Raw genomic sequence first — 144,179 nt, 5'->3', positions numbered from 1 at the left:
CCCACCCAGGTCATTCAGTGTCTTTTTACCACTCATTTTCAAACTTGAGCAGAAGAAAGATATTCCTTTTTTCTCTAGTCAGAGAGCTGCAAGGATGTGTGCCCAAGGCAGCTATGTCTTCAAAGCTGGTCTGAGAGGATGATGCCAACAGGCAGAAATTCAAAGGCAGGGGATGGTAAGTGAGCCCCAGTGGCCAAGGGCCAGAGGACTTTTTCAAGGCTTAACTGTTCAGCTTCAAATCTGTGAGTGAATCTCGTGTCTTATCATACATAACCTCCCTAAAAAACAAAAACTTAAGTGATTAGGTTGAATCTGAGAATCCCAAGTAATACAAATATGGGTAGGTAGACAGGAGTAGGGATGGGCTTTTGGACAAAAGCACAAAGTTAGATTAAATATGATTTTTAGGAAAGTTCATAATGAAACACTTAAATGATAGATGTTTATGACCTTTGGCCAATGTATATTACTGCTATCTCTAGTATGACCCTCATTTATACAGTTAGCTTTTTCCATTAAAATAGGAAATAGAATGTGATGACATGAGGAAATAGGACATAAAACTAAGTGGAAAAAGATAGATATGAATACAGATACAGCTAGAGTACAACTATATAGAGGACAATGATGCAGTGAAATTGCACAGACAGAGTCATGGATTTTGATTTGAATCCAGTTTCAATTTACTAGGGTGTGAACTTGAGCATATTAATATCTTTGAGCTTTTGTTTTTCTCATCTGTAAATCAGGGATAATATCTTTGAGGGTTTTTGAGAGATAAAATGAAATATAGTATGCAAAATCCCTAGCACAGTGCCTGGCATTTAATAGATGTTAGTGTTCCATCCTGTAAAAAAATAGCAAAACTCGCTGCCTTGAAAACTAGAAGAAAGAAGTCTAAATGTTAACAGTGCTTGTGTTTGGATTCATCCAACAAACATTTATTCAAGGCCAACAATGTACAGGCACTAGGGATAAAACAGTGAACAAAGTGGACAAAGTCCTTGACCTCATGGAGCCTAAATTCTGGGTAGGGATATAGACAATGAACAAAGACATAAATTAAACAGTGATTCACACATCCTGAAGTGCTAAAGACCAGAAGAACCCAGCATTTGTGTATGTGGAGGTGGTAGTGCAACAAGTTTAAACCAGGTGTCCTGAAAAGCCTCACTGAGAAAGTGATATTTAAGCAAAGACTTGAAGGTGAAGGATGGTAGGACTATGGGTACTTTTTCCTTTTTTCTTGTATCTGCTTTTCTGATTTTTAAAATGAGCATTTACATTTTATTATTTTTAATTTTTTATTTCGAAAAATGGTTTAACTTTTTCTAGCCTTATTAAGGTATAATTGAAAAATAAAAATTGTGTATCTCTAAGATGTACAATGTGATGATTTTATCCATATAATAAAGATTTGATTATATATATGTTTTATACGTATACACACACAGTGAAATGATTACCACAATCAAGCTGATTAACATATCCATTACCTCACATTGTCACCTGTGGTGAGAACACTTAAGATCTATGCACACAGCAAATTTCAAGTATACAGTATGTCGGGTGCGGTGGTTCACGCCTGTAATCCCAGCACTTTGGGAGGCCGAGGCAGGAGGATCACTTCAGGTCAGGAGTTTGAGACCAGCCCAGCCAACATGGTGAAACCCCATTCACTAAAAATACAAAAATTAGCTGAGGGTGGTGGAGCATGCCTGTAGTCCCAGGTACTCGAGAGGCTGAGGTGGGAGAATCACTTGAGCCTGGGGGACAGAGGTTGCGATGAGCTGAGTTTGCGCCACTGCACTCCAGCCTGGGTTACAGAGCAAGACTCCGTCTCAAAAAAAAAAAAAAGTATGCAATAGTCACCATGATGTATGTAAATTCCCAGGATTTATTAATCTTAGAACTGAAAGTTTGTACCTTTTGGTTAACATCTCCCTCCACAACCCTTCCCCCTCGCCTCAGCCCCTGGCAACCACCATTCTACTCTCTGCTTCTATGAGTTTGACTTGTATAGATTCCACATATAAGTGAGATAATATAGTATTTGTCTTTCTATATCTGGCTTAATTCACTTAGCATAATCTCCAGGTTCAAGCCTGTTATCACAAATCGTGGGATCTTCCTCTTTTTCATGGCTGAATGATATTCCAATATGCATGTGTGTGTGTGTGTCTGTGTGTGTGTGTGTGCACGTGTGTGTATGTGCGTGTGTATAACATTTTCTTTATCCATTCACCTGGTGACAGACACTTGGATTATTTCCATTATTTCCATATCTTGGCTATTGAGAATACTGCTCAATGAGAATGGGAGTGCAGATACGGGTTGAATATACCTTATCTGAAATGTTTGGGGCTAGAAGTGTTTTGGATTTCAGATTTTGAAATAGTTCCAGATTATGAGATATCTTAGGGATGGAAGCCAAGTCTAAACACAAAGTTCATTTACGTTTCTTATATACCTTATACACATAGCCTGAAGGTAATTTTATACAATATTTTAAATAATTTTGTGCATGAAACAAAATGTGTGTACACTGAACCATCAGAAAGCACCGGATCACTATCTCAGCCACCCATGTGGACAATGTGTGGTTGTTTGGCATCGTCATCATTCCTGACTCTGAATTTATATGCTACCAATAAGCAATCATTTTCTCAGACTTATTTACACATAAGTACATAATAAAAATGTGACATATCATTAATACAGTGAAAAAATAATGTGTTCAGGGTAACTAAGCAGCACAGTGGCATCACCAGAATACCTATATCAGCTGTGAAACAATGGCAATGACAAACAAAGCAAATGTTTTTGCTTCTCTGTCTACATGCTGCGTTTCAAAAGTTACAACTGTACACTGTATTTCTCTTTCTTTTTCTTTCTTTTTTTTTTGACAGAGTTTTGCTCTTGTTGCCCAGGCTGGAGTGCAATGGCGCGATCTCAGCTCACCGCAACCTCTGCCTCCTGGGTTCAAGCAATTCTCCTGCCTCAGCCTTCCAAGTAGCTGGGATTACAGGCGCGTGCCACCACGCCCAGCTAATTTTATATTTGTAGCAGAGATGAGGTTTCTCCATGTTGGTCAGGTCTCAAACTCCAGACCTCAGGTAATCCACCCACCTTGGCCTCCCAAAGTGCTGGGATTACAGGCGTAAGCCACCACGCCCGGCCTGTATTTCTTTTTTTTAGGTGAGAAGAAACATCAAAAGAAGTTGAAGGACCAGAAAGTGGGTCCTCTAGGGATGAGGGGGCATCTGCTGGCTTTTTAAAGTGTTTCCTCCAGATTAATCTGCTTCATTAACCACGGTTTTTGTCTTAGAAGTCTCTGTTGATTTTATAAACAGACATGATTTCTTGTTCTATTATGAATGCACACTGCTGAAATCGTTCAATAAGCTCATCACACATTTTCACCACGTTGTCTGTAGGCACTTTTTCTGCAGTGTTAACAACATCATCTTCATCAACACTATGATCATAATCACCTTGATTCAGAACTATTTTGGCTATTTTACCATAAATCTGTGAATGAACAACTGGAGCCTTGGTACTGATGTTAAAAATGTCTTCAATACTCACTTCTTCCAGCTTACTTAGAGACTCTGAAGGTATATGTTTTGCATATGTAAGGAGCTCAGGCATCATTTTGTTCTCACTTAACATATGGAATCCTTTAGAGTCACCATCTCGTTCATCACCATCACTGAACATAGTTGCAGGACACAGGTTATGCCAGGCCAGTGGCTTTAGTCACCATGTGCCAAGCATTGCAAAAGCATATGTAGCATATATAGCTAAACTCCTTTTGAAAACCTTCCACACCCACACCTCTGTCCACTGCTGTTAGCAAGCTGCTTAAGAAAGTGTTTTTATATTTACTCTTATCTAAGAATTCCCTGGTCATGCGGTTGAAATAATGGAGTCACATTTGGGGAAAGTACATGGCATACACATTATTTTTGATGAGAATTTCAGCTGCAGGATGAGAATGAGCATAATAGTTGTCAAGGAATAACGAAATCTTCCAATTGCCATCCAGTCCAGCTTCCCTGCAGTGAGCACACGCCACTGGTACAAAAAGTTTGTGAAATCAATCAGAAAAGATATCCCTGGTGACCCATGCCTTTTTGTTAATATAATCATAGATAGATATGAGATTCACTTTTTGGAAACAGTGAGGATGCAAGCTTTTCCCTACCACAGCAAGTTTACACTTATGTAGCTTATGTATACCTGCTGCATTGGAACATCCCAGCATAGTTATTCTGTCCTTGGCATCCTTAATTCCTGTAGGAGCTGTCTCATTAGCAGTGGTCAGTGTCTTTCTGGGGCAACAATGCCAAAATAGCGATGTCTCATTTGCATTATTGCTATAGTTTGGATGTTTGTCCCCTCCAAATCTTATGCTGAAGTTTGATTACCAGTGTTGGAGGTGGGAACTAATGGGAGGTGCTTGAGTCGGGCAGTGTGGGTCGGGGGTTTGCAGATCCCTCGTAAATAGATTCATGGCTTCCCTGAGGGTAGGATGCATGAGTGAGTTCTCACTCTATTAGAGAGAGTTGATTGTTAAAAAGAGCCTGGGACCTCCCCTACCCCTTCTTCTTCTCTTGCCATGTGATTTCTGCACAAGCTGGCTATCGCTTCATTTTCCACCATGAGTGGAAGCAATCTGAGGGCCTCACCAGAAGCAGATGCTGGCGCTGTATTTTTTGCACAGCTTGAAGACCCAGAAGCCAAATAAACCTCTTCAGTTTGTAAATTCCCCAGCCCCAGGTATTCCTTTATAGTAACACAAAATGGACTTAGACAATTACAAGCTTGTTCTGGCATCAGATTTTCACCAGTGATGACCTTGAAAAATTCATCAATGAATTTCTCTACTGCTTTGTGATCAGCAGATGCTTTACCACAAAAAACTTCAAAAATTTAATGCCACATCTTTTTAAAAATTTCTGCAACCAGCCTATTGAATATTCACAGCTCCCTCCTATTTTCAGTTCATTGTGATAGATCTTTGCTTGTTTCATGATCAGCATACCATTAAGTGGCATGTGTTCACTGCAATGCTGACAGATCCACTCTTTCAATACATAATCAAGATCTTCATTTTTAGCTTTATGCTTTTCCATTTTTCATAACTTCTATTCATCACTTTAAGCATAGAACTTCAACAGTTTATCCTTCCGTTTCTTCAGGTCATATATGGTGGCCATTCCAACACAATACTCTTCTATAAGACATTTCACACTTACACTGCTGTCCAGTTTCTCCAATAGCTTGACTTTCTTTCTTCTTTTTTGAAACAAAGTCTCTCTCTGTCGCTCAGATTGGAGTGTGCAGTGGCGTGATCTCTGCTCACTGCAACCTTCACCTCCCAGGTTCAAGCAGTCCTCCCTTCTCAGCCTCCTGAGTAGCTAGGATTACAGGTGTGCACCACCATGCCTGGATACTTTTTGGGTTTTTTTTTTGTTTTTTTTTGGATTTTTAGTAGAAACATCATTTCACCATGTTGGCTTGGCTGGTCTTGAACTCTTAACTTCAAGTGATCTGCCCACCTTGGCCTCCCAAAGTGCGAGGATTATAGGTGTGAGCCACTGCCTGGCCTGCAACCTCCTCCTCCCAGGCTCAAGTCATCCTCCCACCTCAGCTTCCCACCACCATGCCTGACTAATTTTTGTAATTTTTTTTTTTTTTGATGGAGTCTTGCTCTGTCACCCAGGCTGGAGTGCAGTGGTGTGATCTTGGCTTGCTGCGACCTCCACCTCCCAGGTTCAAGTGATTCTCCTACCTCAGCCCCCCAAGTAGCTGGGACTACATCACACACAGTTAACTTGAAATGGACTACCTGGTGGAAAAGTTAGTCCCTTTCAAGTTAACTTTGTGTGTGATGTAAAACAATCTCATTATTTTACATGAGAATATTCTGTTTTCCTAATGTCATTTATTGAAGAGATAATCCTTTCCCTATTATGTATTCTTAGTGCCCTTATCAAAGATTAGTTGATTATATATGCATGGAGTTTTTCCTGGGCTCTCTATTGGTCTATGTGTCTGTTTTTATGCCACTGCCATACTGTTTTGATTACTATAGCTTTGTGATATTATTTGAAATCAAGAAATGTGTGCCTCTACCTTTGTTCTTCTTATTCAAAATTGCTTTGGCCATTCAGGGTCTTTCATGGTTCCACATAAATATTCGGATAGTTTTTTTCTATTTCTGTGAAAAATGTCATTGGAATTTTCATTGGGATTGCATTGAATCTGTAGGGCACTTTGGGTAGTATGGCTATCTTAACAATATGAATTCTTCCAGTCCATGAACACAGAATATCTTTCCATTGTATTTGTGTCTTCTTTCATTTCTGTCATCAATGTCATAATTTTCCGTGTACGAATCTTTCACCTCCTTGGTTTAAGTATTTTATTCTTTCTCATGCTATTGTAAATGGGATTGTTCTCTTCTTTTTCAGATAGTTTGTTATTAGTGTATAGAAATGCAACTGATTTTTGTATGATGATTTTGTATCCTGGCACTTTACTGAATTTTAAAATTATTTCTAACAGTTTTTTTGGAGGAGTCTTTAGGGTCTCCCATATATAAGACCATGTCACTGCAAACAGAGACAATTTCACTTCTTCCTTTCCTATTTGGATGGCCGTTACTTCTTTTGCTTGCTTAATTGTTCTGGCTAGGACTTCCAGTACTATGTTAAATAGAAGTAGTGAGAGTGGGCATCCTTGTCTTGTTCTTGATCTTAGAAAGGAAGCTATCAGTTTTCCACCAGTGAATATGATGTTACCTGTGTGTTTGTAATATATGACCTTTATTATGTTGAGGTACATTCCTTCTGTACCTAATTTGTAGAGAATTTTTATCATAAAAGGATGTTAAATGCTTTTTCTGCATCGATTGAGATGATCATATGATTTTTACCTTAATCCTGTTAATGTGATGTATTACATTTATTGATTTGTGTATGTTGAACCATCTGTGCATACCAAGGATAAATTCCACTTGATCATAGTGTATGCTCCTTTTAACGTGCTGTTGAATTCAGCCAGTTAATATATATTTTTTTAATTTAAATTTTTTTTTTTTTGAGACAGAGTCTCACTCTGTCACCCAGGCTGGAGTGCCATTGTGCAATCTCAGCTCACTGCAACCTCTGCCTCCTGGATTTAAGTGATTCTTGTGCCTCAGCCTCCCAAGTAGCTGGGACTTCAGGCATACATCACCACGCCCAGCCAATTTTTGTTTTGTTTTGTTTTGCTTCGCTTTTTGAGACAGAGTCTTGCTCTGCCACCCAGGCTGGAATGTAGTGATGCAATCTCAGCTCACTGCAGTCTCCGCCTCTTGGGCTCAAGCTATTCTCATGCCTCAGCCTCCCAAGTAGCTGGGATTACAGGTGTGCATCACCACACCCAGCTAACTTTTCTATTTTTAGTAGAGACATGGTTTCACCATATTGGCCAGGCTAGTCTCGAACTCCTGACTTCAGGTGATCCGCCCACCTCGGCCTCCCAAAGTGCTGGGATTACAGGTGGGAGTCAGCACACCTGGCCCAATTTTTGTATTTTCAGTAAAGACGGGGTTTCACCATGTTGGCCAGGCTGGTCTAAACTCCTGGCCTCAAGTGATCTGCCCACCTTGGCGTCCCCAAGTGAGCCACTGTGCCTGGCCTCAGCCTGCAAAAATTTTACTGAGAATTTTTCCATCTATGTTCAGTATTAGCCTGTAAGTTTCTTTTCTTTTGGTGTTCTTATCTAACTTTGATGCAAGGGTAATAGTAATACTGGCCTTGTAAAAAGAGTTTGGAAATGTTCCTCCCTCAATTTTTTTTTTTAGGAAAGTTTTAGAAGAATTGGTGTTTATTCTTCTCTGTTTGGTGAATCCACCTAATCTTCTGTATTTTTGTGGTATCAGTTGTAACTATTCCTTTGTCATTTCTGATTGTAATTTTTTGAGTCATCTTTCTTTTTTTCTTGGTTAGTTTACTAAAGGTTTGTCAATTTTGTTTATCTTTGTAAAAAACCAACTCTTAGTTTCTTTGATCTTTTAAATTGTCTTTCTGTTCTCTGCTCTAATTTTTGTAATTTTTCTCCCTTCTGCTAACTTTGGGCTTAGTTTGTCTTTTTTTTTTGAGACAGAGTCTCACTCTGTTGCCTAGGCTAGAGTGAAGTGGCACAATCTCAGCTCACTGCAGCCTCTGCCTCCTGGTTCAAGGAACTCTCCTGCCTCAGCCTTCTGAGGTGCCTGCTACCAGGCCTGGCTAATTTTTGTATTTTTAGTAGGGATGGGGTTTCACCACGTTGGCCAGGCTGGTCTTGAACTCCTGACCTCAAGTGATCTGCCCACCTTGACCTCCCAAACTGCTGGGGTTACAGGCATGAGCCAATGCACCTGGCTGTGAGATCTTTGTTTTTAAAATTTAGGGATTTATCTCTATAAATTCCTCTGTTAGAACTGCTTTTGTTGCATCCCATGTTTGGTATGTTATGTTTCCATTTCTGTTTGTTCAAAGATAGTTTTTTATTTCTTCTTTGACCCATTGGTTGTTCAAGAGCATGTTTAATTTTTATTAATACTATTTGTGAATTTTCCAATTTTCCTTTTGTTATTAATTTATAGTTTTATATTATTGATTTCAGGAAAGATACTTGATATGATTTCAGTCTTCTTTAATTTGTTAAGACTTGTGCTATGGCCTTAATATATGATCTATCCTAGAGAATGTTCCATTGCTCTTGAGAAGAATGTGAATTCTGCTGCTGTTGAGTGGAATGTTCCATATGTGTCTGTTAGGTCCATTTGGTTTATAGTATTATTCAAGTCTACTGTTTCCTTATTGATTTTTGTCTGAATGATCTATCCATTGTTGAAAGTGGCATATGGCCAGGAATGGTGGCTCACACCTGTAATCCAAGCACTTTGGGAGGCCAAGGCAAGCAGATCACCTGAGGTCAGGAATTTGAGACCAGCCTGGCCAACATGGTGAAACCCTGTCTCTACTAAAAATACCAAAATAAGCTGGGCATGGTGGCACAATTCTATAATCCCAGCTACTCAGGAGGCTGAGGCACGAGAATTGCTTGAATTTGGGTGGCCGAGGTTGTAGTGAGCTGAGATCGCACCACTGCACTCCAGCCTGGGTGACAGAGCAAGACTCTGTCTCAAAATAAAAAATTAAAAAAAAAAACAGTGGCATATTGAATTCTCCTATTATTGTATTGCTATCTATTTCTCTCTTTAGTTTTGTTAATATTTCCTTTATATGCTTAGGTTCTCTGATATTGGGGCATATATATTTATAATTTTTATATTCTCTTGATGAATTGACTCCTTTATCATTGTATAACCACCTTCTTGGTTTCTTGTGACAGATTTTGACTGAAAGTCTATTTTGGCTGATATAAGTATAGCTACTTCTGCTCTCTTTTGGTTACTATTTGCAAAGGATGTATTTTCCCATCCATTCACTTTTAGCCTGTGTAGGCTAAAGTGAGTCTATTGTAGTCAGTATATTATTGGATCTTGTTTTATTTTTTAATTTTTAATTTTTTTATTTTTTGAGATGGAGTTTTCTCTTGTTGCCCAGGCTGGAGTACAATGGTGTGATCTTGGCTTACTGCAACTCTACTTCCCGGGTTCAAGCCATTCTCCTGCCTCAGTCTCCTGAGTAGCTGGGATTACAGGCATGAACCACCACATCCAGCTAATTTTGTATTTTTAGTAGAGATGGGGTTTCTCCATGTTGGTCAGGCTGGTCTCGAACTCCTGACTTCAGGTTATCTGCCTGCCTTGGCCTACCAAAGTGCTGGGATTATAGCCATGAGCCATCACACCTTGTCTCGTTTTATTGTTAAAATCTATTCAACCACTCTGTGTCTTTTGATTGGAGAATTTAAACCATTTATATTTAAAGTAATTCTTGATAGGTAAAGACTTACTACTGCCATTTGTTAATTGTTTTCTGACAGCTTTGTAATTCCTTTGTTCCTTTCTTTCTCTCTTATTGTCTTTCTTTGTGATTTAATTTTTTGGTAGTGCTATGCTTTGATTATGTATCCTTTTATCCATTATGTATCTGCTAGATTTTTTTTTCTTTTTGGTTGCCAGGAGGATTACATAAAATATTTTGTAGTCATAATGGTCTATTTTAACCTGATAACAAATTAACTTCAATTACATACAAATACTTTACATTTTTACTTCTCTTCCACCTTGCATTTTATGCTACTGATGTCACACTTAACATCATTTTATTGTGTCTATTAACAAATTATTGTAGCTATAGTTATTTTAAATATGTTTGTCTTTTTTTTTTTTTTTCTGAGTCAGAGTTTCACTCTTGTTGCCCAGGCTGGAGTGCAATCGTGCGATCTTGGTCACTACAACCTCTGCCTCCCGAGTTCAAGTGATTCTCATGCCCCGGCCTCCTGTGTAGCTGGGATTACAGGCGTGTGCTGCCACCCGTGGCTAATTTTTTGTATTTCTAGTAGAGATGAGGTTTCACCATGTTGGCCAGGCTAGTCTTGAACTCCTGACCTCAGGTGATCTGCCTGCCTCAGCCTCCCAAAATGCTGAGATTACAGGCGTGAGCCACCGTACCTGGCCATATTTTTGTCTTTTAACTTTTATACTAGAAGTAAAAATGATTTACCTACTGCTATTATAGTATTAGAATATTCTGAACTTGACTATGTATCTTTACCAGTGACTTTTGTGCTTTCATATATTTTTATGTTGCTACTTAGCATCCTTTTGTTTCAACTTGCAGAACTCTCTTTAGCATTTTTTGTAAGGCAGTTTTAGTGGTGAGCTTTGTTAGCTTTTGTCTGGGAATGTCTTCATCTCTTCTTTATTTCTGAAGGATGGCTTTTCTGGCTTTAGTATTTTGGTTGGCAGGGTTTTTTTTTTAATTTTGTTTTTGTTTTTTAAGCACTTTGAATATATCCGCTGAGAAATCTCTGATAGCCTAATTGATTTCCCTTGTATGTGAATAATTTCTCTTGTTGCTTTCAAAATTTTCTCTGCGTTTGATTTGTGATGATTTGACCATATGTCTTGGAATAGTCTTCTTTGGATTGATCTTGCTTGGGAATTTTGAGCTTTTATAAGTCTTGATGTCCACTTCCCTCCCAAGATTTGGGAACTTTTCAGCCACTATTGTTTTAAATAAGATTTTTACCTCTTTCTCTTTTTCTCTTCTTCTGGGACTTCCATAATGCACACATTTATTCAATGGTGTCCCATGGGTCTTGTATTCTTTTGTCACTTTTTAAATTCTTTTTTCCTTTTCATTCCTCTAATTGGCTCTGGTCCCAAGTGTCTCCTCAAGGGTCTACAGTTGGATCCTCAGATAAAGGGCCTGTTACCAGGTGAATGAATGGGTGTGGCTCCCTCCAGGTCTCTGGTAGGACTCCTAATGGGTCACTGGATGGGTCCCTGGACAGGCGGTAATGACTCCAAATGTTAGCTGAGAGGGGCTGGAACTGAGTCACATGGCTGTTTCAGGATCCACAGCTGTGACAGAGGTCTAACTGGGGACTTGACAAGAGAAAGTCTTTATCTGCTTAAACCAGTGTGTAAAGACTGGCAGAAGTGACTGCACCTTCAAATGCACAGACACGAATGCAAGGCTACATGAATCATGAAGAAACAGGCAAACATGACACCATCAAAGGAAACTAATAAAGATCCAATAACTAACCCCAAAAGCAGGCTGGAGCTGGGTCACAGGGCTGCTTCAGGACCTGCAGTTGGATTGAAGTCAGTGGGGCTGCCTCCGGGGGGACTGCCCTGCCAAAGACAGCTCCTGAACCATGGCTGAGAGGGGCTGAAGCTGGGTCATGGACTGCTTTAGGGTCCATAGCCAGGACCCAGGTCAGCCAGCCTGTTATCCGAAGCGTGGGCAGGGGTGTCTCCTCCTGAGACCCTTGATGGATGGTGCTGGTGGGGAGGACCTAGGCCAAATAGGGCTATATCTCAGTCCATTGGCAGATGGGGCTATTTCTGGGTTTACAGCCAGGATCAAGGTCAGTGAGCCTTCCACCTGGACATGGGCCTGCCTTCTTAAAATGGCTTACCTAGGTCTTGGGTTCCACCTGAGGTTTGCAACCTCCTACGTAGATCCCAAAGCTCTCACAAAGGCACTTTTGTCTGTGGATGGCTGCCAAATTATTGTTGCTATGGGGGGATATGAGCAGGGACCTCTTATTCAAACATTTGCTGGCATCATTCTACAAACTGATTATTTTTTTGAGACCGAGTCTCACACTGTCGCCCAGGCTGGAGTGCAATGGCACGATCTCGGCTCACTGCAACATCTGCCTCCCAGGTTCAAGCGATTCTGCTGCCTCAGCCTTCCGAGTAGCTGGGATTACAGGCATGTACCACCATGCCCGGCTAATTTTCTGTATTTTTAGTAGAGATGAGGTTTCGCTATGTTGGCCAGGCTGGTCTCAAACTCCTGATGTCGTGATCCACCTGCCTTGGCGTCCCAAAGTGCTGGGATTACAGGCGTGAGCCACTTCGCCTGGCCAAACTGATTTTTAGATTTAAAAAGTATAAATGAGGCTGGGCACAGTGACTCATGCTTGTAATCCCAACACTTTGGGAGGCTGGGGTGGGCAGATCACCTGAGGTCAGGAGTTCAAGACCAGCCTGGCCAACATGGTGAAACCCCATCTCTACTAAACATACAAAAATTAGCCAGGCATGGTGGCAAACGCCTGTAATCCCAGCTAGTCGGGAGGCTGAGGCAAGAGAATCGCTTGAACCCAGGAGGCGGAGGTTGCAGTGAGCCGAGATTGTGCCATTGCACTCCAGCCTGGGGGACAAGAGCGAGACTTCATCTCAAAAGAAAAAAAATTATATATATATATCCCAAAACAATTTTACTAAAAGCATTTATTATTATAACTAATTTATTCATGGTTCCTAGCTCTAAAAAATTTTTCTTTATCACTATTCTCAAAACATCATAGCATTCCTAGAAGGCAAGTAATATTTTATGCCTATTTTACAAATTTAAAATGAACTTCCTCAAGGTCATACAATTAGTAAATGTTAGAATGGATTCTAGAGTCCAGACTTTCATTCTGCAGATCCCATGTTCTCGGGTAAATTCATACTTCTTACAGTCCCTATACACAGAATCATCTATCTTCTCTCAAAATTTACCTATTCAGCTATACCTTCAGAGGCACTACTCAATTTTAACAATTTAACATTTATTTATTGCAGCCACTGGAGTGGGAACTACAACAATATAATAGTCCCTACACATATGGGAATAGATGTAAATTTTTTGAGTGGGGTTGTATTATTTAAAAGGCTGTATGGAAATGACCTTTATGTGCTATTTAGTATGATGCTTTTTAAGTGGTACCCTATTCCAAATGTTTACCGCTAAAATGTTTTCTGTAGAATGAAAATTGAAAACAAGAGGGCACTAACATCTATCAGTGTTATGTTCTGGGATGATGTGAAAATAGCCATTGTGCTCATTGACACTTTTTACAAAAGTGAGAGTTAGAAAATGTGCCTTGAGTTTGTTAGATGTGAGGGAGTAAATCAGATATTCCATTTTTCTAAGAGCCTAATCCCCAGTAGGTATTTCTCATTCCGACTTCCTTTGTAATTTTTCTGCTCACTTCTGTGACAGTTTTAGCTCAAACCCAGAATTTATGTTTCAATGCAGAATCAAAACATACAACTAAACTAAATACAACAGTGCACTATAACTAAAATATATAGTTATAAAATATACTCATTAAAATATTGGCTTCGAGTTGGTAGAATTAACTTTGTGGTCTTCAACAAAAACACAATTTTTCTATTTGTTAGGCAAATCCTGAAAGTATCTGAGTCTTTGAAATAGTAGTACTAAAACAAAGTAAGAATGACCTCTTGTTCAGGTTATTCAACACCACCAATGCTACAAGCAAAAAAAAAAAAAAGAAAAGAAAAGAAAAGAAAAGGAAGAGAGACAAGAAGAGAAAAGAAAATTTCTTAGCTGAGAACCAAAATAGTTGCCTCAAGAAGTCTGCAGTATTTTCTAATCTATATAGTTATGGCTGTAAATTAAAGGAAATAAAATGTGTTAAAGCACACAACATGACACAAAGTTAGTTAGTTGAATCTTCATTTGATTCTAAATCTGAGTGGATGGTAGAAAATGTGTGAACTGTAGCACTCATCAATTCTGCCATTTACAAAACCTGTTTTGTGACTATTTCCTCAACTGATACGACTTCATTGACTTAGGTGTTAAACCCAATAGAACTTTTTTTTTTTTTTTTTGTTTGAGACAGAGTCTCGCTGTCTCCCAGGCTGGAGTGCAGTGGCGCGGTCTCGGCTCACCGCAAGCTCCGCCCCCTGGGTTCACGCCATTCTCCTGCCTCAGCCTCCAGAGTAGCTGGGACTACAGGCGCCCGCCACCACGCCCGGCTAATTTTTTTTTGTATTTTTAGTAGAGACAGGTTTCACCGTGTTCGCCAGAATGGTCTCGATCTCCTGACCTCGTGATCCGTCCGCCTCAGCCTCCCAAAGTGCTGGGATTACATTGTTTTTTAATTAAGCACTTAATATATTCCTAGCCTCGTGTATGTTTTAGAAGATTTGTATTAATTAGCTTCCCTTTAAATCTCTCTTTTCCTCTCAAACCTCAGACAAGAGTCAGAGTCAGGGTGGAAGCTTTTTCAGGTCAGGATCTATTTATAAAGGGCATGGTGTGTTTAAACTTGTGTCATTGTCACAACTTGTAGGAAAATGTGCAAATATTTAAAAGCAAACTAGATCATTTGAAGGGCAAAGAGAAATAGGTTTGATCCATAGATTTTACCAAGAACTATTTGCATGTTCTATTTTGCAGAGCCTGCACATTTATCTGCAGATTATGAAATGTTTTGTGAACACTAAAGCAGAAAACTCCCCAGAGTAGACAATCTTCTGTCTTCCCTCGTTACTTCTATCTTGCAGAACTTCTCTAAGCTGTAATTCTTGCTTCTGTGCTCTTTAGATGCCAGCAGTGGTAAGAATAGACTCTTTACATGGAGGGAGGGGGGTCTGACTAAGAACAGGAGAAGCAGCATATGCCATGCTACCCAAAGGGCAGTTTCTCTCCATCCCTCCCTCCCTCCCTTCCTTCCTTTTCTTCCTTCCTTCCTCGCTTCTTTCCTTCCTTCCTTCCTCCCTCCCTTCTCTCTCTTTCTCATTCTCTCTTTTTTTTTCTTCTTTTTTTTTTTTTTTTTTTTTGAGATGGAGTCTCACTCTGTTGCCCAGGCTGGAGTGCAGTGGTACGATCTTGGCTCACTGCAACCTGCGTCTCCTGGGTTCAAGCACTTCTCCCACATCAGCCTCCCAAGTAGCTGGAATTACAGGCTGCACCACCATGCCTGGCTAATTTTTCTATTTTTAGTAGAGATAGGGTTTTGCCATGTTAGCCAGGCTGGTCTTGAACTTCTGACTTTAAGTGATCTGCCACCTTGGCCTCCCAAAGTGCTAGGATTCCTGGGATTACAGGCATGAGCCACTGCACCTGGCTGAGGACTCCACTTTTTAAATCTTTTTAAAAGAAAAAAAAAAATTGAGCTCAACTGCATGAAATCCACTTTTTAAATCTCTGTGGAAGTAAGAGTAAGAGTACGTACCTATGAGGAAAATCATGGCAGGAAAGGTTAAAACCAAAGGGGCTACTTCCCTTCATCTTCCCACCAGAAACTAAAAACTTCAACAACGCTTGAATCAAGGGGCTTTGAAATTGACTGATCCTCCATCAGTTCTTTGGATGAGAAATTGTTCTGGGCCAATTCCTTGGTAGAGTAGATCTACTGAGGTTATTTCAAATACAGCAACAATCCAGGACTAGCCCATGTTAGATAACTGTTGCTTTTATAAACTTATTTTGTGTGTGGTAAAATACACATATCATAACATTTCCTATCTTAATAATTTTTAAGCATACAAGTCAGTGGCATTAATTACATTCATAACAAGTTCATTTATTCATTCATTCAACCTATCTTAGTTGAGTGTATGCTATAGGGCATGCATACTGTCTGATCTTAAAAACAAAGATCCCTGGTTTCATGAAGCTTTCTTCATTCTAGCAGAGAGAGGCAGAAAACCAATAGTAAACATAATAAATAAATAGATTAGGTGGCATGTTAGTAGGTGCCAAAGGCTATAGTTAGGTCCTGGGGCACAGCGTGCCCAGCGTCTGAAGGCTTCTGCATCTTTCAAATAGTCCAGAGATCCTTGCTTATCTCCTACCTCCAAAGTCCCACCTTCAAAGACTATTAGTGAACTTGGAGAGTTCACTGGTGTATTAGTAGTTCGTTTTCACGCTGCTGATAAAGACACACCCAAAAACTGGGAACAAAGAGAGGTTTAATTGGACTTACAGTTCCATATGGCTGGGGAGGCCTCAGAATCACGGCGGGAGGTGAAAGGCACTTCTTCCATCGCGGCAGCAAGAGAGAAATGAGCAAGAAGCAAAAGCAGAAGCCCCTGATAAACCCATCAGATCTCGTGAGACTTATTCACTATCGAGAGAATAGCACGGGAAAGACCAGCCCCCATGATTCAATTACCTCCCCCTGGGTCCCTCCCACAACACGTGGGGATTCTGGGAGATACAATCGAAGTTGAGATTTGAATGGGGACACAGCCGAACCATATCAACTGGTTACCTGACTGAGTAATTAATAAAGAAAATGTGTTCCTTTGAACTGATCTATATGACAACTAAATATACAACAAACGCTGATGGCAGTTGGGGCTGTCAGTTAAAAAGTATAAAGGTTCTTGCTACACATAATGTGTTTTTCCCAGACAATAGTCTTCACTTTGAGAGTAAGTGTTAAGACACATAATTTAAACAGAAAGCCATGCTTTTTTTCACCAATAATGTGATTTTTTAAATAAAAGAAAGAATTGTATAGAAATATATACATTTTTAAAATTCTGTCACCTCAAAACCTAAAGTGGCCAAGGACAGAAGGGGTGAGGAATGTGAGGAATGCAGTGATTTATTATACTCTGCAATGACAATGGAAAAGGGATTTGGAAATGCTTTCTTTTGTCAAGTGTAGGATGCTATCAGATGTTTCCTATTGAAGCTTCCTATTGAGCTTCTACTTAGGCTCTTTCAGGTAGCAAGGAACACTGTTAACAGAAGTTTATTATAAGCATATATGTGGAAGGAAATAATAAGCAAATGATTATGAAACTAGACCACACCTTGATCATGATCAAAATTAACGTTACCAATGCAGGACAGATGGACATCTGTGCCTCCAGCTGCGATACTTCAAAAAGGACACAACATCACTAATGTAGTATTCCAACCAGAAATGCATAACCTGGGAGAATATCAGGTAATATCAAGTTGAGGGATGTTCAATAAAGTATCTGACTTGATTTCTTTAAAAATGGCAATGTTATGAAAGACCTAACAGTGAAAGGCTGAGCAACAGTTCCAGATTAAAGGAGACTGAAGAGTAGCGTGACCAACTCTTCACCCATTCACCTAGGACTGAGTAGTTTCCCAGGATGCAGGACTTTCAGTGCTAAAATGGAGAAGGTCTGGGCAAACAGGGTTATTCTGAATTGATGACTTGATCACCCTGCTGAGGAGACATAATCATTAAATGCAATATGTAAAACATGTGATCCTGGACTGGATCGTGGATTGGAGTGAAAAAAAAAAAAACATGCTACAAGTACATTATTGGGATAATTCACAGAATTAGAACATCAACTTAAAAGAAATACGGTAAAGTATACAAAACATAAAACTTACCATTTTAACTATTTGTAGATGTACAGCTCAGTGGCATTAAGTGCATTCACAATATTGTGCAACCATCATCACTATCCATCTCCAGAATGTTTTTATCTTTCCATACATAAACTCTATACCTGTCAAATAATAACTCCCCATTTCCTCCTCCTCCCAGCTCCTGGTCACCACCATTCTACTTTCTGTCTCTAGGAGTTTGCCTATTCTAGGTATCTCATGTAGGTGAAATCATACAGTATTTGTCCTTTTGTATCCAGTTTATTTCACTTAGCGTATTATTTTCAAGGTCTATTTATGTTATAGCTTGTGCCAGAATTTCATTCCTTTTTAAGGCTGAATCATTTTCCATTGTATGTATGTACCACATTTGTTTTTGTTTTTGTTTTGTTTTGAGACAAAATCTCACTCTGTCGTCCAGGCTGGAGTGCAGTGGCGTGATGATGGCTCACTGCAACCTCCACCTCCCAGGTTCAAGTGATTCTCCTGCCTCAGCCTCCCAATTAGCTAGGATTACAGGTGCTCACCATCAGACCCAGCTAATTTTTGTATTTTTAGTGGAGATGGGGTTTCACCATGTTGGCCAGGCTGGTTTTGAACTCCTGACCTCAGGTGATCTGCCTGCCTCGGCCTCCCAAAGTGCTGGGATTACAGGCGTGAACCACTGCACCCGGCCACATTTTGTTTTTTCAGTCATCTGTTGATGAACATTTGGGTTGTTTCTACCTTTTGGCTGTTGTGAATAATGCTGCTATGAACAATGGTGTAGAAATGTGGGGTTTAACATTGAACTATTATATCAATGTAAAATTTCCTGAATTGGAGCTGTGTACCATGACTGTGTAAGAAAATATCTAAGGAAATACATATTGAAATATTAAGAAAAAAAGTGATATATGCATCCTAGTCTCAAATGCTTCAGACAAAAATGAGAAAAAGAGAGAAAGAAATGTGGTAAAATGTTAAAAATTGGTGAATCTGGGTAAAGGGTATGAGTTCTTTGCAATATTCTTGCAACTTTTCTGTAAGATAATTTTTTTAAGTACAAGAGAAAGGAATCAAGGGAGAAATTTGATTTATGATATACAGGCCTTGTGGAGAAAGAAGAATCTATGAAAAGCTGGTCCTCACAGAGCTTGCAATGTCATCAGGGTAATGGAAGATAACGCAGGATTCATCACAGCTTACTTGGGTATCTTGTCCCTATGAACAGAAGTTGGCAACTATACCTATTTCTAGTGCTCTGCTCTTTCAGTTTCCAAACTACTCTCTGCTTCTGCCGCTACCAAGTAATTTCTCCATCCTGTCCTCTCTTCCGCTTGTCTTCAGCTTGCTCATAGCTTCTATTTTCTTAGGGCTTCTACTTCCTCTTCTCTGTGTGTGTGTTGGCTGCTGCTGCCATCTTCCTCCGGTCCAGGCAGCTGTTGTGGGGTCATGTGTGGTACACAGCGTGACAACCTTTGCACAGAAGGGCTGCAGCCATGTAACATAAGTGTCTTGGTTGGCCAGTCTATTCCAACTAAAAGACTATGGTTGGAGCCCTAGATGTGGTGTAGGGAGTTGGTGGTGAGAAAAAGCAAAATACCAAATCTCCCCTGAGGCATTGTGACCTATGTTTGATTTGCCTTGGAAATGTGAGGAAAAAAATAGAAACTGTGTATATGGAAGTTCAGTAGAATTGGAGGAGACAAGATTTCATTGTAGTTTTGGAGAACATTTTAAGGTTGAGTATTGGAAAAATTCGTCTCTCTCTCCCTCCCTCCCTCACTTCATTCCTTCCTTTTTCCCCTTATTTCCTTCCACAAAAATTCATTATGTGCAAGGCATTATAATAGATGCCATGGGGAATCTAAATTGTGTAAGATGTGGTCCCTGCGACAAGAAGCTTATAATCTAGGGTAGTGCATTTTAAACTACAGGCTGCAACCCATTAGTGATTAGTAGATTGTGAAATCAAATCGGTGCATCTGACTAGCATTTAAAAAAACTGAAATTCAATAGAAAGCTCTTAGAGTCCATCACACTTGGTCATGGTAAATATTGTTGAATGAACATTTTTATAGGTGTGTGTATGTGTACACAGGATTGTGATATAAAATGTATTTCTGCTGTGGGTTATAAAAAAAAATAGTCTGAAAGCCATTGATCTAGTAGAACTTAAGCCTATAGCTTCGGTGATCATCCCAGTGCTGATTTCTATCTCCAGCCTAGAACTTCTTCCTGCTCCACACCCGGCTTTTCAACTCCCAGCTGGACATCTCAAACTAAACATATCCCATATTGCCCATGTCATCTTCCTCCCTAAAATGTTTCCATTCCCTACATTGAATGTTGGTTAACAACATCCACATCCATCTGGTCATTCAGGACAGAAGACTGAGAGGTATCTAAAGTGTCTTCTTCTGTGCCTCCTCCACTCGTTCTTCACATTCAATTGGCCACTCTGCCTCCTCCTTTCCATCCTGATTGGCACTCTTTAGTGTAGGACCTGTATAATTTCCCTCCTAGTTTCTTGCCATACCTTCTTAACTGGTCTCCTTTTCTTCAGTCTTGTTTCCTAACTCCTGCCCAACAAGTCTGTGTCCTACATTTATTCCCAAGCAATCTTTTAAAAATGCTAAAATGCGTCAGGTGCAATGGCTCACACCTATAATCCCAGCACTTTGGAAAGTTGAGGCAGGAGGATCACTTGAGCCCAGGAGTTTGAGGCCAGCCTGGGCAACATAGTGAGACCCTGTCTCTACAAATAATATTTTTTTAAAAAATTACCGAGGCACGGTGGTGGTATGTGCCTGTGGTCCCAGCTATGTGTAAGGCTAAGGCAAAAGGATCACCTAAGCCCAGGAGGACTGTGATTGTGGCACAGCACTCTAGCGTAGGCAACAGAGTAAGACCCTGTCTCAATTAAAAAAAAAAAAAAATGCTAACATGACATTTTTTTCTGGTGAAAAACCTTTGATGGTTCCCCACTGCTCTGAGAAAAAATGTCTAATCATGAGAGCCAACATCTTTCTTGGTCTACTTTTGCTACCTTCATCAGCCTCAGTTCTTCATCCTCTCTTAGGCTTACCCCTGATTCTAGTGGTACCAGCTAGCTCAGGTGCTCTCATATTTCAGTGACTTTGACTCCCACCTTGGATGTGCTTGCTTTGTTTCTTTGCCTGCGTCTAAATCTTACCCCTCTTTCCTAGCACAGCTCTAATGTCACCTGGTCTTGGGACCCTTTCTGACTGCCCAACAAGGTTCTCCTTGCATCCTAGGCACGCTGCTGTCCTAGCTAACGGCGTGGTCATTGTTGTTTGGGTTGTCTTGATTATGACCTAGGTGCTAGCAAGGACTCTGTTTTGTTCATCTTTATAAAACGAGTAACTAGCCCAGCACTTGACATCCTAGGCACTGACCAAACATTTGTTGAAAAAAATGAATGAAGATGAAATCTCTCAACAGCCCACTCCTTGATTATAATGATAGTATCATAATAATGTTAAATAATTCTTGACAATACTGTTGTTTTCAAAAGTCTTTAGAACTAGAGGGTGACTGATTGGCTAGATGTGCTTTGTCTCTTTCTGTTTCTGTCAGTCCTTTTTCCACCATCCCCTTCTCTGTCTGGTTCCTATGAGACTAAGAGAACATTGCCATCTGCTTTTGTAGGAAACATCCAGGAATTCTCCCACCAACAGATTCCTGTTAAAAAAACATACACACAGCCAGAAAAGACAAGAAAGGAAGACAAGAATGCAATGTGTATTGTGTTTATTTTATCTTAAACCCACTTTGTTGCCCTTATTGTCTATCTGTATTGTGTTCTAGGCCTTAGGGAGAGAGGTCAGATCCTTTTGTTGCTTACTTTGGATGTAAACGTGCCCGGAATGACTGGTCCAGAATGACTTTGAAGGAATCTTTCAGTCCAGACCCCATAATGCAGGGTCCCAAAGTCACCATATGAATTCATTTGCCCCCACAGAACTAACTCAATTTCCTCTTTATTCTAGGCACTGTGGATACGGTGACAAAGAAAATGTGGCCCCTGTCCGGAGGAGAAAGGGATCATTTGTTTTTTTCCTCTGTATATTCTTTTGTTGTCCTGGACTTTTGTTTTCTCAGTGTTTTTTTCTTGAAACAAGTGAGAGTTAGCTATTTCTAAGTAATACAGCATTTTTTTTTTTTTTTTTACAAAGGGTTCCACCTCTATGTGACCAGTCAGAGCTATTCTCTCTCTCTCTCTGTGTGTGTGTGTGTGTGTGTGTGTGTGAATGTGAGAGAGAGAGAGAGAGATAGACCCAATCTCACTCTGTCACCCAGGCTGGAGTGCAGTGGCGTGATCTTGGCTCACTGCAACCTCCGTCTCCCGGGCTCAAGCGATTCTTGTGCCTCAGCCTCCCTAGTAGCTGGGACTACAGGTGTGCGCCACCATGCCTGGCTAATTTTTTGAATTTTTAGTAGAGACGGGTTTTCACCATGTTGGTCAGGCTGGTCTCGAACTCCTGACTTCAAGTGATCCACCTGGCTTAGCCTCCCAAAGTGCTGGGATTACAGGCATGAGCCACCCCGCCAACCCGACAGGGCTATTCTTATTGCAAAAGTTTGGAGTTCAGAAATGAGAGCCCCAAGGGTCAATATATTACTTATCTGAAACAAACAGATGGTGGAGGGAAAATGTTCTCTGGAGTTTGCTTTTTTCATATGTAACATGGGTGTGATGTTATCTCCTTCACATGTGAAGACTCACTGAGCACCCAGCAGAGAGGTGAGTACCCAGGGATGTAACACCCGCTAGATATAAGTCTTCTTCCTAGTGCATCAGAAAATAGGAGGGACACGGAGGCCAGCGTGGAGGAAGGTAGCACAGGTTCAGTGTTCCCATCACCCATGGTGATGCTGTGGTGTATGACACAGTAGGAGGCACAATGGAGGCATTTTCTTTTTTCAAATGCAATAAATGGCCTAGTTACAAGCTTGGGAATAAAGTCAATGCCAAAGCACTCTTTAAAGTGTCGCTTTGGTGCTACATAATGAGATGCCTTTCTCTTCTTTGAGAAGAGGTGGAAGCCAGGGAACTATAACAGGTTTAACCATCCAATTAGTCACTTGATCTTAATAGAAAAAAATGAGTGGGTCCTTTGGGTTTTGCTGTGCTTATCTAGGTCATTTCCAGCTTCTAGTCACAGTAAATCAATTCTACACAGCTGGAACATTAGCAACATCTGGATTTCTCAAAAGGTCGTGTGTGCATCATTAGAGCAAGACTACAAAGTATCACTTTGAATCATAATGAATATTCCACTTCCAAAAGCAAGGATTTTTTAAGGCAGCTGCAGCAAAACTAAGGAGATGATTTACTTGAAATTCAATTGTGATCATTTTTTGGTGATTAAAAACCTAACATTTTCCCAACAATATCTCCAATGTGCTTTCAGAAAGCCCCCCAGTGCCATGCCTTCACGCAAGAACCAATACTTACTGGATTCTATGGCAGCAAATAATTATTTCTAACCAGTGAGTATGTGAGGTCCTCCTGGCTGGGCCCATTCTCAGATTCAGCTGTGACTCTAAGCTTCTGAGACATATTCCAAGAGCAAAGGGCTTCTCCCTGGGATTTCTACTTAGGCTGTGGGGAAACCTAATCGTAGCGCCCTTTATCTGTTCCCAAGGTATTTTGCCTGAGTTTTGTGCCGGCAGCAGAATACTCCTTTATTCCCAGCTTCAGTCAAGACATGACACCACACTCATCCTTGACACCTTGACACCCCACTGGAAAATGTCACGTCCCCTTCAAATAACTCCTCTATGTGACACATTCAACATTTGCTCTGATCTGACCCTTTTTAACCTATTCAATCTCAGTTGCTTTTCGCATCTGTCATTTTCTCTCTGTCTCTATTAGATCAGTTTATTTTTATTGCCACACAAATCTTGTGGTTTCCCCACCTAGCTTATGCTAGGCCCTTTCTTCTTTTTTTTCCACCTACTCAAATATTTCCAGCCCTTCCAAAGCCCCAGATAGAATCTTTGTTTTGTTTTTGGTTTTTGTTGTTGTTGTTTTGTTTTGTTTTTAGTGTACTAATACTCATTATTCTTCTGATTCCCCAAACCCCTTTGTTATTAATAGTTGATATCTGTTCTTCATTTGTTCATTCTTGCAACAAATATTTGCTAAGAACCCACTATTGGTGATATAGGTTGGATATTTGTCCCTGCCTCTCATGTTGGATTGTAATCCCCAATGTTGGAGGTGGGACCTCGTGGGAGGTGTCTGGGTCATGTGGGCAGATCCCTTATGGATTGGTGCTGTCTTCATGATAGTGAGTGAGTTCGTATGAGATCTGGTCATTTAAAAGTGTGTGGCAATTGCCCCACTCTCTCTCTTGCACCTGGTCCCACCATGTGAGACACCTGCTCCCTCTTCACCTTCTGCCATGATTGTGAGCTTCCTGAGACCTCCCTGGAAGCCAAGCTGATGCCAGAACCATACTTCCTGTAAAGGCTGCAGAACCATGAGCGAATTAAACCTCTTTTCTTCTAAATTACCTAGTCTCAAATATTTCTTTATAGCAACACAAAAACAGCCTAATACAGTTAGTGACCATTCTAGAACTCAGGGTGCCATGGTGAGTAAGACAGTCTTTGCCCTCTTGGTGATTTTATTCTAGTATGGCAGACAGATAATCAGGCAGTAAATAAATAAGTAGTATAACAGACTGAGACAAATGTTGTGAGAAAAAATTAAAAGGCAGGGTAAGGGCTAGTGTGTGACCATAGGAATAAGATCTTTTTCCATGTGGTGATAGGGAAAGGCCTCTTTGAGGAGGAGACACTTGTGTTTGAGGAGAGACTTAAATTATGAGAAGAAATCAACCATAAGCTGGTCGAGCGTGGCGGCTCACGCCTGTAATCCCTGCACTTTGGGAGGCCAAGGCGAGCGGATAACCTGAAGTCACGAGTTCGAGACCAGCCTGGCCGACATGGTGAAACCCCATCTCTCCTAAAAATACAAAAATTAACTGGGCGTGGTGGTGAGCGCCTGTAATCCCAGCTACTCGGGAGTCTGAGGCAGGAGAATGGCTTGAACCTGGGAGGCGGAGGTTACAGTGAGCTGAGATCGTGCCCTTGCACTCCAGCCTGGGTGGTAGAGCAAGACTCTGTCTCAAAAAAAAAAAAGAAAGAAAAGAAAAGAAAGGAAAGGAAAAGAAAGAAAGAAAGAAAGAAAGAAAGAAAGAAAGAAAGAAAGAAAGAAGAAAGAAAGAAAGGAAAGAAAAGAAGAAAAGAAAAGAAAAGAAAAAAAGAAAAGAAAAGAAATCAACCATAAGCTAACCCAAGAGAAGGAAGGGAAAGGGAACAGGAAGTGAAGTCCCTGAGGCAGGAATGTTCTAGAAAGATGAAGGGTGTTCTAGAAGAACAACAAGAAGGCTAGCATGGGCAGAGTGTAGTAGGAGATGAAGATGGATGGGAGGCAGAGGTGAGAACCTGCAGGGCTTTGAGGGAGAGAAGAATCAAGTGCAACTCCTTAGGCTGGGTGCAGTGGCTTATGCCTGTAATCCCAGAAATTTGGGAGGCCAAGGCAGGTGGATCACTTGAGGCCAGGAGTTTGAGACCAGCCTGGCCATCATGGCAAAACCCCTCTCTACTAAAAATACAAAAATTAGCCGGGCAAGGTGGCACATGCCTGTAATCCAGCTACTTGGGAGGCTGAGGCAGAAGAATTGCTTGAACCCAGGAGGCAGAGATTGCAGTGAGCCGAGATTGTGCCACTACACTCCAGCCTGGGCAACAGAGTGAGACGCTGTCTCAAAAACAAAACAAAGAGCAACTTCTTAATGTTAAGTCTAAGTGCCTGGATAGATGATGTTACCACGTCCTGGTAGGGAAAGCTTGGGGAAGGAAGTGAATGCAGATTTGTACGGGGTTATTGAATCTGGAAATAAGAATTCCTCTTTGGACATGTAAAGTTTGAGAGCCCTTGAGATATCCAAGTGTAGCTGTTGAGTAGACAGTGGGATATGTAAGAGTTTGAAGCCCAAGGAGCCATCAGGCTAGAGATACAAGCTGGGAATTCACTTAAGCTTAGGGATGAGAATGTAAATTGAGAAGAGGCCAGAACCTCGGAGCCCACTAGCATTTAGAGGTTAGGAAGGACGAGGTAGAAGGAAACTCCAGACATGTGGCCCTTGAGGTATCCCACATATTTGGACACATCCATGGTGTTGTGTGGCATGCTAATAGTTTCACGTGCACCGGACTTACCATGAAAACCAAGGCTGCAGACTTCCTGAGACCACTCATATTTCTCCATGAGAGCAGGCCTAAAGGCCCAGAGTGTTCTATTGGTGTGGAGTCTTGGCACAGTCCCTGTTTACCATGTATTTCTTAGAGCAAGGAGCGTACACTGCCAGGCTATTGAGGGAAGTGTAGCTTCTTCCTTTCTCAAGGACTATATCTTTGAGTTAGTTAAGAATTCTCAGACTTACTTTACCGGCAGTGAACCGATGCACAGAGAGATCAACTGATTTATGCCCGGCCCAAACTGAGTCAACAGGCAGCCCGAGGCCACACTGCAGTGTTTATTAAATTATGGACTGAGGATTGCCAGCATCTCAGCCACCTGGAGTGTTGCTTAAAAAAAAAAAAAAAAAAAAAAAAAGGCCGGGCGCAGTGGCTCATGCCTATAATCCCAGCACTTTGGGAGGCTGAGGCCGGCGGAGCACGAGATCAGGAGATTGAGACCATCTTGGCTAACATGGTGAAACCCCGTCTCTACTAAAAATACAAAAAAATTAGCCAGGCGTGGTGGTGGACGCCTGTAGTTCCAGCTACTTGGGAGGCTGAGGCAGGAGAATGGCGTGAACCCAGGAGGCAGAGGTTGCAGTGAGCTGAGATCGTGCCATTGCACTCCAGGCTGGGCAACAGAGCAAGACTCCATCTCAAAAAAAAAAAAAAAAATGCTAACATATGTGGGTTATCTATTAAGTGCTTTACAAACGGCAACTCTTAATCCTCAGAACAACTCCATGCACGAGGCTTATTATCACCAATTTACAGAGGAGGAAACAGACATGAGAGAGTTCCATAGGTAGTAAAGGGGCAGATTAGTCTAGTTCCATGCTCCCAACCACAACGCCATACAGCTTGCTGAAACAGAATCTCTGGAAATGGGACACAGGAGTAGTCCGTGTTTAGAAAAATTTCTGAGGGCATTTTTGTGTACCGTATATGAAATCTTGAGAATTGAAGTTTCACTGGATCTCAAGTTTGTTCTTTGAAACTCAGGAAAATCTTAATTGCTCTACTATTTTTTTTAACATCTCTAAGTATCCATGTTTAAGTAAATGTATCAGTTTCAGATTATTCTTGGTAGTATTTTGTTAAACATAGGTAACAACTTACTGCACAGTTTGTCATTTCAAGAGGTAAAGCATATGACTGCACATTAAACCAGCTGGCATTGTCTAATATGTTGACAATAATTACCTAACAATTATTGACATTGTTGCATCCTACTGTCAACAGGAATAATGTGTCTTTTTTTCCGTGTGTTTATGATTGGACACATTTGCCTACTGAGATCCATAAACAATAATGAAATAAATCAATCCTATGGCCAGTGCAGTAGCATGCATGACTCCATGGTGGCAGTTTGCCTTGCTGGCTGAGAGGAGGTGGTACTCTGACACGTCTCAGCTCTGCACTCCTTAGCCTAGTAATTGATGTATGGGATGTCCCAGAGAGCTGAGACATTATTCTCTGCTGACGATTGTGGATGGTCTCAAGAGCTTATGGGGTGAAAGAGAAATGAAGTCACAGGAGTATTTAAAAAAAAGAAAGAAAATAAATCAGTCCAGTTCTCAGTTGAAAAATAGACACATGTTGAATATCCAAGGCCTTTAGATCACGGGAGATAACATTAAGCAAACTCCTTTCTATTAACAAGAAATTGTGTTTTACTGTCACAGATCTCCACCCAGATTGGCCCTTGAATTTGCATTATTTGCACAATGAGACTGGTTTCACCTGTTTGCAATTGTTTAACTATTACTCACCAGTTCAGAGGTTGCTTAAGCTGATTTCGCCAGCAGTTTATCTTATATACATTTTATTTATTTATATATTTTTGAGACAGAGTCTCACTCTGTCGCCCAGGCTGGAGTGCAGTGGCATCATCTCAGGTCACTGTAACCTCCAGCTCCCAGGTTCAAGCAATTCTCCTGCCTCAGCCTCCCAAGTAGCTGGGATTACAGGTGTGTGCCACCATGCCTGGCTAATTTTTTTTTTTTTTTTTTGTACTTCTTTAGTAGAGACGGGGTTTCACCACATTGGCTAGCCTGGTCTTGAGCTCCTGACCTCGGGTGATCCTCCCGCCTTGGCCTCCAAAAGTGCTGGGATAACAGGCATGAGCCACTGCACCCAGCCCTTATACACATTTAAAAATTACACATTAAAAATCAACAAAGGTGACATGGCTGTTATATATTGTCAAAGGAGAAAAAAGATCTAAAAACAATTTGGAAGAGAAGTGAGGCCATTACACCAGGGAGAACTAAAATCTTAGTCTTTTTTATGAAAAGAAAGAAAAATAAATAAATGGGGTGGAGGATGGGTTATCAGGTTTAGAAAAAAGAAAGAAAGAAAAATACAAGATGCCCAATTAAGTTTGAATTTCAGATAAACAATGAATAATTTCTTAGTGTAATATGTCCCTTGCATGTCTGAGATATACTTATGGTGAAAAATTATTTACTATTTGTCTCAAATTCAAATTTAAGTGAGTGTCCTGTATTCTCTCTGGCAACCCTACTTAAGTAGTGCCTTTTTAATCTAAGTTTGAAAAAAATCCTTTTAGAAAATAGATGTCTTCAGGAAACTGGGTCATGGATTCAACAGCATAAATACTTGCTAATTATGTTGCACAGTATCATGGGATTATATATTTATTAAATATAAATAAACTAGCAATAGTAGTGACTGAAACTTACTTTGATTTGAAAACCCATCCATTTTATGTCTTTTTTTTTTTTTTTTTTTGAGACAGAGTTTTGCTCAGTCTCCCAGGCTGGGGTGCAGTGGCATGATCTCAGCTCACTGCAACCTCCACCTCCCAGACTCACGAGATTCTCCTGCCTCAGCCTTCGAGTAGCTAGGATTACAGGCGCCATCACCACACCTGGCTAATTTCTGTATTTTTAGTAGAGACGGGGTTTCACCATGTTGGCCAGGCTGGTCTTGAACTCCTGACCTCAGGTGATCCAACACCTGAGATAAACTGAGTAGGCTTCTGCTCCCTGCAACAAAAGGAGCCTGGTTACTACAGATCTGCATCTTCAGGTAAATAAAATAACTCAGATTCTCAAATTGGAATCTTTACCATCCTGATTTGAGAAGCAATAAAGAATCAAATCACCAGACAATATGTACTCACAGTTATCAAATATTGCCTTTACAGAGCTATTAGTTGTCTTAGGGAAACAAGGCAAAAAATCATTAAGTGGGTGAAATGTTTGCATTTCTGTTCACATCTGCAGCAAAGAGCTGACACTGGTTTAAAACCTATAGACTGTGGAAGCAAACTGCTTTCTGGTCTGAGTATTATGGGTTGCCATTAGCAACATTGTTTTTTCGTTTTTTTTTACTTTACAAGAAATTTAAATAAAACTTTCTTTACCCTGAGTGGATTTCACGTTTTGGTCAACACTGACCTTTTACTACCTACGTAGACCTCAAAGAGGGGCAATTAATTTCAAGTGTCTTAGGAGGAAATAAGTTCTCACAATTATATTTTGAAAGTGTTTTTGAAATTATCCATGGTATATTAAGGGAGATTTATCTGCTGGCTGATGGAAATTTAAACCTAGCATTCAAGAGAGAGGTTAGGACTATAGGTATAGAGAGTTGGAAGTCATTGGCATATAGGTGATAATTAAAGCTCCAGGTAATTAAAACCAGTTGGGAGGGGGATTGTGTACAGTGAAAAGACAAGAAGACAAAGGTTACTATCTAGGGCCTTTTCCCCAAATCCGCCATCGTCAGATTCACTTGTGGAACCTGTTGTTCTCAGGTCCTACCCTGGACCTATTGAACCTAGAAGGTTGAAGCAAGGGAGACTCCCAGGAGCCTGCATTTTGAAAAAGCATCCTAGGTGATCCTTATGCAACCCCACAGAGCCAAGGCTATATTTGCCTCAGTCAAAAAAAGGATACCAAAAAAAAAGAAACATCCTGGATGGTGGCTGCTGTTGGTTAAGGCTACAACTGCACATCTATCAGTGGTTCCTGGCACACAGGACTCAAGAACTGCAACATTCTTGAGGCCAGTGGGACCTCCAAACATCAGAAATTAGTTAAAGATACGATACTTAAATGGGATTGGTCACAGCCTTGGTTCCTTGTCCCTGCACTGAACCCTTCCATCACCCTGCTGTGAACCACCTAGGGTATACAAGGAGCATTTGTGAATTGCCATAGTGGATTCTTCTGGGGATTTCTTGGTAGGGCTTTTTCCTTGACTTAGTCACAGCAATGCGTTGAAGGTAGAGGATCTGAGGCGGTGGCCAACTCAGAGGCTATGTGAAGTAAAAGAACATGACTCAACGATGAGTGATACATTGTCACTAAGTGCCCTGTGCCCAGCTTGGCCTTTGTACCAAGACCTCCTCTGTGCCCTTTGCCAGTAGGTTGAGGAAGCCATAATCATACAGGCCAGAATTCAAGCACTATGAGAGATTTGGGAGCACCAGCAGGCCATAGACCTCTGAACCCAAAGTTACCCTTTTAGAGATTGGTGAAGGGGATTGCACTGGCCATTGGCCGTTACAGCTGCCTGGAAGTTCCAGAGTGTGGCCCCAGAAGCACTCCAGGGGGCTGGGGAGGTATGCCCAGAGGGTTTATTGAAGAGGGCAAGCTGTGTGCCACCAGAAAGAATCACTCTTATGCCTAACAGCTGCAACTGGCCTGGCACAGACCAGGAGGCAATGAGTCAGGTCAAACCAGTTCTAATAGTGCTTACTTCCAGTGGTGCTTGGCAGTCAATCCTATAAGATGCTTTGATGCTCTGATTTTTTTAACTGGTGACTATTTTGTAAAGAACTATTTTTATAATCTATGGTATTTTTGCTTAAGTAATTTCATCTTCAGCTCACGATGAATTTGAAGAAGTGACTTTCAACAGAACTGGATGTTGCTGAGGAGTGACAGGTTGCTAACATGTAGGAGTGGGGTGGAGTTTCTTGGCAGGGTGCATGTTTCTGTAGGGGATTGATTATGGGTAGCTGTGAAGGTCCTAGAATTGCTATAAATGTATATGGGGTTATTTTGAAATAAAAATGCTTATAACTTGTTATCAGCTTTGAACAGTTGGGGCTGCTCAGTGCAAGTTTACATCATTGGGATAAAATGTGTATGTTCTCTCCCTTTACCTTCCCAAGGGAGCAGATGTAAATCTTTCCTGAAGAGTAACTTGCACTTTCCTTCAGGAGGGAGGGGTAAGCAAGCCTTGGGCAGCTTTACTGTGAGCCTCGATAATAGCTATTTCATATATTGTGAGGGTCGGCTGCTTAAAATTGTTTTGCCTTCAGAGAAAAGCACCAAAGAGAGACAATAAAGCACGAAGCGGGTGTGTGTGTACAAGCACGCTTACGAATGTGGCAGGCATAAATGTTTATGCTTATTTCTCCTTGTTATACACACTCATTGTAAATATTTCCAAGATCGTAGAAATATAAACCCATCTTCTACAGACAAGCAGGATTAACAGCTTAAATATTCTTGAAATTTTAGATACACAATCACATGGATGATCAAGAAACTACTTCCCATAAAAGGTTAGGGAACACACAAATCCCTGGAAAACACATTTCCTGTGGGAGGGATGAGATAAATGCTTGTAATAAGATGTATTAACCATCCTCAGAGACAGATCCAAACAGGCAAAAATCAACAGCAAACTGGGACGCGACTGCTGGGGTAGCTAGACGTCACCCTCGTATGCACACCAGAAGCCAAGAGATTTACCAAGCTCCCAGATGCAGGCACATCCTTCCTTTCTTTAAATCCGATTTTCTTGCCATCTGTTCCTTTACTCCAGCCTTGGCTGTAAACAAAGTTTATGCACAGCGATGCGTTGCGTTGCCAGGCAGCTCTCCTCGCTCCTCTGCAGCAAAGTCAGTTCTGGAGTGAAAATCTGTGGGCTTCATTATTATCCATTTTCCCTAATAATATAAATTGTGAGAGAGTAGAAATTGGTCTTATAAATTGGATTTTCAACTTCATTTGGGGAACATGGTATGACACATACTGTCTGGTTTTGAAAATTCTGTAAGGAAACATCTAAATGAGTTGGGAGGATTTAACTCGTAGAAAAGGATTTCCCCGGCCCTCAAGAACAGTAAAGACATTGTGAAGGGGGCAGTCTCAAGGGCCACAGTAAATCGGTCAAGGAGAAACTGACGCAGCAGCTGCCTTGCAAAGGAACTTGCTGCCTCCAAGGTTACAATTTGACATGGGGCTGGGGACGCAGTGGGGTGGAGGCAGGAGGAGTGGAAGATGACTTAGAGATGTGTATCTAGGAAGTGAGCTGGTGGCTCTGAGAATATACTAGAAGAGTCCACCATCTGGCAGCTGTGAGGAGGGATCAGCTGACCTTTGGCCTCAAGCTATATAATATTTATCATGCACTCTTCCTGAGAGAAGCTTGGAGCGGGACACATCTTTGAATGGATTCAGTTAATCCTTTTACTGTCCTATGAGTAATCAGAGAAGTAGAGAGCAAACAGAAAAAAAAAAATCCACATTTAAAGGGGTCACTGCCATGGCAAAGCAGAAAATAACATTCACTCTGCTAAGCAACAACAGGAAAAGTCAACTTTGTGATCATTGTCCACCGATTCTCAGAGTCCAGGCAGTGGCAGAAGTGGGCAGAATTCCCTCAGAGTGTGCATGCTGATCACTGCAGGGCATTGTTCATTTAGTCCCCACCGTGGTGGGGGAAAGGGACTTGCCTGTTTGGGGGAACCCATGTTAACGGGACAAGCTTTTGCCATTGCAGCTGGGACTGATGACACATAGGGATGATTAAGCAAAGAGGTAAATACATTGAGCATGATGACAGTCACATTTCTCGCTGTCAGAAGGGAATTATAAATACTGAAAGGGGAATGGCTAGAATAAGCCCTGTGGTATTAGACTGGAAGAAGAGGAACCAATGTGAACTCATAGCTTGATGTAGACATTGACATAGATGTTGACATAGGTACCAATGTGTGCAGGTGTTTATGTGTGTGTGCATATGCCCTTATCTGTGGTTTTGCTTTCCTCAATTTCAGTTACCTGAGGTCAGCCTTGGTCCAAAAATAATAAATGGACAATTCTGGAAATAAACAATTCATGAGTTTTAAACTGTGCACCATCCTGCTCTGTCCTGCCTAGGATTTGAATCCTCCCTTTGTCCAACATATTCATGCTGTCTACGCTCCTGCCATTAGTCACTTAGTAGCTGCGTTGGTTTTCAGATTGACTGTCGGGTCTCACAGTACTTGTGTTCAAGTAACCCTCATTTACTTACTAATAGCCCCAAACCACAAGAGTAGCAATGCTGGCAGTTCGGATATGCCAAAGAGCTATAAAGTGCTTTCAAGTGAAAAGGTGAAAGTTCTCTTTAATAAGGAAAGAGAAAATTGTATGCTGAGATTGCTAAGATCCACAGTAAGAACGAATCTTCCATCTGTGAAATTGTGAAAAAGGAAAAAGAAACTGCTAGTTTTGCTATCACACCTCAAACTGCAAAAGTTACAGCCACATTGTTTAGTTACGATGGAGAAGGCGTTAAATTTGTGGATGGAGGACACGGACAGAAGTGCGTTCTAACAGCAATTGGGTTGGGTACTATCCATGGTTTCAGGCAACTACTGGGGGTCTTGGAACACATTTCCCACAGATAAGGAGGGACTACTGTATACACACAGAGATATATATACACATATATGTATATACTCATACAAATATGTAAATAGATATATACATATATATTTCCTAGTTCTATGTGCTGTGAGGGCTGGAGGGAAAAATACCTGGTAGCAATGAGCACCCCTAGCTTGCAGGGCGTGGCTTCTAAATATTATTCTCCATTTAAAGGAACAAGCGTTCCCTAGAGAAATGGTTGACTCTAGGGCTGAAGTACATAAAATAAAAGATGAAACAGGGACATCTTGTACTACAAAGTAAGGAAATGTCCAAAGCATGGTAGGGACATATCGAAAGGTCACAAGACCTGCCTTAAAAGAGCTCCCAATGGGCCGGGAATGGTGCCTCACGCCTGTAATCCCAGCACTTTGGGAGGCTGAGGCAGGCGGATCACGAGGTCAGGAGTTTGAGACCAGCCTGGCCAAAATGGTGAAACCCCATCTCTACTAAAAAATACAAAAATTAGCTAGGCATGGTGGCACGCACCTGTAGTCCCAGCTACTTGGGAGGCTGAGGCAGAAGAATTGCTTGAACCTGGGAGGCAGAGGTTGCAGTGAGCTGAGATTGCGCCACTGCACTCCAGCCTGGAGACAGAGTGAGACCGTCTCAAAAAAAAAAAAAAAAAGCCCCCAATGGTCAAGTCTGGGCAATTTGAGTATCTGAATAAGTGACAGTTACTGATTTTTAACCCTTTGAATAAAATAGGAATCTGTGAATCTACATTGCTAAAAAATAAATGCATAAATGGAGACGAAAGGAAAGCTCTATCTATTAATAGAAGTCTTAAGGTATCTCCTCATAAAATACTTAGGGATGACTCAGTGGAGATACCCGTGAGACACCATCTTTACCAAAACCAGTGACAGGACAATTCGGCATCGTGTGCCTCCTGATAGATGCACTGAGAAGAGTAATGCATTGCTTCTGAGGTATTCTTGCTACAAACGCATAAATCACGAGGAAACATCAGACATACCCACATTGCGGGACATTCTACAAAGTACATACTTCAGAAAAATGTCAAGGTCGTGAAAGAGAAAGAAAAACTGAGCAGTTGTTCCAAAATGAAGGAGATTAAAGAGAAATTGTAACTGTAAAAGGCCTGTACCTGTACAAGATATTATTGCAACAATAGGGGAAATTTGAATGAGGTCTCTGAATTATGCGGTAAAGTTGGATCAATGTTAATGTTCTGGTTTGTTCATTGTCAACGTTAATTGATGGTTTGAATGTGTAAGAAAATGTCCTTGTTTACAGGAAATACACACTGAAGGATTAAAGGGTAAGGGGGCATCGTGTCTGTAACTTTAATTCGCAGAGAATCACAGGATTTAGGCATTTCTGAGACTTCTGTCTCTGTTTTCTTCTCCATCAGCATGCAGGCTGCTCTGTTTCTCACCTCCATGCTCTTGCTCCTACTGCTGCTTCTGCCTGGAATGTGGGCAGTTTGTGAGCTTGGAGGATCCATTGCAGCCATTTTTCAAGACTTAGCTCATGTCTTTTGCTCTGGATTTTCTGACTAGCTCACTCCCCTCCAGAAAGAAAAGTCCTTTTCTCCCTTGTACCTCTACTATTCTTAGAGCATGTATCACTCCATACGTGGCTCTTTATGGCACTTGTCAGTTCATCCGTGCATCCCTCCCAGCCTGCAGTCTCCTTCTCGGCTTTGTATGTATCTATCTCCAGTGTCTGGCCATAGTGGAGGCTCAATAATTGTTAAAAATAATCAAATTAACCTAAGACTTCCCCAAACCATATTTCTTCCCTTTCTTTCCGTTTTTACTCCTAGGCTAACTAAAGGTTTCCTTCCTTCCTTCCCTCTTTCTTTCTTTCTCTCCATCTCTCCTTCCTTCCTTCCCTCCCTCCCTCTTCCTTCCTTCCTTCCTTCCTTCCTTCCTTCCTTTCTTTCTTTCTTTCTTTCTTTCTTTCTTTCTCTTCTTTCTTTTTTTTTTCTTTTTTTTTTGAGATGAAGTCTTGCTCTGTTGCCCGGACTGGAGTACAATGGCGCGATCTGGGCTCACTGCAAACTCCACCTCCCAGGTTCAAGCGATTCTCCTGTCTCAGCCTCCCAAGTAGCTGCGACTACAGGTGCCCACCACCATGCCTGGCTAATTTTTGTATTTTTAGTAGAGACTGGGTTTCACCATGTTGGCCAGTATGATCTCGAACTCCTGGCCCCAGATCTGCCAGCCTCAGCCTCCCAAAGTGCTGGGATTACAGGCATAAGCCATGGCGCCCAGCCTCTAAAGGTTTTCTTTATTCAATAAAATTGAATAAAGTACATGGACTTTTAAATTTCCAGTAGTGTGAATCTAAATTTAGGGAAGAATATTTTCTTCTCTACCCTGAGACCGTCAGTGAAGGTAGATGGAGAGATGGACTAGCATGTCCAGCATGTTAGTAATAGCAACAAGATCTGACACATCAGTGTCTTACATTCTTGGTTTATTAATGATCCAGTGACTAACCCACATAGAAATATGCGAGCTACTCTTTGGAGTTACAGTAGGGGAGACACCATAATGACCACAGCTGGGCATAATATTTCCCAAACAAAATTATGTTAACCACTGGTGCTTGGGAGCTTCTTACATCAAAGCAGGATATTTATATAAGGCCAACCAACCTCCTATCCACAATATTATTATTATAGTAATAATTATCAGTTGCCAACATTCCTATAAGCACCCTTCATCCAGGCACTCTAAGCACTCAACAAATGTCACAAACTCTGTGTGCATAGATGCCACCTGACCCGTCTGTGGAATGAGGCAGCATGTGGGGGCAGAAACAGCTGCTACCCCTGAGCCCTGGCCTATTATTGAGGCTCCAGTTACAAAGCCAAATGCCTCCTCCCCTTCCTTCTCCATGGTAATCGCAGTCTGAGGTTTGAAAGAACATCTTTTGTGAGTCAATTTATTTTCCACCTCTTAATATACACCATGTATGAGATTGCTGTCTGCTTAGGAACAGTAAGCCATCAATCTCATGAAGAATGTTGAGGGATTTCTAAGTGGAAAAGTTTCTCCTTGCTGTAGTTAACAAGTAAGTGATAAAGCTTTCCTTTGTCTTCTGTCTACAACAAATTTTAAACATTTGTTCCTGCTGAGTGTTGCTTTACCCTTGAGAGAGCAGCCTCCTCACCCCATAGGCAAGGTGGCAGCTGTTGGAAGAGTTTTCAACACCAGATTATTTTAAGGCATTTGTAAAGAGGGTGAAAACTAACTCTAGTGAAAAAAAGAAAAACCCTTAAAATAAACTTTTAGAAATAAATCAGAATAACATTCAAGCCGTGCAGCATAGCTGGCTCCTCCAAAACCTAAAATTTCACTTGTTATGCAGAAGCATTTGCAAAATTCCATCCTGAAAACCACGTTATGGGCCATTCTTAAAAAGTATAATACCAATCATTTTCACATGCTATTCAGCAGAGTGACATCTGACCAATAGCAGGACAGCAAAAAGACTACTGTAATTACAGTTCCTTGTTTCAGCAACTTCACTCTGAGACGATAAAACAAAAAAGCTCATTGGCATATGTTGCGTAATTTCTAAGTGTGTACGTAGTAGTAAATATCAGCTTGACTCCATAGTTTGTTGACATGGCCTTAAGGCAAATTTAAAAACAAAACAGTTTTCATTTCTACACATAATAGAGTACAGCGTATTTCTCTGTCTTATACTACTATTCACTGGCACTGTGTCATATGATTGAGCAAAAGTAAATGAAGATGCTTACAACTATCACTGCTATATGTGCAGAGTCATTCACCATCAGTCCAGCCTCATGAAGCCCATAAGGAGAGGGTAGTGCTTCTTACCCTCCATTGACAGATGAAGGCCCACAGAAGGTGCGTGGCAGCCAGTCCTGCAGCAGGATTCTCATGGTCCTAAATTTAGCCCATCAAGTCATGACATCTCTCCCGGTTGGGGATTATGGCTTTAAAAATGATTGTTCATGCAGCAAATCGTTATGATAAACAATCTAATAATTCATGATGAAGGAACTAGAAATTCAGGCTAGCAACAAGTGTGTGACAGCTTGAATTTTCACCAGATGTATTCCTTGGCCTCTGGCCAGGATGCCATCTGACCTTTAAGCTAACCAAGCACGTGGGTATTGCTTATCAGCACTCAGAACCAAAAAATTGCTGTGGTATTTTAGAGATACAGAATTTCATTAGAGAGGGAAAAGGATGAAGAAAATAAAGATGCCACATGTTTTGAAATGGACTTATTTCTTCTTAGATATGGCTCTGAGGGTGAAAAGCATCAATACTATTAATTGCGTATTTGTTGAGTACTTAATTATGAGTCTATCCCTGCATATAGATCAAAGGTGTTCTATGTAGTTGTGGAGAATATGAACACAGAAGATGCAGTCTGAACAGCTGGCAAACTTTGGCCTATGGGTCAAATCCAGCTGGCCACCTATTTTTTTGCAGATCCTTGGCTAAGAATAGTTTATTTTTAAATGGTTGGAAAAAATAAAAAGAAGAACACATTTTATGACATGTGAAAATTACATGAAATTCAAATTTCAATGTCCGTAAATAAGATGTTATTGGTGCACAGCCACATTCACTGATTTAGTGATTGTCTATGGCCGCTTTCATGCTACAGTGGGCAGCAGAGTGGAGTAATTGTGACAGAGACCATATGGGCCACAAAACCTAAAATATTTACAGTCTAGTCCTTTACAGCAAGTTTGCTGACCCTTGAGTTAGGTAATACTCTCATGGTGCTAAGGTGTTGATTTCGAGCCAGTTGAAGAACCAGAGGACTACCACAAAGGAAGAAATGACTTTGAGAGAGAATAAAGCTTCAAGGTTGAAGTGCATCCAAATGGAGCTTAAAGGATAAAGACATTGAGCATCATGGTGAGGGGGGAAGGGCAGCCAGTTGTGGCCTGGCAGCTTGACTCCACTGCTGAGTGCAATGTGACCTCAGTAAGTTCTTTGACTTTTCTGTATCTCAGTTTCCTCAGCTGTTGAGTGAAAATAATAATATCTACCTCCCAGGCTGTTGTTGTAAAGCTCAATACCAGATTTCATATGCAAAGCAGTTAGCACATTGCCTGGTATGGAGCTGGTGCGTCATAAATATTAGCTGTCAATAATAGTGACTGCAATTAGTTCTCACACTTGGGTATCTATTAATAAAAACAAGTCTACATTTCACATAAACAGTAAGTCTTTTAGGGGTTATTAGTGAATAAGCTTTTAAAATATTTCTCATAAGATGAATCTGAGCCATTGAATTCTATGAAGTTATTTAAAATGGTGTCATAAAAGAAGAATAGCACAGGAAAATATTCTCAGGGTATTCTGTGAAAAGAAAAACAAAACCATGTTATGAATAATCCCCTCAATTTAAGATATTATAGATAGAGTGAGAACAACAACAACAAAGCATAGCCTTTGCCTGATAGGCATTGTTTTACAGCACGCCACGGTATACTGTCTTATTGTGGTCACTTCAGTTTTATAAGCCCAGAAATACTATTTTGCCAGTGTATCCAGACTTGAAACCCTCTATGAGAATCTGGTGAAAGCTATTGCCCCCTCTCCTTGATAAATGCACACTGCAAGGGCACACACATAATTTTGCACGTAATCTTAGGGCTCAATGGATCCCTTGAAGCCCGCCCCTGGTTTCCAGGTTAAGAACTCCTGCTCCAGTTGCTCAGTCATACTTACAAAACCCACACGATATTGATATATGAACCAGAATGCCAAATAACTAATTTATGAAGAAGAAATAATGTCAAATGGACTAAAATCCTTGCATTGGCTGATCAGCTCATTATCTTGCTATGCAAAAGCTACACAGATCGCCAAAGCACAATTAGAAGTGAGGATGGAATCACAGAGAAGGAAATTCAAGAATGGTCTTAATGGCTTTTGTCGCCAAGCTATGATAGTCTGATGCATCCGTCTCCGCTGTGGAGGTAACGCTTGCCAAGGATGCTGGAACAACCAGTCCAGACTCTTTCCTGTGAACAATTCTTGATGTTTGTGCTCTGTGCTTGCAGATGCAGGGAAGGCTAACTCCTTCTGTTATCACTCTTGCCAAAGATAGTTACAGTGGAAACAGCAGGACCCCGGGTTTAGACATGCTAATTTCCTCATGCTACACCTAGGCTCTTCCATTAGGAAATGTCAGCCATATACACATTCCAGTTTAAGGCGGGTTAGTTGTGTTGATCTTTCATAATTTCTTTCTCAGAAGGGGTCTTTATTTTCAACTTTAGGAGGCACCTTACTGTCCCCCACCTCTTCACTTCCTCTAGTCCATCCTGACTGCTGGTGCTGTGCCTACACCCTATTAACCTCAACAGAAAAGGCATCAGGTTCGAGAGGCCAAAGAGGAGACACAAAGCCAGAAATGAGGTATGTGGAGGTTTTACTAGAGGGTGACATGTAAGGGAGAGAGTCCAGTGGTGGACAAGATAACCCCTGGGCCCAGTAGGGGCAGGCCAGGCAGAAGAACCACAACCGCTTGCAAAAGGCATGCAATTTAGGTAGTGTTTTCCTCAGCAGCCTTTCCCTAACGATCTCCACCTGGCAACCTTCATTCAACCCAAACTTGGAGCCTCCATCTCCTCTACAGGCTGTGTTTCACGGGACAGAATGATGGTTGGGGACAGGGCAGGCAGGGCTCAGATGCTCCTCATAGACAACAAATGAATCCTCGAGTTGGCACCTGTATTCTCTAGCTCAGAACACAAATTGGACGCATCTGCCATACAGGGTCATTCTAAGGGTGTGGTTAAGTTATTGCTGTCAGGTGTCTTTACCCTACATGGACCACAAAAGGAAGAAAAGAATCCCTGGTGTTTCCTCCCTTCTCCCCTTCTTTCTATCCTCCCCTTCCGTCCTTTTATTTTGAGGTATTTCAAATACCTTTTATTTTGAAATAGTGTAAGACATAAGTTTTCGTTTTGTTTTGTTGTTTGTTTGTTTTTTGAGATGGAGTTTCGCTCTTGTTGCCCAGGCTGGAATGCAGTGGCGCAATCTCGGCTCACTGCAACCTCTGCCTCCTGGGGTTCAAGCAATTCTCCTGCCTCAGCATCCTGAATAGCTGCGATTACAGGTGCCTGCCACCATGCCTGGCTAATTTTTCTATTTTTAGTAGAGACAGGGTTTCACCATGTTGTCCAGGCTGGTCTTGAACTCCTGATCTCAGGTGATCCACCCGCCTTGGCATCCCAAAGTACTGGGATTACAGGCATGAGCTACAGCCCCCAACCAAGACATAAATTTTAGCCGGATGCAGTGACTCACACCTGTAATCCCGGTGCTTTGGGAGGCCAAGGTGGGCAGATCACGAGGTCAGGAGATAGAGACCATCCTGGCTAACACAGTGAAACCCCGTCTCTACTAAAAATACAAAAAAATTAGCCGGGCGTGGTGACAGGCGCCTGTAGTCCCAGCTACTTGGGAGGCTGAGGCAGGAGAATGGCGTGAACCCAGGAGGTGGAGCTTGCAGTGAGCTGAGATCGCGCCGCTGCACTCCAGCCTGGGCAACAGAGCAAGACTCTGTCTCAAAAACAAAACAAAAGACATAAATTTCAAACATAGTAGTTTTCTTCCTTTCTCGCTTTCAAATGACTTTTATTTTAAAGAAGTTCAAGATTTACAAGAAGTCTCAAAAATAGTATAGAAGGTTCTCATGTACACTTCACCCAGCTTCCCCCAGTGAAAATAACTCACATAACATAGTGCAGGTTCAAAACCACATTACGATGGTATGATATTCACTCAGGTACAGATGATACAGATTTTACTAGTTTTCACATTCACTGTGTGTGTGGGGGGGGCATTCTATGATTTTTAGCACATGTGTAGAATGAGAAACCAACTCCACAATCAAGACATGAAACTTCCTCATGTTATTCCTGAATAACTAGTGCTTTTCTTTATATACTCTATTCTCAGTGTTATAGTAGAAATCTTAGTTCAGCCAACTTATACAAATAAACTCAGGGACAATAGTTGTGACGTCATCAACCTCCTTCTCTGGTAAACATATTTAATATTACCAAGGCCTCGATGGCAATTTTTAGACTCTAATTATCTTGGGCTTTATTTCTGAATCTCAGTATTTTTTGTCACTTGGCAAAAAATTTTAAATGTATATTCTTGCTATTGTGTAAAAACAGTCTAGAAGGCTTTTCGAAAAGGTTAGGATTTCTGACCACAGTTTCTTTAACTATGGTGGCATAATAAAAAAACATTCTAAGGTAAATTTGTGTGACGTATTGGTGTATACCTTCTTTAACCCCACATTTGTTTTGCTTTTTCCCTAAACTTGTTTCCTCTGGCCTCTGAGGTTTTCTATATACATGTCCTCTGTACTAACTTTTCACCTTAACGAGTTTCATGTGGACACATTTGGGACCAATATACTCTTACGGAAAATGCCACCTGAGGTTGCACTCTTATGAAATCTATTTTTGAGGAGTTCAGTTTCCCAGCAAATCTTCTGAGCTGTATACTGTTGTTTGCCTCAGAGTTTACACAAATACCTTTGCATGACCATTCCCTGAGATAGTTAAAAATCAAATGGTTGTTGGAGTCAACCCGATGAGCTAAGTGTTTTAAATAAATAGATAATGACACATGTGTATATTGAGTGTACACGTCATAAATGACTACTCAAGGTAACTGTAGAGAATAAAAGTGATATTCAACCCAGGAAAACATAGCTGAAACATTCTCAGTGACCTCATTGAATCTTAGAGTAAAAAAACTGGAAGTGGATCAAAGATTAAAGGATACTTGTCTTATGTCTTAGGGAGAAGTAACCCACAATTGCTGGTGGGAATGTAAAATGATAAAGCCACTTTGGAAAGCAGTTTGGCAGTTTACATTTGAAAGTTAAATATGAAATGACCTGGCAATTCCACTCCCAAATTTCCTAAGAGAAATGAAAACGTATGACCACGCAAAGACTAACATGAGAATATTCTTAGCAGTGTTATTCATAATTACCAAAAGCTGGAAACAGCCTAAATGTCCATCAGCAGGCAAATCAGTACATAAAATGTGCTATACTCATACGATGGAATACTACTCAGAGATGGAAAAGGAATAAACTACTGGCACATGCTATGTTATGGATGAACCTCAAAAACATTACGCTCAGTAAAATAAGTTAGACACAAGAGACCACATATTGTATGATTCCATTTGCATGAAATATCTGGAAAAGGCACATTTATAAGACAGTGATAGTGATTTCCTGGGGCTAGGGATGGGAATAGGGATGAGGGCATATGGGATCTTACAGGGAGGATGAAAATGTTCTAAGACTGGTATAAAGAGATGGCAGTGCCATTTGGTAAAGTAAAAATAAGTGAACTGTACAATTGAAATGGAAAATATACTTTGATAATGCTGTTTTAAAAAAGAAAGTGATGCACATCTTTCTGGAATCAGCAAGCTCCCTAAGGGCCTTTAGAAACCCTGCACATGATAAGGAATTTTTCAGATCTCAACCAATCACTCTCTGGGTGTCAGCTATCTTCACAGTCTTTCTCTCTTTAGAAGGTGTTCTTCCCTTCTAGTTTCTGGCTTGGGGCTAGAAAAGGTTTATAGTCTTGGCTGGTACTTGAAAGGACCAGCACTTTTGTTTCCTATTCTACCTTCTGCGTCTTGGAATGGGAAGGGCCAATTATGCAGGCTCCTGATGGAAAATCTTCCTGGTAGCAAGACAAGCTTATTTTTAAGTCCATCGTGGGGTAAACCTGGCCTGAGGAATGGGAAAGGGCTGAGTGGAGGCTTAAGGAGTGAGTGCTCTGGAGACCTAAGGGAAGGAAGGGGCTGGTTTGGGGCCTACAAGATTCCCTTTGGGAGGAGCCGAGAGGGTGCCGTGGGCACCCAGACCTAGGGAGAAATCTCACGCTGTGATGAGAATCTGCCCATCTTACCCAGGGACTTTTGCTACTGTCAATGGTCCTGTCTCATCCAGGACATGCTCAAGACAACAAGGCCAGAGGAAGCCAGGTTGATGAGGAGGGGACAAGCATAGCAGTGTAGACCAGGAGAGGAGCCCAGAAAGCAGAGATCCAGTCACGATGCCCAGCAGTGTCCAGAAGAGGATAGCTGGACTAGGAATGTATATTGGGCGAACACGGGACTGTTTATATATTCATATATATCACTTATAAGCTCTGTGTTCTTGAGCAAATTACTTACCTTCTCTGTATCAGTTATCTATGACTGTGTCTATTTCATAGTATACATATACTACATTATTACTATCTGAAAACTTAGTGACTTACAACAGTAGTTCTATAGTTGCTGACTGTGGTTCTTCTACTGTCCTTTTCTAAGTGGCTGCACACTCAGGAAAAGGGGAGGGGGCTGAGATGTTGAGCCAGCTGGGCTTCTCTCACCATGTGCTTCTTTTTAGTCATCAGTTTGGTCTGGGAATTTTTTTTTTTTTTTTTTTTTTTTTTTTTTTTGCGACAGAGTCTCGCTCTTTTGCCCAGGCTGGAGTGCAGTAGTGAGACCTTGGCTCACTGCAACCTCCACCTCCTGGGTTCAAGCGATTCTCCTGCCTCAGCCTCCTGAATAGCTGGGATTATAGGCGCCCACTACCAGGCCTGGCTAATTTTTTGTAATTTAAGTAGAGATGGGGGTTTCACCATGTTGGCCAGGCTGGTCTTGAACTCCTGTCCTTAAGTGATCTGCCCACCTCGGCCTCCCAAAGTGCTGGGATTACAGGCGTGAGCCACCATGTCTGGCCCTGGTCCAGGATTCTTAAATGGTGTCTAGCTTCCAGAAGGAAGAATTTATCAAGCCACTGCTTAAGTCATGTTTGCTGATGTGCCATTGGCCAAAGCAAATCACCTGGGTAACCCAGGAATCAATGTAGGAGGGGGCAGCACGAGGATGTGAATTCCATGAGCCCTGATTCATTTGGGGACTATCAGCATAATAGTCTATCACACTTCCCAAGGCTCAGCTTCTTCATCTGTAAAATGGGGATATAATAGTAGTTTATTAGGCTTCTTAGGGAGAATAAATGAGGTAATGTAAGTAAACCATCTATCATAATGTCTGATCTTTAGTATTGATGACTGCCTTTTCATTATCATTAACATTGGTATTATGTGACTACTGTATTTTCTCCTCAGTGTTTATCAGAGGCAGATGTGAGAGTGAAAACCAGAGGGCCTGATCTAATCTAGGAAGTCTGGAAAGACTTTTCGAGAAAAAGGTATTTGAACCGAGATCTGATAGACACATTAAAAGTCTCAGCACTTTGGAGGCCGAGGCAGGCGGATCACGAGGTCAGGAGATAGAGACCATCCTGGCTAACACGGTGAAACCCCGTCTCCACTAAAAATACAAAAAATTAGCCAGGCGTGGTGGCAGGTGCCTGTGGTCCCAGCTACTTGGGAGGCTGAGGAAGGAGAATGGCGTGAAGCCGGGAGGCGGAGCTTGCAGTGAGCCAAGATAGTGCCACTGCACTCTAGCCTGGGCAACAGAGTGAGACTACGTCTCAAAAAAAAAAAAAAAAAAAGACAAAAAGAAAAAAAAGTTTCCTAGGCTAAAGGGATCAGTGGGAAAGAGCATTCTAGGTAAGGGAAAAGTGTGTCCAAGGGCCCTGTGGTTAGGGGGAGTATGTGGCAACTGCCAGTCATGAAAACAGATGATTATATTAAATACAATGCTAGCACTGCAAACCTAGAGCTATTCCCAGGGTATTACGAGCAGTCCCACATTTAACATTTGCAGGGCCGAGGGCAAGAGTATAAAGAGAAGCCCATGGACTGTATGTCTAAGCATTTAAAAGTTATAAACCAAGTTAACAAACTATCAATGAAATATGTCCTCTCCTCCTACCTTGTCAGATAATCAGATATACCCCTAGCTCAGCCCCTTGGAGTTTTCCCACCTCCAGCTCCATCCTGTTCCACAGAGTCAGGTGCATGCGGACTCCTGGGACTGCAGATCCAAGCTCTCTGGCAGCAAATGGTTTTTACCTGGTCCCTCTTCAGTGCCCCCGGGGTGTGTTCACCAGCTGTGTGGTCCACTTTCAGGATGGACCTATGGAAGAGGGCTCTGGGCTGTTTAAGGAGGGCATTCTGGGGTGTTGGGTACCTAGAATATGGTCCAAAAGGGAAGGCATGGGCTCCGGGAGGGCACTATTTGTCCTGTAAGGAGGAAACAGTCAAAAAGAGGGTCAGAGGGAGGCCCCCTAAAAACACAGGACCCAAAGCAGAACAATACTGTTTATTGGTTATGGGAACCCAGGGAAAATAATCGAGGCCAGTGAAGGGAAGCCAGGGTGAAGAAAGGATTCCTGGAGGTAGAAATGTTTGAACCCAATATATTCCTGCAGAGGAAGCATCTGTGGCAAAATGGAAGTACATGACATAATAAATCTAATGTTCCTTGAAATCAAATATGAAATGTTACAACCAGGTTGCAGATGTTTTAGCTTTGGTTAAGAAGGTATTTCTCTTTTAACCACTTCGTTTGGCAAGATTACCATGTTCTGATAGACTGCAGTTTCTGTGGAGACGTTGCTCTAACAGGCTCAAATATGGCTTAGTAGAGAGCAGTTAGAGGTCCATGTACTCATTTCCAAGTTATCACGTGGATAAGAAAGAATTTTTTTTTTTTTGAGACAAGGTCTCACTCTGTCACCCAGGCCAGAGTGCAGAGGCATGATCACAGCTCACTGCAGCCTCCATCTCCTGTGCTCAAGTGAGCCTCCCACCTCAGCCTCCCAAGTAGCTGGGACTACAGGTGAGTGTCACCATGTCCAGCTAATTTTTAAATTTTTTGTAGAGATGGAGTCTCCCTATGTTGCACAGGCTGGTCTCCAACTCCTGGGATCAAGCAATCCTCCCACCTCAGCCTCCCCAGTCTGCACCGCCATGCCCAGCTAAATTTTTTTTTTTTTTTTTTTTTAGTAGAGACAAGGTCTCACTACATTGCTCAGGCTGTGAAAGATATTCTTAACTCAAGGGCCACACTATGAAAACTTTTTTTGAGATGGAGTCTTGCTCTGTTGCCCAGGTTTGAGTGCAGTAGGGCAATCTCTCCTCACTGCAACTTCTGCCTCCCAGGCTCCAGTGATTCTCCTGCCTCAGCCACCCAAGTAGCTGGGATTACAGGCATGAGCCACCACACCCGGCTAATTTTTGTATTTTTAGTAGAGACAGGATTTCACCATGTTGGCCAGGCTGGTCTCGAACTCCTAACCTCAAATGATCCACTCGCCTTGGCCTCCCAAAGTGCTGGGATTACAAGTGTGAGCCACCACACCCAGCTGAAAACTTTAATGGCTCATACAACTAGGTCTAATGCCGTCCTTGGTGTGGAATACCCATTGGCTAAGGGTGGGTTGGGAGAGAAGACGGTTGAGAAAATACAGATTGGAATGCAGAAATGGCAGCATTGGCACCTTTGTTTTCCTTCAAATTCTGACTGCTGTCAGTGAGGTAGTCCTTCATTGTCCCTCCTTTCCTCCCCTATGTCAAGAAAGCAGTCCTTTATATTTAAGGACTACAACACTTGACAGATGGAAGGATTTGTTCTCGTGTGTATTTATTTATTTTACTGTGAAAATGCTAATCATGCATTTGTCCGTGTAGTCCAAGGGAAGAGAGGGAAATGTAAGCTATGGTGGAAAGATTAAATGCACTAAAGAGAGCCAGGAAACCTTGTGTTTTTAAATATATCTATCTTGGTCATTTGGCCCAGGGGGAAATAGCAATGCCAGGAATGAACTACTAATTACCAGCAACATCCCAGAAGAGAGACTGGGAGAGCCCACGTTGGGAGGGGCGTGGGGCAAAGGCATGTGACCCTTGAGCTGAGAAGTCTCCTCAGCAGCTTAGTCCAAGAGCCCTCGAAAGAAAAGGGCAGCTTCCCAGGGAATTTCCTCCTAATTCCTCTTGCCCCATCCAAGTCCCATCAAGAAGGGGACAATATAAAGATAGATGAGGCCAAACATCTGGAATAGAGAAAGGAAAGAGGAAAAAAAATAAACCCCAGAGCTTGGCAGTTTGGAAGACTGGGGGACTGTGGGTGGGGAGGGGAAGGAGAGGGGAAAGCCATACATAGATATTCAATTTTGGGAGAATGTCTTGGTATTATTACTGCATTATCAATAGTGAATTTTTACTGAGTGCTTACTATGCTTCCAGCAGTGTGAAAGCTTACAAGTCTTGGCTCTATGGGGAATATACACTACACCCTATGAAGAAAGTGCTATTGTTAGCCCGTTTTAGTGGTGAAAACAAAGAGGCTTAAAGATGGTGGGTTCAGGGTAGTAGGGAAGATAATGGGTTCATTCTAGGACACAGTGACTTTCAAGGGACATCAGTTCTAAGAGGGAATCCTGGCTGGGTGCAACAACTCATGCCTGTAATCTCAACACTTTGGGAGGCTGAGGTGGGAGGAATGCTTGAGGCCAGGAGTTCAAGACCATCCTGGGCGACATAGCCAGACGCCCATCTCTACGAAAATTTTCTAAAAAAATCACCAGGGTATGGTGGCTTGTGCCTATAGTCCCTGCTTCTCAGGAGGCTGAGGTGGGAGGATCTCTTGAGCCTAGGAGTTTGAGGCTGCAGTGAGCTATGACTGCACCACTGCACTCCAGCCTGGGCGACAGAGTGTGACCCTGCCTCTCAATAAATAAATAAATAAATAAGTAAACAAACAAACAAACATAAAAGTAGATCTCCAGGATGGTAAAAAATTAGAAATTGAAGTTGGAGGATGAAGGGGAGGGGTTACAGTCAGGGAAAGGAAGGACATAGTGCATACAGATTTACACTAAACAGCCTTTTGCATTTCTCGAGTTTTGAATCATATGAGTGTATTGTTTAATAAGTAAAAATGTAAAAATAAAAAAATCAGAAATTAAAGTTAAGGAACGGTCAGGACTAAAAAAGTAGATTTGGGAGTCAGGTGGTGTTGAAGATAAGGGAGTAGGTATGAGTGGGAACCTCTAGGAACCAGGACACAGTGGCAATCCAGTCACCAAGATGGGAGAGATTTCGTTTGTTTTTGTTTTTAATCAGCCAATCAGAAGCAAGCTTAATACTCTGTTGGGCCACAGCTTAGACTCTTAACAGACAAGAGTTGACTGAGTTTGTAGAACGATTTAGAAGGCACTAGGAGAGATTCTCGCCACCCTAGTAATCCAGGAAACATTTATCCTGCAGAGAAGTCTGAGGTAAACCTTTCTATAGCTAGTAACAGAAACATGCCAGAGTGATTCACAGCCTTATTCCTCCTAGAAGCAACTGGCTCAAGCATTTTAGTAAGAAGCCGAGGCAGATAAACCACTGTGTGGAACATAATTATGCATCACTTGGTTTCTTCAATGTTTCCTGAGCTAAGTAGGGTTATTAAATGTTCTACGTTTAATCTGTACCTACTGCAAGCAGAGGTTGAGTCTGAATGCCCAGGAGAACTGTTTCTCCAAAGTTCCAGCACTCCCAACTTCCTGGCCAGCCCTTTGTCAGCACCAAATAAATGATGAATGACTTGGAGGAGGGATGTCCTTTTTGGGAATGGGTTGTCCTCAGCAGGAGAGACAAATGAGAATCACAGAACATTAAGGCTAAAGGGGACCTTAGTAATCAACTAGGGCAGCGGTTCTCAAATCTGAGCATGCATTAGGATCTTTTGAAGGGCCTGCTAAAACATGGGCTCTATTCCCAGTATCTGATTCAGGTCTGGGGTGGGGCATGTGCATTTGCATTTCTAACAACTTCCCAGATGACGCTGTTTTAGAAGTACCACGCTTTGAAGACCACTGAGCCAGTGCAAATGAAAAAACTGAGGCCCAGAGAGTTTAAATAACTTGTCCTAGATGCCCCAGCTAATAAAGCTGGAACTAGAATTTCAATTTCCCTCTCTTTCCCTCATCCGTAAATACTTCAGTGTGTATTTCCTAAAAGCAAGAACACTCTCTTTCATAACCATAGTACAGTTATAATATCAGGAAATTAACCTTAAAACAATACTATTAACTAATCTACAGACCTTATTCAAATTTTATCAATTATCCCACTAATGTCCTTTATCTGTCCCAAGATCCAATTCAGATTCAAACAAATGTAGTTGTCATGTCTCTTCAGTTTCCTTTCATCTGGAATAACTCCTCTGTCTTTCTTTGTCTTTTAGGACCTTGACACTTTTAAAGAGTATAGGTCAGTTATTTTGAAAAACAGCCCTAGATTTGGGTTTGTTGGAATTTTCTTGTGGTTGAATTCAAGTTCTGCATCTTTAGCACAGACACAGACACAGCCGTGGTGTAGTGTCCTTCTCAGGGCATGATATCAGGAGGCACATGAGGTTGCTAGAATCCTACTGTAAGGAAGTTTTCCCTTTGCCCCTATTCATTCATTCATTCATTCATTCATTCGTATTAGTATGGGATCCTGGGTTCTATTTTATTTTATTTTATTTTATTTTATCTTATCTTATTTTATTTTATTTTTTGGACACAGAGTCTCGCTCTGTTTCCTAGGCTGGAGTGCAGTGGTGTGATCTTGGTACACTGCAACCTCTGCCTCCTGGGTTCAAGCAATTCTCATGCCTCAGCCTCCTAAGTAGCTGGGACTACAGGTGCGTACCACCATGCCCAGTTAATTTTTTGTATTTTAGTAGAGACAGGGCTTCACTATGTTGCTCTCGAACTCCTGAGCTCAGGCAATCGGCCCGCCTTAGCCTCCCAAAGTGCTAGGATTACAAGCGTGAGCCTCTGCGCCCAGCCCTGGATTCTTTTTTTAAAAAATTCTAGAATCCATATCTCTTGCTACCCAAGTCAGTTCTCTTCCCGCTATATGACCCTGCTGCTAATACTATTTTTTCAGAGATGATTTATTAGTTTATCACATTCATTCAAAATTGACATATTTTAAAATATGTTGTACATGATATCATGTGTATATTTATACAGTTTTCATTTGTTGATTAAAATAGTTTTAAAAATGCATTAAAATACTGTAACAGAACTATCTAATAGAAATACCATGCAAGTTGTAACTTAGAGCCACACGTATAGTCTTTTTTTTTTTTTTTTTTTGAGACGGAGTTTTGCTCTTGTTGCCCACGCTGGAGTGCAGTGCCACGATCTTGGCTCACTGCAACCTCCACCTCCCGGGTTCAAGCGATTCTCCTGTCTCAGTCTCCAGAGCAGCTGGGACTACAGGCATGTATCACCAGGCCCAGCTAATTTTTGTATTTTTGGTAGAGATGGGGTTTTACCATATGGGCCAGGCAGGTCTCAAATTCTTGGGCTCAAGTGATCTGCCCGCCTTGGCCTCCCAAAGTGCTGAGATTACAGGTGTGAGCCACTGCGCCCATCCCACATGTGTAGTCTTACAATTTCTTCAGCCCATAAACTTTATGATGGTTCTCCTCCTGCCAGTGCAGGTTCCAAGCTAGACCCAAGGAATCCCAGCAGTCTTAAGGGGTACTAGAGCAATTGCTCTGGGTCATATTTTCTGGGGTTATAATAACAATCTCTGAAAATCTGCCTTAAAGCCATCGTGTTCATCATCTTAATTCTCTTTAGGCCTGTGTGTGCTGAGTCTAACCATGCTCACACTGTGGTGCTTAAGCTAAGGGAGGACCCCACCTCAAGGTCAGATAATGAGAGAAGGGGCCAGCAGAGCTGGCCATGACCAAACCTCGATTTCTATGAAGGAAAAAAAAGACTGCCTTAGTTGACAAACTCTCTCTGTGATTGTCCTCTCCCTCCATTGGCCCTGGGATACAGGAAGAGGGACACTTGACTTGTATTGGTGTTTGGTTATATGAGTCCAAAGGAGAATACCAGCTCACAAGCAAATATTTGCCATTTTTGACTACTAATTACATTATGTGATGAAAAAAGCCCAAACATTTACCATATTCTTGATTTCATCATCATGCCATTGTGCAAGAAAAATAAATCAGCTATCTAGCAGGAGCAAGATGTGACTTTAAAAAAAAAGAAAACCCAAACACAGTTTGCTTTTTAGAAACATACATTGGTGACTCAGAATCATAAAGAAATGAAAATGTCATTGGGTTTCCATACACCTCTCTGTCCTCTAAGATGCATTCTGAGGGAACTGCCTCTCAGGATTTAGCCACTTATGACCAATATGAGAATTAAGTGGGAATAAGACACCAAATCAAACAGTTTGAAATACCTAATGAAGTGGTTCTTACATTAGTATGATGCTGTCCCCCAAGGGGGTATTTGGCAGAAGATTTTATTTTTTTTTTTTGGTTGTCACAATCAGTAAGGTGGGATGCTATGGGCATTTAATGGACAGGGGCCACTATGTGAAATGTCCTGCCAGGGATGGGACAGTTCCGTAGAGCATGATTTGCTGTGCCTAAAAAGCCAACAACGTCCTGTGGAGATATAACCAAAGGGTTCCCCAGGAATTTAGAATTGGACTAAGATTCCAACCCAGTATAACTGCTCTCTTGAACTGGAGAGTTGTATCTGCAGGAGATGTTAGGAACTATTGGCCGTGGCCATTATTTAGTTTGGGGGTTGGAAAGAGAACCAATCTGCAGTGAGAGATGACTGATACAGATAAGTAAAAAGAGGGAAAAGTGACCAAATGAGACTCTTGCCCACATTCTCATTCAAGTCCCTGGCTCTTCTTGCACCTGAGGCCCATCCGCAATCCTGCTGTTGGTTTCTGTGACACCTTGTTGCTTGCAAACAAGAGTTCTAACTTTGGAGAGACAAATTTCTGCACTGCCATCTTCTGCCACATGGACTGAGCAACAGAAAGAGCCAGTTTGCAGAGGGAAAAACAAAAGCTGAGAGAAGAGAGGCAGCACTGGGTGCTGCCCACAGGCCTTAAGGTCTGGTCAGTTTCTGAGGCCCAGTCCCTCTGGACCAATCAAACATGGCCTGAGAGGTCAGTCCTAAGAAGCAGGTCTTTCCAGTAACTGCATTGTGACTTGATGGGGAGGCGGGGGGCAGTCTCAGAAGAGGAGGAGATGCTGGGCAGCAAGTTTCAGAATTCACTGCATCTCCAGTTAGGAATTTGGCCCAGACTGAGATGGGAGTTTGGCCCAGACTAATCCCTGGAAGGGATTATTGTGAGCTCACTCACTGAGGTCAGGGGATGAAGCCGTTTTAGCATAGGCCTGACGGCCAGGGGGTTGCATCTGTGAATTAGGGGTCAGTTAAGGAAATATCTGTGAGCTGAAAGTAAGGAAGTCACTTTCTTTAAAAGGAAAACAAAAAACCAAACCCTTCACATTCAAGAAAAAACGTGACTTAACATATTAGCTTTGCTTTCTTCATTAGCTTTTATCCACTTGTGCAGTGTACTCGAGTTTGTGTTGAAGATAGTAGGTTTCATTTCCATTACTATTGTAACTTGATGAGATAAAGCCGAAAGTGGTTTAGTGGTGTGTTTCTGTGGGCTAGTGCTTAAATGCATGGCTATAGCTTCTTTAACTGCAAAGGAAGATTAGAGAGGGAAAATATAATTCCAAGAAATTGTGGTTTTGCTAGTCAGCAAATCATTTAACAATGACAAGGGCATGGCTTCAGAATAGGTAGTTTCCATTTTCACCTGCCATTTACAGGCAGTGAGCCTGGACAGGTGAAGGAAGTGTGGTGGATGACGTCATATTCTGGTCATAGACACTGGCATGGCTTGGGCTGTAGTAGCTGAGTTTTTCCTTGCAAGGCGTCTGTCCCACTCTTGCTTTACTTGGATTTCAAAGAGGATGCTGGGCTTTTCACAGTTGATGACTAGCACTTTCATCACTGATGGTGTCCTTGGTACTTCTCCACACACCATTCCCTTAACAGAGTTCTCTCATCTCTACATCTTCAGAATTTTCTGACTTAAAACATGAATTATTAAAAAAAAATCTCAATTTCAGGAATGAAAATATTTCTTAAAGCAAAAATTAGGCCTGGTGCGGTGGCTCATGCCTGTAATCCCAGCACTTTGGGAGGCCAAGGTGGGCAGATCTCCTGAGGTTAGGAGTTCGAGACCAGCCTGACCAATATGGTAAAACCTCATCTCTACTAAAAATACAAAAATTGGCCAGGCATGGTGGCAGGCGCCTGTAGTCCCAGCTACTTGGGAGGCTGAGGCAGGAGACTTGCTTGAACCCGGGAGGCAGAGGCTGCAGTGAGCCAAGATTGTGCCACTGCACTCCAGCCTGGGCGACAGAGCGAGATTCCGTCTCAAAAAAAAAAAAAAAGAAAAGAAAAGAAAAATTTAGTCTTGTGAAATACTCATCTGATTAACCCCCTACAGCTTGCTAAAGGCCGCTGTTCCCCATGTTAAGATGTCTCCAACAACAGAATGTTATCAATAATTCAGTTGTCCCTGTTCTTTCTTTTTTCTTTTTAGTTGTCCTTGTTTTTTTTTTTTTTTTTTTTTTTGAGACAGAGTCTGGCTCTGTCATCCAGGCTGGAGTGCAGTGGTGTGATCTCAGCTCGTTGCAACCTCTACTTCCCAGTTTCAAGTGATTCTCATGCCTCAGCCTCCCAAGTAACTGGGATTACAAGCATGCACCACCACGCCCAGGTAATTTTTTTTTTTTGGTTTTTTTTTTTTGTATTTTTAGTAGAGACGGGGTTTTGCCATGTTGTCCAGGCTGGTCTTGAACTCCTGTCCTCAAGTGATCTGCTTACCTTGGCCTCCCAAAGTGCTGGGATTACAGGTGTGAGCCACCATGCCCAGCCGTCCTTTTTATTCAACCCTACCACACTTTAAAATCTCTGACAGGGAGTAAGTAGTTACCTGACACAGGGTAGGCAATCAGTAACTATTAGTTTAATTGAATTGAAGCAAAGCCTGAGTTCTAATCCCATCTGTGTCATCAGCTATGAGAGTGAGCTGGGCCTTCTCTTTTGCATTTGTTATAGAAGACTGAAGGACTTCTTATCTCTAGGGTCTCTTGTAACTCTAAAATCTATGAGGAGTAAAATGTTTTGTAGTGCAGTTAGTTTTCAGAGCCATTTCTCAAGGTCTATGTCTAACTTTTGAGAATTAGTGGCACTACCGATCCCATGCCTGCCCCTGGTTCGCTCATTACACGCAACAGCAGTCTTCTCCCTGACCCTTGTATAGACCAAGTTCTCCTGCCCTAGCAGGAGAACTTGCTCTTGCTGTTTCCCCTGTCTGGGCTGCTATCCTCTTTGCGCTTTGCAAAGTTGGTTGCTTTTCATCACTGGAGCCATAGCTGAAATGTCAGCTTTTCAGAAACCTTATCTAGAGTGAGCATCTACCCCAGCCTGATGCTCCCCATGACCTCATCCTATTTATTTCTGTATGGTGCTTATGACAATATACAACTGTCTTCTATGTTTGCTGGCTCATGACTACCCTCTGCCTCTAGACTACAAGTTCCACAAAAGCAGGGAATTGTCTATATTCTTTTTCACTACATCTTCATAATCAGACCTTGGGAACCCACAGAATGTCTTTTCTGAAATAGAAAAGTCTGCTTCTTCCTCTGAGAACACCCAGCCCCTTGCTGGACATTGGTTTGGTGAGCCAGACATGGCCTGGATTTCAGCCCCTCCTTGCCCCTTGACCAGGTACCCTTGTTCAGTGAACAACCTGTACAACTGTGTACCCTTTCCCTGCCCAACACCACACAAGGTGCCTGGCAGAATATAGAAACATAATATCAGTTGGATGAATAAATCAACTGTATTGAGGTGTAATTTATAATACCTACAATGAAATGCACCATTTTAACTGTTTGGTTCAATAAATTTTGACAAATGCCTGCACCCAGGTAACCACCGCTATAATCAAGATATAGAAATTCCATTAACACCAAAACCTCCCCTGTGCCCTTTTGCAGTTGTCTTTCCTCCCACACTCCCCATCCCTGGCTTCAAGCAATCATGGAATCATTTAATTCTAGTTATATCTCACCTCTTCCCAAAAGAATTTTTAAATGGCCTTAAAAGGTAATACATATATCAAAATCAATAAAAGAGAGAGAAAATGAGGAGAAAGCAAGATGAAGAGGAAAAAGGCAGACATCCCAACCCACAGGGTCGATAGAGCTTCTGTGACTGAGCTTGAGGGCTGGGGCTCGGCTGCAGCCTCCTTAAAACCAACATAAAGAGGGAAAAGTGGTGCTTAAATGACCAACTGAGAGGAAGAAGCATTTCATTTCTCAGGGGAGATAAAGTTTCCCTGGTATAAAGATCTGAGCTATTCCTCACATAGATGATCAGGTAGAAGTTTCTGGAAGATGCTCTGCACTGTGTCCTGGATGACCATTTCATAGCAAATGCAGCAGGAATATTCATTTGTCTGTTTTGTCTGCACAATCATCTATAAACATTTCTATAGCAAATATTAAAGTTTCTGCCCTAAAAAAGATGATCTCAACTGGGCTTTTCAAAGAAGTAGGAGAGTAAACAGTTCAAAATTATCTTCTCTAGCAAGGTTCTGGAACTTAGGAATTACTCCCTTATGGGCAGAGGCATTTGCTTTGAAACCCAGGTGAGCATGTGGGAGGGTTAATGTTCAGTTATGAAACTTAAAAGGGCCTGGACAGGATCCCTGTCTAGATCAAAGGCCTCCCCATCCTGCCCGAAGGTTGGCTGTCAGGGTGGGGGAGGTGTCTGAGGAAAAGCCAGGATTATCTTTAGGATTCAGTTTTGGAGCTGGGCCAATAAGCCAGGGCTCCGTTGAGATGCCAGATTTCCACATAGTAGAACATTAAAAGTAACACTTTTAAAATGAAAGTGGGTAAGTGTTGACAGCTTCCCACTTCAGCCATAGAAATTTCTCTGTAACGTCCTTGGAGGACTTAGTTCTCTCTCTCTCTCTCTCTCTCTCTTTTTTTTTGAGACTGAGTCTAGCTCTTTCGCCCAGGCTGGAGTGCAATGGCATGATCTTGGCTCACTGCAACCTTTGCCTCCTGGGTTCAAGCGATTTTCCTGCCTCAGCCTCCCAAGTAGCTGGGATTACAGGTGCCCGCCATCACGCCCAGCTATTTTTTGTATTTTTAGTAGAGATGGGGTTTCACTGTGTTGGTTAGGCTGGTCTCGAACTCCTTACCTCGTGATCTGCCTGCCTCGGCCTCCCAAAGTGCTGGCTGGGATTACAAGCGTGAGCCACCATGCCTGGCTGGAAGATTTAGTTCTAAGCTGTGTCTCCTTGCCCGTTGATGGGTTAGAGAGGTCCTGGAACTAATGGCCCCTACCCTATTGGATTCTGAGTCCATGGAGAGATAAGAAAAAGTGGTAAGGCAGATGGGAACAAAGTACATCTGATGTTGGGAAATGTGGCTTGTGTCTGTAGGCAAGTGAGTTTCCTGGGTCTGAGCCCCAGAATTAACCTTTTCTACCTTGTCATCGGCAATGCCTCAGCAGCACAGGCTTCTGTAAGAAGTAGGACAAGAATGAACTGAGAACATGTGGTCCCTGGTGGAAACATGCTCCCAAGGGGGTGGGGAGAGAACAAGAGAGAGAGAGAAAGAAGTGAGGGCTGGGCAACCCTGTCATTTCACCTTCCAACTCCCCTAAACCTACCAGTCAGGCAAGGCACTTTCCTTCCCCTGGACTACCAGAACAATTCATTCCCTGTGTGTCTAGTAGGATGAAATAGGCACAAAAAAACCATTGGAGGGATTAAAGTCATGTCATGAACATGTTTGATAATGTTGGTGGCTGCCTGCCCTAAACAGTAATTTTTGTGTAACATCTTTGGTTGTTGAGGTTAAACTTTTCTTTTTGAAAATGGATAAGTGCCAACATTATTTTTTCTTCTCTTCTCTTCTCTTCTCTTCTCTTCTCTTCTCTTCTCTTCTCTTCTCTTCTCTTCTCTTCTCTTCTCTTTTTGAGACGGAGTCTCGCTGTTGCCCAGGCTGGAGTGCAGTGGCACGATCTCAGCTCACTGCAACCTCCGCGCCTCCAGGTTTAAGCGATTCTCTGCCTCAGCCTCCGGAGTAGCTGGGATTACAGGCGCGTGCCACCACACCTGGCTAATTTTTTGTATTTTTAGTAGAGACAACGGGGTTTCACCATCTTGGCCAGGCTGGTCTTGAACTCCTGACCTCGTGATCCACCTGCCTAGGCCTCCCAAAGTGCTGGGATTACATGTGTCAGCCACCGTGCCCAGCCAGCACTATTTTCTTCTGTCCGCTTTTTGATAATAAAACTATATGGAATGGGCTGCATCTATGCAATCTAAAAGTGGTATAAACCATTAGGATCTACATCAAAAGAAACAAGGGGCTGGGCATGGTGGCTCACAGCTGTAATCCCAGCACTTTGGGAGGCCAAGGAAGGAGGATCATTTGAGCCCAGGAGTTTGAGACCAGCCTGGGCAACAAAGTGAGACCCCATCTTTAAAAAAAATACAAAAAAATTAGTCAGGAGTGGTGGGATGCACCTGTAGTCCCAGCTACTCAGAAGGCTGAGCTGGGAGGATTGCTTGAGCTGTGGGAGGTTGAAGCTGCAGTAAGCTGTAATCGTGACACTGTACTCCAGCCTAAGCATCAGAGAAAGACCCTGTCTCAAAAAAAAAAGAGTGGATGGCCCAAACGCACCCTTATTTTACATTGCCTAACACTCATCTGGTCCTTCAAAGTCATTCTTCCACACCTTGATTCAGCGGTTGGTATTATAAACAAGATTTTGCAATAGCCTTAAAAACAGTGATCTTGATGTGCTCCCGTTGCTTGGTTTGCAGTTGGTCAATGGTATGCTGGTAAATGCATAAATAACAGTTAGCTCTCTGAAATACAGTCTTGATTTACAGCCTTTTCTTTCCTTTTTTTTTTTTTTTAGACAGCGTCTCACTCTGTCGCCCAGGCTGGAGGGCAGTGGCACGATCTTAGCTCACTGCAACCTCTGCCTCCCAGGTTCAAGTGATTCTCCTGCCTCAGCCTCCCGAGTAGCTGGGACTATAGGTGCCCGCCACCACGCCAGCTAATTTTTGTATTTTTAGTAGACACAGGGTTTCTCCATGTTGGCCAGGCTAGTCTTGAACTCCTGACCTCAAGTGATCCGCCCGCCTTGGCCTCCCAAAGTGCTGGATTACAGACGTGAGCCACTTCGCCTGGCTGATTTACAGCCTTTTCAACTTCCAATTTCTGTGGGGCAAACACTCTCTCCATGGCTGATTTCATGCTACCAATGTGATGTTACTAAATGCAGAGTTGAGGAGAAAAACACAAGAGCACACTATTTTATGATGTTTCCGCCATATAGATACAATAGGCCTAAATAATCTCAAGATAATAGGTATAAGATACTAGTAAAATATTAGTAAATAAAATATTGGTAAAATAGAAAGTTACATATCTTATGCATGTATTACATTTGTTTTTAATATAATTTAGTTGTAAGCTTATTTAATTTCATTGTGAATAATGATTATTTTTTTAACAACCAGTTTGCAAAATTCCTGAAAATTTAAGGATCAGTTCTCATGAGCTAGTTAAGTGGTTCCAGCACATCACTGGTTCTGGTCAACATAATGAAGGGTCAAAGAAAGATCAATTTCTCCATGAGGGTAAAAAGCACCAATTGGTGGTCAATACTGCAAAGTCAACCTTGGACAGAGCCCCAAACCTGCCATTTTTTAGGAACAGAGCTTAATGTTTTTGATGGTCTACCCAGCAAACTTAAGAGGTCTACAATTTTGAGAAAGGAGAGGATTTTCCCTTTGAAAAAATGAGATAAATTGTACTTTGAGGCAATCTAGAGCAAGCTTGTCCAACCCGTGGTGCCTGCAATGGCTTTGGATGCGACCCAACATGAGTTCCTAAACTTTCTTAAAACATTATGAGATTTTTTGCGATTTATTTTTATTTATTTATTTTTTTACCTCATCGGCTATCGTTAGTGTTAGTGTATTTTATGTGTGGCCCCAGACAATTCTCCTTCCAATGTGGCCCAGGGAAACCAAAAGATTGAACTCCCCTGAGAGGGAGGAACAATTAGACAAGGATTGGAGCCCATCGGTTAGAACACACTGACAATTTAAGCCAGGCGCTGTGGCTCACGCCTGTAACCACAGCACTTTGGGAGGCTGAGGTGGGTGGATCACTTGAGGCTGGGAATTCAACACCAGCCTGGCCAACATGGTGAAACCCTGTCTCTACTAAAAACACAAAAACTAGTCGGGCGTGGTGGCATGCGCCTGTAATCCCAGCTACTAGGGAGGCTGAGGCAGGAGAATCGCTTGAACCTGGGAAGCAGAGGCTGCAGTGAGCTGAGATTGTGGCATTGCACTCCAGCCTGGGCAACAGAGTGAGTGAGACTCCATCTCAAAAACAAAACAAAAATAGAAAGAACACACTGACAATTTTGATGACACACATTTTAACATTTTGATATCAAATTTGGGTCTTGAGCTTTCTGCATTTGTGCAGCATTTCATCAGGAGTGTTGTGGCTGCGGGGGCCATCAAGGACCCACTGTGATGTTTAGGGGTGAGTCAACGAGGGCCCATGCAGGGAGGCGAGCAGGAGATTGGGAAGGAAAGGCCAACGAGGTGACATAACAGACCCTCTCCTAGGCAGAGCGTCATTCACCTCCTCACACACGAAAATCTGGAAATCTGTTCATGAATTCGAAAGGAGACTTTCCCCCCCAAAGATATTCAGCAAATGGAGATGATGGTACCAGAACAACAAATATGCATTTCTCTCTTCTTTTAAAAAAGAAACACAATGATGTTGCCTCTGACATGTCTGTGTGTAGAGTGAGAAGAGGAGAGTATCTGAAGTCACACACCTCTGAGCAGTTTTTCTCCCTTGGACAAATCACTTAACTTCTCCCAGCCCGACTCCTCCTCTGGCATGAATGACTATCTAATTGTGTGAAAGGCCAATGTGTGTGAGTGCTCAATGTGTGAAAGTACCTCACAAACACTAATGCACTAGCCACCCTTAAAACTAATGTGCTGCCCTTGCAAGTAGATTTCCTTGTCTTTTTAAACATCCTTGTTGCCAGCATCTACTGGACTGTGAAATGGGAAATTGTCTCGTGCCCCCGCTCTGTTCGTTCGCTACCACTCCTGCAAAGAATGACCATTTCTCTGAGAGGCCGTTTCCTCACCTCCAAAAGGGAAGCCTGGACAGTTGGTCACCATTAACATTAGAAACCTCCTTCACGCCTCTCTTTTTGCTCTCTTACTAACAGCTTTATCTGTGCTTTGACCTAAAAGCTAACTCTGAATTTTTTATGCATCTGTGAGGTCTCATGTCTTATCAGAGGGTGTCTTCACAGAAGTGACATTTCCATCTGTTTTCACACCTTGGCAGGTGGGTGGGTGAACAAAGGGGATAGTTCTATTTTCTCCTTCAGGTTTCTGAACCAAATCAATGAAAACAAACAAACAAAAAGAGATCACAAATCAGAGCGAGTTGTAAATCGCTGAATGTCCTGAAAAGTGACCTGTGGTTTTTCATCATTTGGTCTGTTTGCTAAGTTCAAGGTCTGATGGGGTCTGGATGTTTGTTCCCTCCAGATCTCATGTTGAAATATGACCTCCAGTGTTGGAGGTGGGGCCCAGTGGGAGGTGTTGGATCATGGGGGTGGATCCCTAGTTAATGGCTTAGTGCCCTCCCCATGGTAATAAGTGAGTTCCCGCTCTGTTAGCTCACATGAGAGCCAGTTGTTTAGAGGAGGCTGGCGCCTCATCCTCTCTCTCTCTCTCTTGCCATGTGATACACTGTCCCTCCCTTTACCTTCTGCCATGATTGTAAGCTTCCTGAGGCCTCCCCAGAAGCCAAGCAGATGCTGCCGCCATGCTTTTACAGCCTGCAGAACTGTGAGCCAAATAAACCTCTTTTCTTTATAAATTACCCAGCCTCAGGTATTCCTTCATAGCAATGCAAACGGACCAATACAAGGTCATTTTGAGTTTAGCAGAACATCACGCTGTTTTTTCAGTCCTAGGACAGCAAGTGAGCACAAAGCATATGCTCTAATTAGGTTTTACACCCCTAGGGCTCCAACATGAATTCAATATGTATGTTCTGATTCATTCACACTCTACTCACTAAATAACCATATCTAAGAAGTCTTCAGAGTTTTAATGAAAAAATCTCTTCAAAGTATTCTTTTCTTTGAATCCAGCAGTCATATTTTCCATTGTTAAGAATAAGAATCAATAATGGTCCATAGAGTTTGCGTAGGTTTGAAACATTGCCAGAATCCTTTTGTTTCTCAACTTCAGGGTTCCTTCAAAACATCTAATCACATAATTGTAATTTTAAAAAATACTTATATATGGTGTGTGTGTCAACCATGGGCATGTGCCAGGAATTGTGCTAGGCACTTTGCATTGTCACTAACACTTATAATAATGGTCGAAGGTAAGTATTACTTTCATTAACAGGCAAGGAAGCCAAGGCTCAGAAGATTTTATGACTTGCCCAAGGCTAGAGCTGATGAGTCAAAAAGCAATTCTATTGAACTCTCTCTATTTGAATCCCCTTAGTTAATTTTCTTTAAGTGCCTCTATGTTCCAGGTGCTGTCTTAAGCCTGAGGAGAAAATCTTGAGGGGCTCCCAGTGAAAAGTCTCTCATTTTTATCCTTCAACATGTGATTGCAGATGGCAGGTAAAAACGAGTTTCTGAGGTTGTATCAATTAGGGTATATTTGATTGCAAGTAACAGAAAACCCAATTTCAAATTGCCTCTAGTTATCCTCTAATATCCATTTTCTTCTTCTACTAGGAGCACAATCTCCAAGGTTTAGCCAGTCACGTGGCCTCCCAGAATAAAGACAACGTTTCTCAGCCTCACCTGAAGTTGGGTGTGGCTGTGTAATTAAGTCCTAGCATACAAGCAGAAGTGCTACATGCCTCTTCTGGGAAGGATCATTTCCTTTTCTCCTTGCTGACTGGATTTGGGTGTGATGGCTGGAGTTGGAGAAGCCATCTTGGACGGGGGAATACATTGTGTGTTAATTTAGCTGACAGAGCTACCAGACAGAAGGTATGCTCTCCCTGGACATTTTTTTTTTTTTTTTTGCCTGGGAAATAAATAAAACTTAAACTTAATTGAAGCCACTCTTGTTTGGGGTTTCTGGTTACTTGCAACTGAACCTGATCCTAACTCATACACTGCTCACATAGCTGGAAGTGCAGAGGTGGGGTGGGCTCAGTGTTAGTTTGACTTGGCAGCTCAGTCTTTGTTCTGCTTTTGGTGCCAGTCTCATTTTAATACTGCCTTTCTCTCATGGGGCAAGATGGCTGCTAACAAAAAGACAGTACATGCTTCCTTATCAATTTTCAGAGAGAGAGAGAGAGAGAGAGAATCATGTCTACAGCCCTCTCATAAAAATGATGAAGCTCCTTCCCCAGAAGCCCTCTGACATCTTGCTTTTCATCGCCCTGAATTAGGTCAAATGTAGCCAGGGGATTGCCATGACTGATTGGTTTAGTTCTGACAGAACCAATCACTGTGACAAGGGAATCAGGCTTACATTAATTGATTTGGACTAATCAGGGTCCACCCCTGGAGGTGGGATAGTCTTTCTTTCCTTTCTTTCTTTCTTTCCTTTCTTTCTTTCTTTCCTTTCTTCCTTTCTTTGTCTTTTTTTGAGACAGAGTCTCACTCTGTCACCCAGGCTGGAGTGCAGTGTTGCAATCTCGGCTCACTGCAACCTCTGCCTCCAGGGTTCAAGCAATTCTCCCATCTTAGCCTCCTGAGTAGCTGGGATGACAGGCATGCACCACTACACCCAGCTCATTTTTGTATTTTTAGTAGAAATGATTTTGCCATGTTGGCCAAGCTGGTCTCGAACACCTGGCCTCAAGTGATCTGCCCACCTCAGCCTCCCAAAGTGTTGGGATCACAGGCATGAGCCACAGCACCCAGCCAGATAGTCTTTCTTTTTAAATTCAGGATAACAGACGAATTTAGGGTCAGTATAGTTAAACCTTGGCATTGATGAATTTAACCTTCCCAGTTTGTACTGCTTTGAAAGACTCCAGTGGTCTACAGCTGTGCAAGGGGTGGTACAACACCTTCCTTCTGTGGGTGCTGAGAAGATTCAATGACATACATTGTCCTCTATTTCAGGAACTAGAGACTGGTGGGCTAGGAAGAGTCATTTTACTGGTGAGTCCCCAGACTGGTGCCATGCAGTCCCCAGATAAATGAACCCCTTGGAAATGAGCAGAGTCGTCAGTACTATCTTCTCCCAGGCTGGTGTGTCTTAGGGAGGGCTGCTAACTGAGAATTTCTCCTCCAGCCCCCACCCACCTCTGCTTGAGGTGTCTATAATTTCTGGAAGCTTTATTCTTCAGGATCAAGACATCTTCTTGCCAGAAAGTCCCCAGTAACCTGGGAGGAGTAACACATTAAACCCAGCAGAAATTTGTTGATTAGGAAAATTAGAAAATTAAAAACCCCTCTTACTCATCCCCGCCATTTCCTTTACCATTACAGACAATGGACCAGTGGGCAGTTGGGGTGTTGTCATAGAAAAGAACAAGTTCCCTGTTCAGGCTGATCAGAAAGGGCAGCATGGGATATCATAGTGGGAGTCCTAAGTCCCTGCTGAGGATAGAAGGCAGGGATAATAGGAATGATCAGAAAGTGGAGATCATGGAGACATCAAAGTCAAATTCAGTGATTTAATAATTTAGCCAGCCGGGCGCAGTGGCTCACGCCTGTAATCCCAGCACTTTCGGAGGCCGAGGCGGGTGGATCACTTGTGGTCAGGAGTTTGAGACCAGCCTGACCAACATGGCAAAACCCCATCTCTACTAAAAATAAAAAAACTAGACCGGTACGGTGGTGCATGCCTGTAATCCCAGCTACTCGGGAGGCTGAGGCAGGAGAATCGCTTGAACAGGGGAGGCAGAGGTTGCAGTGAGCTGAGATCACGCCATTGCACTCCAGCCTGGGCAACAAGAGAGAAACTCCATCTCAGAAAAAAATAAATAAATAAATAAATAAAAAATAAATAAAATAAAATAAAATAAAAAATAATTTAGCCCTGGGCTAGCCCCGTGCAATCTATGCTGAGTGACAAAATTGCTATCATTTGATTCCATGGCTATTGATAGACAACAGCTCTATTACTTCCCTTCTTGGATACACCAGTGGTTTCCAGAATCTTTGCTTTGTTTCTTACTCATCCACCTGGCCTGTGGTATGCCCACATGGCTCAGTACACAGCCTTGTTAAAATGACAAGACTCCATCAATCTCCCCAAAATGGAAAAACAAAACAAAACAAACAAACAAAAAAAAACCAGAAGAATAACATTAATTCAGTACAGAAATCATGTCAGAGAAGGAGTGAAGCCAGAAACGCTGGCCCAAAATAGGATTAGAGGGAGCTAAGTTGCAGTGGAAAGCAAGAGGTCTTTCTTACTTTCAACCAATTCTACAAGCAGCTTTTACAATGAACATCTTTTTCTGTAGTAAATTTATGTGGGCACTATCTTTCAGTACGTCATCCATTCATTAGCTTATTTAAGCTTATCACTTACATCAATGAAATATGTTGGATATTTAATCTCAAACTGTCAGGATCCAATTTATTCTTCTGAAGGGCCATTTCTGAAGTTCTTTTGAAGTCTTATTTCACCTTTACCCCAGTATTTCTCCAAGTGTCATCCCTGGACTATTCATATACAAATCACATAGCAGGGGAAAAAACAATGGTGGTGGTGGTGAGTATTAAAAATGCAGCTGAGGCGGGCGGATCACTTGAGGTCAGGAGTTTGAGACCAGCCTGGCCAACATAGCAAAACCTTGTATCTACTAAAAACACAAAAATTAGCCAGGTGTGGTGATGCGCGCCTATAATCCCAGCTAATCAGGAGGCTGAGGCATGAGAATTGCTTGAACCTGGGAGGCAGACGTTGCAGTGGGCTGAGATCGTGCCACTGCATGCCAGCCTAGGTGACAGAGTGAGACTCTGTCCCAAACAAAACAAAAACCAGATGTCTGGGCTCTACCTGGGACCTACTAAATTAGACTCTGTGGAAGTAGAGCCTGGCAATGGGCATTGAAAACCAGCAAGTCGTGTGATTTTAACGTACTTCAAGGTTTAAGCAAATTGACTCCTGTACAGTGCCAATAATAGTAATACCTTAGAGCTTATAGGGCTGTATGCTTTACAAAGACTTTTGCATAATTTCTCATTTGAGCCTCACCATAACCCTCAAGGAAGAATGTCAGAACAGGTAGTATCATTTTCATTTATGAAGGAGAGACCACAGCTCTATGCTATCAAGTAACTTTTGTGTGGTCACACACAATAAATGGGGTAGCCTGGACTGAATCTCAGGTCTTGTAGCATCAACTTTGGTGCTCTTGCCATTACCCTGGATGATACTGACATTCCAATTTACTAAATAAGAAATCCAAATTCAGGTCGTGCACGGTGGCTCACGCCTGTAATCCCAGCACTTTGGGAGGCCGAGGCAGGTGGATCACTTGAGGCCTGGAGTTGGAGACCAGCCTAGCCAACATGGTGAAACCCTGTCTCTACTAAAATACAAAAATTAGACGGGTGTGGTGGTGTGCACCTCTGGTCCTAGCTACTCAGGAGGCTGAGGCAGGAGAATCCCTTGAACCCAGGAGGCGGAGGTTGCAGTGAGCCGAGATCACACCACTGCACTCCAGCCTGGGCAACAGAGTGAGACTTTGCCTCAAAAAAAAAAGAAAGAAAGAAAATAAAATCCAAATTCAGGCCACTGTCTTAAGGGGAAGACAACAGACATAGATCACCCACAGGAAGGATCACCTTTTGTGGCAAGAGAAAACAAAATGGTAAAAGCTTGGAAGACATCAATAACCAGCACACTCACTGCAATTAGTGGCCGATTAATAATGCTGAATTTGTTCAAACTACAAGTATAATCAATTACATATTTATTATATATTTAGATTTCAAATGGTTGACTCAATTGGCTTGAGCAGGAATGATTAAGTTTTTACCATAGTAAACCATGTGATCAGAAATTCAAGTAAGTGAATGCCACCTTAGTTTACTTTTAAGAATGACAGTGTTGGCCAGGTACGGTGGCTCATGCCTGTAATCCCACCACTTTGGGAGGCTGAGGCGGGCAGATCACCTGAGGTCAGGAGTTCAAGAGCAGCCTGGCCAACTTGGTGAAACCCTGTCTCTACTAAAAATACAAAAAAAAAAAAAAATTAGCTGGGCATGGTAGCAGGCACCTGTAATCCCAGCTACTTGGGAGGCTGAGGTAGGAGAATGGCTTGAACCCGGGAGGCAGAAGTTGCAGTGAGCCAAGATCGCACCACTTGCACTCCAGCCTGGGTGACACAGCAACACTCATCTCAAAAAAAAAAAAAAAAAAGTAAGAGAAAAAAAACCCCAAACAAACAAACAAACAAAAAAAAGAATGACAGCGTTGAATGAGAATCCATGTGACTCAAACCTGAGTCAAGGACATTGGAGGAATTGATACCTACTTTCCTTTTGTCAGAAATCAGTAATGTCCCAGTTTCATTCTGAATTTTAGCAGAAGTAAATCTGAGGGACTCAAAATTTTCTCATGAATTATGATTCAGTTCAGTTAGAATTATTAGCTAATCCAAGCCCGCAAAAGAGACACACACTGGTGATTAGTTTTGCAAACATAGTGTTAGGCAGGTGAATAGTCCCTGAGGAACCCCTAGTTATAAGATACACCTGTTTTTCTCCTCCAACTCTCAGTGGCCACACTGTGGAGGCAGATGGGTCCCATTTAGCCTTGGACCCTTCGCCAGCCATTAGATTTATATCATAATGCTGTGGAGACCCAGGTGATGTGTTGGGCCCCGTCTGGAACTGCTAGTTAGGCCTTGCCTCATAGCTAGAGATTGCAAGGACAGCCATCTTGTGGCCTAAGAGAGCATGAATGGCCGGTTCAGAAGCACCAGAGAAGCCAGACCCCTCTCTGGCATGGCTTCAGGAAGCCATCTCTGGTAAGACACTGCATAAACTGAGTAAGTCGTTTGTTAACTCAGACTCCGCATAAATTTTTATGTCACACTTGGTGAAAAATGCAGATTACACCACTGGACTTAGACCACTGTAATGAAGACGTTTGGCTAATGGGCCCTTCGGGATTGATTATAGTCAGTCCTGAGTTAGAATGAATCCATGCTGTTTGGGCACAACCTGGCTACAATATGTGATTACATTTCTGTAAGTGCTGGTCAGCCTGGGTGTTTTTCCAAGACCCCATTTGTCTAATTTCCTCTGTTTTTATTTGTGTTATTTTGATACCCAGATATTTATCTTTCCTCTACCACTGAGATAAAGAATAGCTTGGTTTTCAAAATAGTTTGTGGTTAATAATTTTCTGGTCATCTGGATTTATTGAAATGTATGATGTGTGTAATCGGTATCGTGTTTCACGGCAGTTGAGGTGCAAGAAATATTACTTTGTTTTTCTGGCTCATCAAATTCATCTCCAGTATTCTCTGTGCCCAGAAGCAATCATCTGGGGAGGGGTTCTCCCTCTCCATCACCCCTCTCTTGAGTTGTCCCAGGCTTCCAGGGCTTAGTCTAGGAGGATGGGGAGAAAAGCCTCTGTCATTAATCCATTTGGTCACTGGAGAAGATGCTCTCACCCAAGCCTGCATGGACCTCTGATGGCTGGGAGCCCTGCAGCTATACTTCCTCCTCACTAGAGTAGACAGCTGCTCCTGAGCCGAGGAGTTGGAGGTCCAGCTTCAACAACATCCACACAGCCATCCACCAGTCAAGGTCCTATCAGCTCCTGGGCACTGTCTCTCTCCAACTCTAAATGCCTCATGGCCCTGATCCCACCTCCACCCTCAGCCTTCTCCTCCCTGGAACCAGTGCTCCCAAGATTTGGTCCTTAGGCACCAAACATGTCCCTTGGGAGCCGGGGACATAAAAACACTGAAGCCGGCTGCCTGCTCTGAGGTTAGGGGAGAATTCCCTTCAGTTCAATCCAAAGCAACAACAACAATAAAACCTCCACAAAACCAAAAACAAATAAAAGGGCACAACACCAGATAATTTCTCAACAATCCACTCTAAGTAGGATATATATGGCTATAATTCTTCCTGTTTTCTCTACAATTTTATTTAAACAATGTTTCTTTTTTCCTTTTGTTGTTGTTGTTGTTTTGTTTTGTTTGTTTGTTTGTTTTTTTTTGAGACAGAGTCTCGCTCTGTCGCCCAGGCTGGAGTGCAGTGGCGCAATCTCGGCTCACTACAAGTTCCGCCTCCCGGGTTCACGCCATTCTCCTGCCTCAGCCTCTCCGAGTAGCTGGGACTACAGGCGCCCGCCACCACGCCCGGCTAATTTTTTTTTTTTGTATTTTTAGTAGAGACGGGGTTTCACCGTGGTCTCGATCTCCTGACCTCGTGATCCGCCCGCCTCAGCCTCCCAAAGTGCTGGGATTACAAGCGTGAGCCACCGCGCCCGGCTGTTTTGTTTGTTTTTTGAGACGAAGTCTTGCTCTTGTCACCCAGGCTGGAGTGCAATGGTGCGATTTCGGCTCACTGCAACCACCACCTCCCAGGTCCAAGCTATTCTCCTGCCTCAGCCTCCTGAGTAGCTAGGAATACAGGTGCCCACCACCACGCCTGGCTAATTTTTGTACTTTTTTTTGTAATTTTGTACTTTTAGTAGGGGTTTCACCATGTTGGCCAGACTGATCTCGAACTCCTGACCTCCGTGATCCCCCCACCTCGACCTTCCAAAGTGCTGGGATTGTGGGCATGAGCCACCGCGCCTGGCCTCTTTTTTCCACTGTTGTACTGCTTATGTTCCTCCCTCCCCTCTCCCTATATATTTTCAACTTAAGCAGTTGAATCTATTTCTGGAATACCCATTTTACTCAATTAGTGATTTTTTTCTTCTCCTTGTTTTGAAGTTGATACCGTACAATTTTCATGAAGATTTAGTTGTTATAGGTTTCAAAATCTAATAGGGTCTACCAAAAGAGGAAAAAAAAAAAGATTTTGTTATTCTTTACAGCTCTTTTGGACTAATTTCACATTATTTGTCAAATTGTATAAATGATCTTTGGGAACTTTAATTGCATTAAATTCACATACTCATTTAAGACATACTATCTTTACTGTATTCTCTTCTCAACCAGAAGCAGAGTAAATGACTTTGCCATTTTTTAATGTCTCCCTTTGTGTTTCCTATTATGGTGTTTTACATTTCTTAGAATAAGATAATTTTTTCATTCCAAGTTGAGTCAATAGTGAAGAATGTATGTTGTTTTATTACTGTTACAGAATGGAATCTTTTTTGTGTGTATATCACCAGCACAAAGAATAACACCAAATTTTGTGGAGTTAGCCTGTACTCCAGAGCTCCTTATCACCTCTCGCCTCTTGGGCTTCATAAATATATAATAATATCATCTCTCAATGATACTTTCTTCCTTTCCTGTGTTGCTCCCTCCATTCGCCCTTCTCCCACATTACTGTCAGCATTGCAGTACTGTGCTGAGTGTAATGATGGCAAAGGCAGACTGGCTTTGTTTCTACTTTGAAGGGATTCTCTATTTTATATAATATTGGCTTTTAGCATTAGTTTCTTTATGAAAGAAACTTTAACAGAGAAACTCTCCTTATTCAAATATTTAGTTTTCAAAAAGAATAGTTGTTGAATTGGTTTGAATAATTTTTTGGTAGCTGTTGTGATAGTGAAGTTATTTTACAAATTTATCATATTAGCATGGTAATTTAAAACCTATCACTTGAATAGATATGTGGACAATACAGTAATATTTGGACTTGACTCACAACTCAAAGCAAAAAAAACAAAAAAAAAAAAACAAAAAAAAAATGAAGAAGCCAGCAAGTAAACAAACCAACTAACCCAGTAGCTCAGAAAAGCCCATGCTTCTTTATGAAAGAAGCACAGTTTATTTAGGAGTGTTTCTTTCCTTTAGGAGGCCCACCACTGGCAGTCTTTGAAATGTGCTCAGTGGTTTACCCAGACCACCCCTTTTTTTTTTTTTTTTTTTTTTTTTGAGACAGAGTTTCACTCTGCTGCCCAGGCTGGAGTGCAGTGGTGGGATCTCGGCTCACTGCAACCTCCAACTTCGGCCTCCCAGGTTCAAGCAATTCTCCTGCCTCAGCCTCCCGAGTAGCTGGGATTACAGGCATGCACCACCACACCCGGCTAATTTTTGTGTTTTTAGTGGGGACAGGGTTTCACCATGTTGGCCAGGCTGGTCTCGAACTCCTGACCTCAAGTGATCCGCCCACCTCAGCCTCCCTAAGTGCTAGGATTACAGGCATGAGCCACTGCACTTGGCCCAGACTACTTCTTACCCCTGTTTTCTGGACAATGTGAAGCCACCTTTGCAAAATTATGACTGAGACACTGGAAGGGATCTACCTTAACCGACTCCATCTTGCTTCTAACCTCCAAGCTGTCTTTGTTCATTCCTGGGCATAGGCTGAACTAACTTTGGGAGAAAGTTTGCAGTTTATAGTTTAAACAAAGACGGTAACAGCCCTTTCCCAAAGCAGACCTCCTTCTTGTCTGAGGACTAGATTAACATTAGCCACAGAATTAGAAATTGTGGTTTAGGAGACATGCTGCTGGAGGCTACAAGATTCTGACCCTCCCTAAACTGCTCCTAAGATCAGTGCTTGAGATATTTTGCAGACTTAGCTTTGATGGATCAACTGGCACCACCCAGGTCGATAAACTGGCTCATCTAATCTTGTGGTCCCCACCCAGGAACTGACTCAGTGCAAGAAGACAGCTTCCATTCCCTGTGATTTCATCCCTGACCAGTCAGCACTCCTGGCTCACTGGCTCCCCCACCTACCAAGTTATCCTTAAAAACTTTGCTCCCTGAATGCCCGGGCGACTGATTTGAGTAATAATGAAACTCTGGTCTCCTGCACAGCCGGCTCTGCGTGAGTTACTCTTTCTCTATTGCAATTCCCGTCTTGATGAATGAGCTCTCTCTAGGCAGCGGGCAAGGTGAACCCCTTGGGCGGTTACAAGTGTATGTGCATTGGAACAAATACCAGAGGAAAAACATCAAACTGTTTTTGGGTAATTCCTATTTTTAGCTGGGTAATTCTCATTTTTACCATTATACTCTTCTTTTTCTTTTTTTTTTTTTTCTAGACAGGGTCTCACTCTGTTGCCAAGGCTGAGTGCAATGGTGCTATCATGGCTCACTGCAGCCTCGACCTCCCAGCTCAAGCAATCCTCCCACCTCAGCCTCCTGAGTATCTGGGACCACAGGTGTGCACCACCATGCCCAGATACTTTTTATATTTTTTTGTAGAGACAGGGGTCTCACTATGTTGCCCAGGCTGGCCTCAAACTCTTAGACTCAAGTGATCCTCCTGCCTCAGCCTCCCAAAGTGCTGAGATTATAGGCATGAGCCACCATGCCTTGGCCATTATACCCTTCTATGTCTTCTAAATATTCAACCATAAAATTGTATTAATTTTAAGTGAGAGCAATAAATGTTTTTTAATTATAAAAATTATATATTCTCGTGGTCAAATAGCCAAATAGTATTCTTCCAGAATTTTTCTATGCACATAGAAGTATAATTTCGCTTTTAAAAAAATACACACATAAAGGCAGGCTGCACATATTGTTCTCCATCTTGTTTTTTCACTTGCAATATCTTGGTCGTATTTTCATATTAGAACCTCTGTATCTACCTCATTCTTTATAGCAGTTGCAGGGGATTCTATTGAATGGTTGTATCATGACTGACTTAGCCAGTCCATTTTTCAGATGTATTTAAGATGCTTTGAGGTGTTTTGCTGTTATAAATACACTATATATCCCTTTTTTTTTTTTTTTTTTTTGAGACAGATTCTCGCTCTGTCGCCCAGGCTGGAGTGCAGCGGTGTTATCTTGGCTCAGTGCAAGCTCCGCCTCCCAGGTTCACGCCATTCTCCTGCCTCAGCCTCCCAAGTAGCTGGGACTACAGGCGCCCACCAGCACGCCCTGCTAATTTTTTGTATTTTTTTTAGTAGAGACAGGGTTTCACCGTGTTGGCCAGGATGGTCTTGATCTCCTGACCTCGTGATCCACCCGCCTCAGCCTCCCAAAGTGCTGGGATTACAGGCGTGAGCCACCTCGCCCAGCCTACACTACATATCCTTATACATTGCACATACATTTTATTATATATGAACAATACCTAGCAATGAAATTACTAGGTGAAAGGGCATGTATATTTACAACTTTGATAGGTATTGCCAAACTGCCTTCACCTTCACTAACTATGCCCTCACCTTCACTAACCCACTAAAACTTTAAGTTCTAGTGGGTTAAATTTTTTTTAACCTTTGCCAGTTGAATATATGTAAAAACAAGAGATTCTTTTACAAAATACTTATAAAGAAAAATGTTCCATCATTGAGCAATACAAAGTATATATTTCAACAGTCCAAGATACATCAAATAATTATATAATTCTTTTAGCCAAGATTGTGACTCAGGGTTGTAATATTTTCTCTCAGTATCTATTTATGAAAAACTACTGTTTATTGTTACTTGTTACTGTGTATCTAGTAATGAAAGCCCAGCCCTATTTACAGTAGAACGTGAGAGTTATCTTATGATTAAAATTGCTATGATTCATGGTACGAGGCAGTCACTAAAATTTTCATACCTGTGATTGAATAACCCAAAAGAATGCACCATGGTTGCAAAGTACAGTTGAAAAGAAGGAAGATTTTCAGAGGGGGCCATTCTCAGGGATGGGGCTGAAGCCTGACCACTGTCCACAGGACAGAGGAGCACAGAATACATTTTTTAAGATTAGCACCACAATGCTTACGTAGTCTGATAGTCAATCTTTTCTCCACCACTCAGTATCATATAATGAGCATTTTTCTATGTCATTAGTCAATAATAAAAATATTTTTTCCAGCATTATTCAGTCTTTCTCTATATTATAATTCAAGGCAGTTTTAGCTTGAGCTTTCCATTGCTGGGTAGCCCACTGCCCTGGAATGGTAATAGACTTTAGAATTAGACTTCAGAATCTATGTTCAAGTCATGCTTCTGCCAGCTAGTTATGTGATCTTAGGCAAGCTGCATAACCGGACTGAACCACATTTTCCTCTTCAGTAATCTGGGTAAAATAAAAGCCAGCTCTCCCCGACACTACGATACTGTGAGGATTAGAGGAAGTATCAACAGGCAAAGTGCTTTTTTTTTTTTTTGAGACAGAGTCTTGATCTGTCACCCAGGCTGGAGTGCAGTGGCATGATCTCTGCTCACTGCAGCCTCTGCCTCCTAAGTTCAAGCAATTCTCGCGCCTCAGCCTCCTGAGAAGCTGGGACTACAGGTGTCTGCCACCACACCCAGCTAATTTTTTGTATTTTTATAGAGATAGGGTTTCACCATGTTAGCCAAGCTGGTCTCAAACTCCTGACCTCGGGTAATCTACCCACCTCGGCCTCCCAAAGTGCTGAGATTACACGCGTGACCCACAGTGCCCGGCCGCAAAGTGCTTTTTGCATTGTTAAGTAATAAGAAGTGACTCATTGCTTTAACTCAGACCCGAAGGGCCTCTCCCTGGGTCTGCTGACTCCCCCTTCTCCTTACTTGAGTAATTGAGGTCCTCTAAGAGGAATCCCCTCTTGAGCAGTGAAGACCAGGCTTTTAATCTGTCACTTAAAGACTCTCACAGTCTGAACCAAACTTAGACCCATCTGCTGATCCCAGTATCTTGCCACCATTTCAGTCCATGTCTTGTACTTTCACATAAAAGCCTAATTTTTAGGTATCTTGCTGATATTGCCATTTGCCCTTTATTTTCTCTTATGCCTGGCCCAGTGCCAACTTTCCTGTGAGGACTTCCCTGACATCAGAGATTACTATGGTTTCCTCCTCTGGGCTCACACAGCACTTGGTCTGTATTGCTGACCTGTATATGGTTATCACATAGTTCAAGAATCCCTTGACTCTTGGGGCATAGTTATCACCTTTTAGGTTGTCTGCTAATCCTATGACTCCTCTCTATTTTTTCAAGACTAGCCTCTTATGCAGCAATCCTATTTGGCCACAGCTGATGGACAAGGATGAACCCCTGGGCCAATAAGATTCTCTCTTCAGGGACTTTAGAATTGACAACCAAGATGCTGGTCAGTATTGCTGGAAGTGAGAACATGGCCTTCAGGAGTTGACTCAGCCTTTGTGAAGTGCCCATTTTTGGCCCACCCAGGTACACAGAGGTAGAGAATGTTGTCTGCCAAGGAGATCCAAAAGCAATGAACAGACATCAGAAGCCACGTAACCCAGTGAGAGAAAATGACTGAAGGAAAGCACCTTGGTACCTGAAAGCTTTCTAATTCAGGGTTCCAGTGCTTGAGAGGCCCAGCTGTAGTTTCAGCAGCTTTGGGCTCTCTGAACTATCCCTGTATAAATAAATGTCTCCCTTTTGTTTAAGAAAGATTGATATCACAAAATTATGTGAATGTTCAGTAATAGAGACACATCCAAAGTTTCATGGGGCACCTGGAGGTGAGGGAAATTAGTCAGGAATGGCTTTCTGTAGAAGGTGATGTTGGCTGGACCAGTAGGGAGGGCACTTCAGATAGCGAGAACAGCATAAGCAATGCTGGGAGCTGCAAGCAGTTCAGTGTTGCTGGCACATAAAGGCATGGACTGGCCAGGAGTGAGGCTGGCTGGGGAGGGTGGCCGGGGGCCCAGTCAGGAGCATCTTGGGTGCCATGGGAAGGAGCCTGGACTTTATCCTGCAGGTCAGGGGTTCTCAACCATGTTTGCACATTAGGATTTTCTGGGAAATTTTAAAAAGAAATACGGTTTCTTTCTCCCATCCAGTCCACTTAAATCAGAATCTCTGGGAATGGAAGCAGGAACTGATATTTTTTTTTTTTTTTAAGGGCCCAGGTGACTCTAATGAGCAGATGGGGTGGAGAAGCTGACAGGATGCCTTGAAGGGGTTGAAGTGAGGAATAGACATGGTTTTAGAAAGATCACCATGGAGGCTAGACTTCGAGGATGAGACGGAAGGCAGGGCGACTGGAGGCAAACTGCGCAGTGTGCGGGGAGATGCTGAAGAGAACCTGAAATAGGACGAGGGTGCCAGAATGGAGGGGAAGTTTGCAAACACTATTTAGGAGATAAAATAGTTTTCAGTTTAAGATTTAGTGACTGGAGAGAGAGGGAAGGTAGTCAGGGTTGCCCTAAGGGTCCTAGCTTGGGTGACTAAAATTGTCCCAGGCGGCACTCACCAGGGTTAGCTGTGGATGTGTAGAATATGAGGCGGTGCCTGGTAAGGATCAGGCAGCTGAATAGACCTAAGGCTTCAGGGCTAGACCAGGTGGAAACAAATTTCAGTTTCATAGCTCATTGAGTGTTGTCATTTATTTTTTGTCATTTATTGAGGAGAGCTTCCAAAAAAAAGTCACTTTTGTAGGTTACAAGGTGTTATGGGTGTTGAAAGCAGAGTGTGCCCCACCCCGGACCACCTCCTGAGACAGGGTGCGATGTGTGTCTCCAAGTGCCTTGAAGTCAGGTGACTTCTCAGAGAGGTCTAAAATTAGCAGAGCAGCTGTGCCTAGTGGGTGGCAACACCTCAGCTCACTAGGCCGAGAATGGGGCCTTCCTGCCGTGGGCTCTGTTGTGTGAGTAGGTCAGGAATTAAAAGCAAGAATCTGTTTCTTTGGAGAATTTCCCCAGGAGCTGCATGTAGTGCCAGTGTTCTCAAAGAGAAGAGAAACTGTCTTCTGTTGCCAGGTGGAAGGGAAAGAAAGGCAGGGGTATGTTGGAAAGAAGCTTCATAGAAGGGCTGATTTTCTTTTTTTTTTTTTTTTTTTGAGACGGAGTCTCGCTCTGTCGCCCAGGCTGGAGTGCAGTGGCGCAATCTCGGCTCACTGCAAGCTCCGCCTCCCGGGTTCATGCCATTCTCCTGCCTCAGCCTCTCCGAGTAGCTGGGACTACAGGCGCCCGCCACCACGCCCGGCTAATTTTTTGTATTTTTAGTAGAGACGGAGTTTCACCGTGGTCTCGATCCCCTGACCTCGTGATCCGCCCGCCTCGGCCTCCCAAAGTGCTGGGATTACAAGCGTGAGCCACCGCGCCCGGCCTAAAAAATTAATCTTAACATGTCCTTTATGTTAATGTCCTCCATTTGCACAAGGAATCCCCATTCTCCATCCAGAGATCCCAGCTATCTCCATAATCACGGGAAGTTGGTGAGATTGCCTGGAGCAGCCTCTGTGAAAGGCAGGGAGGAGTACAAAAGGAGGAAGCAGATGGGATGCTCCTAGAGCACCTATGGACTGAAAAGGAGGACTTCTGGGTTGGGTGTCAGGGATCATGTTGAGTTCAAGGAAAGAAACTCCCCAAGAAGCTGTGTCCATTTGGCCTGTATGCGAGCAGATGTGCATTATCTTGGCCAAGCTGCTTCTCTGAGCTCCGAAAGACTTGCTTTGCTTGAAATAGTAGTCTCTTTTGGCCAGGCACGGTGGCTCATGCCTATAATCCGAGCACTTTGGGAGGCCAAGGCAGGTGGATCACAAGGTCAATAGATAGAGACTATCCTGGCCAACATGGTGAAACCCCGTCTTTACTAAAAATACAAAAAAAATCAGTTGGGCATAGTGGCGTGCGCCTGTAGTCCCAGCTACTTGGGAGGCTGAGGCTAGGAGAATCACTTGAACCCGGGAGGCAGAGGTTGCAGTGAGCTGAGATCGTGCCACTGCACTCCGGCCTGGTGACAGACAGAGCAAGACTCTGAAAAAAAAAAAAAAGAAAAGAAAAGAAAGAGTCTCTTTTGTAATCTTGGTTGTGTTTTCTAGTGAGTTATTGGATGCATTTAGGAGGTGCTACCATAACTAGGAGACCAAGAGGGCAGCAATTCACTCATGAGGAAGGGCAGAGAGATTCCCAGGGAAAGTAGAGAAAACTGCGGATGGAGCTGAGTGCTAGAGGCAAGAACTCAAAGAGAAAGAGGGGACAGATTAGATTGATGATGCCATACAACCCTCCTTTCAAAGCTGAGTATTTAGCATTGTTGAATAATTAGCATTCATCCCTTTTATTTTATAACTGGTAAAGACCTTTATAATCCTCCAGTGGCCAAGAGGACCCACTGGGCCAGTCTGCTCTGTGACTGTCCCTCATATCTAATGAAATGGGCAAGGCACTCCCAGAGACAGGCCCTGGGCCCTTGGGTCAGGTATCTGCCCCTGCTTTTGAACTTCTTTTTGCCTCCTTCAGTCCTCTGCCCCTTATAGCCAGGCTTCAGGGTATAGTGCATGTCCATGTGGTTGCTTATACCTCAAAGCTACTTCTGGACAGCATGAACCAATCTCGCGCTATTCAAGAAGTAAAGGAGAAGAATTTCCAACTATACACCTGGTTTTGTGAATCGTCTATGGGAGCTATTTATTGGGAGCCTCCACAGAAAAACCTATTTCCCACCGTTATATATGCTCACTTTTCATCCATTCAGATGTAGAGGCTAAAATGTAAAACCTAATATAAATTCAAAAAGGAGGTATATAAGCATTTCTGCATCTATCACTTGCAATGCTCTTTTTACCTGGACAAATCAAGAGCGAACCTGTTCTTATTTGAGGTCACAGGAACGGCATGTCTTTTGTGACATTTCAGGCTCAGCTTACGGAGAGTTTCTTAAAGTGGTGAACCAGGATGTTTTGGTGATAACTTGCAAAAGGGATGAGTGAAGTAACTACAATGAAGACTGATGATCTAGATTCAGGATTCCATTCCCTTCTTGTTCCTATATGGTTGAACATTTGGAGACACTCCCAGGATCTCCATTTGTTTCTCCATAACTTTAAAAAGAAACTAACATTTATTAACTAGTTCTATGCACCATGCTAAATGCTTTATATAGATATATGTGTGGAATTTAGTCCTCAAAACAATTCTGTGAGATAGGTGTGGGTAACCCCATTTTACAGATGAGGACTCTTTGAGTCCCTGAGAGGTTAAGTAACTTGCCCGAAGTCTGAGTGCTGGTGAGTGGTGGATCTAAGATTCTAAACCAGCTCATCTGATGCCAAGTCCACATACTTAATGCATGTTACCTTCTGGGAAAGAACTAATGCTTCTCTTTGTAAGGTTTGAGAGAACAAATAAGAAAGTACATATAAAAAGCTTTAAGAGTTGGGAATCAAGGTATCTGTAAGCCTTAGATTCTTAAGTATGGTGAAAAGAAAATTGAAAGGGATCAGTTAAAATCTCCCTATATCAAAATGTATTGCTCAGGGATTCTCAAAATTAGAAATTGTAAGTAGAAACATGGATCTCAGCCTTTTTATCTATAGATAAGAGGCTGAAGAGGCTCAGTTTTCCTGCAGATTCCAAATTGATGAATATGTGTGATGGCTTTCCAAGTGAGAAGAGCTCTCTGAGTCTTGAAAAAATGGTTTATGACCACAATTTATAGGAGGACTATTAGTGAAGGAAATATGGACTTCCAACTGTTTAAAACAGATTTTAAGAAAGAAACCATGACTGTTTTACAAAAGTCTTGTGTAATGGACAGAGATAGCCATGTTGGTTTCCATTTTCTGTGGAAAGGGGGGCATCTCATTTAATTCAAATCAACCCAACAGTCCTCGGGGTTTGGAGACCTCTGTCATTCTCCAGATTTAGCCAGGCCAAAGTATAACATGTACATGCCTTAGATGTCTTACGAAAGTCACGTCACTCCAGAGAAAATGTGAATACCTCACAGAAGCTCTGGGGACAGTCCACTAACTTCAATTATTTTGGAAAGAAAGTGAAAGCTCAGGAGTGGCCTTTGAGTTGTGACACCCCTCCTTGCATTGCAGGGACTGGCCTCAAATCAACCTAGGCTCTCTGGATAGGCTGGCTTCAGAGCATTTGGTTCTGAAGTGATCTAAACAAAGACATATTTTTTATGGCTATTCTAAAAAGATAACTGTTGCTGGGCACGGTGGCTTATGCCTGTAATCTCAGCATTTTGGGAGGCTGAGGCAGGCAGATCACCTGAGGTCAGGAGTTTGAGACCAGCCTGGCCAACATGGTGAAACCCTGTCTCTACTAAAAATACAAAAATTAACCAGGTGTGGTAGTGGGTGCCTGTAATCCCAGCTACTCGGGAGGCTGAGGCAAGAGAATTGCTTGGACCCGGAAGGCAGAGGTTGCAGTGAGCTGAGATCGTGCCCCTGCACTTGAGCCTGGGCGACAAAGCAAGACTCCGTCTCAAAATAAATAGATAAACAGATAGCTAGCTAGCTATCTAGCTAGCTATCTGGTCTACCCTGTCCTCTGATGTTAGATGCCACAGAAATAGAGAAAATGCAATGTCTTCTTTTCGCAGTCTAACTCTGTTGGATAACATGATCTTCCCATTTGACTGTGTTTTTCATGTTGTTAACTCCATATGTAGAATATGTCAGAGCCATGAAGGTCTTTGGCTGAGAATCTTGGAGGCTGGGGTTGTAAACTGAATGTGTAGCCTCCTTCGATGGCAGAAGGAGTATTCACAGAATCTGAGTGCTGAGTGTGGGAGATAATTTGAAGTAGGCAGCATCTAAAATAGTTCCTGACAATCCGGTGTGGTGACTCACACTTTGGGAGGCTGAGGCAGGAGTTTGACACCAGCCTCGGCAACATCATCAGACCCCGTCTCGACAAAATAAAATAAAATAAATTAGCCTTGCATAGTGGCACATGCCTGTATCCTAGCTAGACAGAGGCAGGAGGATTGCTCGAGCCAGGAGTTTGAGGCTGCAAGGAGCTATGATTGCATCCCTGGACTCTGGCCTGGGCGACACAGTGAGACCCTGTCTCTTAAAAAAAATTAAATAAAAATTGAAATAAAATAAAATCATAAAATAGCTCCTGATGATTTCCCCCTTCTAGTATTCATGCTCTTGTGCAGTTGCCTATAGCCTCCCTGGGGTATGGATTGGGCTTAGTGAGTCAGTTCTAATGAACAGAATATGGCAAATGTGATGGGATGTCACTTTTTAATACATTTATTTATTTCGAGACAGAGTCTTGCTTTGTCAGTCAGGCTGGAGTGCACTAGTGCAATCACAGCTCACTGCAGCCTTGAACTCCTGGTTTCAAGCCGTCTTTCTGCCTCAGCCTCCTGAGTAGCTAGGACTACAGGCATGTGCCACCACAACGTGCTAATATTTTATTCTAAGAGAGATGGGGTCTCACTATGTTGCCCAGGCTGGTCTCAAACTCCTCAGCTCAAGTGATCTTCCTAATCTTCTCCTTCCAAAGTGCTGGGATTATAGGCGTGAGCCACTGTGCCTGGCCAGAATGTTACTTTCCTGATAAAATTACATGTAGACTCTGACTTCTGTCTTGCTTGCCCTCTCCTATTCTATATCTTTGATCTGCTGTAGTTTGAATATGATATGCCCAGGTACAGTTTTGGGATTTTTTGTTTGTTTTTGCATTTGTCCTTCTTGGTGTTCTCTAAGCTTCCTGGATCTGTCACTTGGTATCCGACATTATTTCATGGAAATTGTTAGTTATTGTTTCAAATAATTCTTCTGTACTTTTTTCTCTTTCTTCTCTTTCTGGTATTCTCATGGTGCATGTGTTATATCTTTTGTAGTTTTCCACCAGTACTTGGATGTTCTGTTTTTGTTTTGTTTTGTTTCCAGTCTGTGTTATCTTTGCTTTTCAGTTTTGGAGGTTCCTATTGATGTATCCTCAAGCTCAGAAATTCCTCACCCACGTCCAGTCTACTGTGGAGACCTTCAAAGGCATTCTGCATCTCCCTTAGTAATTTTGATCTCTAGCATTTCTTTGAGGTTCTGTCTTAGGATTTTCATCTCTCTGCTTACATTGCTCAACTGTTCTTGCATGCTGTCTGCTTTCTCCATTAGAACCTTTAATAGACTGATCATAGATATTTTAAATTCCCATTCTGATAATTCCAACATCCCTGCCATATTTGGTTCTGATGCTTGCTTTGTCTCTCTAAACTGTATTTGTTGACTTTTAGTATGCCTTGTAATTTTTTCTTGTTAGCTGGTCATGGTGTACTGGGTAAAAGGAACTGCTGTAAACAGACCTCTAGTAATGGGGGGGTAAAGTCGGGAAGGCATTCTGTGGTCCCGTGATTAGTCTCAGCCTCTTAGTGAGCCTGTGCCTCTGAACTTCACAAGTGCTTCTCAGTCCTTTGTCTCCTCCCCACCTTATGTGGGACAGGATGGTTAGAGTTGCTGGAGTGGGGTATTGCCCTCCCCCAGGTTGGGTAGGCTGTGATAAAATCTCAGGGGCTTAGGCTCTGGTTGAATAGTTTCTCCTGAAGGAAGACCTTGTTAGGAACAGGGTGCTCTGTGCATTTCAAAATGGTTCCTTTCCCCCTCCCTTTGCCAGAAGCATGAGGGCATTTTTCTCTGACATTTAATGTGAGAACCTGGTCGAGATTTTGCAGGTAAGTTTCACAAAAGTGTGGATGGAGCCCCCCTTATGTCTGGGTCTCCCTGGAGTCTTTTTACTCTCAGACTTGTCCACACGGAGCCAACAGTAATTCATCATTTACAGTTTGGATTTTTCTGTCTTGGCACTAGTTCCCACAGAGATTTCTGCTAGTGAATTTCTGCTCTGGTAGGTAAGGTGTGATTCTCTGTATCCATCTGTCTTGTCTCTACAATTTTGGGGGCAGTAGTTGTCCCTGGGACCTCACTTCTCTTAGAGTTCTAAGAAGAGTTGATTATTCAGTTTGTTCAGCTTTTTGCTTGTTGTTAGGGGGCAGTGGCATCTTCCAAGCTTCGAAGTACCAGAAAGCAGAAGTGTCTCTTGCTAGCTCGATTGAAGCCTGTCGCCATGTTATGAGCTGTCCTATAGAGAGACCCAGATATCGAGAAACTGAGGGAGGCCTCCAGCTAACAGCCAGCAAGGAACTGAGGTCCTTATTCCAATTGAGACTCTTACTCTGGGACTCCAAGAGAGATTGAATTCTGCCTAACAATCACTTGAGTGAGCTAGAAAGTTGGTCATACCTGGTGGAGCCCTGAGCGATCGCGGCCCCAGCTGACACCTCCACTGCAGCCTCAGGGAGACTCTGACGCAGGGGGCTTGGCCACACAGTGCCTGGGTTCCTGACTACAGACTTCATGAGATCATCAGAGTTTTTTGTTTCAAGCTGCTAGGCTTTGAGTTAATTTGTTGTATCTTTTAAGATAATGAATACTTCATCCAGTCCAATTTCTGTATTCTCAGAGAGCTGATGGAGACCTGGGGAATGTCAGTCCTTTTCCTACGCTCTCACACGCTCGGACCAGATTTGAAGCCAGGCCCCTGAATTTCCTGGCCTGGGCCCTCCCATCTCTTTGAATGCTCTTCTGCAATTTGGCATTACGGAGATTTGCCTGCCATGGTTTTGTTTCAACTCCCTTTAAGCAAGCTCATACTTTTTCCTAATAGAATATCAATATCTCCATTTCTACCTGGCCAGGAAGAGGACAGGGCAGTGTGCAAGCCTGCTCTCCAAGCCAATCTGCTCCTCCCCTGGCTCCCAGGCTCCTTCTCCCGATTGATCCCCATTCCAGGTACTGGGCTTGGTCTTCTGCTCTGAAAGGCCCTGAAATTGCCAAATCTCCATAGACAGTAGATTCAAGTGTTTTCCAGCCTTTCTCTGTCCTCCTACCATTTAGAGCTTTCTTCTCTTGTTAATCCTTAGTGGAAATGAACAGCAGCCTCTCCCCATCCCCATTCTTCTCAAGTCACATATGTTATGTGCCTTCCTTTAGCCCCAAGTCCTCTGAGGAGAGGGTGTGGAGGAGTCTCTGGGATGGAGAGAACAGCCCCAGAGGCACAGCTTTCAGTGTCCGGGCTGAGGATAAGAGGAGGATGGGGTAGGGTGAGCCTAAGTGAAGCTGGGTGCAGAGGGTGTGGCTGGGCCTGGGAAAGACCTGGCCTGAGGGAAGCCAGTGGCCCAGGCAGAGGTGGAGAGAAATCGGGAGTATGTGTGGGGTAAGAGGCAGGGCTGGAGTTGTGCAATGTGCATAGGAGCAATGGTTTGAGGGTCAAAACCAGGCTGCTGGGCAGGAGTTGTTTGGAGCTTGGAAGCAGGGCAGCTACCAACTTAGAAAGGGCAAGGCGGCCAAGGCAGGCAGATCATGAGGTCAGGAGATCGAGACCATCGTGGCTAACACGGTGAAACCCCGTTTCTACTAAAAATACAAAAAAAAAAATTAGCCGGGCGTGGTGGCAGGCGCCTGTAGTCCCAGCTACTTGGGAGGCTGAGGCAGGAGAATGGCATGAACCCAGGAGGCGGAGCTTGCAGTGAGCAGAGACTGTGCCACTGCACTCCAGCCTGGGTGACAGAGGGAGACTCCGTTTCAAAAAAAAAAAAAGTGTCTTTTTTATGCTAATGAAATGACTCGTGGCTGGCAGATCCCTGGTAGCTTCAGGATGGGGGCTGGTCACTAAAAAGACCAAGACAGGATTACAGGGTTGGGACTTTCAACACCCTCCTCCTCCAACTTCCAGGCAGGAAAGAGGGCCTAAAGGTTAAGCTGATCACCAGTGGCCATTGATGTAATCAATCATGTCTATGCAATGAATCCTCCATAAACACCCAAAAGGAAGGGGTTCAGAGAGCTTCTGATTGCTGGACACGTGGATGTTCCTGGAGTGTGCATGGAAGCTCTGCGTCCCTTCCCCACACTTTGTTCTATGCAACTCTATCTGGCTTTTCATTTCTATCCTATATCATATGCTTTATTAATAAACCAGTAAATGTAAGTAGAGTGTTTCCCCGAGTTCTGTGAGCCACTCTCACGCATTAATCGAGCCTGAGGAGAAGGTTGTGGGAACCCTGGCTTATGGCTGGTTGGTCAGAAGCACAGGTCACTACCTGGGTCTTGTGACTGGCATCTGAAGTGGGCACAGTCTTATGGGACTGAGCCCCCAACCTGTGCGATCTGATGCTGTCTGCAGGTATACAGTGTCAGAATTGAATTAGAGGACACCCAGTTGGTTAGTGTCTACTGGAGAATTGCTCTGTATGTGGGACACCCTGTCTCCAATCTGACGTCAGAAGTGTTGTGTTGAGTGGTGAGAATGGAGAAGGAAAAAGCACTTTGGGTTTTTTTCCTCTCTTTAGGCAGCCTACTGGGTCCTACCCTTGGATAAAAGTACTTGACCCAGCTCAGTACTTACAAAAATAAAAATAAAGCCACTTAAAAATCAGGATACTTAGTTCAGATTTCTGGTTCCTCTGGCTGCATTGGGCCTCATTTCCTTATGATATAATATCAAGTGCTGGCATTGAGGTGGGTGGCCTCCTTCAGATGAAGCAAGCACTCCCTCTAGTCCAGGAGTCCATGGCCCTTAGGCACATGGCAGATGCATAGCACTTGAACCCTACCTATTTTTTCAGTTTACTTTCTCTTCCTTGCCCCTGTAGACAGCTGAGATTTTAGCCCATGGAACTGAAGAACAAACCTGGCCCAGAAGAGGTTACAGACATCACACTACAAAGACCAAAATTCCTATACTTAAAATACATTTTTAAACACCTGGGAAAGGATTTTCATAATCTCTCTAATTACATGTCTGCTCCATTTTATTCTTTCTTCTCATTGCACTTTCAAGAGCTCTTGTAGTAGAAATTGCCTGAAAGAGACAACTGCACTTATATAATTAGCATAATAATATTGGTCAAGATAAATTAGCTTTGCATAAACATGAAATGATCAGAGGGAACCATTTCTCATTAACTGAAAGAAGTCATACAAGGCAGGTTGTGTCAAGAGATGCTAGTTTGGTCAAAAGTAATCTGCTCTGGTTAAGATGGAAATAAAATAGCTGAATTATAACAAGAGAGCTGCTGCTAAACTCACTGTTGATTTCATGAGACAAAGGAGTGGAGGCTACTGATGATGATTCCTGAGATTCACATCCAAGAAGAGGCAGAGTAACTTCCATCTACCAAGTTATTAGCTATTCAAATCAATATTCCTAAATTCAATAGCTACAGTGGATGATTTGCTTCTGCCCTGCATTGTTTTTCAATATGCTCCTTATGTGATTGCACTTAACTAGCCTGATACAAAACAAATCCCCACATATAGTTCTCAATATATTCTAATTGAATTTGAAAATGTGCTTCTCAAAAAGATGACTCCGGGAACAGTGAATTCCAGTTTCTAGTTTGGCTTAACTGCTATTTTGCTCCATAAAATTGAACAGGTGATTTCCTTTCTGGGCCCTCATTTTTCAAGTCTCTCACTCTGCAGGAATCATGAAAACAAGTGCTTGAGCTCTAGGACTTCACAGAGGCCTGTTTTATTAAGGCAGAGACATAGGGAAGAGAGGCTCTGAGGGTAGGTGGCCTGGAAATCCCTTTGAGTATTGAGCTATTGCAGTCACATCTGCCTTCAGCGTACTCTCCCGGATGTCACAAGGGGTTTTAGTTTTTGGAGAGTCACATGAGGAAAGGGAGTTAGCTTTAAAAAGCAGGTAAGCTGGGCATGGTGGCTCACGCCTGTAATCTCAATACTTTGGGAGGCTGAGGCAGGTGGATCACTTGAGGTCAGGAGTTCGAGACCAGCCTGGCCAACATGGCAAAACCCCACCTCTACTAGAAATACAAAAATTAGCCAGGCGCCGTGGCACATGCCTGCAGTCCCAGCAACTCGGGAGGCTGAGGCACGAGAATCACTTAAACCTGGGCGACAGAGGTTGCATTGAGCTGAGATCACGCCACTGCACTCCAGCCTGGGCAACAGAATGGGACTCCGTCTCAAAAAAATATTAATTAATTTTTTAAAAAAAGCAGATAAATTCCAAAAATCTTAGGTAATGAAGCAGAAGAAAAGAACATGGATCAGTACGGTGTTTCTAATGAGAATGAGGAAGTAGGTTTAAAAAGGATTTAACCATAAAACTACAACTTAATTATTCAAACATATATTCTATGGCAGTCTACGGATGGGCAACTGGTTCTATGGCATGATTGGGGAGTGCCAGCAAATTGACTGTCTTAGGAAAGGAATCAAATCCATTTCCACTTGCTATTACAGTACAGTGTCCTGCATTAATTTAATCAACAGACATAATGAACCTACTACAATGCAGGGACCCAGCCTAATAAATGCTAATAACTGACCAATGCCCGACTCTCAATATGAAGTTTCTTCTATTTAATGTCTCTCCTATCTGCCTACCACTGGGACTGAAGTCTTATTAAAAATGAATTTCAAGTTGTATATGTGTGGGAGATGGAGAAGCAAGGTGAAAACAGAACATCTCTGTGTATGTGAGGACCTCCAAGACAACAATGCAACTTGCAGGCTCATGCTCACATCACCCTCATTTTGCTGGTGTGCAATACATCGTCTCTCTAACCTCACCCAAATAGCTGTTTTTAAATTTGTTTTTGTTTTAGATATCAGGCACAATATGCATCATGGGATGTGGGAGATATTAAAATCCTAGCATTTGCCCCTGCAAATTCCTCTTATTTTCTCCCATTCCCAGTGTGAACATTTACTTCCAACTCAGCCAAAGGTGAAATGCTTAGTTCTTTATTGTTTTCTTTTAAATAATTTGTACTTGGTGAGATATGCAGTTTTTGGAAAAAACAAGGAAAGAACTCAAATAAGGAGAAGACTTATTTTTATAGATTTGCTAGTGTGGGACAATCGTGCTGGAGCTTTGGCAGGACTGAGCTGCTGAGGGAAGATCGATCACAGGGACCAGGGGAACCCCCTGGACGCCACCCAGTGTCCAAGGCAGGAAGGAAGAGTCATTATGCTGCCTTGCCCCTGGGAAATGTGTGCAAAAGCCAGTTTAGCTACAGAAAAGACGGTTGTTTCTTCCTCCTCTTCCTTCTCTTCTTCTTAAAACAACCTTTTCCTAACCAAGGACTCAGAGAGGGTGGAACATGTTTTCTCTCTTCTGGTTAGAAAAACAAATACCAGTGCTGCGCCTCTGGCTTCTCTTTTCTGGTTCATCACAGAGGCCTGTATCTGCCTTGCTCAAGGAGGAGAGAAACTGCCATGCCAAAGGCCCTTCATCACCTGGTTGCATTTCCCAGTCTAATTCTGTTTCTAGGATAGCTAGCCCCCGTCCTCAGGCCTTGGCAGGGAAACACCCCCCTTCAAAGCATGGAACTGTGAATGTTGCTGAGCCCCCAGGACTTGCACTTTATCACTCTGGGGGTATTTTCTTTGAATACAATCCAGTCTCAGATTCCCACATCCCAAGAAGCTGCTCTCTGTCCGATGGAACATTCTGTTGCTGTTCACTGTGAGCCTGTCTCATTTTGTTTTTCATTATGGAATGTTTTCATCAGGGGCCTATGAGTTGAAAAGGCTTCATGCTGAGTAAAAGGGTGGCTTTGTCTTTCCCCGTTTCCTGACCTCTGTCAGGAGTTCTTTCTAGGCTCCACAGAAGACATAATGGGAGAAATGCTGAGAGCTGTACTGATGGAATATTGGGATTTGCAAAGAAATTCCTATCCAGGCTGCCTGGTTATATTAAAATGTCATCTCTATTTTGGATGTGACTAGCTTGTTTAGTTAATGCTAGAGGGGAAAACAGAATTTGTTCTCAAGGGAGAGAAGCAGAAGGAGGAAACAGGCATACAGACAACTGACAATGTTCCAGCCACTTTGTCACAAATAACTAAATCCACGGTTATTAGGATCCAAAGATTATCAGTCAATTTGAGTCCTATCAGCACGATGCTGGGCTCCAGCGAGGTGGCCAAAAGCCTCCTCAATATAGAGATCAAATGCTAAATTCATTCTGTAACTCAGATTCTTAGGAAGGGAAGTATGTTTCTTAACATTTGTTATTAATTATGTCTCAGGCACTGGGCTTGCTGCTTTATGTTATTTAATTGAATCCTCACAACAACTTGGAAAACAGGTATTATGCCTTGCAGAATATCTATGCATGGATGGATTTATTTATTTTTATTTCATTCACATGACTCTTTTTTTTATTATTATACTTTAAGTTCTAGGGTACATGTGCATAACATGCAGGTTTGATACATAGGTATACACCTGCCATGTTGTTTTGCTATACCCATCAACTCATCATTTACATTAAGTATTTCCCCTAATGCTATCCCTCCCCCTCCCCCCACCCCATGACAGGCCCCAGTGCGTGATGTTCCCTGCCCTGTGTCCAAGTGATTTCATTGTTCAATTCCCACCTGTGAGTGAGAACATGCTGTGTTTGGTCTTCTGTCCTTGTGATAGTTTGCTGAGAATGATGTTTCCAGCTTCATCCATGTCCCTGCAAAGGACGTGAACTCATCCTTTTTATGACTATATAGTATTCCATGGTGTACATGTGCCACATTTTCTTAATCCAGTCTATCATTGATGGACATTTGGGTTGGTTCCAAGTCTTTGCTATTGTAAGTAGTGCCGCAATAAACATACGTGTGCATGTGTCTTTAATGTAGCATGATTTATAGTCCTTTGGGTATATACCCAGTAATGGGATTGCTGGATCAAATGGTATTTCTAGTTCTAGATCCTTGAGGAATCGCCACACTGTCTTCCACAATGGTTGAACTAATTTACACTCCCACCAACAGTGTAAAAGTGTTCCTATTTCTCCACATCCTTTCCAGCGTCTGTTGTTTCCTGACTTTTTAATGATTGCCATTTTAACTGGAGTGAGATGGTATCTCATTGTGGTTTTGATTTGCATTTCTCTAATGATCAGTGATTTTGAGCTTTTTTTTCATATGTTTGTTGGCTGCATAAATGTCTTCTTTTGAGAAGTGTCTGTTCATATCCTTTGCCCACTTTTTGATGGGGTTGTTTTTTTCTTGTAAATTTGTTTGAGTTCTTTGTAGATTCTGGATATTAGCCCTTTGTCAGATAGATAGATTGCAAAAATTTTCTCCCATTCTATAGGTTGCCTGTTCACTGTGATGGTAGTTTCTTTTGCTGTGCAGAAGTTCTTCGGTTTAATTAGATCCCATTTGTCTATTTTGGCTTTCGTTGCTGTTGCTTTTGGTGTTTAATCATCACATGACTCGTTCTTACTGAGTCAGACTGCTGCTTAAATGTGTCCTTTAACAAGCCTTTCCTGAGCCCCCCACCCATAACCACAGTGCCTGTCATTCTCTGTCTTATTCAAATAGCCCCTTTGATACTGTTACAGTCTGGATGAATTCCTTATTCCTATTTGTTAATTCTCTCTTCGACTATGTTTAGTCTAGAATCTATCCCACTGAGTGGCCCCCTGCCCCCTGTCAATGGCTACATTTTCTCCTCCACAGCTTTTAATTTTTAAAACTACCTGTGCTTATTTTATTTCTCCCTATTTGGTGGCATATATCTCTTTTAAGGATGTAATTTCTTTACCCTTCTCTTCAAGGATTTTAAATGTACATATTTTCAAGTCTTTTTTAACATTTAAAATTTTGTGTCTTTCTAGAAAAAACTCATATTGCAATTATTGATTTTATTAGCTATTTTTCTTGGTGTAAGATTTCCTCATGTGTTTTAAGATCAATCTTCTAAGGTCATCATGGGCAGAAGGTTTACCTCTGCCTCTCTATTTTTTTTTCTCTCTCTCTCTCTCTGTGCATCCTTTTTATGGGGTTTGTGCTTGAGTCCACTCTAGGCACTAAGCTACACTCCAGGCAGTGGTTGGCAACAGATTTCCTGGCCTCCTCTCCCTAGCTAGGAAAACCCTGCCGTGGCCTCTGGGTGCAGGTCCTGAGCATGGCTCTGGTTCCCCTGCTTCATGTGGAGCCCTTTTACCCTGTGCAGCCTGTCTACCTGCAGAAGTCAAATTCACATCTGCTATTACCTACTCTGAGATCCAGAGCTCAGCAGGCCCTCTACTCATTGTTTTGCATTTTGACTCTGTTCCATGGACATGTGTATCTCATTTTTGGGGCATGGCTATGACTTTTAAATTCTCTTTTATATACTATATGTTATCACACTGTGTGTTGGTGCAGAGAGAGCATCAAAGCAGTCATTAAAATGCCATCAAATTAGACGAACAAAGGCTAGAAACTAGGAAAAATATTTATAGTGGGCTGGAACTGAGGGGTGAAAAATGGGCAATTATGTATAGGTTGAAAGAATAATTAACCTGAAGAATGATTGAGTTCAAATATCATGGGTGAGTTTATGTGCAGGAACCTCAGTTATTAAAATGGAAAGAAAAACCATAAAACTAGAATTGGGTTGAAAGTCCATAATTTCTCAGTTCTTCCTTTCTTTCCCAAATTCCCTCTCTCTTACCCCCTTTCATGTTGGTAATTACCCCTAGGGTGACTAACCATTCTAGTTTACCTAGGACTGTCCTAGTTTTAGAACTGTAAGTCCTGCTCCCTAGGAAAGCTCTCAGTCTTAGGCAAGCCCAAACCCAGGTAGTTCAAGTAGCCTCTCTGTTAGTAGAAGGATAGATTGTACCTTGGTCAAGGATGAGTAGAGAGGTAAAAAATGAATTATGTGTGGGAAAATCTATGGAACAAGATAAAAGGAACGTCATCCCAAAAACTCAGAGGAAGAACATATCTCTGAAAATGTTTTACTGTAGGAACAGAAGATTTGGAGAAATGTGTGACATCCTTAATAGACAAAAAAAAAAAAAAAAAAAAAAATTAAAAGAAACCCAAAGAAACAACTAATCATCCCTGTTTGACATGATCTCATATGTAGAAAAACATAGTCTACTCAAAAAACTCTTACAACTGATAAATTCAGCAGAGTTGCAGGATACAAAATCGACATAAAAAAGCAGTAGCATTTTTTAAACATGAACAACATACTAGTTGAAAAGGAAATCAAGAAGGCAATCCCATTTATAATCGCTATGAAAAAGAATACCTAGGAATAAATTTAACCAAGGAGGCAAAAGGTCTCTACAAAGGAAAACTACAAAACACTGATGAAAGAAATTGAAGAGGATACAAACAAATGGAAGGACATCTTGTGCTCATGAACCAAGTGAATTAATATTGTTAAAATGACAATACTACTCAAAGCAATCTACAGATTCAATGTAATTCTTATCAAAATATCATGTCATTTTTCACAGAAGTAGAAAAAACACTCCTAAAATTTGTATGAAATCAAAAAAGAACTCTATAGCCAAAGCAATCCCTGAGTAAAAAGAACAAAGCTGGAAGCATCACACTACCTGACTTCAAAATATTACAAGGCTCTGGTAACCAAAGGAGCATGGTATTGGTATAAAAACAGACACATCGACTAATGAAACAGAATAAGGAACCCAGAAATTAATACATGTATTTACAGCCAACTGATTTTTGACAAAGGTGCCAAGAACACTCACTGGGGAAAGGATATTCTCTTCAATAAATAGTTCTGGAAAGACTGGATATTCGTATGTGGAAGAATGAAACTAGACCTCCCACCTCTCACATTATACAAAAATCAACTCAAAATGGATAAAAGATTGACGTGTTAGACCCAAAACAATAAAACTACTAGAAGAAAGCATAGGGGAAACATTGCACGGCATTGGTCTGGGAAAAGATTTATGAATAAGACCTCAAAAGCACAGGCAACAAAAGCAAAAATTTTTAAATGGGATTATCTTCTACACAGCAAAGGAAACAATCAACAGAATGAAAAGACAACCCACAAAATGGGAGAAAATATTTACAAACTACTCGTTCCACAGGGGATTACTATCCAGAATATACAAGGAACTCAAACATCTCAGCAGAAAAAAAAAATCTGATTAAAAATAGGCAAATGATCCGAACAGACATTTCTCAAAAGAAGACATACAAATGGCCAACAAATATATGAAAAAAATGATCAATATCACTAATCATCAGGGAAATGCAAATCAAAACCACAATGAGGTATCATCTCACTCCAGTTAGACTGGCTATTATCAAAAAGACAAAAATGACAATGGCTGGTGAGGATGGGGAGAAAAGGGAATGCTTATATACTGTTGGGTTTTTTGTTTGTTTGTTTGTTTTTTGAGGATCCCCCACACCGTTCTCCATAGTGGCTGTTTTAATTTACATTCCCACCAACAATGTATAAGAGGAATGTAAATTAATACAGCCACTACGGAGAATGGTATGGGAGTTCCTCGAAAAACAACAAAAACAAACAAAAAACAACTACAAAGAGAACTACTGGTAGTCAGTCTAACAATCCCACTACTGAGCGTTTATCCAAAAGCAAGGAAATCAGTATTTTGAAGAAGTAGCTGCATCCCTATGTTTATTGCACTTTTCACAATAGCCAAGATATGGAATCAACTTAGATGTCCAGCAACAGATGAATGGATAAAGAAAATGTGGCATATATCTACATAAGGGAATACTATTCAGCCATAAAAAAGAATGAAATCTTGTCATTTGCAGCAACATAGAACTGGAAGACATGTTAAATGAAATAGGCCAGGAATAGAAAGTTAAACACTACATGTTCTCACTCATATGTGGAAGCTAAAAAAAAAACAAAGGTGATTTCATAGAAGAAAAAAGTAGAACAGAGAATCCTAGAGGCTGGTAAGGGTAGGAGGAAGGGAGAGACAGGGAGAGATTTGTTAAAGAATACAGAATCACAGCTAGAGAGGAGGAATAAGTTCTAGTGTTCTATACCACTGTAGAATGACTATATTTAACAATAATGTATAGTTTCAAATAGCTAGAAAGAGGATATTGAATGTTCCCAACACAAAGAAATAATAAATGTTTGAGATGATGAATACGCTAATTATCCTGACTTGATCACTATACATTATATGTATGAAAACACTATGTACTCCATGAATATGTAGTTAGTATGTGTCAAATTTTAAAAATTAAATTTTTAAAAAAGAATGAACCATAGGACTTTTGAGTGCCTTTAACTTCTGAGTGTGTATCAGGGAGCAGGATTGCACTCGATGCTGGAGTTCGGCGATGGCTAAAGCACAGCTCCTGACCACCAGGGGCTCCCAGTGCAGTGATCCCATTCCAACATCATGACTTATTCCAAATTGAATTCTAATCACAAGCTATGATGTCATGAGGTCCTATTGTATTTAAACGTGGTATTTAGACAAAGTCATTCTATTTTGGAAAAAAATTAAATTACCATCTCCTAAGTAAATGAAGCAGAGAGTGCACAGAGAAACAGAAGCCAATGAATGCTTTCTTGAGCTCTGGGGTGTTTGAGGCAAGATAACCCTTCATCATTTAGAAGACACATTTCTTCTTGCTTATAGGGAAGTGATGGAAGGTGCCCAGGAAGAGAGGTAAAGGAATGACAACGAAGGCTACTCTATCCAGCATTCATCTCTTGGGTTGAGCTGTGAGCTCCATGAGAACTCAGATGAATTGACTTTGCACCGGCACAGGAACCTGTCAGGGAAGCTCACCATTGTTTCTGATGTTAACAACTGTCGATCCAAGCCTGCCCAGTTTCTACTTCCAGTCTTCCCTGGCCCTCCTCTGAAGATGGAAACTAAACCAACAGGCTCAGAACTTCCTATCCTCTCTTCCTATCTCCAAGGAAATAGCAGCTCACAGCAGAAGAGTGCAGGGGGAGAGGGAACAGTTATTTCTCAAGCCATTAATACAGTTCTTCTTACACGATTCTGCCTCCTGGCCCACAGTGATGGACCCACGGTTGGGAATGGACCACACAGCGGGCCAGCTGTAGAGCCTGAGACTGGGTAAGGGATGGACATCTGACCCAAGTAGGGACAGTGCAGTGCGTGCTTGGAATTGATGACCTAGGGACCAGAGAGTAGTGCTCATTGTCTCTTTGTGGTGGGGTTAGCAGCTCTGAAGTCATCGGGATGGCGTTTCCCACCAGGTGGAGGAAGCTGGCCCGTAGCTGAAGGACTGACACCCACACCCAGAGCTGCAGAGAGAGGGGGCGTAACAGCAGCATGCCAGATCCATTTCCAGCTCTTCCGAGGTGCAGCCACACCTTGACCTTCCTGCAGTCCTCTTACCTTCCAAATACATTTTCCTTTGAGTGTAAATGAGTCTAAGGTAGGTATTGACATTTATAACCAAAAAATATATACACACTAATTGTTATACCCCTTTATGTGTTTTGGTTTGTTTGCTTTTTATTTGTTTTGAGACGGAGTCTCGTTCTGTTGCCCAGGCTGGAGGGCAGTGGCGTGACCTCGGCTCACTGCAACCTCCGCTTCCTGGGTTCAAGCGATTCTCCTGCCTTAGCCTCCCAAGTAGCTGGGATTACAGGTGCCCGCCACCACATCTGGCTAATTTTTATATTTTTGGTAGAGATGGGGTTTCACCATGTTGGCCAGGCTGGTCTCAAACTCCTGACCTCAAGTGATCTGCTCACCCTGGCCTCCCAAAGTGCTAGGATTACACACATGAGCCACCATACCCAGCCCCCCAAAAGATTTTCTGATTATAAAAATGATGCTCATTTAAAAAACTTTCCAAACAATATTGAAAGTATCATATATAAAGTAAAAATTACTACCCTCCTACCCACCAGACATAGCCATTGCCAGCTAATATTTTTCCAGGCATTTTTTTCTTTTGAAAGATAGATAAATAATTTTAAAAGAGTGAGTACATGCTATAACACACTATTTCTTTCAAAAATATGTTTTACCTGGGCACAGTGGCTTATCCTTATAATCCCAGGACTTTGGGAGGCCAAGGTAGATGGATCACTTGAGGTCAGGAGGTGGAGACCAGCCTGGCCAACATGGTGAAACCCTGTCTCTACTAAAAATACAAAAAACTATCTGGGCATGGTGGTGCACACCTGTAGTCCCAGCTACTCAGGAGGCTGAGGCAGAAGAATCACTTGAACCCAGGAGGCAGAGGTGGCAGTAAGCTGAGGTCATGCCTCATTCTTTCATTCCAGCAATGAATATTCACTGAGAGTATATTGTGTGCCAGCCACTCTACTAGGTTTTGGGGAAACGTGGATAAGTTTTGGTTTTTATCCTAAGAATGAAGGAGAAACTAGTGTCTGTTGAACTCTAACTCTGTGCCAAGCACTGTAAAGGATTCTTTATCTCATTTATTCTCCATTAAAAAACAAGAACAACCCTGTGCAGTAGATAGTATTATCTCTTGATGTAAGTGAGGAAAAAGAAGATCAGAAAGCTTGAGTAGCTTGTCCAAGATCATATAGTTAGTAAGTACAAAGCTGGGATTTGAACCCAGGTCTGATTTCTTTATGTCACACACAGTTCACGAAGAGAGATGTGAAAATGAATAACAAAAGCCAAGTCATACATGCTTTATAAAATCTGAACAAAGGGATTTATTTAGGCCCATCAGCCATGATGATCAGAGAGGCCGACTTCAGACAAGTCTTTTCTCTGTAGCAGGCAGCTTTTTAATGGTCCAGGATAAAGAGACAAAACCAAACATTAAATGATTTGCCCTGACTCTTCACAGCGCCAGGAGGCCCTCGAAAAGCCAGGATATTTGCTGGCCGGGAAGCTAGGGAAGAGTAGGAGGCTGTTTCTAAACAGCTACGGGGAAGCCAAAACCAGCAAAGATAGGAATAGCATTTGAGGAGCAGGCAGAGCCATATGGAAAGAAGAGATTGGAGGAAAAGGACAAACTGTTGGGAGGTCTTAGGGCTCAGGCTGGTGGGAGTGACAACTTGAATGGCCTTGCACCATGAACAGGTGATGTGCCAACATAGGCCAACCTGTAGGGTGAGTGTGCATCTCATTGGAGGCCAGGTTGGGAGGAGCCTGGAAGCATTGCTTACTAGGCACTGGGCTGCAGCAGTTGATGAAGCTTGGGTGGGCTGAGTCAGTCTGCTGAGGGGTTAGATTTGCCTGGACAAGATTCATGGAGTTGATCAGGCAGCATCCCATGAAGTCAGTCCAGGAAGAATGTCCCCAAATTGACAGCCCTCAGCTCTTTCTTTCCCCATCTAAGAGAGAACCTGAAGTGCGGAGCATGCACTTGCTGGGAGTTCACCGGGAAATGGCCACGACCATGGGGCTGGTCCTTTCCTTGCTTGTACTTGTTCTTTATGTTATAGCTGAACATCCCCCCTCCCCAGTGTAGCGATCATGGCAGGGTGCAGTGACTTGCCAACTTATTTTAATCCTCCTTTTTTTTTTTAATAAACAAAATCTTACATACTAAAATTTTTAATACATAAGGCAAGTAAGACTGTAGCTGCTGTCATCTGAGTGATCAGGGAGGCCAGTATCCTATTCCTCTCTGAGGATGTTCTGTTGGGTACACAGTTTAAAAATCACTGACATAGGACCAGGTGTGGTGGCTCGTGCTTGTAATCCCAACACTTTGGGAGGCCGAGGTAGGAGGATCACTTGAGGCCAGGAGTTCGAGACCAACCTGGCCAACACAGTGAAACCCTATCTCTACTAAAAATAGAAAAAATTAGCTAGGCATGGTGGCACATGCCTATAATCCCAGCTACTTGGGAGGCTGAGGCATGAGAATTACTTGAACCTGGGAGGCAGAGGTTGCAGTGAGCCGAGATCACACCACTGCACTCCAGCCTAGGTGATAAGAGTGAGACTCCATCTCAAAAAAGAAAAAAGAAAAACCACTGACATCACTGGAAGAGCCCAGAATTTAAAGTTAGAGTACTCAGGTTCTAATCCCAGCTCTGCCATGTAAAAAGAGTGTGGCTTTCAAGAAGTCATTTAGCCTCTCATAGACTATTTTTTCATCTGTGAAATGAAGATAATTCTTGTCTGCTTCAGATGTGGTTGTGAACATCAAGCACAACCGTGTAGGGGAAAGCAGCTGTAAAATGCCATATAAATGTGAAATATTCCTTTCCTTGGCTTTTCCATGTTTGCATAGCCCCATGACTTCTCCACATCCAGGGGCTAGGGGACAAAGCCACACCATTTGGGACCAAACAGTATGATCTACTCGCTTTTCTGGTTTCCAAAAAGAGATGGTCATTTGAAGGTATATTTCCTTGGGCTTTTCTCCTCCTCCATGCTGTTATTCTTGGATTGCCCTTTTCACTTTTCTCTGCCAGTCAGGCCCATTCTGTGTCTCAGTCCACCACACGCAGAGACCCAAATCTGCTGCCCACAAGAGCACTCACCTGAGTCGCAGTCTCTTCCACACAGGTGCTCCTTGTGTGCTAACCAATTGTTGTTTAGATAGATTTTATAACTCTCTGGAAAATCCATCTTAGCAGAGAATAACAAGGTCATTTCCTCTACTTCTGCAAGAATACCCCAGGTCCATACAAAAGAAAAGCACCAACTCTCTTCTCTGGGTTGCATCAGGGAAACTTATTTCTAGCGGTTCTCCTATTGTTCAATGCTTTATGTTGCAGCATCATATGTGGAAAAAATATCCAAGAGAGTGACAGTGTATTCACCCCAGATCCTTCCTCTTGAGGCCAGAGATGTTAGGAATGAAGATGGTATTGGTGTGGAAAGAGGTTTAATGCTGGGGTTCAACAGAGAGGACCATGTCAATTCCTCACGGTCCTGGGCAGACTTAAATAACGGGCTTAACGTGGAGGTGGTTTTGTACATTCTGGTGCCTGTGCTGTTCCTAGCTTTTCCACCAGCAGTCCACACTGCTGAGGGTTGCCTTCTATAGTAGTACCCTCAGCCTCAGTTGCACTTTCTATGGTTTCAGTTACCCATGGTCAACCATGGTCTGAAAATAGGTGAATACGATACAATTAGATGTTTTGAGACAGAAAGAGTCCCCATTCACATAACTCGTTACAGCATAGCATTATAATTATTCTATTTTATATTAGTTATTGTTATTAATCTCTTACTGTGTCTAATTTGTAAATTAAAATTTATCATAGGTATATATAGGGAGAAACAGTATATATAGGGTTTGGTACTACCCAAGGTTTCAGGCATCTACTGGGAATCTTGGATATCATACAATAGAGTAGTCCCCCTTTGAATAAAGTGAAGACTACTCAAATAAGGGGGGACTACTGTATTGCACAACGCTAAGAGTGGGAAACTGACGAGAGTGGCATGAGTTGTATCTCCACGTTCCCAGCTATATATAGTTACCACCCATATACCAAAGGCATGGGGGTGTAGGTACTGTGTTAAATGGGATAGACTTTGATTTCTGGGTAGGATCTCAATTGGTGTTATTGTGATATCTACTAGTAGAATGGTTTCAGGCCTGTGACATCAACAGTCCCCGCCTTAAGAAAGAGCCAGTGGGCTCACCTGAAGGGCCAATGGTTTCAATGACCCACTGTGGGCAGAGCAGGAATTGGACTTCATTTGATTGATCGATTGATTGAGAAAGGGGTCTTGCTCTGCTGACCAGGATGGTCTTGAACTCTTGGCCTCAAGTTATCCTCCTGCCTCAGCCTCCCAAAGTGCTGGGATTACAGGTGTGAACCACCGTGCCCAGCCAGGAATTGGACTTCAAATGGGGGCAACCAATCTGCCACACATCCTACAGACTAATAGAGCTTAATTTAGTGACTGCTTACTCAGAAGGGATTTACTTCTTCTTTTCCCATCTGTTTGGATATTTCTTATAGGTTCAGAGTCCATCTGACTTTAGTGGAGCCGTGGAGACTCTTGCTGGAACTGTGCAGCCCATCTTTGCATTTTCTTTTGAGTGGCATAGTCCAGTGAAGAGGAAGAATAAATGAGGTGAAAGGAGAGAGGCCACTCGCAGGGAACTCTAGCTCTGATTTCCTGGCAGCAAAATCTGCTCCTCTTGCCAGAGGGGCACTTGGGGCTCTACCGTTTGGCCTCTTCCCACTGCTCATATCTGTTCCTTGATATTCCTCCAAAATGTACCAATCCTTCTAAGACAAGACATCAGGACTCTGCGTTCTTCCAGGGAGTGACATAGAAAGAGAGGCTTCTTTTTCTCTCCTATTCTCTTCACTCCTGCAACCCAACCCCGTATCTTTCCATCGTGCCAAGGAAGCATCACACACACTGCTCCATAGTCCTCACAGGCAGGGCCTCCTGTCCTCCTGTCTGCCTAGCATCACCCAGTACACAGGTCCCAGTGGCGCGTCCTGATGCCTGGGCTCACCAGATTTCAAGCAGGAGACCAGAGAACTCACTGGGAAGTGGGTGTAAAATATGTTTGGTGCCCACATTAACATTTCATTCTGGTTATGCACCATCAAGGGGCCAGAGAGCAGTTGGGATAATTAAAATCTCAAGACAATTGGTTTTAACTTCCTTCCCCATTAGACCTTTCACCAGTGCAATTAATTTCCCTATTTTTCTCCTTTTATTTTCTTTAATCAACCTCTGTTTAGGGAGTTAATGAACCATGACAAGAACAAAAGGCCGGCAGCCAAGAGGAGCGGGAAACCGGAGCTGGCAGGGCAGACCAGACCGGACCACGGCTCCTGAACTGGTTGTTTCCCTTCTCAAAGGCGCAAGTAAGGTGTCGCCGTCCTTTACTCTGCTCAAAACTTTAGGCCTCCTCCGCGAGGCCGCTCCCCTCCATGGGACCCACCCACAGGGCAGAAATGCAGAAAGCAAGGCTTTGCCTCTAGGGTGGGAGGGGAGGGAGGAGCTGGTTCCCAAGGGAAAAAGGAATCCCGTTTGAGAGTCTAGGACGTTCTCAGCCTCAGAACTGGCTTGCGAGCTGGCCAAACATGCAAATCCCCACAGGTGCAGGATGTAAAAGAGAAGTGGCCCTGGGTGAGGCTGCAGGGGCAGCTGGCCGCACATTTTGCATATGCTCCTAGGAAGCTAAAGTTAGGCTCTGGTTCACTCCAGGTGTAGGGGCCACATTTAGCTATTCCTCACCACTGAGTGAGGGGCTTGCCTGCATTATTTGGCTAGGGCAGGGTCTGGCTTGCCCTCTGAGTCCTGAATTGGGTCCTGGGCCATTGCTGTATTTGGGTAAGGTTAGGGTAATCACAACTACTCTTTCCCTTCCCCCAACCAAGTCTGAACATCATCGATTTAACACCTAAGATGGACTTGAAGGATTCTCACCATCCCAGAGCTAAGACATCACCAGGATTCCATACTAGCAGACCCCAGTCTGGTTTGCTCACGGACTTCGCCTGTACCATTTCTGCTAACCAGGCTTCTACAGCATCACCTGCTCTGCTTGGCACCCTTCCAGCCTCTGACCCCTCGATGGGCCTTCCTTTTTGTGGCCCAGCCTCATCCTCATACCCGATGCTCAGCTTCTCTGGCCTCCCATTTTTCTCTCTTCTTTGGCCACAGTTTGAATTCCTATTCCGATGAGCTGCCTTGAGCCACGTGGCTCACTCCTAGGACCTCATCCAGTTCCCCATGTGTGCAGGACCCAGGAGTCTGGAGGAGGGAGCAGCCTCAAAGACCAGAGGAGGGGGAGGGTGTCAATCAGAGACTGGCACGGGGAGAGGAGGTGTAGGCTGTTGGTGCTGAGGGGATGCCTGCACCCCTCAGGTCTTGTTTCTTCTTCCACCAGCTGCCCCCTCCTCCCAGAAGTGGGATCTGAGCCACCCCTAGGGTCCAGGCCAGGAACAAGGGCCCTGTTTGCCACACTCCAGGGCATCTGTGTTGTGCTAAAGGCATGGTACCCTCTTTTTTCTTTTATAAAGAGTTCAGGATTTGCCTGCAGAGGAGGGATGGGGAGGGAATGGTGGTGGTCAGAGGATGTGAAGCATCCACTTAGGGTCAGAAATTGCCATGTGTCAGTGGGTGTCAGGGGTGGGTGAAGTCTTTAGTGGTCTCTGAGATCTTGTGCTAGTGGGGTGGGAGGGGAGGATGGAGTAGGGAGAGATCAGACCCCCTAACCCATCTTCACCTTGGGCAGCCACCAATCCCAGTGAGGAAGAGTGCATTCCTTTTTTTGGTCCTAGAGCTTAAGGGCTGTTCTCTTGTCGGTAGAAAGCTGTAGATTCTAATGCTTCCAAATCAGAGACATATGCTGGCTGTGACTGGATTCTGGTCACTAGAATCACAGTGAGGAAGGCTGAAGCCTGTGACGGGGAAGTGTCTAGGAAATCATTGCCCGTAATCCTCCCTGGGCTATTTTTTTTTTACATGGTGGTTTTTCCTAGTTCATTGACAGTGATGACCGGTTCCCTACAGAGCCGGCCACCTTGCTGAGTGCACTGGATGGCACACAGTGACAACAAATGACACAGAAGCCTCTCTTCTCGAGGACTCGAGGAGTTAAATATCTGATGGAGAAGAGAAGACAGGACCCAGGCACAAACAGCACAATCTGTATGAACAAATACAAGAATCACATACTCCACAGTCCCATGAACGATGGGGATAGACAGCAAAGGGCTCCCCTGCAGCCCTGGCAGGCACGTAGACAGCCACAGCTATGCGGGCCCTTAGGTCAGCTCTCTCAGATGATCTGAAACCACTTCATTCTGTCTGAAGCTCTCATGAACATTTCCGGTTAAGAATTGTTTTCAATAATTTATTCTGGAGGAGATGTTGGCTCCCCTGGGAATCACTTTGCAGCACATCCCCTCCAGAGACCAGCTACAGACATCAGGCGCCAGGACAGAAGAGTCACTGTGTGCAGACGGTAGACCAGGAATAAGGTTGCCTCCAAAAAATAATAGCTGACATCCACCCCACCCTCCACTCTTCAATCAAGCCAGTCAGGCAATGAACCTTTTCACACCTGAGGGATTATTTTTGCTTTTGTCTGATTCCGCTGTGTTAAAGGAAACAAGTGTTGAGAAAGGTAAGTTGTAAAAGAAAACTGCTGCCTCTCCCTGATTAACTGGGAACAGACATAGAGGAGATTTTCTTCTCAGGGAAGTTGAAGTGGGAGAACAGAATCGGGGGTTCTGTTCCCTGGTTAGCTCTTTGTTCTGGGGGGCTGTCCTATGCATTGAGGGATGTTTCGCAGCATCCTGGCCTCTGTGACTATGCACTTCCTCTGCTTGTGACCACTGACGGCATCTCCTGATGCTGCCCCAAATCTCCCTGTGGGCAGTATCACCTGCGGCTGAGAGTCACTGCCACAGATTAAAGGGGATGGAGCCCCAGGCAGCACCAGGGATGCCCCTGGCCACCTGCTTTGGAAAGGGCTAGACTCCCTAAAATAGAAACAAACCCCAGGAGTGTCTGTAGGTCACGGAATTCAGCATGGCTGAAATTTGAGTGATGTGCACTGCTTTCTCAAGAAAAAAAAAAAAAAAAAAGGATGATTTCCAGTGTTAACATAAACTGCTTTTATAAAGATTGTTAGTTGGATGTACACAAACATAAAATTGGGTGTACAACCCTTGTAAGTTTTCTACAACTATAAAATCAAAATAAGTTCATGATTTGACAAATCAAATATAAAACCAATAAAACTCAACATTAATTGAATGAGACAAATAGTGTGATTTTGTGGAGTCAAATTGCCCCTTGCTTGGTAACTCAAGCACCGAGTCAGTTCTCTGAGCTGGGCATGCCTTACACCTGCATTGTCTCATGACTTAAATCTCATGTGGCATCATCTCTTCAAACTCCTAGGGAAACTGGTTGTGGGCCTTCTGTGAGCTCACTTGGCAAGTACATACTCCACTCACTAAGGCCACCTGTGTTTTCTTCTGATAGGCAATTAACAGTTGACAACTGGCAATTAAAATAGCTCATCTAGGTTGCATTGTGATTGTGAACACTGAGCAAGGCTGGCACGGTACACGCAAAGGCGGACATAGGGAGGGCCCCAAATAGGCTCATATTCTTTAGATTCTTGTCCAAATGCAAAGAATTTTATATTTTAAAAATGACAAAGTTCCAACAGTGGACTCCCAATAATATATTAGGAGGCTCTCAGAGGAGCAGTTCCAGTCTGGGCCTCTCTACAGTTGAGAAACCAAGCCTAGAGAATTGCCTGGGGAAAGAGATGTGGAGGAGCAGAGCTGGCTGGGAAGCAGCCCTCACCTGGGAGCCGGTGCTGCTTCCTCTCCTCTGGCTGTCCTTCCAGCACAACACTGTAAAATTCTGATGCACAACCGTGCATAGATTCGGCTTGTTGTTTTAAATGTTCATCCAACTGAATTGAATACTTAAAGTTCATTTTTTTAAAGGTACTAAATTGAACTAGGGAGTTTGTTTTTTTAGATTTTGATCTTTTAGTATTTAGTAGTATGACTAGAAAGCATCGTGTGTGTGTATGTATGTGTGCGTGAAACATAACGTACACCCACAAACTATGGATGTAAAGATCCAGTTCAGTGAATGATGATGAAGTAAAAACCCATGAAACCACAGCCAGGTCAAGAAATAGAACATTTCCAGAGTGCAGAAGTCTCAGGGTAAGCTCGGTCACAATTCTTTTTCTCCTTTAAAAGTAACCACCAACCTCACTTTTATTATAACAATTTCCTTGCTTTTCTTTAGAGTTTTGCTAACTCTATATGCATCCCTAAACAATGTAGTTTAGCTTTGCCAGTTTATAAGCTTTATATCAATGGTCCCTGACTGAGTATTCGTGTCTTGCTTCTTTTCTTCAACATTATATTTATTAACTCCAACCATGCTGTTGTTAAGTGGCTCTAATTCTTATGCTTTCTATGACGGGCCAGCATTTGGTTTGGTTCTAGCTTGGGGCTATTACAAACACTGCTTCTCTACACATTCTTGTATACATCCAGGTCCACAGCATATGCATATACACCTACCTGCCTCGATGGCATTTTCCCACATCAGAATTTCTCCACTTCTGAATAGGGTGTGTGAATCTTTAACCTTAGTAGAGAATGGCAACTATTTGCCAAAACTTTGCTTCAATTTAAACTCCCAAAAGCAGGCTGGGTGCGGTGATCACACCTGTAATCTCAGCACTTTGGGAGGCTGAGGTGGAAGGATCGTTTGAGCCCAGGAATTCAAGGCCAGCTTGAACAATACAGTGGGACCCCATGTCTACAAAAAAAAAAGAAAAAAAAAATAGCTGGGTGTGGTGGTACACGCCTGTAGTCCCAGCTACTTGGAAGGTGGAGGCTGCAGCAAGCCATGATCACACCACCGCACTCCAGCCTGGGTGACAGAGCAAGACCCTGACTCAAAAAATAAATAAAAACAAACTCCCAACAGCAGCAGTTCTCACTATATTCCATCCTCAATAGCACTTGTTATTGTCAAACTTTGAAACTTCAACTGATCAGGTGGCTGTGTAGTGAGTAACATTTCACTGTGAGTTTAATTTGCATTTCCCTGATTATTAAACAAAACCAAGCATCTTTTACTATGTTAATTGGCCACATGAATTTCCTGTTATGTGCCTGTTCAAATCTTTTGACATCTTGCTATTGCCAAATTTAAATTTCATTTTTAAATAAATTTCATATTCATTAAAATTACATTTGACAGAAAAGTATGTCCGCCTCCCAGGGTACCTCTGCACACCTGAGAACTGTATATAGCTAAAGGTAAAATGTCTAAGATCTGTAAGCTTATAAGCGATTTTTTTTTTACTATAAGTCATTAAAAAGATTATAACAATAGTTCACAGAAAAACATGGATTTAGATCATTTTTTCTTATCTCTATTTTCAAATCTAACATCCTTTTATTGAATTTTGTCCCCTCATTTCCCTGTACTTTCATAGAGAACAAACATACTCCTATATATCACAGTCCTTTGTTAAAATCAAGTGCAACCAAAGTTATTTATTATTCTATTCTGTATTTCTCGTGTTGTGTGCGATATGCATTGTTAGAAGTTAGCTAAATGTCAATAATAAAGTAGTGACACTATTGTATATATGACCTTTGCAGCTGAGATGATATTAAGTAAAATATAAATGGCTACAATAGTTATACATATCTAATAAAAATAAATAAACAGCTCACCCAAGCCTGACATCTAGCTTTTGCTCACCTTATCTCCTTTAGACATTTGGGTATGAGCTCACTGGCAAAGAGTGAAGCCCATATAATCTACCATTAAATAAATTATTCAGTAATCTGTGATGTCCTTGTAACATGAGAATCCCCTATTAAAAAAAAAATAGCTGCACTGCTTACAGAGGCACATGCCTGCTATTTATAGTCTTTATGGAAGTTGCTTTGCTAGCAAATCCAACTAGAACTCCCCGGGAATCTACAAGGATTGATGTTTATTGCAGGGTTTTTACACTGAGCTATTTTGTATATGTGTGGGTGTGTGATGCACACACAGAGGACCGGCGGAGAAAGCCCAAGCAGGTATGAGGTATTTGTTAGCTCTGCTCCATTTTCCTCTTAACACTCAGGAAACTCAAATAGGGACAAAGTAACTACAGGTCACCCACAGATCCAGTGATATGTATTCCTGACTGTATCCAGGCAACTGGGGCTCTACTTTTTTCTAAGAAGACATGTTAGTTTCCTGCCAACAATGTCAGATTTCTCTCACAGACAAAGCAGACCCAGGGGCACTGAGCCTCCCTTTTTACTTCCCCTTTTCCCCCAGGTGTGAGTATGATGTCCTGAAGACAGGAGGGGATGTGGGTTGCAGGGAGTCAAGGAATCAGGCAGGCAGCTTGCAGATCAGACTGGGGCAGATGGCCTACATGAATTCTCATTCTGGAAGGGCTGGAAAAGAAACAGCCAGGTTGGCTGGGCATGGTGGCTCACACCTGTAATTCCAGCACTTTGGGAGGTAGAGGTGGGCAGATCACTTGAGGCCAGGAGTTCGAGACCAGCCTGGCCAACATGGTGAAACCCCATCTCTACTAAAAATACAAAAATTAGCCAGGCGTGATAGTGTGCACCTGTAATTCCAACTACTTGGGAGACTGAGACACAAGAATCGCTTTAACCCTGGAGGTGGAGGTGGAGGTTGCAGTGAGCCAAGATGGTGCCACTGCACTCCAGCCTGGGTGACTGAGACTCTGTCTCAACAACAAAAAAAGAAAGAAACAGCCAGGTGTCTATTTTTTCATAGTTTCAATTAATTTTTTGATTAGAAAAATATTTTATAAATATAGAAACATAATTGGCATGTGGATGAAGCAATTCTCTTTATAACAGGCCCAGAATAGCCAAATAACTCCATTTTCATGAAGTATATGTCATGTTAACTTTTGAGTTGACAATTATCAAAAAGGTTTCATCAAGTGAAACTTGACATCAAGTCATGTGTCAAAAGTAGGCATAGACAGAATTGTTGGCATACTGAAAAAGTATGGACAGGCAAGTGAAATGGAATTATGTGAAATATTACTTGGATTTTTCTAACATGTTACACAGCTATTCAGTAATTAAAATGTTTCTGAAAAATAAAAACATAAAAGCTGTACAAATATTCAGTAGCAAAAAAAGTACAAATTGTTTTTTAAAATGAAATAACTTCAGTGAAATTTTATTACACACCTATCAGAATGGTTAAAATTTAAAATAGTGACCATATCAATTGCTGATAAGGATGTAGAAAAACTGAATCACTCACACATTGCTGGTGGGTATAGCCACTCTAGATAACATTTTGGAAGTTTCTTATAAAACTAAACATGCAATTACCACAAAACCCAGCAATTTCACTCTTGGGTACTTACCCCAGAAACATAAAAACATATTTTCTGTTCACACAAAACTCTATACACAAATGTCCACAGCAGCATTATTTATAATAGGCCCTGGAAACAACACAGATGTCTCAGTGGGCAAATGGTTAAACAAACTGTAGTGCATCTAGACCTTGGACTACTACCCAGCAATAAAAAGGGAGCAAACCATGGAAACACACAAAACTTGGATGGATTTCAAGTGAAAAAGCCAATCCCAAAGAATTATGTATGTTATGATTTTCTTTATATAACGTTCTTGAAACCACAAAATTGGTGTGAGAGAGTATAGTTTAGTGATTGGCAGGGGTTAGGGCCGGGGGTGGAGGAGGGAAGGAGAGGGAAATAGATTATGTCACAAAAAGGCAACATGAGAGATGGTGATTGATATACAAACCTCCACATGTGATAAAACGGCACAGAATTAAATACACATGCACGTGCACACACAAACAGGAGTACATGTAAGACAGGAGGGAAACCTGATCAAGATCTGTGGATTGTACCATCAATTTCCTAGTTGTAATATTGCACATACTAGAGTTTTGTAAGATGTTACCATTGGAAGGAAACTGTGGATAAAAGACACATTGTATCTCTCTGTATTATTTCTTACAACCCGATGTGAATCTATAATTACCTCTATTTAATTAAATTTTAAAAAGTTAAATGGAATCTAACATTCTCATGATATAGCTGTTAACCCTGTACAGAAAAAGAACCCAAGTATGAAGCCAAAGAAAGAGCAGTGGGGAAGCCTGAAAAAAGTACAACGTGCGGGACAAAGGCAGAGCTGGAGCTATTTCTGCACCTGTGGTGTATATGGCGAGCAGGGGAGAGAAGGTATCAGCACAGGTCATTTTTAGGGTGCCAGGGCAGGGTTGAGGAGGGAGTTCTTAGCAGTAGAAACCCACTGTGTGCTAACAGCAGTGAGGAGAGTCCTAGCAGCAAGGGTGGGAACAGATAGGCAGCTTCCTATGGGTGCCCAAGGTCCAACCATGAGTTTTTTTTAACTCCAGAAACCCAAACATACACTATTTGATAAAACTAAAATTACTTTAGCTGCTGGAAGCAAATCTGTGTTTTTTGTGATTGATTCAAACCACAGACAGAGCAGTGGATTGTCTTTCGATAGGTGTGAATGGGCTGTATTAGTCACCAGAGTTTCAATTGTGCTTCTGTTTAGTTATTAAACTGCAATTCCACTGATACCCCGTCTTGAGTGTCTGCTCTGTGAGTAACATGAAAAGGACCTCTGGTTAAATAGAAAACTTGTCTTGAATTTGGAATTACAACATGCCCTTACTTATTCAGGACTCAATTAACTAGGCTTCAGGATAATCCAAGGTGAGGAAAAACAAGAGCTGACAAAGAAAAGAAATGGGTGAGTCAAGACACGCACTGGGGTCTCTTCCCACAGACCTTGGAGGGGCTCAATGGAACCTTGAGGCCTGGGTTTAACTGGGCCTAACCCCACCCCAGGGATGTATGGGGGTTAAAGGGACTAATACTAACCTACTGACTGGTTGGAAGGGCCTGGGTGTCTGGGAGATTAGTGGGAAAAACAAAACAAAAGGTACTTAGAGTCCCACTCAAGACAGCAACTTTTAATACTGATTTTTTAATGGCAATTCACAGCCTTGACCTAACCGGTTCCTTAATCCTGCTCCAGTATACAAGCAAGTTCTACAGTGTTTGTTCCTTAATAGCTAACTTTCTGATTATCTAGCATTTTGATTCATTTGCTGACCTTCAGATATGTATTGTTGTCTTGGTTGTTTAAAGGGCACTTTATTTAGGTATCTTAATTGGCCTCTTCCAGGTGTTTTCAGCTTAAACATTCAGGTCTATTTTTTGTCACTCCTCCTGGTGGCCCACTAGGGTAAGATAGATGGTTTGGGGCAACTAAGGCGGAAAGTATAAGCCCTGGGGCCAGACAGATCTGCACTAGCCAGCTACATGACCTCAGAGTTCTTTAACTTCTCTGAACCCCAGTTTCCTATTCTGTAAGGCAAAGTGATTTAGGGTCAGGTTGCCTGATTTTTATTTATTTACTTATTTATTTAGAGACAGAGTCTTGATCTGTCACCAGGCTGCAGTGCAGTGGCACGATCTCGGCTCACTGCAACCTCTGCCTCCCGGGTTCAAGCGATTCTCCTGCCTCAGCCTCCCGAGTAGCTGGGACTACAGGTGCGCGCCACCATGCCCAGCTAATTTTTTGTATTTTTAGTAGAAACGGTGTTTCACCATGTTGGCTGTTGGCTAGGATGGTCTCAATCTCCTGACCTCGTGATCCACCTGTCTCGGCCTCCCAAAGTGCTGGATTACAGGCGTGAGCCACTGCAGCCGTTCAGTCTGCCTGATTTTAATCCTAGCACCACTACCTACTGCTTGGATGTCCTTGGGTAAATTACTGAAATTCTCTAAACCTCAGTTTCTTCACCTGTAAAATGAAGGCGGCAGAGACAGCTAGTTTCCCTCATTCCTTGGTTAAAAAAACGCTTAATTTTTAGTTGTACACATTGTCTCCTAAATAAAGGCCACATTTTTCAACCTTTCTGAAAAGCAGAAAGACAACACCAAGGCAGAGTTGTCGACTGCCTGGCTTAGTGTTGAAGGCATGCCCCAACACTCACACGGAGCCCTTGGCAAAGACTGGGAGACTTACTGGCTCCAGTTGTTTAAGAAAAATCTCTGTTCATCATCAGCTGACCATTAAACTAACTAAGCAGGGACTTCAGTGGCCTCACCTGACAAAGAAAACAGAGTTCAGAAGAGTCAATAAACAAACGAACTAAGACAACAGCACCATCAAAACAGACCTGGGGAGGGTGGAGAATCTGATTTCCAGAGTTGCCACATTATATTATTTAAAATGTCTAGTTTGGGCCAGGCGTGGTGGCTCATGCCTGTAATCCTAGCACTTTGAGAGGCTGAGGCGGGTGGATCAGAAGGTCAAGAGTTCGAGACCAGCCTGGCCAATATGGTGAAATCCCATCTCTACTAAAAATACAAAAATTATCTGGGCATGGTGGCAGGCGCCTGTAGCCCAGCTACTCGGGAGGCTGAGGCAGAAGAATTGCTTGAATCCGGGAGGTGAAGGTTGCAGTGAGCCGAGATCACGCCATTGCACTCCAGCCTGGGTGACAAAGTAAGACTCTGTCTCAAAAAGAAAATATATATATATGTATATATATAAAAATATATTTTATATATATATATAATATATACACATATATAATATATATTATATAATGGCTAATTATATTATTAATATAATATATAAATAATTGTATTAATATTAATATAATTTGTATATAATATATAATTATAATTATTATAGATTATATATATTATATATAACATTATATATTATATATATTATATATAACATTGTATATTATATATATTATATATAACATTATATATTATATATTATATATAACATTATATATTATATATTATATATAACATTATATTATATATAATATATAACATTATATATTATATTATATATATTATATATAACATTATATATTATATATTATTATATATATATAAAAATTAGCCAGGTGCAGTGGTACGTGCCTATAGTCCCAGCTACTTGGGAGGCTGAGGCAGGAGAATCGCTTGAACCCAGGAGGTGGAGGTTGCAGTAAGTTGAGACTGCACTCCAACCTGGGCAACAGAGTGAGACCCCGTTTCAAAAAAAAAAAAGAACTAAAGCAGAGTGTGAGAATTATGTCTCAGCTGGGTATGGTGGCTCACATCTGTAATACCAGCACTTTGGGAGGTGCAGGTGGGAGGACTGCCTGAGCTCAGGAGTTTGAGACCAGCCTGGGCAACATGGCAAGACTACATCTCTATTGCAAAAGAAAAAGATAAAAATAAAGAGAAATGTCTCACCAGATAGAAAATATTAATAAAGAGATATAATTTGGCCAAGCACAGTGGCTCATGCCTGTAATCCCAGCACTTTGGGAGGCCAAGGTGGGCAGATCATGAGGTCAAGAGTTCGAGACCAGCCTTACCAACATGGTGAAACCCCGTCTCTACCAAAAAAATACAAAAATTAGCCAGGTATGGTGGCACGCACCTGTAATCCCAGCTACTCAGGAGACTGAGGCAGGAGAATGCTGGAACCCGGGAGTTGGAGGTTGCAGTGAGCTGAGTTCACACCACTGCACTCCAGCCTGGGTGACAGAGTGAGACTCCATCTCAACAACAACAACAAAAAAGAGATAAAATTTATTTTAAAAAATCAAATAGAAATTCTGGCATTAACATGAAAAATTCACAAGAGGAACACCAGGAAAGGTGTGGGCAGGAATAAGAGAGAAATAGGAAACTTGAAGATAGGCCAATTGCGGTTATGCAATCTCAGAAAGAAAAAGAATGAAGGAAAATGAACAGAGCCTCAAAGACTTGTGTGGGACACCATCAAGTGTTAATACGCATAACTGAAGTACCAGAAAGAAGCAAGAAAGAGAAAGGGGGAAAAAAAGTACTTGAAGACATAAGGGCTCAATACTTAACAGATTTGATTAAAAACATGAATTTACACATCCACGAAGCTCAACAAACTCCAAGTGGAATAAATTCAAAATATCCACACCTACACACTTCAAAATCAAACTGTCAAAAGCCATAGACAAAGAATCTTGAAAACAGCAAAAAAAAAAAAGTAACTCATCATATACATAGGATCCTCGATATTAACACTGAAACAATCCAATTAAAAGACAGATATTGGCAGAATGGATTTTAAAAATCATAGAACTATATGTTCTTTGTAAGGGACAAAATGTAGATTCAAAGACAGAAACAGTCTGAAAGCAAAAGAAGGGAAAAAGATACACCGTATAAACAATAACCAAAAGAGAACTGGAATAGAAACACTAATATCAGACAAAAAATACAAATAAATTATACTATATTATGCTAATATATAACAAAATTTTCCTAGAGAAAAAAAGGAAATTTTATAATGATAAAAGAGTCAATCAAAAAAAAATTTCAAATATATATGCACCTCTCAACAGTTCCAAAATATATGAAGAAAAAAATGACAGAATTGAAAAGTTAAACAAACAATTCAACAATAGCAGTTGAAGATTTCAATATCCCACTTTCAGTGATGAATATAAAAACTAAGTAGAAGATCCACAAGGAAACAGAAGATTTGAATAACACTATAAGCCAACCAGAAGTAACAGATATCCATAGAAAACTCCACACAACACCAGCAAAATACACATTCTTTTCTTTTTTTTTCAAGACAGGGTCTTGCTCTGTTGCCCAGGCTGGAGTGCAGTGGCGTGATCTCGGCTCACTGCAACCTCTGCCTCCTGGGTTCAAGTGATTCTTCTGCCTCAGCCTCCTGAGTAGCTGGGATTACAGGCACCTGCCACCATGCCCAGCTAATCTTTTGTATTTTTAGTAGAGACAGGGTTTCACCATGTTGGCTAGGCTGGTCTCGAACTCTTGACCTCATGATTCACCCGCCTCAGCCTCCCAAAGTGCTGGGATTACAGGCGGGATCCACCATACCTGGCCTACACATTCTTTTCAAATGTGCATGAATCTTTCACATGATGGACCCTGTATTAGGCCAGAAAACAACTCTCTAATTTTAAGAGGACTGAAATCATACAAAGTATGTCCTCTAACCACAACGGAAGTAGAAACCAGTGACAGAAGAAAATTTGGGAAATTCACAAATATGTAGAAATTAGACAACCGATAGTTCAAAGAAGAAATAAGAGATATTAGCAAAGTGTTTGATGTGAATGAAAACAAAACACATCATACCAAATCTTATGGGATGCAACAAAAACTGTTTATGGGGGAAAATTATAGCTGTAAATGCCTATATTGAAAGGTAAAAACGATCTCAAATCAATGACCCAAACTTCCACTTTAAGAAATTAGAAAAGAAGAGCAAATTAAATCCAAAGCAAGCCAAAGAAAGAAAGTAATAAAGGTGAATAGAAATAAATGAAACGGGGGAGAAAAAAAAGTAGAAAAAAAAAATCAACAAACCCAAAAGTTAGTTCTTCAAAAAGGTCAAAAAAATTGACAAAACTTTAGCTACACTGACCAAGAAAAAAATACAGAAAACTCAATTATTAAAATCAGAGATGAAAGAGGGGACATTGCACTGAACTTAGAGAAATAGAAAGGATTATAAGTGAATACTATGAACAATTGTATTCCAACAAATTAGATAACCTAGGCCGGGCATGGTGGCTCACACCTCCCAGCACTTTGGGAGGCTGAGGCGGGTCACATGAGGTCAGGAGTTCCAGACCAGCCTGGCCAACATGGTGAAACCCCGCCTACTAAAAATGCAAAAATTTGCCAGGCGTGGTGGCGCATGCCTGTAATCCCAGCTACCTGGGAGGCTGAGGCAGGAAAATTGCTGGAACCCAGGAGGTGGAGGCTTCAGTGAGCCAAGATCATGCCACTACACTCCAGCCTAGGCGACAGAGTGAGACTCCACCTCAAACACACACACACACACACACACACACACACACAAAGAAAGAGAAAGAAAGTCTAATTAGACCTATAACAAGAGATTGAATTATTAATCAAAAATCTACCCACAAATAAAAGCCCTGGACCAGATGGTTTTATTGGTAAATGCTACCAAACGTTTGTAGAAGAATTAGCAACAATCCTTCACAAACTCTTTCAAAAAGAAACAGAAGAGAGGGGAACACTCCTAATTCATTCTATGAGGACAGTAGTGCCCTGATACCAAAGGCAGAAAAAGACATCACAAGAAAACTACATGACCAATATCCCTCATAAATATAGAAGCAAAAATTCTCAACAAAATACTAGCAAACTGAATCCAGCAACATATGAAAAAAAGGTTATATTAACTACTCTGTAGGGTTGCTGTGATAAGCGAGTTAGTAGGTGCACAGGGGCTGCACATAGGAAGTGTTCCATAAATGTTCATTTCTTCTTCCTGTTTTCTCATGAATGGATGTGCCAGGAAGTACTAGGTTCACCAATATCTGGATTCTCTCTTTTATGTATAGTTGATCTAATTACTCATGGATTCTGTATTTGTGAATTCACCTACTTGTTAAAATTTATTTGTAATTCCCAAATCAATACTCATGTTGCTTTCTTGGTCATTCATAGGCATGTGCAGAGTGATGAAAAATCTGTGTTGCCTGACAAACAGCTGTCAGTGAAACAAGGCTATATTTTGCCTTATTTTTTCAGTTCTCATATTATAAACAAGTATCCTTTTTGGGGATCTATTTAGTGACATACTTTTTACTGTTTTTGCTTTCTGCTGGTTATTTCACTTTTTCCCCAAATGTAATGCTATAATGCTGATGTTTATAAGCACAAAAAGCCTGTGACGTGCCTTATGGAGAAAATACAGGTATTAGATAAGCTTTGTTCAGGCATGAATTATAGTGCTTTTGGCCATGAGTTCAATGTTAAGAAATCAACAATATGTATTTAAAAAATAAGATGTCTTCAAATAGACACACATAAAACAAGGTTATATACTGAATAGGTGATGAAAATGTTGTGTCCAGGGGCTTGTAGGAACCTAACCCTGTATTTCCCTTAGGAGCAATGGTTCAATATTCTCTAAGTCAGTGTTCATAACAACTTTGTAAAACATAACTACCACACATAAGAAGAATTGGCTGTACATGTACCTACTGTGATAGATTAAAACACATGGTGACAACATTTGCAACTCCTCCATTAAGAGACCATTTCCCCACACCTTGAATCTGGGCTGGCCTGTGACTAGCCTTGACCAATAAAATATGGCAGTTTTGTGCAATTTTTGGAGCCTGGACTCAAAGGATCTGGCAGTTTTTGCCTTTGTCCTCTTGGAACACTGTCCTGAGATCATCATGTAAGGAAGTGAGTTGAGACGGCCCACTGGAGGATGAGAAGCCACACGGGGAAGAACCAAGACACCCCAGCCAACAGCCAGAAACAATTGCTACACATACGAATGAGGACATCTTGGACTTTCCAGCACAGTCAATCCTCCAACCACATACAGCTGTATGAGTAAGCCCAGGCAAAACCAGCAAAAGAGTTGCCCAGCTGATGGATCACTTGAGGTCAGGAGTTTGAGACTAGCCTGGCCAACAGGGTGAAATCCCGTCTCTAGTAAAAATACAAAAAATTAGCCAGGCATGGTGGTGGGCACCTGTAATCCCAGCTACTTGGGAGGCTGAGGCAAGATAATTGCTTGAACCCTGGAGGCAGAGGTTTCAGTGAGCTGAGATTGTGCCACTGCACTCCAGCCTGGGCGACACAGCCAGACCCTGTCTCGGGGAAAAAAAAAAAAAAAAGAGTTGCCCAGCTGAATCACAGACCCATGAGAAGTAATAAACTGTGTTGTTTTGGGGTGGTTTGTTTCACAGGAATCAATAACTGGTATACCTACCTGCTTGGAGTTCACTGTGGCTATGGGACTTGCTTTTGCAAATTAAATATGACACATGTCGCTTCCAAGTGGAAGCATGTAATTGTTCTTCCCCTACTGTGGCAATCAGGGAAGGGTATGTTGATAAAGAAAAGCTGTGAGATCGAATGGCATGCTAAGTCATCACACAAGGACAGTTGCCCTGGATAGCAGCCACCCAAACCCAAAAGCAGACCAGGGTGAGCTATGAATAAACTTGTATAAATCCTAAGATTTGGGGGATGATTTTTTACTGTGGCATATCTAGCCTATTTTGACTACCAGAACTGGAGATTTTAATAAATATTTTATTTATTTATTTATTTTTATTTTTATTATTATTTTTTTTTGAGACAGGGTCTTGCACTGTCACCCAGGCTGGAATGCAGTGGTGCAATCTCGGCTCACAGCAACCTCCACCTCCCGGATTCAAGCAATTCTCCCACGTCAGCTTCCCAGGTAGCTGGGACTACAGGTGCCACCATGCCTGGCTAATTTTTTTTTTTTTTTTTTTGAGACAGAGTCTTGCTCTGTCGCCCAGGCTGGAGTGCAGTGGCGCAATCTCGGCTCACTGCAAGCTCCGCCTCCCGGGTTCACGCCATTCTCCTGCCTCAGCCTCTCCGAGTAGCTGGGACTACAGGCGCCCGCCACCACGCCCGGCTAATTTTTTTGTATTTTTAGTAGAGACGGGGTTTCACTGTGGTCTTGATCTCCTGACCTCGTGATCCACCCACCTCGGCCTCCCAAAGTGCTGGGATTATAAGCGTGAGCCACCGCGCCCGGCCTGTGTTTTTAGTAGAGACAGCGTTTCACCATGTTGGCCAGGCTGGTCTGGAACTCCTGGCCTCAAATGATCTGCCCACCTCAGCCTCCCAGAGTGCTGGGATTACAGGCATGAACCACTGCGCCTGGCCTAATAGACATTTCCTATGCTAAGCTTTTTTCCTACTCACCCAAGAATTTCTGGACCTATCTGGAAAAAGGAAAAAAATGCTTGAATGCAGGCTGACAGGTCGATGCCAAGCTGGGTGTCTGGGATTAATTACAAATATTCATCTGCCCCTTTGAATCCATTCATTCCACATACATTTGTTAGTGTCCTTACTGGTTAATTGTACAGAAGATGCTCTTGGACCACCCTGGTGATAATCTGATAGTCCTTTGCAGAACAAAGAGGTGATCCTGAACCAGGTCAGTGGATACAGCGTGCGGAAAACAGAACACCAGTCAGCTGACCTTGCTGTCTTTGCTGAGCTGTGTCCCATTATCACAGTCAAGTTCACCTTACAGTTCAATTGGCATGCAACAATTTTCTCATATGTCAAATGAAATGAGAAGTAAAATGTGTCCTGAGATCTAAATGGTAGCTGATAAAAATGAAGGTTTCCTAATGACATTTCTTTAAAAATAAATAAATAAATAAGACCTAGTTACTTCTACAGACAGGGCCCTGCAAGGGGGCAGACACTAGTTAGGTTTTACAAATTTTAATGCCTGAGATGTTTCTACACAGAATGCCCTTAGCTTAACAACACGGGACTGATTTAACACAAACAGGGAGATCTTTGCTGAGAAAATAGGCATGGACTTTGGTCTTGCTGTCAAAGATGAAAGTGCCCCTTAGCACATATAGAGACAGAAGGCAGATTTATATGTGCAACCGGATAGGGCTGAGGAGATTAAATTCCGCTTAGCAGCTTCAGTACCCATTTGGGCTCCTGGTGAATGGCATTTTTGTTCACATTGCTGTCAGTATTCTCGGTTGCTTCAGATTGGTGTCAATCAGCATTAGAAATTACACCACTGGAAGACTCAGGTATTTCTGATTTTCCTTCTCATTCATTTTGCCAAGTGGGAATTGTTCATGAACTTCTCTGCAGAACAATAGTTCCCTTCCTATGGCTGCAGTCCAAGACTCTGTAACAGTGTAATTCATTTTCCAGAACTGCTTGGTCCACAATTTCCATTGACTGTGGTCACAGACTTTTCCCTTCCCCAGCTACTCCTTTTTCTACAATTCTGGATTTTGTGGCTCAAAATGTGGGACACTGACAAGGACTCAACTTGAACCAGACAAGAAGAAATGGATTTGAATCTGAATTAAAAGAGGAGTGATTTAAAAGACGTGAAGGAGGACTTTCTTTTTTCAGATGGAGTTTCATTCTGTCACCCAGGCTGGAGTACGGTGGTACGATCTTGGCTCACTGCAGCCTCTGCCTCCTGGGTTCAAATAATTTTCCTGTCTCAGCCTCCCAAGTAGCTGGGATTACAGGTGCCCAGCATCACATCTGGCTAATTTTTGTATTTTTAGTAGAGATGGGGTTTTATCATGTTGGCCAGCCTGGTCTCGAACTCCTGACCTCAGGTGATCTGCCTGCCTTGGCCTCCCAAAGTGCTGGGATTACAGGCGTGAGCCATGGCGCCAAGCCCGAAGGAGGACTTCTTGATAAACATTTATCTTCAGATTAGAAGATTGGTGCCTCTTCCCCAGTGAAATCTGTGGTGTGTGACCTGCATATGACCGGGAGCACTCAGCTGCTCCCTACCTTCACCTCAAGCCCAACCAGTTACCTCCCACTGCTACCCCATTAGCGCCAAATGCACCCGTTAGTAACATAAATTTACTAATAAAGACCGAGGCTTGCATGGGGAAACAGGGACAGGAAAGGTGAGTGAATGCACGTCACACAGCCACCTTCCATCTGAATGAATGCACGTCACACAGCCACCTTCCACCCCGTTCATCATCCCCTCCTCTGAAGTTCCTCTCCACAGTCTCCTTTTCTGCCTCTGCAGCCCCTGCTCACTCCACTCCCATCAGCCAGTTCCCCTCTCAAAATCTCATCAACTCACACACCCCTCAGACAACCAGAAACCACTGAACAGTGCTCGCAAAATGAAAGCCCTGTGGGTGCTGAGTGCGACCCTTATGCCCCTGGGGATGCAGGTACCCCCACCACAAGGGGACCTCCAAAATAGGAGGTCAAGTGAGGAGCTACCCTGGCCCTTTCTTCCGCTCTGAACTCTGGAGCAGGCCCTCAGCACCCCAAGGCCCCCTCAACCCAGCTTGGAAACATCGGGTTGGGCCTCCACTGGGCTCAAGGCCTCAGGTTAGTCCCTGGTGGCTGAATGGTTCTGTGACTGACTTTCTCGGTGAGTTAAACAAATTATGTTACCGAGAACACAAGCATCTGTCAGCAGGCAGGACACTTTCCCTGGAGATAAAAGTTCTTATGAAAACCAAGAATAAAGGGAACAGGGACAAGCCAAAACGAATGGCAACGGTGTTGAATAGAAAGTACTTGGAACTAGAAGACACAATTTCTTGTTGCGGCTGGCCTCAGACTGGCTGTACTGGGCCCGGAGGAAATCTCTCAGGTTTTGTGAACCTTTGCTTCCAATTTAAAAATGGAGATGCCCTTCCCACCTCATAGGGTCATTGTGAGGCAAACATGAGGTGCTGCCTAGGAAAGGGGGATAAGGGGAAAGGGGGCTTAGCAACATGAGGGAGCCGACATGTACTTCCGTTCAGCCTGAACCTAGAGCCTCTAGGATACAGTTAGACCAGCTTTTCCCCCGAAACAAGGGTTTATGGTTCCCGACATGTTGGTACTTGTGAAGAGCTTACTCATTGTTTCAAAAGGAAGCTCCTTTTATTGTGAAATTTTTGCCCTTGCAAATCATTATAACTAAAAAAGTAGAGGCCGGGCGTGGTGACTTAACGCCTGTCATCCCAGCACCTTGGGAGGCCGAGGCGGGCAGATCACCTGAGGTCAGGAGTTCGAGACCAGCCTGGCCAACGTGGTGAAACCCCGTCTCTACTAAAAACACAAAAATTAGCGGGGCGTGGTGGTTGGCACCTGTAATCCCAGCTACTCGAGAGGCTGAGGCAGGAGAATCGCTTGAACCTGGGAGGTAGAGGTTGCAGTGAGCCAAGATTGTGCCACTGCACTCCAGCCTGGGCAACAAAGCGAGACTCCATCTCAAAAAAAAAAAAAAAAAAAAAAAAAGAGAGAGTAGAATCCCTGATATGTCAAAATTCTCCCTAGTATAGCTCCAAGGCTAGGTAGTTCGAGGGACAGATAAGCTTCAAGGAGCAAAAGCAGCCAGAATTGGATTTGAATTTGGGGCCAGAAAAATGGTGGGAAACTTTCTGGAAACACAGCTGAGGGTCGGAGCCCACGAGGGGCCAAGGAAGAAGCCAAAAGTATCTCAAGAGGGCTGGTGGGTGGGGCGGCAGGAAGAAAGGGGGAATCATAATAATGGCCTCTCACTTTGCAGAGCACAGCAGAGTTTTAAAGGTGCTTGTGCATTGGTTATTTCCTTGAACTCTCACATGAATCCCATGTTGTATTACCTTGACCCTCACGAGATTGCCATATTGGCTCAGAGAGTTAAGTGACTTTCACAAGCTCATACACGGTAAGTATTAAGAACATGGCAGAGAGATGAGGTCTGGTAGTTTGTAAAGTGAAGAAGTTTGAATTTTTTCCCCCACAACTTCTCAAAGACTTTTCTTTTTACTGTCATATGTTGCTGAGTACAGATGCCAGCCTAGAGAAAGAAGTTGTAAATGGCATTTGGAGGTCTGGTGGGGCTGGGGTTTCAGTGGGATGGCAAAAAGGTAACCACCTTTTTCACCCCTAACTCCCTATTTATCACTGAACCAAACCCAGTTGATTAGCAAGTTTAAGAGCAAGTTTATCTCCTTGTAGGAAGCCTTTCTGAGCCAATATGGCAATTTCATGAGGGTCAACATAATATATACAAAACAGGATTCTTGTGAAAATTCAAGGAAATAACCAATGCACAGCATTTTTAAAACTCTGGTGTGCTCTACGAGGTGAGAGGCTGTTATTATGATTCCCTCTGTCTTCCTGTCACCCCACCCACCATCCAGGCTGCTTGGCCCCACATGTCCTCCAGCCTTGGCCACTGCTACCATCGCCCCTGCATTTCACTCCTGGGAGGACACTGGGCTTCTGTATGTTTCTATTGTGCCCGATGCCAGGCCAACCCTGAATAAGTGAGACAGGCACAAGGTGTGTCTACTTGGGGAGACAAGGCAGCAGAACCTAAGGGAGATTAACGCCCCACAGACAGACCCATGACCAGTGACAGACAGGAGACAGCAAACAGCCTTCAGACATTCCTTTTCTCTCCTCTCCCACTCCGAGGTATGATGGGTCCATGTGGCCCATCTGTAAAGCTGCAGGGTGTATTTTCTCCCATCCCTCCCATCCAAGTACTAACCAGGCCCAACCCCGCTTAGCTTCGGAGGTCAGACGAGATCAGGCATGTTCAGGGTGGTATTGCCGTGGACAGGGTGTATTTTCTTGTGAAGCTGTTCCCAGCTTGGTAATACCCCTTCCTTCCCTGCCTCAGCTCTCCTTTTCCTTCCCTCTTGCAGCCTTGGTATTGCCACTCCCAGTTAAGCCTTAACACACAAGGACTATTTTTTCTAGAGAGCCTAGGTTAAGACAATCACTTTGACCCAAATTCCCATTTCCTACCCACTCTGGAAAGCTCTGTCATCTTGATGAACATGAAGTCTTTGGACTCAAAGCACAGGACCCTGTCCCTTGGTGAGGCCTGCAGCCACGGTGAGGACTGATGGATGACATTTGCAAGAATGTCATTCTGTGCAAAGCTACCAGACGTTTTGGCTAAAGACAGAGGCAGGAGAAGAAAAATTTCTCAGGTGAAATTCTCTGGGTAAAATGGTTTTCTTAGGCCCAGGTGTTGGGAGCAGGCACCCCAAAATCTGGCCATAAACTGGCCTCAAAACTGGCCATAAACAGAATCTCTGCAGCACTATGACATGTTCATGATGGCCATAATGCCCACGCTGGAAGATTGTGGGTTTATGGGAATGAGGGCAAGGAGCACCTGGCCCGCCCAGGGCGGAAAACCGCTTAAAGCCACAAACAATAGCATGAGCCATCTGTGTCTTAGGGACATGCTCCTGCTGCAGTTAACTAGCCCAACCTGTTCCTTAAATTCAGCCCATCCCTTCATTTCCCGTAAGGGATACTTTTAGTTAATTTAATATCTATAGAAACAGTGCTAATGACTGGCTTGCTGTTAATAAATACGTGGGTAAATCTCTGTTCAGGGCTCTTAGCTCTGAAGGCTGTGAGACCCCTGATTTCCCACTTCACACCTCTATATTTCTGTGTGTGTGTGTCTTTAATTCCTCTAGTGCTGCTGCGTTAGGGTCTCCCCAGCTGAGCTGGTCTCGGCAAGTGGTGTCCATTCGTGGGGGCTTGAATCCAGGTCGAAGTGTTGCCGGAGCAACGGTTGGAACGGAAAACTAGCTGGAGGACACCCGAGTACTCTAAAAGCAATCCCTGTGGTGAGTAAGAAGGGGAGCTCAGAAGCATCAGGGTAACAATGGGACAAGTGTGGCCTGTGGTTTCTTCCACCTTGGAACTTTTTCACACTGATAATGAGGAGGAAGGACAGTATAACAAAGTAACAGAAGAGGTTACAGACCAGGTTTATTTGCCAGCTAAAGCTAAAGCGGTAAAGGAGGGAGAGGTTCATCCCTATCTTTCTGCACCCCCTCATTATTATTTTGAAGAAAAAGGCCCTCCAGATCTTTCTTTTCTGGAGGACACTGGATGAAAAGTAGTTGCCCCAGTGACTGTTTGAGCAGCGCCTTGAGCAACCGCTCTTAGTTCCATTCAGGCAGGAATTCAGCAAGGTAGACGAGAGGGCGATATAGAGGCTTGGCAGTTCCCTGTTAGAATACACCCCCCGATCAACAGAGAAGTATTATAGCTACATGTGAGCCTTTTCCTTTTAAATTTGGGAAAGCACATTTAGTTGATTATATCAAGGCCTGTGATGGTATCAGAGGTAATCTGCATAAAGCTACTTTGTTGGCACAGGCAATGGCAGGACTGAGAGTGGATAAAGGAAATACTCCATTTCCTAGAGCTTGTTTTAACTGTGGGAAGCATGGTCATACTAAAAAAGAATATAGAAAAAATCAGCGAGTCAGGCCACCAGATAGGCGAAAAAAGAAAACTGCTGAGCCTGAAATATGTCCAAAATGTGAAAAAGGAAAACATTGGGCTAATCACTGTCACTCTAAGTTTGATAAAGAAGGGAACCTGATTTCGGGAAACGTCATGAGGGGCCCGTCCCAGGCCCTGTTCTAAACCGGGGCATTTCCAGCTAAAGCCATTCCCTCACCCCTGTACAATGTCTGTCCCCTGCCACAGCTGGTAGTGCCACAGTAGATTTATGCTGCACAAAAGCTGTGAGCCTTCTGCCTGGGGAACCCCCGCAAAAGGTCCCCACAGGAGTCTTTGAACCCTTGCCAGTGGGGACAATAGGATTACTTTTAGAAAGGCCTAGTTTAAGTTTAAAAGGGGTACAAATACATACAGGAGTCATTGATTCAGATTATAATGGGGGAATTCAAATTGTTATATCTACTTCTGTTCCCTAGAAAGCAGAGCCAGGAGAGCATAGAACAGCTCCTGATTGTGCCGTATGTGGGAATGGGAAAAAGTGAAATTAAATGAACAGGAGGATTTGGAAATACAAATAAACAAAGCAAAGCAGCTTATTGGGTAAATCAAATTACTGATAAGCGCCCTACCTGTGAAATAACTATTCAGGGAAACAAATTTAAAGGTTTGGTAGATACAGGAGCAGACATTTCAATCATTTCTCTTACAGCACTGGCTGTCCGCGTGGCCAATTCAACCCGCTCAATTTAACACAGTTGGAGTTGGTAAAACCCCTGAAGTATATCAAAGTAGTTATATTTTGCATTGTGAAGGGCAAAATATATGTGATGGACAACCTGGGGACTATTCAACCAATTATAACTTCTGTACCTATAAATTTATGGGGAAGAGATTTATTACAACAATGGGTAGCACAAGTTCTAATTCCAGAACAATTACATAGCCCTCAAAGTCAATATACAATGCATGAAATGGGGCATGTCCCTGGTATGGGACTAGAAAAAAAATTGCAAGGTTTGAAAGAACCACTTCAAGCGGAAAGACAAAATTCCCACGAAAGATTAGGATATGATTTTTTGATGGCAGCCATTGTTAAGCCTCCAGAACCTATACCTTTAAAATGGTTAACAGATAAGCCAATTGGGATAGAACAATGGCCACTAAGTAAAGAGAAACTGGAGGCTTTAGAGAAATTCGTTGCTGAACAATTAGAAAATGGGCACATAGGTCCAACATTTTCCCCTTGGAATTCTCCAGTTTTCAAAATTAAGAAAAAATCAGGTAAATGGAGAATGTTAACTGACTTAAGAGCCATCAATTCAGTTATACAACCTATGGAAGCGTTACAGCCAGGATTGCCTTCTCCTGCTATAATTCCAAAAAATTGGCCTTTAATAGTCATAGATTTAAAAGACTGTTTCTTTACTATCCCTTTAGCTGAGCAAGACTGTGAATGGTTTGCATTTAGAATTCCTGCGGTAAACAACCTGCAGCCTGCTAAGCATTATTGGAAAGTGTTGCCACAGGGCATGTCAAACAGCCCAACAATTTGCCAGACGTATGTGGGGCAAGCAATTGAACCTACTCGTAAAAAATTTTCACAATGTTACATTATTCAGTATATGGGTGATATACTTTGTGCTGCCCCCACTTGAGAAATATTACCGCAATGTTTGGTCACTTGGAAAATTCAATTTCTCACGCTGGTCTAATTATAGCTCCTGACAATATTCAGACTATTACTCCCTACTCCTACTTGGGGACCTTAGTAAATGACACTACTATTGTGCCACAGAAAGTAACCATACGTTGGCCGGGTGCGGTGGCTCACGCTTGTAATCCCAGCACTTTGGGAAGCCGAGGCAGGTGGATCACGAGGTCAGGAGATCAAGACCACGGTGAAACCCCGTCTCTACTAAAAATACAAAAAATTAGCCGGGCGTGGTGGCGGGCACCTGTAGTCCCAGCTACTCGGAGAGGCTGAGGCAGGAGAATGGCGTGAACCCGGGAGGTGGACCTTGCAGTGAGCCGAGATTGCGCCACTGCACTCCAGCCTGGGCTACAGAGAGAGACTCTGTCTCAAAAAAAAAAAAAAAAAGAAAGTAACCATACGTAGAGATCAACTAAAAACATTAAATGACTTTCAAAAATTACTAGGAGATATTAATTGGATACGACCTGCTCTAGGCATTCCTACCTATGCCATGAGTAATCTGTTTTCTATTCTTAGAGGAAATCCTAGTCTCACTAGCCCTCAGCAATTAACAAAGGAGGCGGGGGCAGAGTTACAACTGATTGAGAAGCAAGTCCATAAAGCTCAAATAAATAGAATAGATCCAGAGAAGACTCCAGATTTGCTAATTTTTTCAACTCAGCATTCACCTACTGGTGTTATTGTCTAAGAACAGGACTTAGTAGAGTGGCTTTTTCTTCCACATACTAATTCACGGACTCTAACTCCTTATTTAGATCAAATCACTACTATGATAGGGATTGGAGAACTTGGATTGTTAAATTACATGGATGTGATCCTGGAAAAATTATTGTCCATCTCACGAAGGCACAAATACAGCAAGCTTTTATAAATAGTCTTACTTGGCAAACCCATTTAACTGACTTTGTGGGTATTCTCAATAATCATTTTCCTAAAACGAAGCTGTTTCAGTTTTTGAAATTAACTGATTGGATTCTCCCTAAAGTAACTAAATTTAAACCAATTGAAGGTGCTGAGAATGTTTTTACAGATGGGTCTAGTAATGGTAAAGCTTCTTATTCTGGCTCAAAAAGTAAAGTTTTTCAGATGCCCTACACTTCAGCTCAAAAAGCGGAGCTTGTAGCTGTAATTGAGGTATTGACTGTTTTTGATACGCCTATTAATGTGATTTCTGATTCTTCATATGTGGTTCACTCCACAGAGTTAATTGAAAATTCTCAGTTATGAGTGCATACAGATGAACAACTGATGATTTTATTTACCCAATTGCAAAATAGAAGTTAGGAGTAGAATGTAGCCTTTTTATGTCACTCACATTAGGGCTCTTACACCTCTTCCAGGACCTTTGACTGAAGGGAATCAAATGGCTGATCACCTAGTTGCTACTGCAATATCTAATGCTAGATACTTTCACAATTTAACCCATGTTAATGCCTCTGGTCTCAAATGCAGATACACCATTACCTGGAAAGAAGCTAAAGCTATTATCCGGCGATGCCCAACTTGCCAAATGGTACATTCCTCATCTTTCACAGGAGGAGTTAATCCTCGAGGATTGGAATCTAACTCTATTTGGCAAATGGATGTCACACATGTTCCCTCGTTTGGGAGACTAGCTTATGTACACGTATGTGTGGACACCTTTTCTCACTTTGTCTGGGCTACATGCCAAACAGGAGAGTCTTCTGCCTGTGTTAAACGTCATCTTTTGCAGCGTTTTGTGGTGATGGGCATTCCAGCTTCTATTAAAACAGATAATGCCCCAGGCTATACTAGCCAAGCTCTAGCTACATTTTTCTCTATGTGGAATATTAAACATATTACTGATATCCCATACAATTCTCAAGGACAAGCCATAGTGGAAAGAATGACTCTCTCCCTAAAACAGCAGTTGCAAAAGCAGAAAGGGAGAGACAGAGAATATGGAACCCCACAAATGCAACTGACCTAGCATTATTAACTTTAAATTTTTTGAGCCTGCCCAAAGGCCAGATGTTATCAGCAGCTGAACAGCATCTACAGAAACCAGCTGCAAAGACAGAAACAGAACAACTGATTTGGTGGAGAGATCCGATAACAAAAAGTTGGGAAATAGGTAAAATAATAACTTAGGGTAGAGGTTATGCTTGTATTTCTCCAGGCCAAAATCAACAGCCAATTTGGATACCATCAAGACACCTGAAACCTTATCATGAGCCAGATGCCAAGGAAGAGATTCCGGGAGGATCCCGAGGACCCCCCGGTTGCAGCCATGTCGAGACTGACGCTGAGGAGGACCCCAACTGTCACGAGCAACACCCGTTGAACACAGCCACCCACCTGGGGACAGATCAAGAAGCTGTCACAGATGGCGGAAGAAAACCTGAGGAAAGCGGGACAACCAGTCACAATGAACAATTTAATGGTAGCTATGATAGCGATTATCACCACTGCCGTGAGTATTCCTACAATAAGGGCTGGTAATAATGCCTGGATGCAATCACTCTATGACACAGTTACACATGCTTTCTGATCTCAGTATTTACCATAATAAATCTGCTCCTATAATTGAGGGATAGCACCCTCAAAAACCTATTTGTAAACAGGATTGGACCCAGTTAGAAAAAATGAACGTACTTGTTTAGGAAGATTGCCTTGCAGAACAGGCAGAGGTGCCACACAACGATTCCTATGGAATCATTATTAATTGGTCCTCTAAGGGGATGTTTAGCTTGAATTGCACCTCTCAGTCGGCGAGCCACAGCCACACTATGTTCAGATGATCTGAACAAAATGGTCAGATGGTAGAAATGTTAAGAAGTATGGCAAAAGTTCCTATTATCTGGAACCATGGTGGTACAGTGGCACCTCAACCTCAAATGATATGGCCTGCTCTAGGAGCTAAACATAAGGATTTGTGGAAACTATTAAATGCTCTTAATAAGATCAAAATTTGGGAAAGAATAAAAAAACATCTAGAAGGACACTCTACAAACTTGTTTTTGGATATAGCAAAATTAAAAGAACAAATATTTAAAGCATCCCAGGCACACCTGACCTTAATGCCAGGAACTGGAGTGCTTAAAGGAGCTGCAGACAAATTAGCAGCTAGTAACCCATTAAAATGGATAAAAACACTTGGATGCTCTGTGATTTCAATGATGATTGTGCTTTTAATCTATGTTGTTTGTTTTTGTATAGTCTGCAGATGTGGATCCTGACTCCTGCGAGAAGTAGCTCACCATGACAAAGCTGCCCTTGCTTTTATCAATTTGCAAATCAAATAAAGAGGACATGTTGGGAGCAGGCCCCCCCAAAATCTGGCTATAAACTGGCCCCAAAACTGGCCATAAACAGAATCTCTGCAGCACTGTGACATGTTCATGATGGCCATAATGCCCACGCTGGAAGATTATGGGTTTATGGGAATGAGGGCAAGGAACACCTGGCCCGCCCAGGGCGGGAAAACTGCTTAAAGGCATTCTTAAGCCACAAACAATAGCATGAGCGATCTGTGTCTTAAGGACATGCTCCTGCTGCAGTTAAGTAGCCCAACCTATTCCTTTAATTCAGCCCATCCGTTTGTTTCCCATAAGGGATACTTCTAGTTAATTTAATATCTATAGAAACTGCTAATGACTGGCTTGCTGTTAATAAATATGTGGGTAAATCTCTGTTCAGGGCTTTCAGCTCTGAAGGCTGTGAGACCCGTGATTTCCCACTTCACACCTCTATATTTCTGTGTGTGTGTCTTTAATTCCTCTAGCACCGCTGGGGTAGGGTCTCCCCAACCAAGCTGGTCTTGGCACCCAGGGGTGCCACTCACAATATATGGACTTCTGTAATACAAAAGGGACAACTTTGTAAGAAAATAGCAATTTCAAATCAAAATCTCTAAAAGTAGGGAGCCATTTATATCCAGAAATTATCCACATCTATAAAAAAATTAGTGCTACCCCTACTTAATAACAAATAGATAAAAAATAAAAATAACTTCTACATGGTACATGACAGTCCACTGTGTAAATCATTTTAAAAGAAGAGGCCAGGTGCCTCTCTTCCACCCACCATACCTCAGAGCAGGAGAGGAAGGAAAAGGAATTTGTCTGCTGGCTCTTTGCTGTGTCCTGGGCAGAGTCTCCTAGCACTCCCAAAGTGCTAGGATTACAGGCATGAGCATCGCTTGAGCCCAGGAGTTCAAGAGCAGCCAGGACAACATGGTGAAACCCCATCTCCACAAAAAAATGCAAAAATTAGCCAAGAGTGATGGTGTGTGCCTGTAGTCCCAGCTACTCGGGAAGACCTCCACTTGAGCCTGGAAGGTTGAGGCTGCAGTGATCCGTGATTACACCACTGCACTCCAGCCTGGGTGACAGAGTGAGAGTGAGACTCTGTATCCAAAAACAAAACAAAACAAATAAACAAACAAACAAACAAACCCACAAGAAGACGAAGAAAAATGTCCATGTGGAGTCCAGGCATTTTTAAGTTCCCTAAAGGGGAGGGCTCTGGAAATGTCAGGTGTAGTTACCACTAAATGGGTTTGGGGTTTAAAAAGCAACCCTTTGGTATCAGCCATCATTTCCACTCTCTGTCCTCCTCCAGGAATCTGTCACACCTGACATTTGGTAACTTTATCATCTGGGGCCATGGAGAGGCTGTGTTTGGGACTAGGGTGCATCTGTAACCTGAGCATTCCCAGGGAGTGGCCCTGGCTTGTCCCCAGGCTGACAGCTGCTATCAGGAGAGCAGGGCCAGCTGGCACCAGCAGGAGGACAGGGAGCCCAGGACCTCTGCCCTACATGTGTGAGGAGCCGCAGATCCCGTGGACGCCAGCTCCCAGAAAAGCAGGTGCTGGTCAGGAGGCCGCCCTGGGGGCAGCCTCTTCCCTGCCCTCCTCCTTTTCTCCCCATCCAGCCAGGGCCCATCCTGACTCCCTGTTCTCTCCCTGGAATCCAGCTTCTCTTCCTCTCTATGGTGGCACCTGCTTCAGTCAGGCCTTTGCCAACTCTCACCCACAATCCAAGCTCCATACTGATCTGGCCACCAGCTTAGCTTTTCTCTAGTCCAGTGTTTGATAAGGTCTGCCAACTGTCAGAATCATGAGGTGAGGGGGCAAGTACACATGCTTAAAATGCAAATTCTCAGGCCCTGCCCTGGCCTAGTGAAGGAGAATTTCCAGGTAGGGCACAGGAACCTTTACCTCCAACCAGCTGTCTAGGAGATTCTGCTGCAGGCTAATCATTCTTTCCTTGGCTGCCATCTAATTTTATGTAAACATAGACTGGCTCATATCACCCCCTTGCTTTAGGTAGCTGGGGTGGGGATGGGATGGGGTGCGTGTGTCTAGATGTGCCAGACGAACTGGTGGGATTGAGCCACCCAAAGTCTCTTTACTGAGAGCCAGAGATGCTGCCTGACCTGAGAAAGCGCTCGTCTTAAGAGACAGGGCAGGCTGGACCTCGTGAGGAGGATCAGCCCCAGGAAAGGCCAGTGCTTGGCACTAACTTGGCCATTGGTTAATAGAGCCAAATAGATACCTGGCCCTAATTTACTACTCCTAAGGACAGAGGGAGTCGTAAGTAAAATCTGGATGTACGATTGCACTAAACATTGCTTAATGCACTCATGCACGCCCATGCACTCACATGCAGCAGCACTTTTTAGAGGCCCCTTTAGGAGAGCATTTCTCCCACTTCCACACAGGGTGACTCTGGCCCCCCGAGGACCCTGTGTGTTGGGATGCCCAGCTGGAGAAGGTGAAGACCAGCGTGAAAGGGCAGCAATGCCTGCCAAGGGACACCGGGACCTCACCACTTTAAAATGAAGGCTTTCTCCCCTTCCACATCTAACCCCTACCTGTCGTTTTAGATTCATCAACCCCCTCCCCAAGCAGGCACCCTAATTTCCAGTCATTCCAAACCAAATGATTCCCCTCTATCCCCTGCATGGGATTAGGCTGCAAACTTCAGTGGCAGGACAATTCGTGATTGAGGAACTTAAACCCTTATGGGGAAAAACAGACAGTTGGGAGTTGAGACAACAGAGAAGCTAGAAAAACTTCTGTAAATACTCAATAACCAGGACACCACACAGAATACACCACACAGAATAAAGATAACTTTTGTGATATTTGCTCATCTTTATTAATTTCCATTAGAATTTGTAGACAATGGAATCTTCCTTCCCTGTATTTTAAAGGAAATGCTTGTCAATGAATTTCGCTTTGCCCTCTATATTATAAACATGAGGGTACTGTCCTTGATTTTTAAAACTCAGAATGGTTAGCTGTTGTCCTGTTGACAGGTCCCACAGCTGCAGTGTCACCTGGGGAAATGGTAACTTGGCTGTTTGCACAGAAAACATGGAGTTGTCCTTTTGCCAGAGGCACAGAGTCCTTCCTACTTCTGATCTTTGGGCCAGAGCTTGCACCATCTCTGCTTCCCCTCTCTCTGATCCCACCCCAGTTAGTTCCAAGGCCAGGGTCAGCTCCCTGTAACTTCCACAGAAGCATCTTATGGACAAGACTTCAGCCTGTACTCATCTCTGTGGAAGGAGGTGGATGCCACGACTGGCCACCCTTTTCAGTCACCTTATTCTCATCTTCCTATAATCTGGTCCCCACAGAGTAGTCAGAGTAATAATCGGAAAGCATAAATCAGTCTTATCATGTCCCTACTTAAGATCTTCCAATGACTTCCCATTCTCCTTTAAAGAGAATCCAAGCATTTGGCCACGCCTAAAAGGCCCACATGGCCTGACCTCTGTGACTTCTTCATCTTCCTCTCCCACTTTTCTTCCTCTTCTCCAGCTCAGCGATATTGGCACCCTCTTGCTCCTCATCCAGCACATCAGGGTCCTTCCTGCCCCAGGGCCTTTGTACTTGCTCCGTCTGGAGTGTCCTCCCCCAGCCCCCATGCTTCCCATCGCTGGCTCCTTCCCTGCTCAGATGTCCTGACCTCAGAGAGGCCTTCCCTAACCACCTCTTTAAACAGCCCCTTTTCTTCTCTCACACTTAATCTCTTTGCCTTGCTTTATTTTCTCAGCGCAAATCGCCACGTGCAACTCTTTCAATTATTTATCCATGTGTTTACAGACTGTCTCCTCTGACTAGAATGTCAGCTCCAAGAGGCCAGGAACCCGCTCTCCTTGTTCCTGGGTGTGTCCCCAGGACCCAGCCCAGTGCCTGGCACATAATTAGCACTCAAAAAGTACATACTGTGAACAAATGTATCCAGACCTTGAGGTGAGTTGGCTTAGGAAGGCTGGATCTTGGAAGTGGCACATCCACCTGGAGGCACTTGGATCTGTGAGATGACCAGAACTTGTGGCTTGGACAGGTGAGCAACACTTCCTGGTGAAGGTGCAGGCAGTAGCCACTAATAGTGGGGGCTCTCCTCTGTCACCTTTCCAATCTCTTGTCTCTTTCCAATCCATATCTGACGCCCATTCTCCACCTTTCTCAGAATACTTTCTCATTCAAACCTATTTTCTTTACCTTTTTGGTTTTATGATGTCGTTCATATAAATTAGTATATGCCATTACTTTACTTGCAGTTGGGAAAGCTACTAGATCCTAAACTGCCTTCTAATACAGAGATAGCCACCTTCAATATTGTCAGAAGTTGGAGGCACTTTTCTTTTTGGCTATTTATGAGCCTTGTACAATTACTAGTTAGATGAGTTTACCGTAAAATATCTTTAAAAGGATAAAATATACTTGTATGATTCCTTTATGAAACAGCTCACAAATCATGTAAAAATGAGCTGTTTAAGGGAAAATAAGCTGGCACTTAGATCCTTAACCAATTTCCTTTTGTGTTTGCATACATGTCTGTCTGCAATATTATAAATTTCACTCAATTGCCCTCCCGCAACATCAGATTCTTAATTAAATGAACACCACTGCTACAATTCTCTGATAAATAAAATAGCATTTCCACATGAATTAGAAATGCCAACTTGTTAATAGCGTCCCTGAGGTTTTGTTACAAAATCATCACTCTTGTTGTCATTGTTCAGGCGCAAAAAGACCAAGCTACAATCTGGAAATAAGAATGTTCTTCAGGCAATTGATTCTCAAGTGCGGACTCAATATTCCATAAGACAGCTTCCCCTTCACTCCTATTATAATACATGACAACAGTTAATTGCGTAGAAACGTTTTTCATATTGTTTTATTTTATTAAAACTCACCGAATTCAGATGAGCTGGAAGAGGAAGCTGGCCTGAACTTATTAGAGAATTTACTTTAAAAAATACTAGGTAGTAAACTTCTTAAAGGCAGACAGCCTGTTGTGCCTGTCTTTGCTTTCCTAGGATTTAGCTAGGTAATTCGGGCGAGGCACTTGGGAGGCCTTCATTTTCCTCCTCCATAAAATGGTCATAATCTTAGGCTTGTTGTGAAGACTAAATACCTGGAACTGAGGAACTAGCATGTAATAAACATCTAACAAATGTTACCGGCTTAAAACGACTCAGTAATTATTATTATCTGTCGCCCAGGCTGGAGGGCAGTGGCACCATCTCGGCTCACTGCAACCTCTGCCTCCCAGGTTCAAGCGCTTCTCCTGCCTCAGCCTCCTAAGTAGCTGGGATTACAGGTGCATGCCACCACGCCCAGCTAATTTTTATATTTTTAGTAGAGACAGGGTTTCACCATGTTGGCCAGGCAGGTCTCGAACTCCTGACCTCAGGTGATCCACCCACCTTGGCCTCCCAAAGTGCTGGGATTACAGGCATAAGCCACCACGCCTGGCCTTCAACAACTTAAAATGCTCCCCAAGTCTTTCCAAGAAGAGAACCTTTTCCAAGAAGAGATCATCCTTCAAAGAATGGATGAGTCATTTATAATTCACAACCCCATCTGCATACCAACAATTATTCTGGTTAAGCCCTTTAAAGAGCTGATTTCTTAATTAAACCTAACATTCCCTTTGCATTCTTGTTTGTCCTTTGAATTTCCTTAGTAAATCTTTTCTTTTAAGCAGTGTAGACGAGCGCTCCAGTCTAGCCTAATCATGTACATTTACCCACATATTAAATGAATGGCATCTAAAAGAATGATGCTATGCTGTGTTTTACAGCAACAGAACAATACCAAGAATGGTCACCACAAATAATGTACACTTGTTTTTGAGGAGGAAACTTGGCATATTCAGTTTGATGTCAGCTGCCTTCCTCTTCTAATCACCCCCCTTTGCCTTATACTCCCTTTTTAAATTAATGCATTCTTGGAACGGAGTCTTTGAAATCATTACAGGGAGCTGCAGTTTGCACTTTATCATAATTTATTTAGAAAGACCTCATGGTTTTGTTTTTAAGCTTAGGTAGGCATTTCATTATTTTGGTGACTTGTTTCTTGGCACCACATAGGTGACAGCAAGCTGAGAATTAAACAGGGCTTTGAGGGATTGAGCGGGCGAAGACATACCCAGGCTGCCTCGAACATGTGTGGGGCCTGGAACAAGAGATCCAACAGAAGCCCACATTCCTTATGCTGGGAGGCATCTCCTCACGCCTGCCACTCCAGCCAGGTAACCTCTGCCCACCAGGCGCCTCCAGCACTGCCACTGTCTGCTGGCATTACCTTTTACATCCTGCAGAGGAACACGAGGCTGGGGAGTCCAGTTCAAATGAAGAATTTGTGGCCTCTCTGGAACTCCACACTAAATGTGGTGGCACGAGGTGATAGTCCCTGGTGCCCAGCCTATAGCCCAGCCCACTTCTCTTCCCGCCAGGCTCCGGTGCCATGGAAGTTCTTCCATACAGGCACGTGGACACCCCAGCTCCACAGCAGAGCTCTGTCAGAGCCTCTGCGAATAGCCGCGCCTTGGCCATTCCATAGAAAAAGGAGTGTGCACAATGCTGTGGTTTGAACATCTGTATCCCTCCAAGACTCACGCTGAAACTGAATCCCCAGTGCAACAGTAATAAGAGATGGGGCATTTAGGGAGTGATCAGCACCTTATAAAAGGGATTGATGGAGTGAGTTTGGACACTTTCTGCCCTTCTGTCTTTTCTGTCATTCGAGAACATACATTCATCCCCTTTGGAAGATCCAGCAATGAGGCACCATTTTGGTTTTTTGTTTGTCTTTTGAGACAGAGTCTCGCTCTGTCACTCAGGCTAGAGTGCAGTGGTGCAGTCTTGGCTCACTGCAAATTCTGCCTCCCGGGTTCAAGCAATTCTCTTGCCTCAGCCTCCCAAGTAGCTGGAATTACAGGCATGCAACACCACGCCCGGCTAATTTTTTGTATTTTTAGTAGGGATGGGGTTTTCACCATGTTGGCCAGGCTGGTCTCTACCTCCTGACCTCAGGTGATCTGCCCACCTCGGCCTCCCAAAGTGCTGGGATTATAGGTATGAGCCATCACGCACAGCCCCAAGGCACCATTTTGGAAGCAGAGAGCGGCCCTCGCCAGACACCAAACCAGCTGGTGCCTCGATCTTGATTTCCCAGCCTTCAGAACTGTGAGAAATAAATGTCTATTGTTTATACATTTTTCAGTCTCAGGTATTCTGTTATAGCAGCAGGACTAAGATACCATTCCATGGAAATACAGGTGTGCACACCAACAACACAGTCCACTCAGGGAGGACAAACCCAGCAAGTGACTTATGAAGCCCTAGCTACCCAGAGAATGTTCTAGAAGGATGGCTTATGGGCTTAGCCCTTGAAAGTGCTGTCCCAAGGCTGGGATTCCTCTTACCTGGGTCTAAAGGCAATGCCTACTAGGTCTGTTCATTCTTCTCATTGAAAAAGCAGCTCCTGCCCCCAATCTGTGTGTTGAAGAAGGGAGTGCAGTCAAATGTAAGAGCATGGGTTATTTAAAACACTATGGTATATTCTCTACATTAGAAAAACCTCAGATGGGCTGGGTGTGGTGGCTCACGCCTATAATCCCAGCACTTTGGGAGGCCAAGGTGGGTGGATCACTTGAGGTCAGGAATTCAAGACCAGCCTGGCCAATAGGGTGAGACCTGGTCTCTACTAAAAATACGAAAATTAGCCGGGCATGGTGGCATGTGCCTGTAGTCCCAGCTACTCGGGAGGCTGAGGTAGGAGAATTGCTTGAACCAGGGAAGCGGAGGTTGCAGTGAGCTGAGATCACACCATTAGACTCCAGCCTGGGCATCGCAGCAAGACTCCATCGCCAAAAAAAAAAAAAAAAAAAAGAAAAAGAAAAATCTCAGATGACATCAGCGAACAGAGAGAGCTGAGATTCTAGTGTTGCTTGTGAGCTTCCCTAGAGGAGGCAGAACCGAAGCCAGGTCTCAAATGCAGTAGGGATATCCATCTGCTGTTTTTTAAAAATATTTTTTAAAGTATATTTTTAAAATACAGATAGGGTCTCACTTTGTTCCTCAGGCTGGTGTCAAACTCCTGGCCTCAAGCAATCCTCTGGCCTCCTTCTCCCAAACTGCTGCCAGTACAGGGATGAGCCACTGCGCCCAGCCCATTGTAGTTTTTATTAGAATTTATGATAAACTTTTCATTTCATGGCATTGTCAATTATATCAGGTATTTTCTTGGTCATTTTTTCTTTAAGTTTTTGTCTGGAAAGCTGCTCTGGGGAGACCTGTTTTCTGCCCACCTCCTCTGTGTGTGGCCCTCAAACTAAAGACAAGCCCCTTAAAGATCACCACTCCCATGCCTTGCCTCTACCACGGGTACCTCAACCGCTTCTAAAATTTTTAGATCATCTCTGCTATATTCAAGGGCCACGGAAGTTTCAGAAGTTTCCAAAGCAAAATGTTTTGTCTGAAACAAGCTGCTTTGGATTTTGTCTACACGATACAAGCACTTTCCTCTGGGCCCCATAATTGTCCCCTCCATCACTTGCTTGGTGTTATGACAAATCAGAGTGGGAAGGCCTTAGTTTTGTCTTTGTCAGCATTCTGGGATGCCCTGGCAGTAACAGGAAATGCACCCACGGCTCCATGCAGCTCTCTTGTAGGTGCTTTTCTTACCTGTGGGCCAGATCTTGTCCTATGTAATGTTGACGTTTGTAGAGTTTATTTTTTGGTTTAGGGCATGAAGTGATAATTGGCTTAAGCAGCACCAGAATTGAAGCAGAGAAGCTGGGGACACAGATTTCTTGGCCCTTTGATAAACAAACTGAAGATCACTGTTTCGGCTTTCCAACTGCAGAAGCTGTGATGTGGCGGAAAGAGCTGGAACCGTGCAGCTGGGCTTGCTCCCCCATGTCCCTCGTCCATCCTTCGTGGCCCACTCACTTGCCGAGAGCTGCTGCTGTTGAAACACGCAGGATATCCAGCAGGCAGCACCGTATTCAGCGGGGCGCTGTGACTTGGGGCCAGGTCTTTCAGTCTCCCTCAATCTCACTTTCTTTACCTGCAAATAGCAACACCACAGACCCCTCACAGGGATCATGGGAAGGTTAAAGAAGTGGAACTGGTTCAGCTGGAGCTTAGTAGGTAGTCAAAATCAACCTTCAAGAGTCCATGTCCTGGAGCTCAGCAGCTGTCCTGGGCCTGGAAGACGGGGTGTGCTCCTGCTCCGTCTCCTTCTGTGGTTCCGGGGTGGGGGATCTGCACAGCCTGTGGGGTCCCCAGAGAGCCTGCGGCTGCTGCAGAGCAAGTTCTCTGTTGTTCGCAAATAAAGCCATAGCAGAGATGACTCCAGCAAGTTGAGTACCCTCTGAACAAAGAAGTTAATGTATTATCTCTTTCCTGAAGCCTATTCAATATTGGAAAAAACACTACCAGATTTAACTTCAAAATATAATTTTTCCAGCATGGCTGGAATGCACCCCCCAACCCGCTCCCCGCCGCCGGCCATCCAGAGGCTTCTAAATGCATTGGGAGCTCAGTTACAACCCTCACCAAGTTATCTCATCTCACCTGGAACCCACTGGCCCTCACGGAGTTGACAGAATATTCATTTTCTTGAACTCTTATGAACGACAGTTTCTCGCTTGCCATGATTCCATGGAACTGGGCAGCTGGCATCTCAGAGATGGGAAGTCGGAGACATTCTGAGCATAGGCTGTGTTTGCTGAGAAGATAAAGAGACTATTTTCCATTTCTCACTTCTCCCTCAAAGCGCAGAAACAAGGGGCCTGTCTGGCCTAGTCACTGCTTTCTGTCTCTGAAGCGTTCCAGGCGCCAGCACCAGCCTTCCTCCTTATTAACGTTCCATGATGACTCCTTCCAGGTGCTGGGGATCCAGCCCGCCGGGTTATTAGAGGGCAGAACACCAACAGGGAAGGTGTTGTTGACTCACCCTCACAAATATCATTCCTTACATTGTCAGGGCAATTACAAAACACGACTTTAAAAATGCAATAATAAAATATCCAACTGAAGACTTTCAGTATAATTAATCCGCCAACCTTATATTTTGAGAAGGTTGAGAGCCGTGAGGGAAAATGAACCCTAGAGAAATACATTGCTTTTAAGTTCTTTCAATAAAGACATGTAGGCATTTTCTAATGTTTTTCCAAAAAGAACATCCACCCCTCTAATTCCACAAGAGATATAAAGAATTAAAGAAATTGTGATTAACAGCCCTGTATCTGGAGCTCATGAAGCTCAGAGGATTGGGAATGGAAGTGGCAGGTTTAGGCTTGAATCAGAACTGGATTTAAGAAAACAAAACAGGCCAGGCACGGTGGCTCACACTTGTAATCCCAGCACTCTGGGAGGCCAAGGTGGGCAGATCAGGAGCTTGAGACCAGCCTGCCCAACATGAGAAACCTGTTTCTACTAAGAATAAAAAAATTAGCCAGGCATGCTGGTGCACGCCTGTTAATCCCCGCTACTTGGGAGATTGAGGCAGGAGAATCGCTTGAACCTGGGAAGCAGAGGTTGCAGTGAGCGGAGATGGTGCCACTGCACTCCAGCCTGGGCTACAGAGCAAGACTCCATCTCAAACTAACAAACGACAACAACAATAAAATGCAAACTCTGGCCAGGCGCGGTGGCTCATGCCTGTAATCCCAGCACATTGGGATACTGTAATCCCAGCACAAGGGATACGCCAAGGTGGGCGTATCAGTTGAGGTCAGGAGTTCAAGACCAGCCTGGCCAACATGGTGAAACCCTCGTCTCTACTAAAAATACAAAAATTAGCCAGGTGTGGTGTGCACCTGTAGTCCCAGCTACTCGGAAGGCTGAGGCAGGAGAATCGCTTGAACCTGGAAGACAGAGGTTGCGGTGAGCACAGATCGCGCCACTGCACCTCAACCTGAGTGACAGAGCAAGACTCTATAAAAAAAAAAAAAAAAAAAAAACCCACGCAGATTGCAGATTCCTGGGCCCCATCCTCGCCTTTCTGAATTGGAGCCTTTCACCCTTTAAGAATGAGAGGGTGAAATCTGCATGTCATACAAATAGCTCAGGGGCTATTAACCTGATGTTGCTCCCCAGCTCCCTCCAACGCCGTCAGAGGGTGCACGGATTAGGCCACTGCTGCGTGCAGAGAAGCGTCCTAGGTGCTGCGTGGCTGTGCCAAAGCAGCAGAAACCGGTGGTGTGCCTTAAGATGCATGCTCCAAAGCTGTCCACAAGGCCTCTGGTACAGGCTTCCAGGTCTACGTCTCGGATTCCCCGACAGTGTCCATGCGACACTGTCACCAGTTTCTCCTCTCACAAGCAAAAAATCAAATTCGGATTGGGCAGATGATTCCCTGCCCGGGTGTGGAAGAAGGGTTAAGTCCTAAGTATGGAGAGAGCGCCGGCTCCTGCCAGGATACGCGAAGCTCTGGAGCGGAGGCCAAGCCACCAGGCACCGGGTGGGAGAAGAAGAGGCGGGAGGGCGCCGCCCAGTGCCTGCAGGCCAGGCGCTCCACGCCTCCCCTCCCCCCTGCACACCCTATTCCCCTCCGGTTGCCCCGCCTGAGGAAGCCCCCTCCCCACACCTCCCCGCCCAGCATCTGCCGGACAGCCGCGAACCCTGGCCCAGAGCTCGGGGTGGGCCGCTCACCCCAGACGGCGGCCGCGGCCCGGCCCTGATCACCGGCCGCCTGAGCCCTCCGTTAGCTCGGCGCGAGCGCCGCCACCCGTCCTTACCCCCATCCAGTCCGAGGCCAGCCCCGTAGGCTCCGAGCTTGCTCCATGAAAAGCCTTTTCCCCAGGAGGAGAGTTACTGGAAAGCAAGAGGAAGCCGAGAAGAGGCGGCGGCTGCAGCGCGCGGGGCCGGGCGGGGGCGCGGGGGCGCGGGGGAGCGGGGGCGTCCGGGCACGGACTGGGCAGCGCGGTTTCGCCTCAGCCCGGGACACGGCGCGGCGCCAGCGCCACCCAGCGGGCGCATCGGGAATTGCGCTCCCTCCCTGCGCGGGGGCTCTGGACACAACAGGCGACCAAGAATGACGCCTGCAGCTGGATAAACGCTCGAGGCGAGGCCGCTATCATCCCTCTGCCGGGAGTGAGTCAAGTCTCAGCAAAAGAAGAAGCCACTTTGGCCAAAATTCCAAGAGTGCTGATGAAGACGGTGACATCTGACATTTCAATGGCACTTTCCATTTCCCCCGGGGTGCGCGTTGCGGGCCAGTGGAGCGCTGCGTCGCCTGTGCAGGACCTGGAGGTCTGCAGGACTGTGACCAGTCGGAGTCTCGGAGTCCGGGGTTAAACATTAGTCGGGAGTACTCGTTTATTCCCTGAGCTCCCCTTGCCCTTCACCCTTCGGTCCCTGAAGCCGGAAGGGAGACTGCCCCGCCCCTTGCCTGCCGCCCGGTGGCTCTCCCAGGGCCCTCGTGGCTCCTTTCTCCCAGCCCTCCAAACAGTGAAGGGTTGTTTCCGCTGGTGACTTCCACCTGTGGGAGCAGAGAAAGGAAGCGGGGCAGAGGAGAAGGGGAAGGTGTCAGGCGATTCCCTCCTTGTGCTGCAAGCCGGGTGGGAATAAAACACCTGCGGCCCTCCCCGGCGCCCTGCGAATGAGGTGGGAGTGGGAACGCCACCAGGGCAGAGCCCCTCCAGCTGGCTGGGGTCTGCATCTCCTCGCCAGCCTGGCCACCTCAAAACGGTGCTTGCCTCCCTGCGGGGGTGTAGAAGCCTCTTGGAGCAGCCCTTGTAGAAAATCAAGTCCCTGGAAAGAAGCAAAATTAATCCTTTTGTTTCTCTATTTATTTTTGCTTCCCCGCACCAGGTATTCACTTCATCCAAGGCTGCCCAGTGTCACCTTCCGCCCAGAGGAATCTCTCCTCTCCACCCCAGGCCAACAGCCTCTGCCTTCAGCCATGGCCTCCACTCTGGCATTACTCTGGGCAGAGGGCTCAGAAGGGCTCAAGGAGGACCAATAACATTCAGAATGGCCAGAGTAAAGGGAGGGAGGGGGAGTGGTGGGAGAGGCTTGCAGAAGGCACAGGCGAGGTGGGGGGGCAGGTTAGGAGGCAGGTGGGGGGGGGGGCGGGCTGGGGCGGGATGGGCCTCTCAGCATAGCAAGGGCTGTGATGGGCTTGAGTCTGACAGGGGAGCAATGACCTGACCTATGGTTTTGTAAGGTCACTCTGGCTGCCACCCGGAGAGCTGGTGTGGGGAGGATGGCCATGGCAGATGCAAGGGGAGCAGTTAGGAGACCACCACAAGTGACCAGGCGGCCCAGGCAAGTCTGGTAGCAATAGAGATGGGGAGAGGAGGTCAGATTCGGGATCTGTATTTGAAGGTGGAATGGACAGGAATTGCTGATGGGCTTGGGTGTGGTGCATGAGGGAAAGAGAGAAATAAGCATCATTCTTAGGATTTGTCCTGAGCAACTGGAAGAATAAGAATGACAGTGGCTAATATGGTAGGCCAGGCACTCCTCTAAACCCTTCACATAGTTAACCTGTCTAGATTTCATAACACTCCTATGAATTAGGCGTTAGTTCTTCCCACATTTTACAGAAGAGGCAATGGAGGCCCAGAGAGTCGAATCAGTTTGCGTAAAGTCCCACCATTAGCAAATGGAAAAGCTGGAATTTGGACCCAGCTCTTCACCACTGCCCACTTCCCCAGCTTTACAGAAAGAGGAATGCCGTGAACTGAGCTAGATGAGCCTGGGGGAGGAACGGGGTTTTTCCGTGGGGGTGTGAATCAAGAGTTCTAGTTGGAATGAATTCAGGCTGAGGTGCCTTTTAAACATCCAAGTAGAGATATTTAGCTCAGCAGATGGATGTATGACTCAGGCCCTGGGTGGCAAGGAGGAGCATTTGGGGCTGGCATGTTAAGCATGGAGAGGAGACAGGAGAAGAGGGCAGAAGGCTGGGAAATGGGAATAATGCTGCACGTGAACGGATGAGAACAGAAATGGATATTTTAGAGCATCTTGTCAAGCCTTGGGGTGTCGGGTGATGAGAGTGTTTAGGAAATATTATTCCAGGGCAGTGCTTGTTTTTGTTTGAGGATTCCATAAAGGCTCTCACCTTGTGCCAGAAAAAGTACATGAACACACATGCAACATTTTGCATACAATTTCAGGGTGTCTGTGGGTCCCTAGAGGATATGCACGGGCCATTCTCTTTCTATCAAACCTCACTTCACCCACCAGCCACAATCAAATTTCACTGCATCTCTCAAGTCCTGACCAGACCTCTGATGCAGTCATCCCACCCTCTCTGTCTGCATGAGATAGGAGCTGCCGTCCTCTGGAGGGTCTGAATCGAGAGAGTTTTGAATTGAGACAGTTTTGAATGTCTATGTAGAACGCAGCGCGCCCTGCAGGTATTGCCTGTGTACATGTCTCATTTGGATATGGTTCCCCTGAGGAATAAGAGGATGAACCCACAGGGTCTTTTGTTCTCTTACTCACCTGGGAGGTGATGTTATTCATCTATTTCCTAGGTGTATTTGTTTTTTTGGTGTTTTTTGTTTTGTTTTTGTTTTGAGATGGAGTCTTGCTCTGTCGCCCAGGCTGGAATGCAATGGCGTGATCTCAGCTCACTGCAACCTCTGCCTCCTGGGTTCAAGCGATTCTCCTGCCTCAGCCTTCTGAGTAGCTGGGATTACAGGTGTGCACCACCACACCTGGCTAATTTTTGTATTTTTAGTGGAGACCAGGTTTCACCATGTTGGCCAGGCTGGTCTCAAACTCTTGACCTCAAGTGATCCACCCTCCTCAGCTCTCTATAGTGCTGGGATTACAGGCATGAGCCACCACGCCTGGCCTTATTTCCTAAGTTTAAAGACAAAACTAGCTCATTCTATTGTTTCCATCAACACAATTGCTTCTCCAATATATAATGGGCATTTTTTGCTATTGTTCTGTTTGTTTTGGCTGTCCAGCTTCCAGCACCCATTCTGTTTGGGAGGATTCCCTGGTGACTCTTGGCAGGAATCCATCAGCCCCTCTGGAAATGGAAGGAATGGAAGGAACCAGGTGTCCTTCTTGTCCCCCACCCCTGCAGAGGTCACAGCCTTCCTATCCTGCCCAGCCCAGTGGGGCTTTGAAGGCTAGGGTGCAGGAACAGAAGAGAACTTATTTTTGGCCATGGCAGCTAGGCCAGGAGACCATCTGTGAGAGTAGCATCCCATGTCCTGTGGCAGCAGTCCCAGTCACAGTATCCTAACCACAGCATGGCCACGGCTTGGCCTCACCTGCATCTCCTGCTGTCAGCCCGCCTTGATACCTGCCCATTTTCCCCGTGCGGTTCTCCAGCCTTCCGACTGATAAGTTCTGCACACGTCCCCATGTCCATTGCCTGCACGAGTCAGCCAGGTCAGCTCTGTCGCTTCCACCAAGACCTCTCACTGCAGTGGCTGTGCTGAGCTTGCCACTGGCGTCTTGCTCTGCTCTGTAGTGTCAGTGCTTGGGATTCTTCTTCTGTTGGGGGACCCTGCAGGTGGGATTCCTGGCCTGTCGAAGCATTGCTGTGTGACACGTGCCAGATCCTTGTGGTTGCCTGTGAAGCTCGGAGCCCTCCATATCGAGGGAGGAAGGCTTTCCTTCCAGCAAAGTCTCGTGGCTTCCAGCGAGAGCCACTATGCAGCAGCCAGACCAATTACAGAGGTCACAACCACAACCCCTGTCCCAGTGACAATCCTGTGATTTTCCTGGCTCAAAATGAAGTTTGACAAGTCTTGTTTTATACTCTTGTCATCACTGGGATGTCTTCTGACTTTACAAGACCAACAGGAACTGGAGTCAGACTCACAGGGGAGCCTGAGAGCCTCTCCATCCCACACCGCTGTGGGAGCCACGCCTGGGTGGGGCCAGGGCCGCAGAGGGGGAAGCTGGGAATGGCTGGGCGAGGATAGAGGCAGCTCAGCTTCCCCTAAGACTGGGGTGGCCTGAGGTGCCCCCTACACTATGCTGGAACATACCATCCTTTCCAAGGAAGGAAAACAGCAGCTTCTGACTCATGACTGTGTCCTCCTGCAGACAAGTACACAGCTCATCCCCTCAGAGTGTCTGAGTGCTGAGCTCACATCTCATGGTGGGGTGTGCGGCCATGTCACTGCCCCATCCCACCGGCATGGCGAGGATTCTGTTACTGCACACTCTTTAGGGTCCTTTATGGTTAATAAAATATTGAACCACTTCCATACTGGTTGGTAAACAGCTGCTGCCCTGAGCTGACCCCACCCCCGACCCAGTGGCCACCTGACCATCTTTCTCCTGGTCCTTTCCCAGGACTGGCCAGGTGTCCCCACAACCCGGCAGCTAAGGGTCCTACCTGGCACAGGTTCTGGTGGGTCAGGGCCCATGGTTAAGGATTTGGGGCTATCACCCCACCCACGAGTGTTCTCAGCACGCACTCACTCCTGCCTCTTCTCTGGTCCCCACACACTCAGCCACCCTGTCCCACCTCTTCTCACCACCAAATTAATATCATGCTCATCCTTCTCACCTCATCCTAGCCCCACCTCCTTCAGGAAACAGTCTTGAGTCCATAGCCCCTGCATCTCCCCCTCACACCCAGAGCACTCCGCCTCCTACAGATTGTGCTTCCTAAAGGCCTCTCTCTCAAAGCTCTTTATGAGTCTTCAATATTTCCTTGGCTGGCTGGCCGATTGGTTGGTTACAGAGCCT

At 43.3% G+C, this 144,179-nt stretch overlaps 2 long non-coding RNA genes across 4 annotated transcripts; one reads left to right on the top strand and one right to left on the bottom strand.

Moving 5' to 3' along the window:
• Positions 1-28,089: 28,089 nt before the first annotated feature.
• On the bottom strand, positions 28,090-139,447 carry LOC129468805 (uncharacterized). Of its 2 annotated transcripts, none has more exons than XR_010117668.1 (4): positions 137,076-139,049; positions 136,182-136,872; positions 134,921-134,990; positions 28,090-32,010 (listed from the first exon to the last, which is right to left on the bottom strand). It is a non-coding gene; the product is annotated as an uncharacterized lncRNA (long non-coding RNA). The 2 variants fall into 2 exon arrangements; XR_010117667.1 differs by lacking the exon at positions 28,090-32,010 and adding an exon at positions 139,244-139,447 and having other exon boundaries at positions 130,331-134,990; positions 137,076-137,229.
• On the top strand, positions 107,891-127,942 carry LOC129468863 (uncharacterized). Of its 2 annotated transcripts, none has more exons than XR_010117670.1 (4): positions 107,891-108,418; positions 121,735-121,887; positions 126,370-126,663; positions 127,410-127,942. It is a non-coding gene; the product is annotated as an uncharacterized lncRNA (long non-coding RNA). The 2 variants fall into 2 exon arrangements; XR_010117669.1 differs by having other exon boundaries at positions 107,891-108,455.
• Positions 139,448-144,179: the final 4,732 nt, after the last annotated feature.

Source organism: Symphalangus syndactylus, chromosome 12, assembly GCF_028878055.3.
Source record: "Symphalangus syndactylus isolate Jambi chromosome 12, NHGRI_mSymSyn1-v2.1_pri, whole genome shotgun sequence".
NCBI lineage: Eukaryota > Metazoa > Chordata > Mammalia > Primates > Hylobatidae > Symphalangus > Symphalangus syndactylus.
This window is presented reverse-complemented; position numbering and strand designations above follow the sequence as displayed.